The sequence below is a fragment of the Crinia signifera genome, chromosome 11 (genome assembly GCF_055691185.1).
Source record: "Crinia signifera chromosome 11, ASM5569118v1, whole genome shotgun sequence".
Taxonomy (NCBI): domain Eukaryota; kingdom Metazoa; phylum Chordata; class Amphibia; order Anura; family Myobatrachidae; genus Crinia; species Crinia signifera.
In genome coordinates, this window is record NC_139227.1 from 105984546 (window position 1) to 106118391 (window position 133846).

General features: G+C 52.2%; 1 protein-coding gene across 1 annotated transcript; it reads right to left on the bottom strand.

The window, feature by feature from the left end:
* Positions 1–59236: 59236 nt before the first annotated feature.
* Positions 59237–121612, bottom strand: LOC146045356 (ras-related and estrogen-regulated growth inhibitor-like). Its single transcript, XM_083164125.1, has 4 exons — positions 121290–121612; positions 86030–86086; positions 68171–68244; positions 59237–61042 (listed from the first exon to the last, which is right to left on the bottom strand). The coding sequence occupies exons 1-4, from the start codon at positions 121396–121398 to the stop codon at positions 60554–60556; spliced, it is 729 nt and encodes a 242-aa protein (XP_083020251.1). The 5' UTR covers positions 121399–121612; the 3' UTR covers positions 59237–60553.
* Positions 121613–133846: the final 12234 nt, after the last annotated feature.

The window sequence follows — 133846 nt, forward strand, 5'->3', positions numbered from 1 at the left end:
GTCCAGGCCCCCTTAAAGCCCCCTGCCATGCCCAGGGTTGCCCTGGCAACTGTTGCTGGCCCCCAAAGCGGAAGTGGGCGGGTCCAGGCCCCCTTAAGCCCCCTGCCATGCCCAGGGTTGCCCTGGCAACTGTTGCTGGCCCCCAAAGCGGAAGTGGGCGGGTCCAGGCCCCCTTAAAGCCCCCTGCCATGCCCAGGGTTGCCCTGGCAACTGTTGCTGGCCCCCAAAGCGGAAGTGGGTGGGTCCAGGCCCCCTTAAAGCCCCCTGCCATGCCCACGGTTGCCCTGGCAACTGTTGCTGGCCCCCAAAGCGGAAGTGGGCGGGTCCAGGCCCCCTTAAGCCCCCTGCCATGCCCAGGGTTGCCCTGGCAACTGTTGCTGGCCCCCAAAGCGGAAGTGGGCGGGTCCAGGCCCCCTTAAGCCCCCTGCCATGCCCAGGGTTGCCCTGGCAACTGTTGCTGGCCCCCAAAGCGGAAGTGGGCGGGTCCAGGCCCCCTTAAAGCCCCCTGCCATGCCCAGGGTTGCCCTGGCAACTGTTGCTGGCCCCCAAAGCGGAAGTGGGTGGGTCCAGGCCCCCTTAAAGCCCCCTGCCATGCCCAGGGTTGCCCTGGCAACTGTTGCTGGCCCCCAAAGCGGAAGTGGGCGGGTCCAGGCCCCCTTAAGCCCCCTGCCATGCCCAGGGTTGCCCTGGCAACTGTTGCTGGCCCCCAAAGCGGAAGTGGGCGGGTCCAGGCCCCCTTAAGCCCCCTGCCATGCCCAGGGTTGCCCTGGCAACTGTTGCTGGCCACCAAAGCGGAAGTGGGCGGGTCCAGGCCCCCTAAAAGCCCCCTGCCATGCCCAGGGTTGCCCTGGCAACTGTTGCTGGCCCCCAAAGCGGAAGTGGGCGGGTCCAGGCCCCCTTAAAGCCCCCTGCCATGCCCAGGGTTGCCCTGGCAACTGTTGCTGGCCCCCAAAGCGGAAGTGGGCGGGTCCAGGCCCCCTTGAGCCCCCTGCCATGCCCAGGGTTGCCCTGGCAACTGTTGCTGGCCCCCAAAGCGGAAGTGGGCGGGTCCAGGCTCCCTTAAGCCCCCTGCCATGCCCAGGGTTGCCATGGCAACTGTTGCTGGCCCCCAAAGCGGAAGTGGGCGGGTCCAGGCCCCCTTAAAGCCCCCTGCCATGCCCAGGGTTGCCCTGGCAACTGTTTGCTGGCCCCCAAAGCGGAAGTGGGCGGGTCCAGGCCCCCTTAAAGCCCCCTGCCATGCCCAGGGTTGCCCTGGCAACTGTTGCTGGCCCCCAAAGCGGAAGTGGGCGGGTTCAGGCCCCCTCAAAGCCCCCTGCCATGCCCAGGGTTGCCCTGGCAACTGTTGCTGGCCCCCAAAGCGGAAGTGGGCGGGTTCAGGCCCCCTCAAAGCCCCCTGCCATGCCCAGGGTTGCCCTGGCAACTGTTGCTGGCCCCCAAAGCGGAAGTGGGCAGGTCCTGGCCCCCTTAAAGCCCCCTGCCATGCCCAGGGTTGCCCTGGCAACTGTTGCTGTCCCCCAAAGCGGAAGTGGGTGGGTCCAGGTCCCCTAAAAGCCCCCTGCCATGCCCAGGGTTGCCCTGGCAACTGCTGGCCCCCAAAGCGGAATTGGGCGGGTCCAGGCCCCCTTAAAGCCCCCTGCCATGCCCAGGGTTGCCCTGGCAACTGTTGCTGGACCCCAAAACGGATGTGGGCGGGTCCAGACCCCCTTAAGCCCCCTGCCATGCCCAGGGTTGCCCTGGCAACTGTTGCTGGCTCCCAAAGCGGAAGTGGGCGGGTCCAGGCCCCATTGAGCCCCCTGCCATGCCCAGGGTTGCCCTGGCAACTGTTGCTGGCCCCCAAAGCGGAAGTGGGCGGGTCCAGGCCCCCTTAAAGCCCCCTGCCATGCCCAGAGTTGCCCTGGCAACTGTTGCTGGCCCCCAAAGCGGAAGTGGGCGGGTCCAGGCCCCCTTAAAGCCCCCTGCCATGCCCAGAGTTGCCCTGGCAACTGTTGCTGGCCCCCAAAGCGGAAGTGGGCGGGTCCAGGCCCCCTTAAAGCCCCCTGCCATGCCCAGGGTTGCCCTGGCAACTGTTTGCTGGCCCCCAAAGCGGAAGTGGGCGGGTCCAGGCCCCCTTAAAGCCCCCTGCCATGCCCAGGGTTGCCCTGGCAACTGTTGCTGGCCCCCAAAGCGGAAGTGGGCGGGTTCAGGCCCCCTCAAAGCCCCCTGCCATGCCCAGGGTTGCCCTGGCAACTGTTGCTGGCCCCCAAAGCGGAAGTGGGCGGGTTCAGGCCCCCTCAAAGCCCCCTGCCATGCCCAGGGTTGCCCTGGCAACTGTTGCTGGCCCCCAAAGCGGAAGTGGGCAGGTCCTGGCCCCCTTAAAGCCCCCTGCCATGCCCAGGGTTGCCCTGGCAACTGTTGCTGTCCCCCAAAGCGGAAGTGGGTGGGTCCAGGTCCCCTAAAAGCCCCCTGCCATGCCCAGGGTTGCCCTGGCAACTGCTGGCCCCCAAAGCGGAATTGGGCGGGTCCAGGCCCCCTTAAAGCCCCCTGCCATGCCCAGGGTTGCCCTGGCAACTGTTGCTGGACCCCAAAACGGATGTGGGCGGGTCCAGACCCCCTTAAGCCCCCTGCCATGCCCAGGGTTGCCCTGGCAACTGTTGCTGGCTCCCAAAGCGGAAGTGGGCGGGTCCAGGCCCCATTGAGCCCCCTGCCATGCCCAGGGTTGCCCTGGCAACTGTTGCTGGCCCCCAAAGCGGAAGTGGGCGGGTCCAGGCCCCCTTAAAGCCCCCTGCCATGCCCAGGGTTGCCCTGGCAACTGTTGCTGGCCCCCAAAGCGGAAGTGGGCGGGTCCAGGCCCCCTTAAGCCCCCTGCCATGCCCAGGGTTGCCCTGGCAACTGTTGCTGGCCCCCAAAGCGGAAGTGGGCGGGTCCAGGCCCCCTTAAAGCCCCCTGCCATGCCCAGGGTTGCCCTGGCAACTGTTGCTGGCCCCCAAAGCGGAAGTGGGTGGGTCCAGGCCCCCTTAAAGCCCCCTGCCATGCCCACGGTTGCCCTGGCAACTGTTGCTGGCCCCCAAAGCGGAAGTGGGCGGGTCCAGGCCCCCTTAAGCCCCCTGCCATGCCCAGGGTTGCCCTGGCAACTGTTGCTGGCCCCCAAAGCGGAAGTGGGCGGGTCCAGGCCCCCTTAAGCCCCCTGCCATGCCCAGGGTTGCCCTGGCAACTGTTGCTGGCCCCCAAAGCGGAAGTGGGCGGGTCCAGGCCCCCTTAAAGCCCCCTGCCATGCCCAGGGTTGCCCTGGCAACTGTTGCTGGCCCCCAAAGCGGAAGTGGGCGGGTCCAGGCCCCCTTAAAGCCCCCTGCCATGCCCAGGGTTGCCCTGGCAACTGTTGCTGGCCCCCAAAGCGGAAGTGGGCGGGTCCAGGCCCCCTTGAGCCCCCTGCCATGCCCAGGGTTGCCCTGGCAACTGTTGCTGGACCCCAAAGCGGAAGTGGGCGGGTCCAGGCTCCCTTAAGCCCCCTGCCATGCCCAGGGTTGCCATGACAACTGTTGCTGGCCCCCAAAGCGGAAGTGGGCGGGTTCAGGCCCCCTTAAAGCCCCCTGCCATGCCCAGGGTTGCCCTGGCAACTGTTGCTGGCCCCCAAAGCGGAAGTGGGCGGGTCCAGGCCCCCTTGAGCCCCCTGCCATGCCCAGGGTTGCCCTGGCAACTGTTGCTGGCCCCCAAAGCGGAAGTGGGCGGGTCCAGGCTCCCTTAAGCCCCCTGCCATGCCCAGGGTTGCCATGGCAACTGTTGCTGGCCCCCAAAGCGGAAGTGGGCGGGTCCAGGCCCCCTTAAAGCCCCCTGCCATGCCCAGGGTTGCCCTGGCAACTGTTTGCTGGCCCCCAAAGCGGAAGTGGGCGGGTCCAGGCCCCCTTAAAGCCCCCTGCCATGCCCAGGGTTGCCCTGGCAACTGTTGCTGGCCCCCAAAGCGGAAGTGGGCGGGTTCAGGCCCCCTCAAAGCCCCCTGCCATGCCCAGGGTTGCCCTGGCAACTGTTGCTGGCCCCCAAAGCGGAAGTGGGCGGGTTCAGGCCCCCTCAAAGCCCCCTGCCTTGCCCAGGGTTGCCCTGGCAACTGTTGCTGGCCCCCAAAGCGGAAGTGGGCAGGTCCTGGCCCCCTTAAAGCCCCCTGCCATGCCCAGGGTTGCCCTGGCAACTGTTGCTGTCCCCCAAAGCGGAAGTGGGTGGGTCCAGGCCCCCTAAAAGCCCCCTGCCATGCCCAGGGTTGCCCTGGCAACTGTTGCTGGCCCCCAAAGCGGAATTGGGCGGGTCCAGGCCCCCTTAAAGCCCCCTGCCATGCCCAGGGTTGCCCTGGCAACTGTTGCTGGACCCCAAAACGGATGTGGGCGGGTCCAGACCCCCTTAAGCCCCCTGCCATGCCCAGGGTTGCCCTGGCAACTGTTGCTGGCTCCCAAAGCGGAAGTGGGCGGGTCCAGGCCCCATTGAGCCCCCTGCCATGCCCAGGATTGCCCTGGCAACTGTTGCTGGCCCCCAAAGCGGAAGTGGGCGGGTCCAGGCCCCCTTAAAGCCCCCTGCCATGCCCAGAGTTGCCCTGGCAACTGTTGCTGGCCCCCAAAGCGGAAGTGGGCGGGTCCAGGCCCCCTTAAAGCCCCCTGCCATGCCCAGGGTTGCCCTGGCAACTGTTGCTGGCCCCCAAAGCGGAAGTGGGCGGGTCCAGGCCCCCTTAAGCCCCCTGCCATGCCCATGGTTGCCCTGGCAACTGTTGCTGGCCCCCAAAGCGGAAGTGGGCGGGTCCAGGCCCCCTTAAAGCCCCCTGCCATGCCCAGGGTTGCCCTGGCAACTGTTGCTGGCCCCCAAAGCGGAAGTGGGTGGGTCCAGGCCCCCTTAAAGCCCCCTGCCATGCCCAGGGTTGCCCTGGCAACTGTTGCTGGCCCCCAAAGCGGAAGTGGGCGGGTCCAGGCCCCCTTAAGCCCCCTGCCATGCCCAGGGTTGCCCTGGCAACTGTTGCTGGCCCCCAAAGCGGAAGTGGGCGGGTCCAGGCCCCCTTAAGCCCCCTGCCATGCCCAGGGTTGCCCTGGCAACTGTTGCTGGCCCCCAAAGCGGAAGTGGGCGGGTCCAGGCCCCCTTAAAGCCCCCTGCCATGCCCAGGGTTGCCCTGGCAACTGTTGCTGGCCCCCAAAGCGGAAGTGGGCGGGTCCAGGCCCCCTTAAAGCCCCCTGCCATGCCCAGGGTTGCCCTGGCAACTGTTGCTGGCCCCCAAAGCGGAAGTGGGCGGGTCCAGGCCCCCTTAAAGCCCCCTGCCATGCCCAGGGTTGCCCTGGCAACTGTTGCTGGCCCCCAAAGCGGAAGTGGGCGGGTCCAGGCCCCCTTGAGCCCCCTGCCATGCCCAGGGTTGCCCTGGCAACTGTTGCTGGCCCCCAAAGCGGAAGTGGGCGGGTCCAGGCTCCCTTAAGCCCCCTGCCATGCCCAGGGTTGCCATGGCAACTGTTGCTGGCCCCCAAAGCGGAAGTGGGCGGGTTCAGGCCCCCTTAAAGCCCCCTGCCATGCCCAGGGTTGCCCTGGCAACTGTTGCTGGCCCCCAAAGCGGAAGTGGGCGGGTCCAGGCCCCCTTAAAGCCCCCTGCCATGCCCAGGGTTGCCCTGGCAACTGTTGCTGGCCCCCAAAGCGGAAGTGGGCGGGTTCAGGCCCCCTCAAAGCCCCCTGCCATGCCCAGGGTTGCCCTGGCAACTGTTGCTGGCCCCCAAAGCGGAAGTGGGCGGGTTCAGGCCCCCTCAAAGCCCCCTGCCATGCCCAGGGTTGCCCTGGCAACTGTTGCTGGCCCCCAAAGCGGAAGTGGGCGGGTCCAGGCCCCCTTAAAGCCCCCTGCCATGCCCAGGGTTGCCCTGGCAACTGTTGCTGTCCCCCAAAGCGGAAGTGGGTGGGTCCAGGCCCCCTAAAAGCCCCCTGCCATGCCCAGGGTTGCCCTGGCAACTGTTGCTGGCCCCCAAAGCGGAATTGGGCGGGTCCAGGCCCCCTTAAAGCCCCCTGCCATGCCCAGGGTTGCCCTGGCAACTGTTGCTGGACCCCAAAACGGATGTGGGCGGGTCCAGACCCCCTTAAGCCCCCTGCCATGCCCAGGGTTGCCCTGGCAACTGTTGCTGGCTCCCAAAGCGGAAGTGGGCGGGTCCAGGCCCCATTGAGCCCCCTGCCATGCCCAGGGTTGCCCTGGCAACTGTTGCTGGCCCCCAAAGCGGAAGTGGGCGGGTCCAGGCCCCCTTAAAGCCCCCTGCCATGCCCAGGGTTGCCCTGGCAACTGTATCTTGCCCCCAAAGCGGAAGTGGGCGGGTCCAGGCCCCCTTAAAGCCCCTGCCATGCCTAGGGTTGCCCTGGCAACTGTTGCTGGCCCCCAAAGCGGAAGTGGGCGGGTCCAGGTCCCCTTAAAGCCCCCTGCCATGCCCAGGGTTGCCCTGGCAACTGTTGCTGGCCCCCAAAGCGGAAGTGGGCGGGTCCAGGCCCCCTTAAAGCCCCCTGCCATGCCCAGGGTTGCCCTGGCAACTGTTGCTGGCCCCCAAAGCGGAAGTGGGCGGGTCCAGGCCCCCTTAAAGCCCCCTGCCATGCCCAGGGTTGCCCTGGCAACTGTTGCTGGCCCCCAAAACGGAAGTGGGCGGGTCCAGACCCCCTTAAGCCCCCTGCCATGCCCAGGGTTGCCCTGGCAACTGTTGCTGGCCCCCAAAGCGGAAGTGGGCGGGTCCAGGCCCCATTGAGCCCCCTGCCATGCCCAGGGTTGCCCTGGCAACTGTTGCTGGCCCCCAAAGCGGAAGTGGGCGGGTCCAGGCCCCCTTAAAGCCCCCTGCCATGCCCAGGGTTGCCCTGGCAACTTTTGCTGGCCCCCAAAGCGGAAGTGGGCGGGTCCAGGCCCCCTTAAAGCCCGCTGCCATGCCCAGGGTTGCCCTGGCAACTGTTGCTGGCCCCCAAAGCGGAAGTGGGCGGGTCCAGGCCCCCTTAAGCCCCCTGCCATGCCCAGGGTTGCCCTGGCAACTGTTGCTGGCCCCCAAAGCGGAAGTGGGCGGGTCCAGGCCCCCTTAAGCCCCCTGCCATGCCCAGGGTTGCCCTGGCAACTGTTGCTGGCCCCCAAAGCGGAAGTGGGCGGGTCCAGGCCCCCTTAAAGCCCCCTGCCATGCCCAGGGTTGCCCTGGCAACTGTTGGCTGGCCCCCAAAGCGGAAGTGGGCGGGTCCAGGCCCCCTTAAAGCCCCCTGCCATGCCCAGGGTTGCCCTGGCAACTGTTGCTGGCCCCCATAGCGGAAAAGGGCGGGTCCAGGCCCCCTTAAAGCCCCCTTCCATGCCCAGGGTTGCCCTGGCAACTGTTGCTGGCCCCCAAAGCGGAAGTGGGCGGGTCCAGGCCCCCTTAAAGCCCCCTGCTATGCCCAGGGTTGCCCTGGCAACTGTTGCTGGCCCCCAAAGCGGAAGTGGGCGGGTCCAGGCCCCCTTAAAGCCCCCTGCCATGCCCAGGGTTGCCCTGGCAACTGTTGCTGGCCCCCAAAGCGGAAGTGGGCGGGTCCAGGCCCCCTTAAGCCCCCTGCCATGCCCATGGTTGCCCTGGCAACTGTTGCTGGCCCCCAAAGCGGAAGTGGGCGGGTCCAGGCCCCCTTAAAGCCCCCTGCCATGCCCAGGGTTGCCCTGGCAACTGTTGCTGGCCCCCAAAGCGGAAGTGGGCGGGTCCAGGCCCCCTTAAAGCCCCCTGCCATGCCCAGGGTTGCCCTGGCAACTGTTGCTGGCCCCCAAAGCGGAAGTGGGCGGGTCCAGGCCCCCTTAAGCCCCCTGCCATGCCCAGGGTTGCCCTGGCAACTGTTGCTGGCCCCCAAAGCGGAAGTGGGCGGGTCCAGGCCCCCTTAAGCCCCCTGCCATGCCCAGGGTTGCCCTGGCAACTGTTGCTGGCCCCCAAAGCGGAAGTGGGCGGGTCCAGGCCCCCTTAAAGCCCCCTGCCATGCCCAGGGTTGCCCTGGCAACTGTTGCTGGCCCCCAAAGCGGAAGTGGGCGGGTCCAGGCCCCCTTAAAGCCCCCTGCCATGCCCAGGGTTGCCCTGGCAACTGTTGCTGGCCCCCAAAGCGGAAGTGGGCGGGTCCAGGCCCCCTTGAGCCCCCTGCCATGCCCAGGGTTGCCCTGGCAACTGTTGCTGGCCCCCAAAGCGGAAGTGGGCGGGTCCAGGCTCCCTTAAGCCCCCTGCCATGCCCAGGGTTGCCATGGCAACTGTTGCTGGCCCCCAAAGCGGAAGTGGGCGGGTTCAGGCCCCCTTAAAGCCCCCTGCCATGCCCAGGGTTGCCCTGGCAACTGTTGCTGGCCCCCAAAGCGGAAGTGGGCGGGTCCAGGCCCCCTTAAAGCCCCCTGCCATGCCCAGGGTTGCCCTGGCAACTGTTGCTGGCCCCCAAAGCGGAAGTGGGCGGGTTCAGGCCCCCTCAAAGCCCCCTGCCATGCCCAGGGTTGCCCTGGCAACTGTTGCTGGCCCCCAAAGCGGAAGTGGGCGGGTTCAGGCCCCCTCAAAGCCCCCTGCCATGCCCAGGGTTGCCCTGGCAACTGTTGCTGGCCCCCAAAGCGGAAGTGGGCGGGTCCAGGCCCCCTTAAAGCCCCCTGCCATGCCCAGGGTTGCCCTGGCAACTGTTGCTGTCCCCCAAAGCGGAAGTGGGTGGGTCCAGGCCCCCTAAAAGCCCCCTGCCATGCCCAGGGTTGCCCTGGCAACTGTTGCTGGCCCCCAAAGCGGAATTGGGCGGGTCCAGGCCCCCTTAAAGCCCCCTGCCATGCCCAGGGTTGCCCTGGCAACTGTTGCTGGACCCCAAAACGGATGTGGGCGGGTCCAGACCCCCTTAAGCCCCCTGCCATGCCCAGGGTTGCCCTGGCAACTGTTGCTGGCCCCCAAAGCGGAAGTGGGCGGGTCCAGGCCCCCTTGAGCCCCCTGCCATGCCCAGGGTTGCCCTGGCAACTGTTGCTGGCCCCCAAAGCGGAAGTGGGCGGGTCCAGGCCCCCTTAAGCCCCCTGCCATGCCCAGGGTTGCCCTGGCAACTGTTGCTGGCCCCCAAAGCGGAAGTGGGCGGGTCCAGGCCCCCTTAAAGCCCCCTGCCATGCCCAGGGTTGCCCTGGCAACTGTTGCTGGCCCCCAAAGCGGAAGTGGGCGGGTCCAGGCCCCCTTAAGCCCCCTGCCATGCCCAGGGTTGCCCTGGCAACTGTTGCTGGCCCCCAAAGCGGAAGTGGGCGGGTCCAGGCCCCCTTAAAGCCCCCTGCCATGCCCAGGGTTGCCCTGGCAACTGTTGCTGGCTCCCAAAGCGGAAGTGGGCGGGTCCAGGCCCCATTGAGCCCCCTGCCATGCCCAGGGTTGCCCTGGCAACTGTTGCTGGCCCCCAAAGCGGAAGTGGGCGGGTCCAGGCCCCCTTAAAGCCCCCTGCCATGCCCAGGGTTGCCCTGGCAACTGTATCTTGCCCCCAAAGCGGAAGTGGGCGGGTCCAGGCCCCCTTAAAGCCCCTGCCATGCCTAGGGTTGCCCTGGCAACTGTTGCTGGCCCCCAAAGCGGAAGTGGGCGGGTCCAGGTCCCCTTAAAGCCCCCTGCCATGCCCAGGGTTGCCCTGGCAACTGTTGCTGGCCCCCAAAGCGGAAGTGGGCGGGTCCAGGCCCCCTTAAAGCCCCCTGCCATGCCCAGGGTTGCCCTGGCAACTGTTGCTGGCCCCCAAAGCGGAAGTGGGCGGGTCCAGGCCCCCTTAAAGCCCCCTGCCATGCCCAGGGTTGCCCTGGCAACTGTTGCTGGCCCCCAAAACGGAAGTGGGCGGGTCCAGACCCCCTTAAGCCCCCTGCCATGCCCAGGGTTGCCCTGGCAACTGTTGCTGGCCCCCAAAGCGGAAGTGGGCGGGTCCAGGCCCCATTGAGCCCCCTGCCATGCCCAGGGTTGCCCTGGCAACTGTTGCTGGCCCCCAAAGCGGAAGTGGGCGGGTCCAGGCCCCCTTAAAGCCCCCTGCCATGCCCAGGGTTGCCCTGGCAACTGTTGCTGGCCCCCAAAGCGGAAGTGGGCGGGTCCAGGCCCCCTTAAAGCCCGCTGCCATGCCCAGGGTTGCCCTGGCAACTGTTGCTGGCCCCCAAAGCGGAAGTGGGCGGGTCCAGGCCCCCTTAAGCCCCCTGCCATGCCCAGGGTTGCCCTGGCAACTGTTGCTGGCCCCCAAAGCGGAAGTGGGCGGGTCCAGGCCCCCTTAAAGCCCCCTGCCATGCCCAGGGTTGCCCTGGCAACTGTTGCTGGCCCCCAAAGCGGAAGTGGGCGGGTCCAGGCCCCCTTAAAGCCCCCTGCCATGCCCAGGGTTGCCCTGGCAACTGTATCTTGCCCCCAAAGCGGAAGTGGGCGGGTCCAGGCCCCCTTAAAGCCCCTGCCATGCCTAGGGTTGCCCTGGCAACTGTTGCTGGCCCCCAAAGCGGAAGTGGGCGGGTCCAGGTCCCCTTAAAGCCCCCTGCCATGCCCAGGGTTGCCCTGGCAACTGTTGCTGGCCCCCAAAGCGGAAGTGGGCGGGTCCAGGCCCCCTTAAAGCCCCCTGCCATGCCCAGGGTTGCCCTGGCAACTGTTGCTGGCCCCCAAAGCGGAAGTGGGCGGGTCCAGGCCCCCTTAAAGCCCCCTGCCATGCCCAGGGTTGCCCTGGCAACTGTTGCTGGCCCCCAAAACGGAAGTGGGCGGGTCCAGACCCCCTTAAGCCCCCTGCCATGCCCAGGGTTGCCCTGGCAACTGTTGCTGGCCCCCAAAGCGGAAGTGGGCGGGTCCAGGCCCCATTGAGCCCCCTGCCATGCCCAGGGTTGCCCTGGCAACTGTTGCTGGCCCCCAAAGCGGAAGTGGGCGGGTCCAGGCCCCCTTAAAGCCCCCTGCCATGCCCAGGGTTGCCCTGGCAACTTTTGCTGGCCCCCAAAGCGGAAGTGGGCGGGTCCAGGCCCCCTTAAAGCCCGCTGCCATGCCCAGGGTTGCCCTGGCAACTGTTGCTGGCCCCCAAAGCGGAAGTGGGCGGGTCCAGGCCCCCTTAAGCCCCCTGCCATGCCCAGGGTTGCCCTGGCAACTGTTGCTGGCCCCCAAAGCGGAAGTGGGCGGGTCCAGGCCCCCTTAAAGCCCCCTGCCATGCCCAGGGTTGCCCTGGCAACTGTTGCTGGCCCCCAAAGCGGAAGTGGGCGGGTCCAGGCCCCCTTAAGCCCCCTGCCATGCCCAGGGTTGCCCTGGCAACTGTTGCTGGCCCCCAAAGCGGAAGTGGGCGGGTCCAGGCCCCCTTAAAGCCCCCTGCCATGCCCAGGGTTGCCCTGGCAACTGTTGGCTGGCCCCCAAAGCGGAAGTGGGCGGGTCCAGGCCCCCTTAAAGCCCCCTGCCATGCCCAGGGTTGCCCTGGCAACTGTTGCTGGCCCCCATAGCGGAAAAGGGCGGGTCCAGGCCCCCTTAAAGCCCCCTTCCATGCCCAGGGTTGCCCTGGCAACTGTTGCTGGCCCCCAAAGCGGAAGTGGGCGGGTCCAGGCCCCCTTAAAGCCCCCTGCTATGCCCAGGGTTGCCCTGGCAACTGTTGCTGGCCCCCAAAGCGGAAGTGGGCGGGTCCAGGCCCCCTTAAAGCCCCCTGCCATGCCCAGGGTTGCCCTGGCAACTGTTGCTGGCCCCCAAAGCGGAAGTGGGCGGGTCCAGGCCCCCTTAAGCCCCCTGCCATGCCCATGGTTGCCCTGGCAACTGTTGCTGGCCCCCAAAGCGGAAGTGGGCGGGTCCAGGCCCCCTTAAAGCCCCCTGCCATGCCCAGGGTTGCCCTGGCAACTGTTGCTGGCCCCCAAAGCGGAAGTGGGTGGGTCCAGGCCCCCTTAAAGCCCCCTGCCATGCCCAGGGTTGCCCTGGCAACTGTTGCTGGCCCCCAAAGCGGAAGTGGGCGGGTCCAGGCCCCCTTAAGCCCCCTGCCATGCCCAGGGTTGCCCTGGCAACTGTTGCTGGCCCCCAAAGCGGAAGTGGGCGGGTCCAGGCCCCCTTAAGCCCCCTGCCATGCCCAGGGTTGCCCTGGCAACTGTTGCTGGCCCCCAAAGCGGAAGTGGGCGGGTCCAGGCCCCCTTAAAGCCCCCTGCCATGCCCAGGGTTGCCCTGGCAACTGTTGCTGGCCCCCAAAGCGGAAGTGGGCGGGTCCAGGCCCCCTTAAAGCCCCCTGCCATGCCCAGGGTTGCCCTGGCAACTGTTGCTGGCCCCCAAAGCGGAAGTGGGCGGGTCCAGGCCCCCTTGAGCCCCCTGCCATGCCCAGGGTTGCCCTGGCAACTGTTGCTGGCCCCCAAAGCGGAAGTGGGCGGGTCCAGGCTCCCTTAAGCCCCCTGCCATGCCCAGGGTTGCCATGGCAACTGTTGCTGGCCCCCAAAGCGGAAGTGGGCGGGTTCAGGCCCCCTTAAAGCCCCCTGCCATGCCCAGGGTTGCCCTGGCAACTGTTGCTGGCCCCCAAAGCGGAAGTGGGCGGGTCCAGGCCCCCTTAAAGCCCCCTGCCATGCCCAGGGTTGCCCTGGCAACTGTTGCTGGCCCCCAAAGCGGAAGTGGGCGGGTTCAGGCCCCCTCAAAGCCCCCTGCCATGCCCAGGGTTGCCCTGGCAACTGTTGCTGGCCCCCAAAGCGGAAGTGGGCGGGTTCAGGCCCCCTCAAAGCCCCCTGCCATGCCCAGGGTTGCCCTGGCAACTGTTGCTGGCCCCCAAAGCGGAAGTGGGCGGGTCCAGGCCCCCTTAAAGCCCCCTGCCATGCCCAGGGTTGCCCTGGCAACTGTTGCTGTCCCCCAAAGCGGAAGTGGGTGGGTCCAGGCCCCCTAAAAGCCCCCTGCCATGCCCAGGGTTGCCCTGGCAACTGTTGCTGGCCCCCAAAGCGGAATTGGGCGGGTCCAGGCCCCCTTAAAGCCCCCTGCCATGCCCAGGGTTGCCCTGGCAACTGTTGCTGGACCCCAAAACGGATGTGGGCGGGTCCAGACCCCCTTAAGCCCCCTGCCATGCCCAGGGTTGCCCTGGCAACTGTTGCTGGCTCCCAAAGCGGAAGTGGGCGGGTCCAGGCCCCATTGAGCCCCCTGCCATGCCCAGGGTTGCCCTGGCAACTGTTGCTGGCCCCCAAAGCGGAAGTGGGCGGGTCCAGGCCCCCTTAAAGCCCCCTGCCATGCCCAGGGTTGCCCTGGCAACTGTATCTTGCCCCCAAAGCGGAAGTGGGCGGGTCCAGGCCCCCTTAAAGCCCCTGCCATGCCTAGGGTTGCCCTGGCAACTGTTGCTGGCCCCCAAAGCGGAAGTGGGCGGGTCCAGGTCCCCTTAAAGCCCCCTGCCATGCCCAGGGTTGCCCTGGCAACTGTTGCTGGCCCCCAAAGCGGAAGTGGGCGGGTCCAGGCCCCCTTAAAGCCCCCTGCCATGCCCAGGGTTGCCCTGGCAACTGTTGCTGGCCCCCAAAGCGGAAGTGGGCGGGTCCAGGCCCCCTTAAAGCCCGCTGCCATGCCCAGGGTTGCCCTGGCAACTGTTGCTGGCCCCCAAAGCGGAAGTGGGCGGGTCCAGGCCCCCTTAAGCCCCCTGCCATGCCCAGGGTTGCCCTGGCAACTGTTGCTGGCCCCCAAAGCGGAAGTGGGCGGGTCCAGGCCCCCTTAAGCCCCCTGCCATGCCCAGGGTTGCCATGGCAACTGTTGCTGGCCCCCAAAGCGGAAGTGGGCGGGTCCAGGCCCCCTTAAAGCCCCCTGCCATGCCCAGGGTTGCCCTGGCAACTGTTGCTGGCCCCCAAAGCGGAAGTGGGCGGGTCCAGGCCCCCTTAAAGCCCCCTGCCATGCCCAGGGTTGCCCTGGCAACTGTTGCTGGCCCCCAAAGCGGAAGTGGGCGGGTTCAGGCCCCCTCAAAGCCCCCTGCCATGCCCAGGGTTGCCCTGGCAACTGTTGCTGGCCCCCAAAGCGGAAGTGGGCGGGTTCAGGCCCCCTCAAAGCCCCCTGCCATGCCCAGGGTTGCCCTGGCAACTGTTGCTGGCCCCCAAAGCGGAAGTGGGCGGGTCCAGGCCCCCTTAAAGCCCCCTGCCATGCCCAGGGTTGCCCTGGCAACTGTTGTGGCCCCCAAAGCGGAAGTGGGTGGGTCCAGGCCCCCTAAAAGCCCCCTGCCATGCCCAGGGTTGCCCTGGCAACTGTTGCTGGCCCCCAAAGCGGAATCGGGCGGGTCCAGGCCCCCTTAAAGCCCCCTGCCATGCCCAGGGTTGCCCTGGCAACTGTTGCTGGACCCCAAAACGGATGTGGGCGGGTCCAGACCCCCTTAAGCCCCCTGCCATGCCCAGGGTTGCCCTGGCAACTGTTGCTGGCTCCCAAAGCGGAAGTGGGCGGGTCCAGGCCCCATTGAGCCCCCTGCCATGCCCAGGGTTGCCCTGGCAACTGTTGCTGGCCCCCAAAGCGGAAGTGGGCGGGTCCAGGCCCCCTTAAAGCCCCCTGCCATGCCCAGGGTTGCCCTGGCAACTGTATCTTGCCCCCAAAGCGGAAGTGGGCGGGTCCAGGCCCCCTTAAAGCCCCTGCCATGCCCAGGGTTGCCCTGGCAACTGTTGCTGGCCCCCAAAGCGGAAGTGGGCGGGTCCAGGCCCCCTGAAAGCCCCCTGCCATGCCCAGGGTTGCCCTGGCAACTGTTGCTGGCCCCCAAAGCGGAAGTGGGCGGGTCCAGGCCCCCTTAAGCCCCCTGCCATGCCCAGGGTTGCCCTGGCAACTGTTGCTGGCCCCCAAAGCGGAAGTGGGCGGGTCCAGGCCCCCTTAAAGCCCCCTGCCATGCCCAGGGTTGCCCTGGCAACTGTTGCTGGCCCCCAAAGCGGAATTGGGTGGGTCCAGGCCCCCTTAAAGCCCCCTGCCATGCCCAGGGTTGCCCTGGCAACTGTTGCTGGCCCCCAAAGCGGAAGTGGGCGGGTCCAGGCCCCCTTAAGCCCCCTGCCATGCCCAGGGTTGCCCTGGCAACTGTTTCTGGCCCCCAAAGCGGAAGTGGGCGGGTCCAGGCCCCCTTAAAGCCCCCTGCCATGCCCAGGGTTGCCCTGGCAACTGTTGCTGGCCCCCAAAGCGGAAGTGGGCGGGTCCAGGCCCCCTTAAAGCCCCCTGCCATGCCCAGGGTTTCCCTGGCAACTGTTGCTGGCCCCCAAAGCGGAAGTGGGCGGGTCCAGGCCCCCTTGAGCCCCCTGCCATGCCCAGGGTTGCCCTGGCAACTGTTGCTGGCCCCCAAAGCGGAAGTGGGCGGGTCCAGGCTCCCTTAAGCCCCCTGCCATGCCCAGGGTTGCCATGGCAACTGTTGCTGGCCCCCAAAGCGGAAGTGGGCGGGTCCAGGCCCCCTTAAAGCCTCCTGCCATGCCCAGGGTTGCCCTGGCAACTGTTGCTGGCCCCCAAAGCGGAAGTGGGCGGGTCCAGGCCCCCTTAAAGCCCCCTGCCATGCCCAGGGTTGCCCTGGCAACTGTTGCTGGCCCCCAAAGCGGAAGTGGGCGGGTTCAGGCCCCCTCAAAGCCCCCTGCCATGCCCAGGGTTGCCCTGGCAACTGTTGCTGGCCCCCAAAGCGGAAGTGGGCGGGTTCAGGCCCCCTCAAAGCCCCCTGCCATGCCCAGGGTTGCCCTGGCAACTGTTGCTGGCCCCCAAAGCGGAAGTGGGCGGGTCCAGGCCCCCTTAAAGCCCCCTGCCATGCCCAGGGTTGCCCTGGCAACTGTTGCTGTCCCCCAAAGCGGATAGTGGGCGGGTCCAGGCCCCCTTAAAGCCCCCTGCCATGCCCAGGGTTGCCCTGGCAACTGTTGCTGTCCCCCAAAGCGGAAGTGGGTGGGTCCAGGCCCCCTAAAAGCCCCCTGCCATGCCCAGGGTTGCCCTGGCAACTGTTGCTGGCCCCCAAAGCGGAATTGGGCGGGTCCAGGCCCCCTTAAAGCCCCCTGCCATGCCCAGGGTTGCCCTGGCAACTGTTGCTGGCTCCCAAAGCGGAAGTGGGCGGGTCCAGGCCCCATTGAGCCCCCTGCCATGCCCAGGGTTGCCCTGGCAACTGTTGCTGGCCCCAAAGCGGAAGTGGGCGGGTCCAGGCCCCCTTAAAGCCCCCTGCCATGCCCAGGGTTGCCCTGGCAACTGTATCTTGCCCCCAAAGCGGAAGTGGGCGGGTCCAGGCCCCCTTAAAGCCCCTGCCATGCCCAGGGTTGCCCTGGCAACTGTTGCTGGCCCCCAAAGCGGAATTGGGCGGGTCCAGGCCCCTTAAAGCCCCCTGCCATGCCCAGGGTTGCCCTGGCAACTGTTGCTGGACCCCAAAACGGATGTGGGCGGGTCCAGACCCCCTTAAGCCCCCTGCCATGCCCAGGGTTGCCCTGGCAACTGTTGCTGGCTCCCAAAGCGGAAGTGGGCGGGTCCAGGCCCCATTGAGCCCCCTGCCATGCCCAGGGTTGCCCTGGCAACTGTTGCTGGCCCCCAAAGCGGAAGTGGGCGGGTCCAGGCCCCCTTAAAGCCCCCTGCCATGCCCAGGGTTGCCCTGGCAACTATAACTTGCCCCCAAAGCGGAAGTGGGCGGGTCCAGGCCCCCTTAAAGCCCCTGCCATGCCCAGGGTTGCCCTGGCAACTGTTGCTGGCCCCCAAAGCGGAAGTGGGCGGGTCCAGGCCCCCTTAAGCCCCCTGCCATGCCCAGGGTTGCCCTGGCAACTGTTGCTGGCCCCCAAAGCGGAAGTGGGCGGGTCCAGGCCCCCTTAAAGCCCCCTGCCATGCCCAGGGTTGCCCTGGCAACTGTTGCTGGCCCCCAAAGCGGAAGTGGGCGGGTCCAGGCCCCCTTAAGCCCCCTGCCATGCCCAGGGTTGCCATGGCAACTGTTGCTGGCCCCCAAAGTGGAAGTGGGCGGGTCCAGGCCCCCTAAAAGCCCCCTGCCATGCCCAGGGTTGCCCCGGCAACTGTTGCTGGCCCCCAAAGCGGAAGTGGGCGGGTCCAGGCCCCCTAAAGCCCGCTGCCATGCCCAGGGTTGCCCTGGCAACTGTTGCTGGCCCCCAAACCGGAAGTGGGCGGGTCCAGGCCCCCTTGAGCCCCCTGCCATGCCCAGGGTTGCCCTGGCAACTGTTGCTGGCCCCCAAAGCGGAAGTGGGCGGGTCCAGGCCCCCTTAAAGCCCCCTGCCATGCCCAGGGTTGCCCTGGCAACTGTTGCTGGCCCCCAAAGCGGAAGTGGGCGGGTCCAGGCTCCCTTAAGCCCCCTGCCATGCCCAGGGTTGCCATGGCAACTGTTGCTGGCCCCCAAAGCGGAAGTGGGCGGGTCCAGGCCCCCTTAAAGCCCCCTGCCATGCCCAGGGTTGCCCTGGCAACTGTTGCTGGCCCCCAAAGCGGAAGTGGGCGGGTCCAGGCCCCCTTAAAGCCCCCTGCCATGCCCAGGGTTGCCCTGGCAACTGTTGCTGGCCCCCAAAGCGGAAGTGGGCGGGTCCAGGCCCCCTTAAGCCCCCTGCCATGCCCAGGGTTGCCCTGGCAACTGTTTCTTACCCCCAAAGCGGAAGTGGGCGGGTCCAGGCCCCCTTAAAGCCCCCTGCCATGCCCAGGGTTGCCCTGGCAACTGTCTCTTGCCCCCAAAGCGGAAGTGGGCGGGTCCAGGCCCCTTAAAGCCCCTGCCATGCCCAGGGTTGCTCTGGCAACTGTTGCTGGCCCCCAAAGCGGAAGTGGGCGGGTCCAGGCCCCTTAAGCCTCCTGCCATGCCCAGGGTTGCCCTGGCAACTGTTGCTGGCCCCCAAAGCGGAAGTGGGCGGGTCCAGGCCCGCTTAAAGCCCCCTGCCATGCCCAGGGTTGCCCTGGCAACTGTTGCTGGCCCCCAAAGCGGAAGTGGGCGTGTCCAGGCCCCTTAAAGCCCCCTGCCATGCCCAGGGTTGCCCTGGCAACTGTTGCTGGCCCCCAAAGCGGAAGTGGGCGGATCCAGGCCCTCTTAAAGCCCCCTGCCATGCCCAGGGTTGCCCTGGCAACTGTTGCTGGCCCCCAAAGCGGAAGTGGGCGGGTCCAGGCCCCCTTAAGCCCCTGCCATGCCCAGGGTTGCCCTGGCAACTGTTGCTGGCACCCAAAGCGGAAGTGGGCGGGTCCAGGCCCCCTTAAGCCCCCTGCCATGCCCAGGGTTGCCCTGGCAACTGTTGCTGGCCCCCAAAGCGGAAGTGGGCGGGTCCAGGCCCCCTTAAAGCCCCCTGCCATGCCCAGGGTTGCCCTGGCAACTGTTGCTGGCCCCCAAAGCGGAAGTGGGCAGGTCCAGGCCCCCTCAAAGCCCCCTGCCATGCCCAGGGTTGCCCTGGCAACTGTTGGCTGGCCCCCAAAGCGGAAGTGGGCGGGTCCAGGCCCCCTTAAAGCCCCCTGCCATGCCCAGGGTTGCCCTGGCAACTGTTGCTGGCCCCCAAAGCGGAAAAGGGCGGGTCCAGGGCCCCCTTAAAGCCCCCTTCCATGCCCAGGGTTGCCCTGGCAACTGTTGCTGGCCCCCAAAGCGGAAGTGGGCGGGTCCAGGCCCCCTTAAAGCCCCCTGCTATGCCCAGGGTTGCCCTGGCAACTGTTGCTGGCCCCCAAAGCGGAAGTGGGCGGGTCCAGCCCCCTTAAGCCCCTGCCATGCCCAGGGTTGCCCTGGCAACTGTTGCTGGCCCCCAAAGCGGAAGTGGGCGGGTCCAGGCCCCCGTGAGCCCCCTGCCATGCCCAGGTTTGCCCTGGCAACTGTTGCTGCCCCCCAAAGCGGAAGTGGGCGGGTCCAGGCCCCTTTAAAGCCACCTGCCATGCCCAGGGTTGCCCTGGCAACTGTTTCTTGCCCCCAAAGCGGAAGTGGGCGGGTCCAGGCCCCCTTAAAGCCCCCTGCCATGCCCAGGGTTGCCCTGGCAACTGTTGCTGGCCCCAAAGCGAAAGTGGGCGGGTCCAGGCCCCCTTATGCCCCCTGCCATGCCCAGGGTTGCCCTGGCAACTGTTGCTGGCCCCCAAAGCGGAAGTGGGCGGGTCCAGGCCCACTTAAAGCCCCCTGCCATGCCCAGGGTTGCCCTGGCAACTGTTGCTGGCCCCCAAAGCGGAAGTGGGCGGGTCCAGGCCCCCTTAAAGCCCCCTGCCATGCCCAGGGTTGCCCTGGCAACTGTTGCTGGCCCCCAAAGCGGAAGTGGGTGGGTCCAGGCCCCTTAAAGCCCCCTGCCATGCCCAGGGTTGCCCTGGCAACTGTTGCTGGCCCCCAAAGCGGAAGTGGGCGGGTCCAGGCCCCCTTAAGCCCCCTGCCATGCCCAGGGTTGCCCTGGCAACTGTTGCTGGCCCCCAAAGCGGAAGTGGGCGGGTCCAGGCCCCCTTAAAGCCCCTGCCATGCCCAGGGTTGCCCTGGCAACTGTTGCTGGCCCCCAAAGCGGAAGTGGGCGGGTCCAGGCCCCCTTAAAGCCCCCTGCCATGCCCAGGGTTGCCCTGGCAACTGTTGCTGGCCCCCAAAGCGGAAGTGGGCGGGTCCAGGCCCCCTTGAGCCCCCTGCCATGCCCAGGGTTGCCCTGGCAACTGTTGCTGGCCCACAAAGCGGAAGTGGGCGGGTCCAGGCTCCCTTAAGCCCCCTGCCATGCCCAGGGTTGCCATGGCAACTGTTGCTGGCCCCCAAAGCGGAAGTGGGCGGGGTCCAGGCCCCTTAAAGCCCCCTGCCATGCCCAGGGTTGCCCTGGCAACTGTTGCTGGCCCCCAAAGCGGAAGTGGGCGGGTCCAGGCCCCCTTAAAGCCCCCTGCCATGCCCAGGGTTGCCCTGGCAACTGTTGCTGGCCCCCAAAGCGGAAGTGGGCGGGTTCAGGCCCCCTCAAAGCCCCCTGCCATGCCCAGGGTTGCCCTGGCAACTGTTGCTGGCCCCCAAAGCGGAAGTGGGCGGGTTCAGGCCCCCTCAAAGCCCCCTGCCATGCCCAGGGTTGCCCTGGCAACTGTTGCTGGCCCCCAAAGCGGAAGTGGGCGGGTCCAGGCCCCCTTAAAGCCCCCTGCCATGACCAGGGTTGCCCTGGAAACTGTTGCTGGCCCCCAAAGCGGAAGTGGGCGGGTCCAGGCCCCCTTAAAGCCCCCTGCCATGCCCAGGGTTGCCCTGGCAACTGTTGCTGTCCCCCAAAGCGGAAGTGGGCGGGTCCAGGCCCCCTAAAAGCCCCCTGCCATGCCCAGGGTTGCCCTGGCAACTGTTGCTGGCCCCCAAAGCGGAAGTGGGCGGGTCCAGGCCCCCTTAAAGCCCCCTGCCATGCCCAGGGTTGCCCTGGCAACTGTTGCTGGACCCCAAAACGGAAGTGGGCGGGTCCAGACCCCCTTAAGCCCCCTGCCATGCCCAGGGTTGCCCTGGCAACTGTTGCTGGCTCCCAAAGCGGAAGTGGGCGGGTCCAGGCCCCATTGAGCCCCCTGCCATGCCCAGGGTTGCCCTGGCAACTGTTGCTGGCCCCCAAAGCGGAAGTGGGCGGGTCCAGGCCCCCTTAAAGCCCCCTGCCATACCCAGGGTTGCCCTGGCAACTGTTGCTGGCCCCCAAAGCGGAAGTGGGCGGGTCCAGGCCCCCTTAAGCCCCCTGCCATGCCCAGGGTTGCACTGGGAAATGTTGCTGGCCCCCAAAGCGGAAGTGGGCGGGTCCAGGCCCGCTTAAAGCCCCCTGCCATGCCCAGGGTTGCCCTGGCAACTGTTGCTGGCCCCCAAAGCGGAAGTGGGCGGGTCCAGGCCCCCTTAAAGCCCCCTGCCATGCCCAGGGTTGCCCTGGCAACTGTTGCTGGCCCCCAAAGCGGAAGTGGGCGGGTCCAGGCCCCCTTAAAGCCCCCTGCCATGCCCAGGGTTGCCCTGGCAACTGTTGCTGGCCCCCAAAGCGGTAGTGGGAAGGTCCAGGCCCTCTTAAGCTCCCTGCCATGCCCAGGGTTGCCCTGGCAACTGTTGCTGGCCCCCAAAGCGGAAGTGGGCGGGTCCAGGCCCCCTTAAGCCCCCTGCCATGCCCAGGGTTGCCCTGGCAACTGTTGCTGGCCCCCAAAGCGGAAGTGGGCGGGTCCAGGCCCCCTTAAAGCCCCCTGCCATGCCCAGGGTTGCCCTGGCAACTGTTGCTGGCCCCCAAAGCGGAAGTGGGCGGGTCCAGGCCCCCTTAAAGCCCCCTGCCATGCCCAGGGTTGCCCTGGCAACTGTTGCTGGCCCCCAAAGCGGAAGTGGGCGGGTCCAGGCCCCCTTGAGCACCCTGCCATGCCCAGGGTTGCCCTGGCAACTGTTGCTGGCCCCCAAAGCGGAAGTGGGCGGGTCTAGGCCCCCTTAACCCCCCGGCATGCCCAGGGTTGCCCTGGCAACTGTTTCTGGCTCCCAAAGCGGAAGTGGGCGGGTCCAGGCCCCCTTAAGCCCCCTGCCATGCCCAGGGTTGCCCTGGCAACTGTTTCTGGCCCCCAATGCGGAAGTGGGCGGGTCCAGGCCCCCTTAAAGCCCCCTGCCATGCCCAGGGTTGCCCTGGCAACTGTTTCTGGCCCACAAAGCGGAAGTGGGCGGGTCCAGGCCCCCTTAAAGCCCCCTGCCATGCCCAGGGTTGCCCTGGCAACTGTTGCTGGCCCCCAAAGCGGAAGTGGGCGGGTCCAGGCCCCCTTAAAGCCCCCTGCCATGCCCATGGTTGCCCTGGCAACTGTTGCTGGACCCCAAAACGGAAGTGGGCGGGTCCAGACCCCCTTAAGCCCCCTGCCATGCCCAGGGTTGCCCTGGCAACTGTTGCTGGCCCCCAAAGCGGAAGTGGGCGGGTCCAGGCCCCATTGAGCCCCCTGCCATGCCCAGGGTTGCCCTGGCAACTGTTGCTGGCCCCCAAAGCGGAAGTGGGGGGGTCCAAGCCCCCTTAAAGCCCCCTGCCATGCCCAGGGTTGCCCTGGCAACTGTTGCTGGCCCCCAAAGCGGAAATGGGCGGGTCCAGGCCCCCTAAAGCCCGCTGCCATGCCCAGGGTTGCCCTGGCAACTGTCTCTTGCCCCCAAAGCGGAAGTGATCGGGTCCAGGCCCCCTTAAAGCCCCCTGCCATGCCCAGGGTTGCCCTGGCAACTGTTGCTGGCCCCCAAAGCGGAAGTGGGCGGTTCCAGGCCCCCTTAAGCCCCCTGCCATGCCCAGGGTTGCCCTGGCAACTGTTGCTGGCCCCCAAAGCGGAAGTGGGCGGGTCCAGGCCCGCTTAAAGCCCCCTGCCATGCCCAGGGTTGCCCTGGCAACTGTTGCTGGCCCCCAAAGCAGAAGTGGGCGGGTCCAGGCCCCCTTAAAGCCCCCTGCCATGCCCAGGGTTGCCCTGGCAACTTTTGCTGGCACCCAAAGCGGAAGTGGGCGGGTCCAGGCCCCCTTAAAGCCCCCTGCCATGCCCAGGGTTGCCCTGGCAACTTTTGCTGGCACCCAAAGCGGAAGTGGGCGGGTCCAGGCCCCCTTAAGCCCCCTGCCATGCCCAGGGTTGCCCTGGCAACTGTTGCTGGCACCCAAAGCGGAAGTGGGCGGGTCCAGGCCCCCTTAAGCCCCCTGCCATGCCCAGGGTTGCCCTGGCAACTGTTGCTGGCCCCCAAAGCGGAAGTGGGCGGGTCCAGGCCCCCTTAAAGCCCCCTGCCATGCCCAGGGTTGCCCTGGCAACTGTTGCTGGCCCCCAAAGCGGAAGTGGGCGGGTCCAGGCCCCCTTAAAGCCCCCTGCCATGCCCAGGGTTGCCCTGGCAACTGTTGCTGGCCCCCAAAGCGGAAGTGGGCGGGTCCAGGCCCCCTTAAAGCCCCCTGCCATGCCCAGGGTTGCCCTGGCAACTGTTCCTGGCCCCCAAAGCGGAAGTGGGCGGGTCCAGGCCCCCTTAAGCCCCCTGCCATGCCCAGGGTTGCCCTGGCAACTGTTGCTGGCCCCCAAAGCGGAAGTGGGCGGGTCCAGGCCCCCTTAAAGCCCCCTGCCATGCCCAGGGTTGCCCTGGCAACTGTTGCTGGCCCCCAAAGCGGAAGTGGGCGGGTCCAGGCCCCCTTAAGCCCCCTGCCATGCCCAGGGTTGCACTGGGAAATGTTGCTGGCCCCCAAAGCGGAAGTGGGCGGGTCTAGGCCCCCTTAAAGCCCCCTGCCATGCCCAGGGTTGCCCTGGCAACTGTTGCTGGCCCCCAAAGCGGAAGTGGGCGGGTCCAGGCCCCCTTAAAGCCCCCTGCCATGCCCAGGGTTGCCCTGGCAACTGTTGCTGGCCCCCAAAGCGGAAGTGGGCGGGTCTAGGCCCCCTTAAAGCCCCCTGCCATGCCCAGGGTTGCCCTGGCAACTGTAGCTGGCCCCCAAAGCGGAAGTGGGCGGGTCCAGGCCCCCTTAAAGCCCCCTGCCATGCCCAGGGTTGCCCTGGCAACTGTTGCTGGCCCCCAAAGCGGAAGTGGGCGGGTCCAGGCCCCCTAAAAGCCCCCTGCCATGCCCAGGGTTGCCCTGGCAACTGTTGCTGGCCCCCAAAGCGGAAGTGGGAGGGTCCAGGCCCTCTTAAGCTCCCTGCCATGCCCAGGGTTGCCCTGGCAACTGTTGCTGGCCCCCAAAGCAAAAGTGGGCGGGTCCAGGCCCCCTTAAGCCCCCTGCCATGCCCAGGGTTGCCCTGGCAACTGTTGCTGGCCCCCAAAGCGGAAGTGGGCGGGTCCAGGCCCCCTTAAAGCCCCCTGCCATGCCCAGGGTTGCCCTGGCAACTGTTGCTGGCCCCCAAAGCGGAAGTGGGCGGGTCCAGGCCCCCTTAAGCCCCCTGCCATGCCCAGGGTTGCACTGGGAAATGTTGCTGGCCCCCAAAGCGGAAGTGGGCGGGTCTAGGCCCCCTTAAAGCCCCCTGCCATGCCCAGGGTTGCCCTGGCAACTGTTGCTGGCCCCCAAAGCGGAAGTGGGCGGGTCCAGGCCCCCTTAAAGCCCCCTGCCATGCCCAGGGTTGCCCTGGCAACTGTTGCTGGCCCCCAAAGCGGAAGTGGGCGGGTCTAGGCCCCCTTAAAGCCCCCTGCCATGCCCAGGGTTGCCCTGGCAACTGTAGCTGGCCCCCAAAGCGGAAGTGGGCGGGTCCAGGCCCCCTTAAAGCCCCCTGCCATGCCCAGGGTTGCCCTGGCAACTGTTGCTGGCCCCCAAAGCGGAAGTGGGCGGGTCCAGGCCCCCTAAAAGCCCCCTGCCATGCCCAGGGTTGCCCTGGCAACTGTTGCTGGCCCCCAAAGCGGAAGTGGGAGGGTCCAGGCCCTCTTAAGCTCCCTGCCATGCCCAGGGTTGCCCTGGCAACTGTTGCTGGCCCCCAAAGCAAAAGTGGGCGGGTCCAGGCCCCCTTAAGCCCCCTGCCATGCCCAGGGTTGCCCTGGCAACTGTTGCTGGCCCCCAAAGCGGAAGTGGGCGGGTCTAGGCCCCCTTAAAGCCCCCTGCCATGCCCAGGGTTGCCCTGGCAACTGTTGCTGGCCCCCAAAGCGGAAGTGGGCGGGTTCAGGCCCCCTCAAAGCCCCCTGCCATGCCCAGGGTTGCCCTGGCAACTGTAGCTGGCCCCCAAAGCGGAAGTGGGCGGGTCCAGGCCCCCTTAAAGCCCCCTGCCATGCCCAGGGTTGCCCTGGCAACTGTTGCTGGCCCCCAAAGCGGAAGTGGGCGGGTCCAGGCCCCCTTAAAGCCCCCCGCCATGCCCAGGGTTGCCCTGGCAACTGTTCCTGGCCCCCAAAGCGGAAGTGGGCGGGTCCAGGCCCCCTTAAGCCCCCTGCCATGCCCAGGGTTGCCCTGGCAACTGTTGCTGGCCCCCAAAGCGGAAGTGGGCGGGTCCAGGCCCCCTTAAAGCCCCCTGCCATGCCCAGGGTTGCCCTGGCAACTGTTGCTGGCCCCCAAAGCGGAAGTGGGCGGGTCCAGGCCCCCTTAAGCCCCCTGCCATGCCCAGGGTTGCACTGGGAAATGTTGCTGGCCCCCAAAGCGGAAGTGGGCGGGTCCAGGCCCGCTTAAAGCCCCCTGCCATGCCCAGGGTTGCCCTGGCAACTGTTGCTGGCCCCCAAAGCGGAAGTGGGCGGGTCCAGGCCCCCTTAAAGCCCCCTGCCATGCCCAGGGTTGCCCTGGCAACTGTTGCTGGCCCCCAAAGCGGAAGTGGGCGGGTCCAGGCCCCCTTAAAGCCCCCTGCCATGCCCAGGGTTGCCCTGGCAACTGTTGCTGGCCCCCAAAGCGGAAGTGGGAGGGTCCAGGCCCTCTTAAGCTCCCTGCCATGCCCAGGGTTGCCCTGGCAACTGTTGCTGGCCCCCAAAGCAAAAGTGGGCGGGTCCAGGCCCCCTTAAGCCCCCTGCCATGCCCAGGGTTGCCCTGGCAACTGTTGCTGGCCCCCAAAGCGGAAGTGGGCGGGTCTAGGCCCCCTTAAAGCCCCCTGCCATGCCCAGGGTTGCCCTGGCAACTGTTGCTGGCCCCCAAAGCGGAAGTGGGCGGGTTCAGGCCCCCTCAAAGCCCCCTGCCATGCCCAGGGTTGCCCTGGCAACTGTAGCTGGCCCCCAAAGCGGAAGTGGGCGGGTCCAGGCCCCCTTAAAGCCCCCTGCCATGCCCAGGGTTGCCCTGGCAACTGTTGCTGGCCCCCAAAGCGGAAGTGGGAGGGTCCAGGCCCTCTTAAGCTCCCTGCCATGCCCAGGGTTGCCCTGGCAACTGTTGCTGGCCCCCAAAGCAAAAGTGGGCGGGTCCAGGCCCCCTTAAGCCCCCTGCCATGCCCAGGGTTGCCCTGGCAACTGTTGCTGGCCCCCAAAGCGGAAGTGGGCGGGTCTAGGCCCCCTTAAAGCCCCCTGCCATGCCCAGGGTTGCCCTGGCAACTGTTGCTGGCCCCCAAAGCGGAAGTGGGCGGGTTCAGGCCCCCTCAAAGCCCCCTGCCATGCCCAGGGTTGCCCTGGCAACTGTAGCTGGCCCCCAAAGCGGAAGTGGGCGGGTCCAGGCCCCCTTAAAGCCCCCTGCCATGCCCAGGGTTGCCCTGGCAACTGTTGCTGGCCCCCAAAGCGGAAGTGGGCGGGTCCAGGCCCCCTTAAAGCCCCCTGCCATGCCCAGGGTTGCCCTGGCAACTGTTCCTGGCCCCCAAAGCGGAAGTGGGCGGGTCCAGGCCCCCTTAAGCCCCCTGCCATGCCCAGGGTTGCCCTGGCAACTGTTGCTGGCCCCCAAAGCGGAAGTGGGCGGGTCCAGGCCCCCTTAAAGCCCCCTGCCATGCCCAGGGTTGCCCTGGCAACTGTTGCTGGCCCCCAAAGCGGAAGTGGGCGGGTCCAGGCCCCCTTAAGCCCCCTGCCATGCCCAGGGTTGCACTGGGAAATGTTGCTGGCCCCCAAAGCGGAAGTGGGCGGGTCTAGGCCCCCTTAAAGCCCCCTGCCATGCCCAGGGTTGCCCTGGCAACTGTTGCTGGCCCCCAAAGCGGAAGTGGGCGGGTCCAGGCCCCCTTAAAGCCCCCTGCCATGCCCAGGGTTGCCCTGGCAACTGTTGCTGGCCCCCAAAGCGGAAGTGGGCGGGTCTAGGCCCCCTTAAAGCCCCCTGCCATGCCCAGGGTTGCCCTGGCAACTGTAGCTGGCCCCCAAAGCGGAAGTGGGCGGGTTCAGGCCCCCTCAAAGCCCCCTGCCATGCCCAGGGTTGCCCTGGCAACTGTAGCTGGCCCCCAAAGCGGAAGTGGGCGGGTCCAGGCCCCCTTAAAGCCCCCTGCCATGCCCAGGGTTGCCCTGGCAACTGTTGCTGGCCCCCAAAGCGGAAGTGGGCGGGTCCAGGCCCCCTTAAAGCCCCCTGCCATGCCCAGGGTTGCCCTGGCAACTGTTGCTGGCCCCCAAAGCGGAAGTGGGAGGGTCCAGGCCCTCTTAAGCTCCCTGCCATGCCCAGGGTTGCCCTGGCAACTGTTGCTGGCCCCCAAAGCAAAAGTGGGCGGGTCCAGGCCCCCTTAAGCCCCCTGCCATGCCCAGGGTTGCCCTGGCAACTGTTGCTGGCCCCCAAAGCGGAAGTGGGCGGGTCTAGGCCCCCTTAAAGCCCCCTGCCATGCCCAGGGTTGCCCTGGCAACTGTTGCTGGCCCCCAAAGCGGAAGTGGGCGGGTTCAGGCCCCCTCAAAGCCCCCTGCCATGCCCAGGGTTGCCCTGGACTCTGTAGCTGGCCCCCAAAGCGGAAGTGGGCGGGTCCAGGCCCCCTTAAAGCCCCCTGCCATGCCCAGGGTTGCCCTGGCAACTTTTGCTGGCCCCCAAAGCGGAAGTGGGCGGGTCCAGGCCCCCTAAAAGCCCCCTGCCATGCACAGGGTTGCCCTGGCAACTGTTGCTGGCCCCCAAAGCGGAAGTGGGCGGGTCCAGGCCCCCTTAAACCCCCCTGCCATGCCCAGGGTTGCCCTGGCAACTGTTGCTGGACCCCAAAACGGAAGTGGGCGGGTCCAGACCCCCTTAAGCCCCCTGCCATGCCCAGGGTTGCCCTGGCAACTGTTGCTGGCCCCCAAAGCGGAAGTGGGCGGGTCCAGGCCCCATTGAGCCCCCTGCCATGCCCAGGGTTGCCCTGGCAACTGTTGCTGGCCCCCAAAGCGGAAGTGGGCGGGTCCAGGCCCCCTTAAGCCCCCTGCCATGCCCAGGGTTGCCCTGGCAACTGTTTCTTGCCCCCAAAGCGGAAGTGGGCTGGTCCAGGCCCCCTTAAAGCCCCCTGCCATGCCCAGGGTTGCCCTGGCAACTGTCTCTTGCCCCCAAAGCGGAAGTGATCGGGTCCAGGCCCCCTTAAAGCCCCCTGCCATGCCCAGGGTTGCCCTGGCAACTTTTGCTGGCACCCAAAGCGGAAGTGGGCGGGTCCAGGCCCCCTTAAGCCCCCTGCCATGCCCAGGGTTGCCCTGGCAACTGTTGCTGGCACCCAAAGCGGAAGTGGGCGGGTCCAGGCCCCCTTAAGCCCCCTGCCATGCCCAGGGTTGCCCTGGCAACTGTTGCTGGCCCCCAAAGCGGAAGTGGGCGGGTCCAGGCCCCTTAAAGCCCCCTGCCATGCCCAGGGTTGCCCTGGCAACTGTTGCTGGCCCCCAAAGCGGAAGTGGGCGGGTCCAGGCCCCCTTAAAGCCCCCTGCCATGCCCAGGGTTGCCCTGGCAACTGTTGCTGGCCCCCAAAGCGGAAGTGGGCGGGTCCAGCCCCCCTTAAAGCCCCCTGCCATGCCCAGGGTTGCCCTGGCAACTGTTCCTGGCCCCCAAAGCGGAAGTGGGCGGGTCCAGGCCCCCTTAAGCCCCCTGCCATGCCCAGGGTTGCCCTGGCAACTGTTGCTGGCCCCCAAAGCGGAAGTGGGCGGGTCCAGGCCCCCTTAAAGCCCCCTGCCATGCCCAGGGTTGCCCTGGCAACTGTTGCTGGCCCCCAAAGCGGAAGTGGGCGGGTCCAGGCCCCCTTAAGCCCCCTGCCATGCCCAGGGTTGCACTGGGAAATGTTGCTGGCCCCCAAAGCGGAAGTGGGCGGGTCTAGGCCCCCTTAAAGCCCCCTGCCATGCCCAGGGTTGCCCTGGCAACTGTTGCTGGCCCCCAAAGCGGAAGTGGGCGGGTCCAGGCCCCCTTAAAGCCCCCTGCCATGCCCAGGGTTGCCCTGGCAACTGTTGCTGGCCCCCAAAGCGGAAGTGGGCGGGTCTAGGCCCCCTTAAAGCCCCCTGCCATGCCCAGGGTTGCCCTGGCAACTGTAGCTGGCCCCCAAAGCGGAAGTGGGCGGGTCCAGGCCCCCTTAAAGCCCCCTGCCATGCCCAGGGTTGCCCTGGCAACTGTTGCTGGCCCCCAAAGCGGAAGTGGGCGGGTCCAGGCCCCCTAAAAGCCCCCTGCCATGCCCAGGGTTGCCCTGGCAACTGTTGCTGGCCCCCAAAGCGGAAGTGGGAGGGTCCAGGCCCTCTTAAGCTCCCTGCCATGCCCAGGGTTGCCCTGGCAACTGTTGCTGGCCCCCAAAGCAAAAGTGGGCGGGTCCAGGCCCCCTTAAGCCCCCTGCCATGCCCAGGGTTGCCCTGGCAACTGTTGCTGGCCCCCAAAGCGGAAGTGGGCGGGTCTAGGCCCCCTTAAAGCCCCCTGCCATGCCCAGGGTTGCCCTGGCAACTGTTGCTGGCCCCCAAAGCGGAAGTGGGCGGGTTCAGGCCCCCTCAAAGCCCCCTGCCATGCCCAGGGTTGCCCTGGCAACTGTAGCTGGCCCCCAAAGCGGAAGTGGGCGGGTCCAGGCCCCCTTAAAGCCCCCTGCCATGCCCAGGGTTGCCCTGGCAACTGTTGCTGGCCCCCAAAGCGGAAGTGGGCGGGTCCAGGCCCCCTTAAAGCCCCCCGCCATGCCCAGGGTTGCCCTGGCAACTGTTCCTGGCCCCCAAAGCGGAAGTGGGCGGGTCCAGGCCCCCTTAAGCCCCCTGCCATGCCCAGGGTTGCCCTGGCAACTGTTGCTGGCCCCCAAAGCGGAAGTGGGCGGGTCCAGGCCCCCTTAAAGCCCCCTGCCATGCCCAGGGTTGCCCTGGCAACTGTTGCTGGCCCCCAAAGCGGAAGTGGGCGGGTCCAGGCCCCCTTAAGCCCCCTGCCATGCCCAGGGTTGCACTGGGAAATGTTGCTGGCCCCCAAAGCGGAAGTGGGCGGGTCCAGGCCCGCTTAAAGCCCCCTGCCATGCCCAGGGTTGCCCTGGCAACTGTTGCTGGCCCCCAAAGCGGAAGTGGGCGGGTCCAGGCCCCCTTAAAGCCCCCTGCCATGCCCAGGGTTGCCCTGGCAACTGTTGCTGGCCCCCAAAGCGGAAGTGGGAGGGTCCAGGCCCTCTTAAGCTCCCTGCCATGCCCAGGGTTGCCCTGGCAACTGTTGCTGGCCCCCAAAGCAAAAGTGGGCGGGTCCAGGCCCCCTTAAGCCCCCTGCCATGCCCAGGGTTGCCCTGGCAACTGTTGCTGGCCCCCAAAGCGGAAGTGGGCGGGTCTAGGCCCCCTTAAAGCCCCCTGCCATGCCCAGGGTTGCCCTGGCAACTGTTGTTGGCCCCCAAAGCGGAAGTGGGCGGGTTCAGGCCCCCTCAAAGCCCCCTGCCATGCCCAGGGTTGCCCTGGCAACTGTAGCTGGCCCCCAAAGCGGAAGTGGGCGGGTCCAGGCCCCCTTAAAGCCCCCTGCCATGCCCAGGGTTGCCCTGGCAACTTTTGCTGGCCCCCAAAGCGGAAGTGGGCGGGTCCAGGCCCCCTAAAAGCCCCGTGCCATGCACAGGGTTGCCCTGGCAACTGTTGCTGGCCCCCAAAGCGGAAGTGGGCGGGTCCAGGCCCCCTTAAACCCCCCTGCCATGCCCAGGGTTGCCCTGGCAACTGTTGCTGGACCCCAAAACGGAAGTGGGCGGGTCCAGACCCCCTTAAGCCCCCTGCCATGCCCAGGGTTGCCCTGGCAACTGTTGCTGGCCCCCAAAGCGGAAGTGGGCGGGTCCAGGCCCCATTGAGCCCCCTGCCATGCCCAGGGTTGCCCTGGCAACTGTTGCTGGCCCCCAAAGCGGAAGTGGGCGGGTCCAGGCCCCCTTAAGCCCCCTGCCATGCCCAGGGTTGCCCTGGCAACTGTTTCTTGCCCCCAAAGCGGAAGTGGGCTGGTCCAGGCCCCCTTAAAGCCCCCTGCCATGCCCAGGGTTGCCCTGGCAACTGTCTCTTGCCCCCAAAGCGGAAGTGATCGGGTCCAGGCCCCCTTAAAGCCCCCTGCCATGCCCAGGGTTGCCCTGGCAACTGTTGCTGGCCCCCAAAGCGGAAGTGGGCGGGTCCAGGCCCCCTTAAGCCCCCTGCCATGCCCAGGGTTGCCCTGGCAACTGTTGCTGGCCCCCAAAGCGGAAGTGGGCGGGTCCAGGCCCGCTTAAAGCCCCCTGCCATGCCCAGGGTTGCCCTGGCAACTGTTGCTGGCCCCCAAAGCGGAAGTGGGCGGGTCCAGGCCCCCTTAAAGCGCCCTGCCATGCCCAGGGTTGCCCTGGCAACTGTTGCTGGCCCCCAAAGCAGAAGTGGGCGGGTCCAGGCCCCCTTAAAGCCCCCTGCCATGCCCAGGGTTGCCCTGGCAACTTTTGCTGGCCCCCAAAGCGGAAGTGGGCGGGTCCAGGCCCCCTAAAGCCCGCTGCTGTAATGCCCAGGGTTGCCCTGGCAACTGTTTCTGGCCCCCAAAGCGGAAGTGGGCGGGTCCAGGCCCCCTTAAGCCCCCTGCCATGCCCAGGGTTGCCCTGGCAACTGTTTCTTGCCCCCAAAGCGGAAGTGGGCTGGTCCAGGCCCCCTTAAAGCCCCCTGCCATGCCCAGGGTTGCCCTGGCAACTGTCTCTTGCCCCCAAAGCGGAAGTGATCGGGTCCAGGCCCCCTTAAAGCCCCCTGCCATGCCCAGGGTTGCCCTGGCAACTGTTGCTGGCCCCCAAAGCGGAAGTGGGCGGGTCCAGGCCCCCTTAAGCCCCCTGCCATGCCCAGGGTTGCCCTGGCAACTGTTGCTGGCCCCCAAAGCGGAAGTGGGCGGGTCCAGGCCCGCTTAAAGCCCCCTGCCATGCCCAGGGTTGCCCTGGCAACTGTTGCTGGCCCCCAAAGCGGAAGTGGGCGGGTCCAGGCCCCCTTAAAGCCCCCTGCCATGCCCAGGGTTGCCCTGGCAACTGTTGCTGGCCCCCAAAGCAGAAGTGGGCGGGTCCAGGCCCCCATAAAGCCCCCTGCCATGCCCAGGGTTGCCCTGGCAACTTTTGCTGGCCCCCAAAGCGGAAGTGGGCGGGTCCAGGCCCCCTTAAGCCCCCTGCCATGCCCAGGGTTGCCCTGGCAACTGTTGCTGGCACCCAAAGTGGAAGTGGGCGGGTCCAGGCCCCCTTAAGCCCCCTGCCATGCCCAGGGTTGCCCTGGCAACTGTTGCTGGCCCCCAAAGCGGAAGTGGGCGGGTCCAGGCCCCCTTAAAGCCCCCTGCCATGCCCAGGGTTGCCCTGGCAACTGTTGCTGGCCCCCAAAGCGGAAGTGGGCGGGTCCAGGCCCCCTTAAAGCCCCCTGCCATGCCCAGGGTTGCCCTGGCAACTGTTGCTGGCCCCCAAAGCGGAAGTGGGCGGGTCCAGGCCCCCTTAAAGCCTCCTGCCATGCCCAGGGTTGCCCTGGCAACTGTTCCTGGCCCCCAAAGCGGAAGTGGGCGGGTCCAGGCCCCCTTAAGCCCCCTGCCATGCCCAGGGTTGCCCTGGCAACTGTTGCTGGCCCCCCAAGCGGAAGTGGGCGGGTCCAGGCCCCCTTAAAGCCCCCTGCCATGCCCAGGGTTGCCCTGGCAACTGTTGCTGGCCCCCAAAGCGGAAGTGGGCGGGTCCAGGCCCCCTTAAGCCCCCTGCCATGCCCAGGGTTGCCCTGGCAACTGTTGCTGGCCCCCAAAGCGGAAGTGGGCGGGTCCAGGCCCCCTTAAAGCCCCCTGCCATGCCCAGGGTTGCCCTGGCAACTGTTGCTGGCCCCCAAAGCGGAAGTGGGAGGGTCCAGGCCCTCTTAAGCTCCCTGCCACGCCCAGGGTTGCCCTGGCAACTGTTGCTGGCCCCCAAAGCGGAAGTGGGCGGGTCCAGGCCCCCTTAAGCCCCCTGCCATGCCCAGGGTTGCCCTGGCAACTGTTGCTGGCCCCCAAAGCGGAAGTGGGCGGGTCCAGGCCCCCTTAAAGCCCCCTGCCATGCCCAGGGTTGCCCTGGCAACTGTTGCTGGCCCCCAAAGCGGAAGTGGGCGGGTTCAGGCCCCCTCAAAGCCCCCTGCCATGCCCAGGGTTGCCCTGGCAACTGTAGCTGGCCCCCAAAGCGGAAGTGGGCGGGTCCAGGCCCCCTTAAAGCCCCCTGCCATGCCCAGGGTTGCCCTGGCAACTGTTGCTGGCCCCCAAAGCGGAAGTGGGCGGGTCCAGGCCCCCTTAAAGCCCCCTGCCATGCCCAGGGTTGCCCTGGCAACTGTTGCTGGCCCCCAAAGCGGAAGTGGGCGGGTTCAGGCCCCCTCAAAGCCCCCTGCCATGCCCAGGGTTGCCCTGGCAACTGTAGCTGGCCCCCAAAGCGGAAGTGGGCGGGTCCAGGCCCCCTTAAAGCCCCCTGCCATGCCCAGGGTTGCCCTGGCAACTGTAGCTGGCCCCCAAAGCGGAAGTGGGCTGGTCCAAGTCCCCTTAAAGCCCCCTGCCATGCCCAGGGTTGCCCTGGCAACTGTTGCTGTCCCCCAAAGCGGAAGTGGGCGGGTCCAGGCCCCCTAAAAGCCCCCTGCCATGCACAGGGTTGCCCTGGCAACTGTTGCTGGCCCCCAAAGCGGAAGTGGGCGGGTCCAGGCCCCCTTAAACCCCCCTGCCATGCCCAGGGTTGCCCTGGCAACTGTTGCTGGACCCCAAAACGGAAGTGGGCGGGTCCAGACCCCCTTAAGCCCCCTGCCATGCCCAGGGTTGCCCTGGCAACTGTTGCTGGCCCCCAAAGCGGAAGTGGGCGGGTCCAGGCCCCATTGAGCCCCCTGCCATGCCCAGGGTTGCCCTGGCAACTGTTGCTGGCCCCCAAAGCGGAAGTGGGCGGGTCCAGGCCCCCTTAAGCCCCCTGCCATGCCCAGGGTTGCCCTGGCAACTGTTTCTTGCCCCCAAAGCGGAAGTGGGCTGGTCCAGGCCCCCTTAAAGCCCCCTGCCATGCCCAGGGTTGCCCTGGCAACTGTCTCTTGCCCCCAAAGCGGAAGTGATCGGGTCCAGGCCCCCTTAAAGCCCCCTGCCATGCCCAGGGTTGCCCTGGCAACTGTTGCTGGCCCCCAAAGCGGAAGTGGGCGGGTCCAGGCCCCCTTAAGCCCCCTGCTTTGCCCAGGGTTGCACTGGGAAATGTTGCTGGCCCCCAAAGCGGAAGTGGGCGGGTCCAGGCCCGCTTAAAGCCCCCTGCCATGCCCAGGGTTGCCCTGGCAACTGTTGCTGGCCCCCAAAGCGGAAGTGGGCGGGTCCAGGCCCCCTTAAAGCCCCCTGCCATGCCCAGGGTTGCCCTGGCAACTGTTGCTGGCCCCCAAAGCGGAAGTGGGCGGGTCCAGGCCCCCTTAAAGCCCCCTGCCATGCCCAGGGTTGCCCTGGCAACTGTTGCTGGCCCACAAAGCGGAAGTGGGAGGGTCCAGGCCCTCTTAAGCTCCCTGCCATGCCCAGGGTTGCCCTGGGAACTGTTGCTGGCCCCCAAAGCGGAAGTGGGCGGGTCCAGGCCCCCTTAAGCCCCCTGCCATGCCCAGGGTTGCCCTGGCAACTGTTGCTGGCCCCCAAAGCGGAAGTGGGCGGGTCCAGGCCCCCTTAAAGCCCCCTGCCATGCCCAGGGTTGCCCTGGCAACTGTTGCTGGCCCCCAAAGCGGAAGTGGGCGGGTTCAGGCCCCCTCAAAGCCCCCTGCCATGCCCAGGGTTGCCCTGGCAACTGTAGCTGGCCCCCAAAGCGGAAGTGGGCGGGTCCAGGCCCCCTTAAAGCCCCCTGCCATGCCCAGGGTTGCCCTGGCAACTGTAGCTGGCCCCCAAAGCGGAAGTGGGCTGGTCCAAGCCCCCTTAAAGCCCCCTGCCATGCCCAGGGTTGCTCTGGCAACTGTTGCTGTCCCCCAAAGCGGAAGTGGGCGGGTCCAGGCCCCCTAAAAGCCCCCTGCCATGCACAGGGTTGCCCTGGCAACTGTTGCTGGCCCCCAAAGCGGAAGTGGGCGGGTCCAGGCCCCCTTAAACCCCCCTGCCATGCCCAGGGTTGCCCTGGCAACTGTTGCTGGACCCCAAAACGGAAGTGGGCGGGTCCAGACCCCCTTAAGCCCCCTGCCATGCCCAGGGTTGCCCTGGCAACTGTTGCTGGCCCCCAAAGCGGAAGTGGGCGGGTCCAGGCCCCATTGAGCCCCCTGCCATGCCCAGGGTTGCCCTGGCAACTGTTGCTGGCCCCCAAAGCGGAAGTGGGCGGGTCCAGGCCCCCTTAAGCCCCCTGCCATGCCCAGGGTTGCCCTGGCAACTGTTTCTTGCCCCCAAAGCGGAAGTGGGCTGGTCCAGGCCCCCTTAAAGCCCCCTGCCATGCCCAGGGTTGCCCTGGCAACTGTCTCTTGCCCCCAAAGCGGAAGTGATCGGGTCCAGGCCCCCTTAAAGCCCCCTGCCATGCCCAGGGTTGCCCTGGCAACTGTTGCTGGCCCCCAAAGCGGAATTGGGCGGGTCCAGGCCCCCTTAAGCCCCCTGCCATGCCCAGGGTTGCCCTGGCAACTGTTGCTGGCCCCCAAAGCGGAAGTGGGCGGGTCCAGGCCCGCTTAAAGCCCCCTGCCATGCCCAGGGTTGCCCTGGCAACTGTTGCTGGCCCCCAAAGCGGAAGTGGGCGGGTCCAGGCCCCCTTAAAGCGCCCTGCCATGCCCAGGGTTGCCCTGGCAACTGTTGCTGGCCCCCAAAGCAGAAGTGGGCGGGTCCAGGCCCCCTTAAAGCCCCCTGCCATGCCCAGGGTTGCCCTGGCAACTTTTGCTGGCCCTCAAAGCGGAAGTGGGCGGGTCCAGGCCCCCTTAAGCCCCCTGCCATGCCCAGGGTTGCCCTGGCAACTGTTGCTGGCCCCCAAAGCGGAAGTGGGCGGGTCCAGGCCCCCTTAAAGCCCCCTGCCATGCCCAGGGTTGCCCTGGCAACTGTTGCTGGCCCCCAAAGCGGAAGTGGGCGGGTCCAGGCCCCCTTAAAGCCCCCTGCCATGCCCAGGGTTGCCCTGGCAACTGTTGCTGGCCCCCAAAGCGGAAGTGGGCGGGTCCAGGCCCCCTTAAAGCCCCCTGCCATGCCCAGGGTTGCCCTGGCAACTGTTGGCTGCCCCCAAAGCGGAAGTGGGCGGGTCCAGGCCCCCTTAAAGCCCCCTGCCATGCCCAGGGTTGCCCTGGCAACTGTTGCTGGCCCCCAAAGCGGAAGTGGGCGGGTCCAGGCCCCCTTAAAGCCCCCTGCCATGCCCAAGGTTGCCCTGGCAACTGTTGCTGGCCCCCAAAGCGGAAGTGGGCGGGTCCAGGCCCCCTTAAGCCCCCTGCCATGCCCAGGGTTGCCCTGGCAACTGTTGCTGGCCCCCAAAGCGGAAGTGGGCGGGTCCAGGCCCCCTTAAGCCCACTGCCATGCCCAGGGTTGCCCTGGCAACTGTTGCTGGCCCCCAAAGCGGAAGTGGGCGGGTCCAGGCCCCCGTAAAGCCCCCTGCCATGCCCAGGGTTGCCCTGGCAACTGTTGCTGGCCCCCAAAGCGGAAGTGGGCGGGTCCAGGCCCCCTTAAAGCCCCCTGCCATGCCCAGGGTTGCCCTGGCAACTGTTGCTGGCCCCCAAAGCGGAAGTGGGCGGGTCCAGGCCCCCTTAAAGCCCCCTGCCATGCCCAGGGTTGCCCTGGCAACTGTTGCTGGCCCCCAAAGCGGAAGTGGGCGGGTCCAGGCCCCCTTAAAGCCCCCTGCCATGCCCAGGGTTGCCCTGGCAACTGTTGCTGGCCCCCAAAGCGGAAGTGGGCGGGTCCAGGCCCCCTTAAAGCCCCCTGCCATGCCCAGGGTTGCCCTGGCAACTGTTGCTGGCCCCCAAAGCGGAAGTGGGCGGGTCCTGGCGGCCTCCAGCCCCCTGCCATGCCCAGGCTTGCCCTGGCAACTGTTGCTGGGCCCCAAAGCGGAAGTGGGCGGGGCCTGGCGCCTTCCAGCCCCCTGCCATGCCCAGGCTTGCCCTGCACACTGTTGCTGGCCCCCAAAGCGGAAGTGGGCGGGTCCAGGCCCCCTTAAAGCCCCCTGCCATGCCCAGGGTTGCCCTGGCAACTGTTGCTGGCCCCCAAAGCGGAAGTGGGCGGGTCCAGGCCCCCTTAAAGCCCCCTGCCATGCCCAGGGTTGCCCTGGCAACTGTTGCTGGCCCCCAAAGCAGAAGTGGGCGGGTCCAGGCCCCCTTAAAGCCCCCTGCCATGCCCAGGGTTGCCCTGGCAACTTTTGCTGGCCCCCAAAGCGGAAGTGGGCGGGTCCAGGCCCCCTTAAGCCCCCTGCCATGCCCAGGGTTGCCCTGGCAACTGTTGCTGGCCCCCAAAGCGGAAGTGGGCGGGTCCAGGCCCCCTTAAGCCCCCTGCCATGCCCAGGGTTGCCCTGGCTACTGTTGCTGGCCCCCAAAGCGGAAGTGGGCGGGTCCAGGCCCCCTTAAAGCCCCCTGCCATGCCCAGGGTTGCCCTGGCAACTGTTGCTGGGCCCCAAAGCGGAAGTGGGCGTGGCCTGGCGCCCTCCAGCCCCCTGCCATGCCCAGGCTTGCCCTGGCAACTTTTGCTGGGCCCCAAAGCGGAAGTGGGCGGGGCCTGGCGCCCTCCAGCCCCCTGCCATGCCCAGGCTTGCCCTGCACACTGTTGCTGGCCCCCAAAGCGGAAGTGGGTGGGGCCTGGCGCCCTACAGCACCCTGCCATGCCCAGGCTTGCCCTGGCAACTGTTGCTGGGCCCCAAAGCGGAAGTGGGACGGGCCTGACGCCCTCCATTCCCCTGCCATGCCCAGCCGTGCCCAGGGTTGCCCTGGCAACTGTTGCTGGCCCCCAAAGCGGAAGTGGGCGGGTCCAGGCCCCCTTAAAGCCCCCTGCCATGCCCAGGGTGCCCTGGCAACTGTTGCTGGCCCCCAAAGCGGAAGTGGGCGGGGCCAGGCGTCCTCAAGCCCCCTGCCATGCCCAGGCTTGCCCTGGCAACTGTTGCTGGCCCCAAAGCGGAAGTGGGCGGGACCTGGCGCCCTCTATTCCCCTGTAATGCCCAGCAAAGCCCAGGCTTGCCCTAGCAACTGTTGCTGGGCCCCAAAGCGGACGTGGGTGGGGCCAGGCGCCCTCCAGCCCCCTGCCATGCCCAGGCTTGCCCTGGCAACTGTTGCTTGGCCCCAAAGCGAAAGTGGGCGGGGCCAGGCACCCTCCAGCCCACTGCCATGCCCAGGCTTGCCCTGGACACTGTTGCTGGCCCCCAAAGCGGGAGTGGACGGGGCATGGCGCCCTCCAGCCCCCTGCCATGCTCAGGCTTGCCCTGGCAACTGTTTCTGGGCCCCAAAGCGGATGTGGGCGGGGCCTGGCGCCCTCCAGCCCCCTGCCATGCCCAGGCTTGCCCTGGCAACTGTTTCAGGGCCCCAAAGTGGAAGTGGGCGGGGCCTGGCGCCCTTAAAGCCCCCTGCCATGCCCAGGCTTGCCCTGGCAACTGTTGATGGCCCCCAAATCGGAAGTTGGTGGGGCCTGGCTACCTCCAGCCCCCTGCCATGCCCAGGCTTGCCCTGGCAACTGTTGCTGGCCCCAAAAGTGGAAGTGAGCGGAACCAGGCGCCCTCCAGCCCCCTGCCATGCCCAGGCTTGCCTTGGACACTGTTGCTGGCCCCCAAAGCGGAAGTGGGTAGGGCCAGGCGCCCTCCAGCCCCCTGCCATGCCCAGGCTTGCCTTGGACACTGTTGCTGGCCCCCAAAGCGGAAGTGGATGGGGCCTGGCGCCCACCAGTCCCCTGCCATGACCAGGGTTGCCCTGGCAACTGTTTCCGGCCCCCAAAGTAGAAGTGGGCGGGGCCAGGCGCCCTCAAGCCCCCTGCCATGCCCAGGGTTGCCCGTTGCTGGCCCCCAAAGCGGATGTGGGTGGGGCCAGGCGCCCTCCAGCATCCTGCCATGCCCTGGGTTGCCCTGGCAACTGTTGCTGGGCCCCAAAGCGGAAGTGGGCGGGGCCTGGCGCCCTCCAGCCCCCTGCCATGCCCAGGCTTGCCCTGGAAACTGTTGCTGGGCCCCAAAGCGGAAGTGGGCGGGGCCTGGCGCCCTCCAGCCCCCTGCCATGCCCAGGCTTGCCCTGGCAACTGTTGCTGGGCCCCAAAGCTGAAGTGGGCGGGTTCAGGCGCCCTCAAGCCCCCTTCCATGCCTGCGGTTGCCCTGGAGACTGTTGCTGGCCCCCAAAGCGGAAGTGGGCGGGGCCATGCGCCCTCCAGCCCCCTGCCATGCCCAGGCTTGCCCTGGCAACTGTTGCTGGCCCCCAAAGTGGAAGTGGGCGGGGCCAGGCGCCCTCCAGCCCCCTGCCATGCCCAGGCTTGCCCTGGCAACTGTTGCTGGCCCCCAAAGTGGAAGTGGGCGGGGCCTGGCGCCCTCCAGCCCCCTGCCATGCCCAGGCTTGCCCTGGCAACTGTTGCTGGGCCCCAAAGCGGAAGTGGGCGGGGCCTGGCGCCCTCCAGCATCCTGCCATGCCCTGGGTTGCCCTGGCAACTGTTGCTGGGCCCCAAAGCGGAAGTGGGCGGGGCCTGGCGCCCTCCAGCCCCATGCCATGCCCATCTTGCCCTGGCAACTGTTGCTGGGCCCCAAAGCAGAAGTGGGCGGGTCCAGGCGCCCTCAAGCCCCCTGCCATGCCCAGGCTTGCCCAGACAACTGTTGCTGGCCCCCAAAGCGGAAGTGGGCAGGGCCAGGCGCCCTCAAGCCCCCTGCCATGCCCAGGCTTGCCCTGGCAACTGTTGCTGGGCCCCAAAGCGGAAGCGGGCGGGGTCAGGTGCCCTCAAGCCCCCTGCCATGCCCAGGCTTGCCCTGGCAACTGTTGCTGGCCCCCAAAGTGGAAGTGAGCGGGGCCAGGCGCCCTCCTGCCCCCTGCCATGCCCAGGCTTGCCCTGGCAACTGTTGCTGGCCCCCAAAGTGGAAGTGGGCGGGGCCTGGCGCCTTCCAGCCCCCTGCCATGCCCAGGCTTGCCCTGGCAACTGTTGCTGGGCCCCAAAGCGGAAGTGGGCGGGGCCTGGCGCCCTCCAGCATCCTGCCATGCCCTGGGTTGCCCTGGCAACTGTTGCTGGGCCCCAAAGCGGAAGTGGGCGGGGCCTGGCGCCCTCCAGCCCCATGCCATGCCCATCTTGCCCTGGCAACTGTTGCTGGGCCCCAAAGCAGAAGTGGGCGGGTCTAGGCGCCCTCAAGCCCCCTGCCATGCCCAGGCTTGCCCAGACAACTGTTGCTGGCCCCCAAAGCGGAAGTGGGCAGGGCCAGGCGCCCTCAAGCCCCCTGCCATGCCCAGGCTTGCCCTGGCAACTGTTGCTGGGCCCCAAAGCGGAAGCGGGCGGGGTCAGGTGCCCTCAAGCCCCCTGCCATGCCCAGGCTTGCCCTGGCAACTGTTGCTGGGCCCCAAAGCGGAAGTGTTGCTGGGCCCCAAAGAGGTTCGCTCAGGTCTCCAATTTGTCTCCTCGCAAAACTTTTTGATGGTACCGGCGAAAATTTCCTTGGGAGACTCCGCTGAGCCCCTTAGGGCGTTTATTGACAGCGGAGGGAATTTTCTGGATATTTCTTTGGCCAAAACTTTAGGTATTCCACAAGTCAAAATGGACAGGGCTATTTCCATTCGTGGGTTAGATGGTAATTTGTTGCCTAATGGTCAGGTGGTGAGTTGTACGCCACTTATGCATTTAACCGTTGGAGCGTTACACCAGGAACAGATAGTCTTTTTTCTCACACATTGTCCATTGGTTCCCCTAGTACTGGGCCATCCGTGGCTTGTCAAGCACAGTCCGGTAATCAACTGGGGGAGATTGCTAGTTGGGGTACTGATTGTTTTTCTCGGTGCTTAATACAACCACTGCGGGTCGCCACGGTGTTGTGTAGAGACCTTCCAGAAGTGTACAGGGACTATGAGGATGTGTTTTCCAAGGGAAAAGCTGATACTCTTCCCCCGCATCGACCCTATAATTGTACCATTAAATTAATTCCCGGGTCTCCATGGCCTAAAGCTAGGTTATATGCCCTTGGTGCTCCTGAGACTAAAGCCATGGAAGAGTATGTGTCCGAAAGTCTTTCCAAGGGGTTTATACGTCCATCTAGGTCCCCTCTCAGTGCAGGGTTTTTCTTTGTTGGGAAAAAGGATGGGTTTTTGAGGCCTTGCATTGACTACAGGGCATTAAATAAGATTTCAGTCAGGAATACCTACCCCCTCCCACTCATTTCGGTACTTTTTGATCAGCTCAGAAGAGCTACCATTTTTTCCAAGATTGACCTCAGGGGGGCATATAATCTTATTCGTATAAAATCCGGGGATGAGTGGAAGACTGCTTTCAGCACGCTTTCCGGTCATTACGAGTATTTGGTAATGCCGTTTGGCTTATCCAATGCCCCAGCAGTCTTTCAGGACTTCATCAATGACGTACTCAGAGACTTCCCGTGGTCGTCTATCTCGACGATATATTAATCTTTTCGTCTTCAGTCACCCAACACTATTCTCAGGTGCGTCAGGTCTTACAAAAGTTGCGGGAGAATAAGTTATACGCCAAATTAGAGAAATGTGAGTTCCATGTTTCTGAGATAGCATTTTTGGGTTATATTATTTCACCCAAGGGGTTTTTCATGGAACCCAAAAAACTCAAAGCCATTTTAGAGTGGGAGCGGCCTAGTAATCTCAAAGCGGTGCAGAGGTTCCTAGGCTTCGCCAACTATTATCGGCGTTTCTTTCATGCATTTGCTCAAGTGGTGGCGCCTATCGTGGCACTCACCAAAAAAGGAGCCAATCCCGCGGAATGGTCTCCTCAAGCGGAACAATCTTTTCTGCTTCTTAAACAGGCTTTCATGGCTGCCCCGGTGTTGCGTCACCCCAATCCTGAGTTACCTTTTTTGGTGGAGGTGGATGCCTCAGAGGTGGGGGTTAGGGCCGTCTTGTCACAACAGGATCCTGACTCAGGAGAGGTACATCCATGTGCTTTTATGTCCAGAAAGTTCTCTCAGGCAGAGGCTAATTATGACATCGTCAATCGGGAGTTGCTAGCAGTCAAATGTGCACTGGAGGAGTGGAGACACTGGCTCGAGGGAGCTAAACATATGATCTCCATCCTTACTGACCACAAAAATCTTCAATACATCGAGTCTGCCAAACGGTTAAATTCCCGCAAAAGCCCGATGGGCGTTGTTTTTTGCCCGCTTTAACTTCCTTATCACATACAGGCCAGGCGCAAAAAATGTCAAGGCCGATGCCTTGTCCCGATCTTTCATGGCCTCACAAGAGACTCGGCCCCCAGTAGTTTCCATCATTCCTGCCAGATGCATTCATGCGGGCATTTTGCAAGACTGGCAGACTCAGTTAATGCAGGTTCAGGGGCAAGCTCCGGAAGGGGTTCCGGTCGATCGTCTTTTTGTGCCTTCTTCTTTAAGAAAAAATATTCTTCTTGAATTCCATAATAGTAAACTGGGGGGACACCCCGGGATTTGGAAAACACACAAACTTCTTTCTCGCTCGGTGTGGTGGCCGCAGATGTTGAAAGATATGAAAGATTTTGTTTTGTCATGTCCGGTGTGTGCTCAACATACAGTAAGGTGCCTAGGTCTTTGCCATTGGGCAAATTATTACCGTTGGGAACTCCCTGGAGGCCATGGTCTCATGTTTCCATGGATTTTTTGGTGGAATTACCTTTGTCCGCAGGCCACCAGATGGTATGGGTGGTTATGGACCGCTTCAGTAAAATGGCACATTTTGTGGCACTCCCTAGGTTACCGTCAGCCCAGGGATTAGTCAGTTTATTTATCCGGCATGTCTTCAGACTGCACGGCCTTCCCACGGATATCGTGTCTGACCGGGGGCCACAATTTGTTGCTCAATTTTGGCGGCTGTTCTGTAAGGCAATGGGTATTAATCTCAGTCTCACTTCAGGTTACCACCCTCAGTCCAACGGACAGACTGAGAGACTCAACCAATCCCTCAAGCAATATTTGCGTTGCTATGCCTCTAAGCTGCAAGACAATTGGGTGGAGCATCTTCCGCTAGCAGAATTTGCCTACAATAACGCCTGTCATTCTGCATCTAAAGTCTCTCCTTTTTTCGCGGTGTTGGGCTGTCATCCCAGGGCTAATGCCTTGGATCCTAATTCTTCTTCTTCTTCTTCACCTTTTTCTACTGCCAGGCATCTCAAAAAGGTTTGGCGAGAGGTCCGCATTGTCTTGGAGAAGACCATGCTCTAAGAGAAAAGTAGAGTGGATCTCAATAGGCGACATTGCACCTTTAAAGTCGGGGATAAAGTTTGGTTGTCAACACGCAATATTAAATTGAAACAACCGTCGGCCAAATTGGGTCCCAGGTTTATAGGACCCTTTAGGATCTTAAAGAAAATTAATCCTGTCGCCTTCCGTCTTTTGTTACCACGGTCTTTGAGAATCAATAATACGTTTCACTGTTCTCTTCTGAAACCATTTGTTACTTCCAAAAAGTTTCCTCGCAAGGTTGGTCAGGGTTCTTCTCCAGTCATGATTAAGGGACAACAGGAGTTCCAGGTGGAGAGAGTTTTGGATTCCAAGATGTCTCGCGGTCGACTCCAATTCTTGTTTCACTGGAAGGACTTTGGTCCGGAGGATAGGTCTTGGGTCACTGACGAGGACTTACATGCTCCTAGGCTCAAAAAACTGTTTTTTCAACAGTTTCCCCATAAGCCCGGATTTAGGGGTGCTGTGACCCCTTTTTGAGGGGTGGTACTCTCAGGACTCGGGGCTCCATGGACACACCTACCGGCAGTAGTATGGTGGCCACATGGACGCCCCAAACCTCCGCATCTTGCAGGACCCGTGGGACGGGGCTGGGGAGCAGCCGGACGGCAGAAGCATCCTCCGCAGCTTCCGGACGCCGGGCATCGGGGGTTGCTAGGCAACCAGCCCGGCTCGCTGCTTCCCGGCGGGTTGCCGGGCAACGGCAGACGCCGGGCGATTCAAACCTGAGTCCTGACTGTTTCTAAGCAGTCAGGACGCCGGATGCTTGGCGCCCTTTCCTCCTGTGCCTATCATCTAATGGGAGGCTTGGCTGAGGTCCCTCTTCTCATTGGTTCAGCTTCCTTTATCAGCTGTCTGAGTATGCTCTCAGACGCCGGTGATAGATTCCTGTTTCTTGCTGGTCAGCTGCTTCTACCATGGGCAGCCATCTCTGGGGAACACTTGGCAGTATCCGGTTCGTCCTGAGACCTTCATCTCTCACACCCTCCGAGTGCCGTGAGTTGCCCTGGGCTACCGCCGTGTAGCATTATATTCTTTTGTGTGCCCTGTTGGAGGTGGGCCTTGTTCCTCCCTATAGGTTGTGAGTATACCCCTTTATGTTAGTTGTGAGGGTCACAGCTTTCATTAGCGGTATATTGGTCTCACGGTTATATTGTGACTAGGGTCACTTGCTTATTGCGACGGTGTCGCAGTATTACGTTGTTTGGTTATCAGTTCTTTTGTATCTTTGCATTATATTCTTTTGGGATACCCCGAGGGATCAGTCCATATTTCCCGGACTAGTTCATCACCCAGGGTTCCTGGGGGCTCCTGCCTTGGGGGCTATTTAGTTAGTTATACCCTTGTTCTCTCCTAGCTTTGGTGGGCGCGTTGTCTCCTCTCAAGACCAGGTGGCATCGGGGTTGGAGCCTGACTAACAGGCTCCTTCGGACGCGGCTATTATTGGCGAGGCCTAGTACCGCACGCGTCCGCCAACGCTAGTCTGAAACAACGGAGGTAGGGTAGGCAGGGGGGGCCCCAGGATCCTAACAACTTTAACTGGAGTGAAGAGTTTTATTTGGTTACTGCGGATGTGAGTTCGCTCTATACCATTATTGAACATAGTCAAGGTATAGAGGCGACTAAGAAAGCACTCCGCACCTCCAATCTTAATACTCAGCTACAGGAATTTTTAATAGAGGGCATCTCGTTCATTTTAAACAATAATTATTTTGTTTTTAAAGGTTATTTTTCATACAAAAACGAGGTACGGCCATGGGGACCAGGTTCACCCCAAGTTACGTGAATCTCTTCATGGGAGCATGGGAGGAGGAGTCCGTGTACAGTGACAACCCATTTGGGGCGGGCCTGGTCTCATGGCGTCGGTACATTGATGATATTTTATTTATATGGAAGGGGGACAGAGAGATTTTAAACCGATTCTGCTGCTATTTGAACTCCAATAATCGAAATATCATATTAACATACAAAATTAACAAACAAAAAGTCAATTTCCTTGATCTTGAAATTTACATAGAAGACGGCCAGGTAAAAACAAAAAACTATGTAAAATCTACCGATTCTCGATTATATATTAATAAAGATAGCTGTCACCAGGATACCTGGCTTAATTCAATCCCCATCGGGCAGTTCAAGAGGTTAAAAAGAAACTGCTCCGAATTAGAGGTTTTTAATCAGCAGGCAGAAGAAATGAAAAAGAACTTTCTGTCAAGTGGATACAAACAACAAGATCTAGATAGATCTCAGTAGCGCACGCAGGGGGGGTTTCTGAGTACCCAGAAAACCCCCCAGGAGTCTAAGGACCCTAGGCTGAAAGCTGAGGGTCCCCTCTTTCCATGGGTACAAGAATTTTAAAAATCGGCCTTTGGGAACCGGAGATATCTGACTTCAAAGCAGTGGTCCCCATCCAAGCCTGTTAATTGCTCTTCCCAGTCGGATATTTCAGGTTCTGTCTGACTTAGCGTTTTTCTGAAGGTATATTCCAAAAGCTGGGACTCTCTCCCTTTGATGGACACTAGTAGCTTGTCTCTACTTTTCCCAAAATCAGAGATATCAGCCTTCCAGCAGCTGGTTACTGCTCCAGCTCCACACACCTGGTATGTAGTTTTATATACTCGTTGGCAGATTGCTCTGCCTCCTGAACTCTGATCCCCTAGTCCCCAATACCATTTGGTAGGTGGGATTCTCTAGTTTTTAATTCCATTAAAATCTAAGAAATCTATTTCTGGGAACTGGAGATATCTGCCGTCAAGCAAGCTGTCCTCCCACCAGAAAATTATGAATAATAAGACCACTCCACTATACACCCCATCTCTGCATATTAAACATCCTCTACCACCCTGGAAGTTATGTATCAGGGCCCCTTCATTCAGCCCAATGCCCCCTTCTCCCACCCCATCTCCCACCATCTGTGCAGTAAAGGGGTAATTAGTGGAAATTACTGATCCAGGCCCTACATGCTGAGCAGTTGATATAATACCCCCTACCACCCGGGGCAAAGCTTCCCCCACCCCTACCGCTGGAGGATCGGTAAGTGCCCCAATACATTGCTATGCCCAGGGGTCTACACTGCTGTTGATGCCCCTGTATGTATATATATATATGTATGTATATATATATATATATTTTTTTTTTAATTATTATTATTTATATACATTAGGTCTATCTATAATACTTTAACTGACCCAGCATATACTGGGTCACCTAAGTGTCCATCTCCGTGCTTTGCTCCGCCCCTCTGGAAAGCCCCTTCTGAAAATCCTGCGTTTGCCACTGGATCTATATCCATTGTAAAAAACATCGATAGAAAAGAACTACTAAAGAAAAAACCACCACAGGAGTCCAGAAATACAGATGCATTCAAGTGGTCCTTCATTTCTGACTTTACCACACAGCATGGAAGGGTCAAAAATATTTTTAAAAAACATTGGCCCATTTTAAAGCGAGATCCGGTAATTGGTAATCAACTGCCGGATCTACCGAAGTGCATCTTCAGGTGTGCTCCCAACTTAAGATCAAAACTCACCAGAAGCCTATGCCCGAGTTCACCTAAAAGGGACACAATATTAACCAAAGGCTTCTTTAGATGTGGGTCCTGTTTGGGATGCAAATGTGTCTCTAACAAATTTGGTACAAAAGTCATAGAGTTATCCATCAACGGGCAAAAGTGCAATATAAGGGACTTCCTCACATGCCACTCTATCAATTTTGTGTACATGGTCGAGTGTACATGTGGAAAGTTCTACATAGGCCGCACTAGTAGGTCCCTCAAAATCAGGATGGGGGAACACCTACGGAATATAAAAAAAGGCCTTGAGGTACATGCTCTTTCGCAACATTTCCGGGAGGAACACAACTGCGACCCCAAATACATAAAAAACTTCGCAGCCCTCAAAAAGATCAATATGGGAGAAAGAGGGGGTAATATTGCCACACTAGCCAAGAGTGAGATGAGTATGATCTATCAATTCAAAACATTAGTGCCAAATGGACTCAATAAAGATCTTGAATTAAAATGGTTTTTATAGGTCTTTTAATCGTCCCCTGTCCCCTGATGATTTTTTGTATCCAAATATATCTCTTTTATCATGTATTCACATTAATGTATCTATTACGGTTTTTAAGTGGTTTTATGAAATCATTTGCTCGTTTTTTCCATTAATTTTTAACATATTTTTAATGTGCACGATCCCTCTATTATTTAAATGTCATTGCGAGGTGTACTCATTTATATCTTATTTTTTCCTTATATATGCCTGGACATCAAAAATCAACGCATCGCCAAACAAAATGGCGGTGGAACGCAAGCTAAAGTTGTATCCACCCACATGGAACGCATATATGGGGACATGAAATACGGCCGGACCTACGCATAAACTAGGAAACAAGAGATGAATACTATATGCGTACCATTGCGGAACCGGAAGTGACGCAGAGACGCATACACCGTCCGACTTCCGGTATCAGCTGGAACGCACGGAAGTGCAGACGCGCGAAATACCGGCATAGAGGGAGAAAAAATCCAGGAATGAACATCATTTTTATGTATAGGATTAGAGGTTAGAAATCTGTGTCTGGAAATAGGTCTCACTGTGTGATTAGGAGGTCTGGGTATAAATACCCGGACATGGGGGTATGTCTCTATGCCTTGATAAAGGACTTTCATGTCTGAAACGCGTTGGATGAAGGGACTGATAGACTTTGGACGGACCACCAGGACTTGGTTACATCTTCCAGCTTCCAGGGACGCCTGAGGTTTTTCCATTCATGCTGTCTATGTCTGCTTCTCATACAAGTAGACATATTGTTCTGGTGAGAGTCCATCGTTTATTACCCATTTATACATTGTGCATTGTTTTTTAATAATAAAAACGTTATTTCACCATTGGAGAATTTTCTGCTCAAATATTTTACATGTTGGGCGACTACGGACAAGTCCAAAGGATGTGTTTGAGGACCTAATTTCCAGACCTTACTCCATTAAGCGATTATTGTCTACCTGTGTGTGGACAATTAAAGAGGGTACGGTTCTCATCTTAAAGCAATATCTACATTGATTCACCCACATTTGAAGGTGTTACACTATATTGCTTTTTTTCTCCTTTTCATGTCCCACGAGTGATCTACAGTGGTCCATGCGAAGGAGTTACACGAAAGGAGCACTTGAAAAACTGTCAGTAAATCTTTTGTATTAGGGGTCTCCTCTGTGTTGGCTCCCCCAGCGGCTGGTCCTTCATCCCCGACTCCCCCAGCGGCGGCTCCCGCAGCGGGTGGTCTCCCCTGCCTCGGCGGCTCCAGCAATAGCTGGTCTTCAGTGCCTCGGCTCCCGCAGTGGCTGCTGGTCCCTTAGCCCCGGATCCCCCAGCGGCTGGTCTCCGCTGGCTCCTGCAGTGACTGAACTCCTATGCGCTGCCGTCTTTCGGTAAGGGGGAGGGGAGCTGGGCACGCAACATTTACCTGACAAAAATTAAAAAGGGTGCAGGGTATGCAACCATAGAGGGTGCAGGGGATGCAGCTGCTATGGGCCCCCCCCAAGCCCCGGGCCCCATAGCAGCAGCATCCCCTGCACCCTCTACAGTTACGCCACTGCTAAATATATAAAAGTACAAATATTGCAGAAATGTGTAAAACAGAAATGCAATTGTAATGCTTATGATTATGGCCAACCATGTGTCCAGCTGGTGTCTGTCTGTAGATCATCATGCTGTCATGGTGATGGGCCTATATTTATATGGATGCCTGGAGCTTCAGCTCCATCCCTCCATTGATAATCTTTCCTTGCATACACCTAAAGATTTAGGGGAAAATTTACAAAGATGTGAGTTCTATTTCACATGGGATGTTGCTATGGGCAACCAATCAGAACCAACTTCTTATTTATTTAGCTCCTTATAGAAGATAATAGATAGTATCTGATTGGTTGCCAATAGCAACATCCCATCTGAAATATAATCTTAGTAAATTTCCCCCTAATGTCCAATATGGCTAGTTGGAACAAAAATCTGGTATTATCTGAATGACCGTTTTTGTCCGTTTTCCAGCAATTCAAAGCAAATAGTCAACTGTCATTTGCTCCCATAAATTACCAGATTTTTGTTCCAACCAGCCAGATCGGACAATAAATATTCAGGTGTATGGTCATCTTTACAGACTGGGATTGAAAATGACATTCAGGCGCTTACTAGCCGGTGATAAAGTACCAGCCACATTATTACTTTATCGGGCATAAAAATGTGCCCCCATGTGCCATGGCATACTGTGATGCCTCAGGACACTTGCACAGGTGACTTGGATTACTCTGCCACCTCGTCTTTCTGGTAAACTAATCCTCCAGCTTTCCCATACCACTTGTCATATTTTAAAGTCAATTCTTTAGATCCCTATGGATGGATTGGACTGTTAATCCATTTTGCTCTGAACGCATGGGTTCAGATCCCAGCCACGTCGGCTTGATGTACTTTGTTTGGACCTGGTATTTTAGTGAATAATTATAAGCCAACAAGTGAAGCTGATACTGAAACGGTAAAAAAATAACAGTCAAATCAAGAATATTTCAAGATCATGAACATGATACTCTGTCTTGCAATTTGAACATGCAGTATGTAGATCAGTGGTTCCCAACCCTGGTCCTCAAGTACCCCAACAGTGCATGTTTTGCAGGTCTCCACACAGAATCACAAGTGCTATAATTAGCTCCACCTGTGGATCTTTTCAAATGTGCCTGAATAATGAGTGCACCTGCCGGGTGACCTGGAAAACGTGCACTGTTGGGGGTACTTGAGGACCAAAGTTGGGAACCACTGATGTAGACTATAATCTAGAATTAGATCTGAAAATGATTTCATTCTACAAAATCATTTATGTTTAAGTATTTAAAGTCTAGGACACTTTCTGGGTATTTGTTAAACTGCTATGGGCTGCCATTTCAATGGTTTATCGCACAGTAGAGGGTATAGCTTCACAGTGAACCGCAGTCGCACATAATTCTCTTGTTTCCATTACAGAAACTGCTATTTCTAAAATGATGATGATTGAAAATTTTGCTGAGATTTAAAATGACTGTTTTAAAGTCTATCTTTCACATTCAGTAAAACTTTAGCATTCCTTTACAGTAGAAGTCACGTAATTGGCCTAATGTGCATTATTTGGGCAGCGCGGATGGTGTAATGGTTAGCATCACTACCTCTCAGCACTGAGGTCATGGGTTGGATTCCCATCATGGCCCCCATAGTTGCATGAGTTTCCCCAGGGTACTCCAGTTTCCTACCCCAGGTAAAGATAGATCGACTATTGGTCGACACATGAAAAAGGTTATTGAGGAGATGGAAGCTGTCAATGTGTATGTATTAATAATTAATGATGTACAGTGATGTGCTTAAATGAGATTTATATACTTTCACATTCATAAAGGGGTCAAAATAATAGTCTAATGTCCAGACGATACTTGTTTCCTAGCAGGGCACCCAGATTTATTACGTACGCAAACGTACTAAAATCACATTGCATCACGTTACGTTATAGTACCATGCAATTTTCCCATTCCCGCTCCCTGTCATTCCCGCCCCCTGTCAGATCCTCACAGAAATCACTCTGAGGTGATATTCTGTTATGAGAAGAAGTGTACCTCAGAGATGGTGGAGATTTGTTGCATTTTGTTGCAAGTGTAAGTGATTTTCAGTGCTTTTGAGATGGCTTCATCAGTGATGACCGTGTTCCCGCTGCCACATACGGTGGAGGAGGCAATAGCATTTTGCCAAGGACACGACCTGCTTCCCGTGTCGCTGAATTGCACAAATGGACATGTGATGCGCCTTTCAGTGAAAGAGTGCATGTGGCCCTGCCATGTGAAGGTATGCCAGCTGAAAGTTAGCCTGAGAGCGGCCCAGTGGTTTCCGGGGTGCCGCTTGTCTTTTGTCACCCTGGTGTGCTTTATATACGTATGGGCCCAGGAGATGACATCCATCAAAGCCAGGAACCGCTGGACATTTCTAAGAAGATGGCTGTGTTGTACAATCGATGGATGAGGGAGGCGTGCTCGATGGACCTCATGGCTCAGCCGCCGCGCCGTATTGGCGGTCCAGGGCACACCGTGGAGGTGGACAAGAGTATGTTCGTCCGGAGGAAGAGTAACATTGGCTGTATGCTCCCACAGCAGTGGGTTTTTGGGGGAATATGCCGTGAAACAGGGCAGTGCTTCCTCACTATGGTGCCAAGGAGAGATGCTACCACATTGTTGGCGGCTATTGTGGAGCATGTCGAGCCAGGCACCACAATTTACAGTATGTAGAAGGTAGATTAACACAACTGCGCTCAGCTTGTATGTGCTCTAGGCTAGATCCAGGTGCTGCTGGTCTCGTTAAGGGTATCCCAGTCCCTTTTTACTTAAATATGGAGATAGTTTGGGGTGAGACAGCGCTGTCTCACCCCAAACTATCTCCACCATAATTTACAGTGACTGTCGAGGGCATACAGCACTGAGCAACTTAAACTTGCTGGGTTTCTAGAAATAGTCTCTAAGTAGATGGACAAACTGATTCTTACGACATCTCCACACCAGGACAAAAATTACAACCTCACAGCAGAAGAAACACTGGCAGAGATGAAGGAATGGGAGGATGTGACTATTAAGCCAGCGGACAAGTGCGGAAATATTGTGATATGGCCTAAAGATCTGTACCTAAAAGAGGCCTACAGACAACTACATGACCAATCTTGCTATCGCCAACTAACATTCAATCCTACAGATAACATCAGACTTCAATACAAAAGAATAATTGAAGAAGCATTGAAAACTGGTACCATTACACAAAAAGAACATACCTTTCTGACAGTTGACCATCCTAAAGTAACCACATACTACTTACTACCAAAAATACATAAGAACTTAGAGACCCCACCAGGAAGACCAATAGTGTCTGGGATACTGGGCATTTTAGAACAAGCCAGCATCTTCTGTGACCAACATCTCCGACATCATGTCCACTCACTGGCTTCATATTTACAAGACACAAGCGATGTATTAAGAAGGATCAACGATGTGTTACTCAGTGAAGACCAATATTTGGTCACATTGGACGTTGAATCATTATATACCAGTATCCATCATGACCAGGGCCTGGTGGCAATCAAGTACTTTCTAGACTCAAAGGGTACTAGTGACTTCAACCAACTCCTACTCACACTCCTGGATTTCATACTCCGCAAAAATTATTTTACTTTCAACGACAGATTCTTTCTCCAGATCCGAGGAACAGCGATGGGTGCGGCTTGTGCGCCCACCTATGCCAACCTGTTCCTCAGATGGTGGGAGAGAGAATCTGTCTTCACTGAGGCTAATGAAAAATATACGAGTCATATCACAACATGGCTACATTATATTGATGACATATTCATGATCTGGCAAGGTGCTAAAACAGACCTCATCCAATACCTAATGGTCTTAATGAGTATACAAGCTACAATCCTTTCTTGTAAAATTCCTGTTAATTCTCCTTTCTCAACCAGCATCATTTTCTAAGTGTTATGAATCCAGCGTTATGTATACAAACTACTTTCCGTCACAATAAACATTGCTTTATTCCTATCACCTTCAATTTATCATCTACCCCAGTGCACCAATGATATGTGTCCTTACCCTTCCTAAAGTGGGATTATCACACATCACATCTCACTAAAAAACTCTACAAAACTGACCAAACCCCCTCCTCCACTTCCCATCTATTATACCTTTATTCTACCATACACCTCCTTCTCAACACTAGACACTCACTTTAGCTTAACTGGATATTCACACTAGCAACCATAAACACTCACAGCGTGTCTCTATCGTAATTTTTCTTGACCTTCCACTTAGAAACTATTAGCTTCACAATACCACTACCCAACATACACTATCTTTCCCTAATACTATCACTCACTTTCACATGACAATCATTACCTTCACATAGAAACACCACATTTCAACCCCTCTAATCACAATAATCGCACACTACCCAGTTTCACATACTCCCTTCACTTATTAAATATTTAAAAAAATATTTAAAAAATTTTTTATTACAGAAATCCCCTATCTAGTCCCAACATCCAATAGTTAATCTCTAGTATTGTACTTATACATTCCACACAACTATACGTTCCTCTTTTTGCAATACCACAAAACATAGTATATATTTTTAACATATTTATCAGCATTACCTAAAAGCCTCCGACACACCAGCCATAAATAGTATGACTATTTGCAGTGTGCATTGCGTAATACAATTAACCTTCCTTACATTGTTACATTTATTCTGCAAGCACATTACTACCTTACAATACATTTAACAATAATCCCAACTACTACAAGCTAACATGCGGCAATCTATTGGGATATAATAGCCAACTGTCTAAATTATAACATCCACGTCTCTTTCTCTCCAGAAAATAACTATTAAACTATATGTATGGTACCAGCAATTATGTCTCATTATATTATACTATATCATTATAGTATGACTATCATTATAGTATGATTATCTGCAGTGTACACTGCGCAAAACTACTAATCTTCTTCATATTGTTACATTTAACCTGTAACCACATTATGACCTTACATTAAATTTAAAAAACAATACTAACTGCAATAAATCTATTAAGAAATAATAGCTTACTGTCTCTCCAGTAAATTACCTATATACAATAATCATTGAACTACATGTATGGTATCAGCAATTATGTCTCATTTTAAAAGGATTTTTTACCAGCTATACACTACATGAATTATACCTCCATACTGTGTTTCTCAAAAGATGCTAGCCTTAATCAGCTAATCACTACCACTGAGGAAGCTCCACCCCCAGCGAAACGGCCGTCTGACCAAGCCCCACTAGCGGCTCACCCCCACTCCCTGCCGCACTTGCGGCTACTAGCAGATCCGGACCTCTAGTGACAACAGACCGGGCACACGCTAATAGGTAAGTGGCGGTAACCGCTACATCTTATACTATCGCACTGCTGATTACCTCACTTGTTGCACTGCAAACAGCAGCCAGGCTCTCTCCCCCTGCTACTTGCTCCAGCATATAGCACATAGCAGAAAGCAGCGCACCTACCCCCAAGAGTAAGACGCCTCCTAAACTATCTCCTATCCACACATCTCTACCTCTAGGGGTACTCTCATTTCCTATACGTACTGACAGCATTTAACCCTGCACTGACCTAAGTAAAACAGGGTAATTGACCTACCAAAAGGAGAAAGCAGATGCCCCAATTTTCTCTTTCTGACACTCTTTTCATACAGAAAGAATATTACTGAACGCTCACTGACTCTCAGGACGGTTGAGAAAGTCAGCAGCAGCTTCTGTGATCTTAACCACTGTGAGTGTCACCTATCTCTTGAATATATCTATATTTCACACCCTTTCTATAGCGGTTACCGTTGCAATATAATACCTAGCCACGGTACTGTATCTTTATTGTCATAAATAGCAGAAACTGCAATAAGCATATTTATAAATGTCCGGACTGCACCAGGGTAGGACAATTCCTCCCTGGTCTTACAATTTGTGAATCATATTTCGCTAGCTGACTTCCCTGACCAATAAGATAGGAACAGGAACCCCAATATACACATAGGCTGATACAAAGTATAGCCGTAAGAATTGCCCATATACTGTTCTCCCTATCTGGTACCTCTTGAGGTCTATAATTAACAGATTATTATAAATTTATTCCATAAGACTACCAATACTTAACTGTTGATTATCAATGTTTGATGTTGTTTGTCTGTATGTCTGAATTTACTATTTTAAAGGAATATTAAAAGTTAAATTTTATAATTATTTTTTCTCCTCCATTTCGGTACTTGACACTTACTCTCAGGGGAGCGCCGCCACGTCACTATCTACTAAACTGTGGGTTGATTGACTGTTGATTACTGTGGTATTTACATTTTGAACCATTTGAATGTAAACTCAATTTAGAAACAATTCTAGTGTCACTTGTGCTCAGTTTACATCCCCTCCCAGAATCCCTTCTCCCTACCCCTTCCCCATTTAGATACTGAACTTGCTGGGTATCAGCACGCCCAAGTCAACCATCGATTTAACTTTATCGATCCGTCCACAGGGGTGCATACCTAAAATGTGAAACGGATGTGGGGCGCGTGCAAATGGCGCAACAAGCGCCACAGAGGTACAGCACGCCACATGCTACATTCTTACCTCCAGGAATTTATGTGGAGAAAAACATTGGCTGGTGATAACCCATTTCAGAGAATACTGTTTGCACTGACCCTCCCACCTAAGGATGACTAATGATTTTTAAATGATCATGTTCTTGTTGTGATTCTTTGCGATTAATTAATGTACTAGTGTTTCGTTTTTTTTATATAATTTTTCTTGAAATATTGCAGAGTGTAATTGCATAACAATTTAAAATAAATCATATCACAAGTACGGATATTATAATTTACATACGTGTGAGGATAGACATGTATCAGTCTTAAACAGTGTAAACAATGACCAAGTAAGTAATGTGGATCGACATTTTAAGTTTCTTCTCCAGAATAGCCATGTTATACCAAGTAGACAATTGTACAACCTTTCTAATATTATCCCGGTCTGTGATGGCTAGTGTGAGTATATATGGTAGCCAGATATCAAAGAATTTCGAGGCCCGGGACTCATGTTTTACTGTTTTTAATCGATTAATTCTTGTTCTTGTATGGATTTCTTCGGTTCTTGGACCCCGGACCCTGGACTCTGGACCCTGGAGCACCGGATCCTGGACCCCGGAGCCTGGACCTCGGACCCTGGAGCCTGAATCCCACATCCTGGACCCCGGACCCTGGAGCACCAGAACCTGGAGCCTGGACCTCGGAACCCCAGACCCTGGAGCATCGGACCCTGGAGCACCGGGCCCAGGGATCTACCTACGGGCTCAAGATAGGTAAGTATCAGTATGTATGTGTAATGTATGTATTAAACTTTTATCTTTCATGTGTGTCAGTGTGTGTTTATTTAACTACTAGGTGATTCATCGCGCCCTACGGGCGCTCTTCACACCGTCGTAAGGGGCTGCGCCCCCTTAATTTGTGAACATTTGTATATGAGAAAGATGGTTAGAATTGTATGAAAGATGGCCTGTATTGCAACTTGAGTTATAGGTGAAATGTGTTAAATAGAGAGCATATGATGTGGAAGGGGGTGTGTATTATTTTGTTTAATTAAAAAGCGGTTACAGAGTAAGATGTACATTGATAGTGTGGATGGTACAGTGACATTTGTGGGTGTGGGGGGGGGCTGTGTGTGCATGTTGTTTAGGTGTGTGTGTGTGCAATAGTATAGTAGGGTGTTTCTGAGTCAGCGGCTCCCCACTGGCGGAGGTCACGACACAGGAAAACAGGAGGCTGGGTAGTGATAGGGGTGTGTGGGCATAAGGGGGACTAAAGAGGAGGGTGGGAGATACTGAGCAGCTTCTGCCAGTGGGTGAGGGTCCAGCGTGGCAGTACAGGATGGTGGCCCTTAGTCAGTGTCTCCTCCTACTGGGTGGGAGTTCGGGTGCATGAGAGCAGGAGGCTGGGCTATGAGGCATGATACTGGCATGTGGGCAAAACAGCAGCAGCGACTCCCCAGTGATGGAAGTTACGGTTCAGGAGAGCAGGAAGCTGGGTAGCGATAGGGGTGTGTGAGTATACTGGGGGGACTAAAGAGGGGCTTAGGGGTGCCGTGAATTGCGGGAGGGGCGTGGGGGGTGCCGTGAATCAAGGGAGGGGGGGGCGCAGGTGTCGGCGAATCGCCGGAGAGGGCGGGGGTCCGCAAAGCATGGGAGGGGGCGTGAATTGCGCGAGGGGGGGTTGCGAATCGCAGGAGGGGGGGTGCGTGGGGGGTCCGTGAATTGCGGGAGGGGGGGTGCTCGGGGGGTCCGCGATTTGCGGGAGGGGGGGCATGATGAATCAACCTAGTTGGTTATATATTCTTGTAGAAGGATGGTAGGATGTTGCTGTCATTCAGAACGCATTTACATAAACAGTAATAGTAGCAGTAAAAGGTCTGACTTAAAACACCTACAGTAAAATAGAACAGGTGTTATATATTATACAAAGAATTGGTTGATGATGTCTAGGTTGACGTGCACATAGTTGTCACTGGAAAAAAATTGCCACAAGAAAAAAATCAACACAGAAAGTTCAACACATGTAAATGTTGACATAAGTGTGGCACTTCATCGGTGTCCATGTCGACACATGAGAATGAATATGAAAACATTTAAAAAAAGAAAAATAAATCTTCAAAAACTCATGTCAACCATTTTCATTGTCGACCATAGCCGTGCCAGTGTTTTGCATGTGCCATTTAATCCTGGGGTTGCCGTGAATCGCGCGCGGGGGTGGGGGGGGAGGGAGGAGGTGAGGGGTGTCCGCGAATCACGGGAGGAGGGGTCGTGGGTGGATGCCGTGAATTGCGGGAGGGGGGGGTGTGGGTGCCGCAAATCGTGGGAGGGGGGGGCGCGGGGGGTTGCAGTGAATCGTGGGAGGGGGGTCGCGGGGTGCCGCGAATCGCAGGAGGGGGGTGTGTCATGGGGTGGGGCCGCGAATCGTGGGAGTCACCGGGGGTGCCGCGAATTGCGGGGGGTGTGCTGCAAATCGCGGGAGGGGGGTCGCGGGGGGTGCCGCGAATCGCCACAAGAAAAAATCAACACAGAAAGGTCAACACATGTAAATGTTGACATTAAGTGGGGCACTTCATTGGTGTCCATGTCGACACATGAGAATGAATATGAAAACATTGAAAAAGTGAAAAATAAATCTTGTCAACCTTTTTCATTGTCGACCATAGCCATGTCAGTGTTTTGCATGTGCCATTTAATCGTGGGGATGCCGTGAATGGGGGGGGGAGGGAGGGAGGTGCATACCTCCCAACATGACACATTGCTCTGTTTCTGGACTTTCTTCTTAATTTATGGATTACCATCACCTGTGCTTAAACACCTTTCTTATCAATTACCCTGTTTAAAACAGGTGATGACAATCATAAATTAAGATGGAAGTCCACAAACAGAGCATTCTGTTCCTCCTGGAGAGGGTCATGTTGGGAGGTATGGAGGTGTGGGGCGCTCACCTGGTGTGTCTGGTGAGTAGCTGTGTCTTTGCTGTGTAACATGGAGAGGCAGAGGGTGTCTGGCAGTGGCACTGTCTGTGGGCTCACTGGGCTGGTTCTCTGTCATGTGAGTCAGTCATGTGAGTCAGACTCAGCGTTACAGCTCCAGACACACTTTGAGTGACAGATGTAGCCAAATATATAAGAGATTTCTTGTACTGTGGAACTACAAGTACCAGCGGGCCCTTTAATGCCCCGCATGCTGGGACTTGTGGTTCTCCAAGTCCCAGCATGAAGGGGAGGCTTGCTGGGACTCATAGTTCCACAATATAAGACAATAGTTTATTATTCTATTTTTGTTACACTCCAATCAGCCCGGTACGCACAGCCCAGGGGTACTGGGGACAGCACCAGGATTCAGCCTGGCCAGGTAAGTCCTGGAGGGGGGGACCCCTTTATTGGGGGGGTCCCAACTTCCCTAGGACCCCTGGCCAGGCTGACTGGTCGGTAGGGATAAATTCTTTGGCCGGAGGGACTTGTATAAAAAGTGGCATTACCTTGCTGGCTGGTTGGGCCTGGTTCTTAAAATACGGGGGACCCCTAGTCATTTTGTCCCCTGTATTTTGGGAACCAGCCCCGGCCCTGGAGCTGGTTTTAAAAAAATTGGGCAACCCCTATCTGGTTGGTTTCTTGATTTTTTTAATACCAGCCTGGCTCTTTCAACCTGGTGCTAGTTATGGCCGTGGGGGGGGACCCCACAAGGTTTTTTTGTTTTTTTTACACTGAAGCCTGCACGGATCTGAATGTAGAAGTCTATTTTCCTGGCATATTTTGCCGGCCACTACATCCGAAATACGCTAATTAGCGGCCGTAAATTAGGAATCACCATTCTTTTAAATGGTGATTCCTATTCGTATTTTCCGATGGCGTAAACAGTCGTATTTGTAAATACAAATACGACTGCCAAAAATACAAATATGAATATGTGTATTTTTGGCATAGTAAATGGCAAAAATACGAATATGCCTAAAAAAATTGTGTTTTACTATGCAAATACGAATTTCTTTAGGCGTATTTGCCTTAGTGAATTTCCCCCACAGTGTCACCAGTTCATACCATGCCACATTACGGTGCCCCAGTTCTATGGAACATGATAGTGCCCTTCACATGAAAATTAGTAGTTTACATTATGACACATTAGAGTGCCCTCCAGTTCATATTGTGCCACACTACTGTGCCCTCCAGTTCATATTGTGCCACATTACAACTATTACATTATAACATCCAGCACACACAACACAACACTAAAAATGTGATGTCACACAATTCAGGCCGGGCATTCGATCAGACCCAATTGCTCAGCAGATAATCAGTCTGGGAAATTGCAATTCAACTTCATAACCTGGGTCCAGGCCCTTCTAAGCCTCTGTGCCCCATAGAAATGGCACCACTTGCACCCACTTTAGCTACGCTCATGTCATGTATGTGTTTTTCAGCAATGAAACTGTGAAATGTATAACTGCTTTTTTTTTGTTTTTTACTCTCTGGATTTTAGTTTTTGTTTTCCATAAAGTCACCATTTATTGCTTTTAATAAATGACTTGAGAGTCCATATACTTAAATGGTAGTTTAATATTTACACCAATATTTTGAAATAAAACACATAAGTATTTGTGTAGTGTATTGTGTTAAAAATGCGTAATAACGTACCATTAAACCTAAGCACAAACGGTCTGATACAGAGTAAGTGTTATGGTTTGTAGAGCTATCTTGCATGGGAACTGTGGGCATATACGGTACAGTATATATCAGGGTTGCCTACCCTCCCGGAATGGCCGGGAGGGTCCCGAAAATCGGGTCACCCTCCCGGCCCCCCGGAAAGGTGGCCAACCCTCCCGGATTCTGGGGGACACCCGCTCCCCCCCCCCCCCCCCCTGATTGCGGCTCCCCCCTCCATTTAAATTACCTTATTATGAGATCTCCGGGGAGGGGGCGGGCTAAAGCGCCACAATCGTGTCATTTAGCCCCGCCCCTTCAACGGGGATAGGCAAATTGAGTAACTTTCCTTCATGGGGCGGGGCTTAATGATGTCACGTTTAAGCCCCGCCCCCCGGACTCGTGCTGAAAGTCTCCTCTCCGGGCTTCTCCAGCTATATAATGAACAATATCGCTCAGTATGTACGGAGCTTTAGATATATTACTAGATATTTTATATAGATTCACAATTAACCCCTAAAGTCACATGCGGTCCTCAATGGGCTGTAACATTACCCTCCCGTAATGGCTGCAAGGATCCCGAAAATCGGGTCTCGGCCCCCCTGGAAAGTTGGAAAAGTTCACCACCCCCTACTTTCTGGAGCTGGCTGCCCTCTCCCAGGGCAACCCTGATTTGGCAGCATGTCACTCGCTGGCGATGTCCTCTGATTGGGCTGCATGCATTGCTGATGACACGTGGGAGTGCACAACGTCAGCAACATAGTGTGTACACGCACTGGACAATTTGAACATTTTGTCGCTCTGACACATTGGAATTGGCAAAATCATTACAAAAAAATCACCTGATGTGTACAAAACAAAAGATGCGGGCTGGAGGTGGCTCACCGCTTAGAAGACGGGGGTGACCTTGGGTGATAATATGCCCTTGAAGTAAGCATTATCATTACCAATTTAAATATATACTGTAATACCCACACTCCTAAATATCTGGAACTATTTACCAAAACATGGAAATAAGGTGACATTTAGGTACTATTTTAATGTACAGTTGTGAAAAGTGGTAATTGGAGCTGTGCTAGATTTAACCACCAGCCTATGTACCTTGTTAGTGATGACTACTGTACACCACTAAACACTAGTATACTTAGTAGCTGTGCCCACCGTTTTCCTAGTAATTCAGACTACTTTGCAAAATGATAAAGTATAACCATCAATTCATTCTGGAATATAATCTCGAAAAGAATTGAAACTCAAACTTCTGCCAAAGCCGCTTGCGCCAAGGGCAGAATTAGCATAAATCTTAGGAATCTTTTCTATCAACTTTGATACATTTCTTTTCTTGAAAGTCCCAGGGGAAAGACTTCCTTGTCTCAGAAGTTCACAGTAAAGTGCGTTGAAGACCAAAGCCGCTTCTTCATAGCTGTCTCTGGTGGAAATTTCATAACAAGGATACTTTAAAACCTTAGAGAGTTTTTCTCCGTCATCGGAGGACACCATGCGATCAAACTGAAGGTCTTTTTTGTTGCCAACAATGACAACAGGAGGCTGCTCCGACGCGCCTTTTTTGCTAGTGGAGTGAATGTGGTTAATGAGGAAGCACAGCCTCATGACTTCATCGAAGCTGCAACGGTCCGTCACCGAGTACACGACTGCAAAACCATCTCCCCATTTAATTTTCTCTGCGATCTGAAGTGAATCTTCCTCCTTTGAAAAATTGAAAAACATTCCGTTACGCGTGACACGTGAATATGGATGCTAGGAGTTAACCCTTGGAGTGCCAGCGTTGTTGTGAGAGGTCCGCAAAATACCCGCTAAAAATGGCAGCGCCGCTCACAGCGACTGCTCTTTTAGTATAAATAAATACAAATCACAGCCGAGTCACTTAATTGAATTTTAGTTAAATATTGCACCCAAATAAAGAACAGTCGCTGTGAACGACGCTGATATTTTTAGCGGATATTTTGAGGCTTTCTCACCGCAACGTTGGCACTCAATGGGTTAATATTTGGATTATCTGTCAATCGATAATGACATCATTTGCACATATAATCTCCAGCTCTAGAAAATGTTTTTACTCATTTCCAAAAAAAGGACATAGGGTGGGATGTTCTAAGTAACATCCGCAGCCCCCCTGCGCCGCCCATCGCCGACATAATTATCGCATATGCTCTAACATGCGTTAATTATGGCAAAGGACAGGTCTTGCGTTAAGAGCTGTCCTTTGCGGTGAGCTGGTGGGTCCCGGCGACTCCCCCCTCCCTCCCTTACCCTGCTTGTGCTGCTGCGGGGGGGGGGGGAAGTGGGCTCTCCTCCTACTCCCTGCACCCGGAGGAGGATTACAGTGCAGGGAGGAGGAGGTCACAGGTCCGTGCAGCACGTGCTGCCTGGACACAGGTGAGGGGGGGTTGGTTCGGGGTGGCGAGGGTCGGTGTGGGGCGGCGGTGGGTCGCGGTAGAAGCCCCAATGCTTCTATGGGGCATCGCCCCATCGCGGTAACCCGTTTGGGGATCTTTAGAGCATCCCAAAATGCGGTAAAAACCCTGATAACTGGGGTTTTTACCGCATTTTTAGTTGATAGAATTCCACCCATAGGCTTGGAAAGTTTTGAGTTCCTAAATGTAGGAGTCATAGATCGAACCTGCTTGTGCATCCAATCTTCGACTCGAACAGCCTCCTGGCAGCAGGGAATGGGACTGCATATGATATATCTTATGTGACCCTGTCGCTCGGAGAGTCGGATAGTGTATGGGGGACTTTAGAGCGGTAAAACCCTCCCAATCCCAAGTAAAAGCCATGATGATGAGGAGGGGGTACCAACGCAAAGCCCTCCTTATGTTCCATTAGCCTCACCCTTTATCGGCTGTCATCATATAATGGTAAACAACAAAGGTGTAAATTCATCCCAGTTGTCGGGAGGCAAGTTCATGTTCGGTGCCCCCCCCCCCCCCCCCCCCCCCTCTAAAAAAAACGGTGTGTATGTATTTGTATACACTGTGAGACAACAGATGATGGGTCAGTTTCAGCCATCTACAGTGTGCAGAATCATGGTTCATTGGCGGGTCACATGTCACAGACTGTTGCTTGCTGCAGTAGAGTTTGAGCGGTGGTACCACACGGGAGCAATTCTGTCCCCTACTAAAGCTGTTAGTAGAGATGAGCTACTGGGACAGAGCCAATGAACTCTGCAGCAGGAGTGCGTCACAGAGCTCCGCTGGAAGAGCAGAGGTCACATTTGGATCACACTGTGAACCACACAGCTGCTGCTGTACATGCCCCATTAGGGCTTCGAGCCCGGAGGCAGGTGGCTTCATTGTGCCCCTGGTAAACAAGCAGCACTGGAATAGGGGAGTGGGGATGTTATATAGCCCTGCCATTTTATTGTGCACAAACACCACAGGCACGGAAAGTCAGTGTAGTCGTAGCTCACGGCGGTGTGCCACGAATCATGGTAATCGTCCATATCTCTATGCCAGGTGACAATACAGCTCTACCTGCTCTGTGAGCCAGACGACAGAGCAGACTGCCAGGAGACTGAGCTGCTAGGTCAGCACCAGTCTCTCTGCGTGGCCAGACTGGCCCATTAGCCAAATGGCCATTTTGGTATTTGCTTAGTGCCAGATGGGCAGTCTAACCCTGACAGACAGTGCCAATATTTGCACAAATGGAGGGTGCTTTTTTTCAACTGCAGATGTCAAGGTTTACATACAATTCCAGGTAAGTAATTACTGATTGTTTAAAAATCAGTATTAAATTGTATTTACCACTTAAAGCACAAGTATATAACGCATAATTTAACTGTATAACATATCTCCCAACTTTCTGACACACCATAGCGGGACACATTTGAGGGTGTGGCCTGTTGGGAATGGGGCGTGGCTTGCAACTCACGTCATTTCGCTAGGCCCTGCCCCCCATTTTGCCACTGTAAGGGCATGGCCCAAAGGCACTATGTGCTTCTAGCCATGACCCCAGACCCTTTGGCTGCATGGCATGCACACAGCGTCTATTTACCGCTGCTCACCGTGTGACAGGGGGGCTCCCAACTGCCCCCTCCCCCGCTGCGGCACACAGCCGGGCAGGATGCGGGAACGTCCCCAAAAACCCAGGACGGTTTGGGAGGTATGGTACCGTATAATAATGTTGGAACAAGGGGAAAAAAGTAGCGCAAGGAGGTCCTTTCAAATGTTGAATATTTATATTCTCTTCTCCATTAATTATTGTAGGAGACTTATTAAAAGCCCAAAATAATAAAGGTTGCTGCAATGCACTTTAATTATATGGATGTTTAAATAGTGTCACTAATTATTTGCTCACACATTCTTCCTACTATATATCTGTGTATATTTCCAATCATTTCTAATCTATCTAAGCTGGGTACACAGAGCGATAAGCCGTCCAGTGCTTAAGGGTGACACCTAGTGGTATAAAATGGTATCTCTTAAATGTTTTCTTCCCTATAGATGCACGTGTAAAATTTAGCAATATGTTAGTCCCTTGTGGGGCTGACGCAGAATTGAATTTAAGTTGGTCACAAGCACGTCTGCAAGGTATTTTGAACTAAGGGGAAAATGTATTAACGTGGCTGGTAAAGATCTTTTACTGCCGGTTATGCTTCACCCATTATCTATCATTATCTATGTGAAGCAGGGGTCAATGTACAAGGGTGGCTCAATAAATAAGGAATAAGGTAACTAGACCTCACCATACAGAATATTGTTCCACATAGTCCTCATAGCTGTCTAAGCATTTCTCCTAACAAAACACCAAGGCATTTATCCCAACATAAAACATAGCTGCCTACCCTCCTGCAATCTGCAGGAGACTCCCTGAAATAGCAGCAATCTCCCCCTCTCCCTCATTAGTCTAGCAATCTCCCCCATGTCACCTAGCCCACATTACACTGTTATATTTTTTTGGTAAAAAAGGAATGAGAGACAGATACATTTACATTGAATCATCAGCACCATTTCCCAGCACTTTACCAAGTATAGTAGCTCTTACTAACTGCTTTGGGGCTCATCTACATTTGAATATAAGTCATTTTAAAAGATTCCTCTCAGATGTAGCGGCACACACCCACGCTTCTAGGTGCCACGTTCAAAATCTCTTTTCACAATCTCTCCATATATGGAACTAGACACGCCCTTTGGGTGGACCATGACACGCCCACTCAATGGGGCACTGTGCCAAATTCTATGTAGTCTCCCTGAAAGTAGTTTTCAAAAGTAGGCAAGTATGACAAAAAATAAATAATTTTAAGCACCTGAAGCCAGGACATGATAGCTTGCAGAACTTCATAGTAAGTTAAAACTTAAAGCACCTGGGGGCGATGCACTAAAAATCTGCTCCCCACTTCGCCCCCTTCTTGAGATAAGAGCTTACCTTTTCGAAGCAGCAGGTGGAGGGTGAGCGGGTCCCCGGCGGCTCCCCCCTCCTCCTACCTGGCTGTTGCCTGCTGCCGCTGCAGGACGGGCTCCGCCTCCTCCTTGCATCTGGAAGGGGATGTACGGGGCTAGGGAGGAGAAGGTCACTACTCCGGGCAGCACAACAGGAGGCTGCCCGGACACAGATGAGGGGGAGAGGACGGCGGGGGTCCATACGGGGCGGCAGGAGTCCATGCAGGGCGGCAGAGGGTTGCAGTAAGAAGCCCATAGGCTTCTATGGGCTATCACCAGCTTTTGCTGGCGATCCCCTCCCGCAGCCAAAACCTGGCGTGTGGGTTTGCATACCAAAATGCAGTAAAAACCCCGGTGGCTGGGTTTTTACCACATTTTTCCTTTACTGCATCCCCTTATTCTTTCAGCAATATCACTAACTTGAATGCATCTGTCCTCCTGAATCAGACCTTCAATCTGGCACAAATTGTCATCTGTGGTGGACATGCTTCCATCCAAATTGCTGCTCATCGTGAACGTTTGTCCTTCTTTTGCACCAACACCAAACCTGTTTCTGTGGCATGACGTTATCACCGTACACCTCAACAAGTTGGTGATGAATTTCAGCTGCTGATGTGGCCTTTAGATGCAGAAATCTGATCACTTGGACTACTGTATATCAACATATGAGCACTCATGGGACCAGGCATGTATATTTCTCAGCACGGAATGGCCAATGAGAATGTATCCTGCCAGAGGTTCTATTCACCTCTAATCCGTTACCACTTGAACCAAGAGATGTTATTTAATAGGAGATTCAGTTGCTCCTGAGTAAGTATTATACCCCTTTTACACCAAGAAATAACCCAGGTCGGACCCAGGTCAGCGTTGGTGTAAAAGGGGACAACCCAGGTCCAGTAACACTGGTCTCCTACCCAGGTCCTGACCAGGGTTGAACACTGGTTGGACCTGGGTCGTGAGCGGTGTAAATGGTACCAACCCAGGTTGGGACATCCGGGTAGTGCTGAAAGGATACCAGAAGTGCTGGACGCCTTTCCACAGTGCGCTGCAGTGGCAAAAGACAGCAGCCAGGAAGGATACGGGCAGTGCACACAGAAATCATAATTGGATAATTGGATGCAGTATAATTTATATTATTATTATTATTATTATTATATTTTTTTTGGGGGGGGGGGAGCACATGGGAGATTCGGTCTGCTGCTGCAGTGGAAGGGGCTGGGGAGAGCACATGGGTGATGCTGCACTTTTATACTGCTATGTGTGTTTGAGCACTGAATAAAACTTTTTGAAAAATATTTTACTAAATAAAAAAACCAACATTTTTCAGTGCTAACTTGTCATGTCTTTTAATTTTTATTTTAAATCATTGAGGGAAAGTTGGATGGCAGTTTATCCTAAAATTTACATTTTTAATGTCATCCATAGGGAAAAGCCGTGCTGACCCAGGTTCAGTGTAAACGGTGCAGACCTGGGTCCGACCTGGATCACAGTGCTGTGTAAATGGGGTATGAAGCTGGGTCCAACCCTGGAAACTCCCATGTTCAAAGACCAGGGTCCAACCAGGGATTTTGGTGTAAAAGGGGTATAATACTTAGCTCCTATTTACTAGCCTGCTTACTGATACATTTCCCATCTGTTGCACCACGTACTGAGATCTCATTATCATCTGGGCTTGTTAGAAACTGACCACAGAACTGGAATACAGTAACAAGAACTGGTGACACTGTCTTACCATGACCAGAATGTACTGTAATAGAAACTGTTACACACAGATTTATTTTTATCTGATTTCATCCAGTTCCACCATATTTATTTATTCATTGCTATAAATGTATAATTTGTTTCATGTTCAATTGCTAAGTAACTGATTAATTGGATTACCTGGGTGGAGGAGGGGGTCTGCCATTGACTGAGCAAACTGTTGTTTGTGGCACCTACAGATGGAGCGCCTCTCATTTAGCACCGGGGATGGACAGAATGTCCCGCGCTGGCGATCACCGGCAGAGAGTCTCTCCATCTGACTGGGACGCACAAGCGTCTCACACGCGTGTTAGGGGGAGGTGCAGGGGGCTGCAGGCAGTGACAGGGGAGCGGCGTGGAGGTGGCAGAGGGCGGCGATGGGCTCTTTCGGAAGGTGGGCTCCGCCAGCATGTGTCTCATACACGTGCCCCCTTCCAAGGCTAGGCATTTGGCGTTCCGACCGCCAGACCTTGGCTGGATGATGCCGGCTACATCTGTAACCTACACAATGGGTGACATTTAATAGGATGAGATCAGGGCCGGCGCTAACCACTCAGCAGCTCCTGCAAAGCAGGGAGGCGCCATGCTGAAAAGGCGCTGTCTCCCTCCCTGCTCTGCTCTGCTAAAGTTGCCTCAGCCCTCACTGTCACTGCCTCCTGCACACCGCCCGCAGCGCCTGTCTGACAGAGGGCGGCAGTATGGAGAGGCTGAGCAGCTCCCTGCACCGCGCACACACTGTTCTCCTCCTGTGACCTACCCCCTCTTCCTCATGGACACTTGTGCTGAGGCATGTAGCTCTGTCTGTGAATGCCTGGATGACATGTCATGTCCGGATCCGCCCCCTACCCATTGCTCCCTGTGCCTATCAGCTGTCAATCAAATGATGAACAGGCAGCAGCACCGCCTCCCCTTCCTTCCCTCTTCTCAGTGTGCTGTGTAAGTGCCGCTGCCAGTCCTCAACACTCCGCCCCCTCTATCTCCTCCCCTCTTGCATGCGATGCGATGCGATCTAGCCCATAACATATGCGATTCTCTTAGCGTGTATGGGCATCTTTAGTGCCTGCAACATTTTGTGGACACAGCACTGAGATGGTGTATGCAAACATGTACATGCACCCGAGATCCTCCATAGGATTGCATGTTGCATACACTCTCACAATCGGGCTGCAACTTGTTGCAATGGCAATGTGAAAGGGCGCAAAATGTATGGTTTGCAGGAGGGCACCGGACACCCTAGCACCGGCCCTGGATGAGATATTCAGAAAGTGAGAGATTTGGTAAGAAATCTCCAGTGTTTTTAAAGCAGCAATCATTTACACGTCAAAATCAAACTGTTTTGGCAGTGTAAATGATTGCCGCTTTAAAAAAAAAAAACTAGAGATTTCTTACCAAATCTCTATTCAATTGGGATTGAATCGCATGGCTAGCCAAACGCACGCATTCGATTTTGACTATATACTACAGATCTGTACTATATCGTCATGGCTGCACTGTATTTTTGGCTAATCGATTTAATCTAAACAGGAGGGCACATCGGCTTCCAATAGGGATCGAAAGCTTAAAACAATGTCCGATCTCCAAAAAAAAAAAAGGTGACACATTCATGTCGACCTTCCAAGCCCGTCGAACTACTATCCCACCCTTAGGACAGTTTCCTTATATTGTCACATGTAAAGAGGACACATCATTGTCATACCTGACCAGCAGTATCCAGGATTTCAAAATGGACAAATTCTCCATCTATTGCTGCCGTGTGTCTGTAAATCATTTCTGCCAAGACAGGAAACATTCCATACATGAAACAATGGACGGACAGAACTTCAGTGACTTCACCATAAGCATTAGAATGTCATAGAATTGGAATGTCTTCAGGTCACATTCAGCGTACAAAGGATTACCTCTATTATCATCCAAACAACGGGGTCAATTTACTCAAGCTTCTGAAGATGAAAAAAGGGGATGTTGCCCATAGCAACCAATCAGATTCTGTCATTTTGTAGGATAAACAGAATCTGATTTTACCCTTATGTGTCAGGTCATGAACTATTCTAGAACCAGGAGCTGTCCTATGGTTGTTGGACCGGACGGGGATATCATTGTGGTTGCTGCTGTGTGTAATCAGATTGTCTCCAGTACAACATGAACTCATATTCAAGGGATATATCAAGCCTTGGATAGAGAAAATAGGAGGAATTGCCCACAGCAACCAATCGGCTCCTGTCATTGCAAAGCCAGTGCTCCAGCATACCAGCGCCTGGGTAATATGTACCCCCCCCCCCCCCCCACCACCACCACCACCACCACCACCACCCTCGCCCAGAGTCTGTCCTACACAGATCAATAAAATATTATTGCCATTTAGGAGAATTGTTTGCAGTTCATTGCATGTGGGGCATTGAATGAATGTCTCTGAAGATATCCTATGACCAGTATCAATGTTCTGTTATTTTTCCTAAAATTGGTATTTTTAAGAAGAATCAGCAGTACTTGCTCCAGAACTGATGCTTCCCCCCCCCCCCCCCCTACATTTCCAATTAGTTTAATTAGTCAGTAATTACTCACCTTCCAAAGCTGTGCATGTGAAAGTGTGTGTGAGTCATGCTTGCCTACTTTTCATCTCTCCGGAAGAAGTCCGGAGAGGCAACTCATCAGAGGGGGCGGGGACAAGGATGACATCACTTGGCCCTGCCCCATGCCACAAAGCCCTGGGATTTAAATGATGCCAAATGCCACTACCGCGTCATTTTAGCCCCGCACCCTCTCTGCGGACCCACGATTTGAGGTAAAAGAATCAGCAGTGAAGGGGGGGGGGGGTGCGGGGGCTCTGGCCAGCAAGTGGGAGACTTGCCTACCTTCCCGGGGGCAGGGAGGCAGCCCCAATGTTCGGACCCCTCCCTTCCAACTGGGAGAACTACATTTCCCTGCAACTACTACCCCTCCCAGAAGCCCCCTTCCCAATCTATAGATGGAGGGAAGACAACTGAGAGCCACAGAGAACACTGGACAGGTCAATATCAGTATTTAAAAATGGGATACTGCAGGTATCGGAAGAGCACATGCCTGTGATAATCCAAATTTGGATGCGAGATCTGCAAGGTTTTTATAATAATCTCTATGGACCAAGTTTTCCAGACACTTTTTTTAATTTGTTTTTGAAATTTTCACTGATTTGTTCATATTTGTAGGAATTGGTCATAATGAAACATTGTACAGGAACCACTGGGCGGTAATAATAAAATGGGTGACATTACTGTGTGCCGATCACCTTAAGCACCAAATACACGTCTATAATGTCGGCTATACAACCATGCGAGAGGTTAATCCATCATCACAAGCGATCTGCTTTGATGTTCCCCCCTTTTGAGAACAGTAGCCCATAATTAATTTGTACTTTCCAGATGTCAAACTTGGGAAATAGTAAGAAAGTGACATGCCCTTGATCATATGGATGCATAAGATTGGATTTATACCCAGGTCAGGGAAAGGAGAATAGCTGAGGTCAGTGGCAAATGCAGGATATTTAGTGGGGGCTTTCCAAACGTAATCCACAATCTCCCACTCTGCAGCACATTGGAGTCCGGGGGAGTGGTAACAGCCCTAAAAATTGGTCTTTTTACACACTGGATACTGTATAGAATATAGTATTATTATTTATCAGTACAGATGGTCTATAGTATGGGCCATTTAAAACATTTAAATAAGATAATGGTCAGGAAATGTTTAAACATATCATAATATATAAATACACAAACATAATAGAACCCGTACAGCACTTTCTAAGCTCACAATCTCCCACCTCATGGTAAGGCTCCTGTCTCTGCCTCCTGGCAGCTACTCTCAGATCCACACACACACACACACACACACACACACACACATACAAACACACATAGCAAACTTGGTAGAAGAATCTGCTCCCACAGGGCATGTGCAGCAGCTCTGCTTTGTCCCTTACACTGAGGTGCTGGCAGCTCTACTGATCATATTATATACCAGTGTTATTATAGTCATAATTTATGGTACTTTCAAAGAGGAGGGGGGTTTCGGGGAACCCCCCCTCCTGCGTTTGCCTATGGAGGTCATAGCATTATAGGAGGTGGGATATTTTATCTGTTGCCCTATACTCTGTTCTTCGGAAGGTTATATTACCAGTGGCAGTTTTTACCTATGTGGACGTACAAGAATCTCACACGCTCGTGCGTCCATTGCAGAGAATGGGGCGCGTAAGCGTCTTTGATGTGCATACGCCCCATTCGCCAGCAAGCGATGGCACGGGCTGGAGGACGGCATATGCTGGGTTGAGAAGAGCTGCTGCGGATTCTGCTGTCAGGTAATGGGGGCCCGACACGGTTAAGGTAGACAAAGTTGGAGGATCAACACAAGCATTAGGTGTTAATGGCCAGGTTGACAATGGCAAGGTCAACATGAGTTTTTCACGGGATTTTTTTGTCCCAAATGTCGACATGGACACAGTCAAAGTGTACCGCTACACTCGCCATGTTCCGGGCACGGTGCCTCGCTGCACTCAGCACATTATTTTATTCTCCCGCCATGCCGTAGTGCAGGCATGTCCAACGTTGGCCCTCCAGATGTTGTGAAACTACACATCCCAGCATGCTTTGCCACAGTTTTGCTATTAGAGAATGCTAAAACTATTGCAAAGCATGCTGGGATGTGTAGTTTCAAAACATCTGGAGGGCCAACGTCGGACATGCCTGCCGTAGTGGATGGCAGGGTATGAAATACTGACCATATGAAATATTATTATTCCAACCATTTCAAGTCTAGATAATGAACGTCACATTGACACGCATGCCATTATCCTCAAGCTCCAAATGTCGTCCAGTAAGATATAGACCTCACTGAATCTTCTTACGTTGCTTCCATTACTGCAGCCTCTGCAATGGACTGGATTTAAGCTGTACAATAAATGCTGGCACCGTCTTACGCTTTACATAAAACATCAGCTCATTTCATTACAAGAAGTAATCCTACCGTCCAAGCAGCTGATTTAATAAATGTCCAGAATTGGATGGAAGGGGGGCGGTAGGGAAAAAGGACCATACGCATTGAACATCGTGCTCTTGTCTCTGTTCATTCCTTTTTATAGTGTTTTTTTTTTTTCAATTAAATTTAAAAACATCACATTTGGAAAGTAGTTGCACAAATGAATGTTTCTTTGGAGCTAGAGTATGTCACGTTTTATAGACTCCTTTCTACTTTTACTAATTCATTCAGAAGGGGAAACTATACATTATCATACCTCCCAACTGTCACGATTACAGCGGGACAGTACCGATTTTTGGGTCCTGTCCCGCTGTCCCACCCGCGGCAGTCATTGTCCCGCTGCGGGGGGTGGCAGTTGGGAGACCCCCAATCTAATAGAATAGACGCTGTGCACATGCGCACAGCGTCTGTTCTCGTATGAAAATGAGGTTGCGGCTAATTAGCAGAAGCTGCGCCCTCATTTGCATACCCGCGCGAGTGTCCCTATTTCTTCAGCACACAAGTTGGGAGGTATGCATTATACTAACAACCCTGCAGGTGTGTGAGAATCAGAGGGATAACTAGATAATGCTGCCTTAGTGTTATTATCATTTATTAACAGACATTTATATAGCGCAGTAGAAAGAGAACTGATAACAAGATATCAGGTAGGGGCGCAATTCCTAGACCTGGTTAGCAAAAGAAAAGCTGCAGTACAAAAAAAGGGGGTTGTCACTCCCCTACAAGAAAATACAAGAAAGAAATAAATACAATAGACTGCGCTAATATTGAATGAAAGGTAATTAAGGAATGCCAGTAACCTAAAATTTAAACATGGTTTAATGTAGATATAGACATATATAGCAGCTCAGGTTAAAATCAAAGGTATTACATATATTGTGCACATAAAAAACAAAAAATAGATAGATTTCAATGAAAAATAGGGGGGATTTGATACTTCCTACAGTGACTGAAAATTGTGTCCATACGGTACCGTATATTAGGCAAAGAGTCCAGCTGGATGGGGGGCAAAGAGTGATGAGCCTGCTTGGATCCGTTCCTATTTTGCCTCAAGTTACTTTGCGAGACAAGTGCTCAACAAAAATAGAGATCAAGCAGCTGCGATTATTCTAGACGAAGGCGATCAGCCAGCCTTGGCTGCCTTAAACGAATTGTTGGAGGAACTAGGGCCCGGTTCACCGGAGCCAATGAAATAATTCGATATTTCGATAGAAAGGTTTCGATTAAAATCAGATTTCTTTCCTATTAAATCTAAGGGGTCAAGCGTGGAGAGCTTTTACAAGACCACGCTCGCCGATTTCAAAAACATGTGTATAACTGCGAACTCTAAAACACATATAATGAAGTCCAATCTTAGTAAAAACGAAAATAAAGCCCTCAAAAAGCTAACTAAGGATACCTCCTTAACAATTCGGGAGGCAGACAAGGGGGGCGGACTAGTAGTCCAAAATAGATCAGACTATATCGCAGAAGCTAATAGGCAACTTAAAAATAAAGACTTTTACATCCCATTAGCTGCCGACCCAACTGAGGAATTCAGATTAAAACTATTCAATCTTCTACGATCGGCAGTAGATGACGGGGTAATTTCCAAGGAAGAGTTCCGCTTCCTTTTCTGTGAACACCCCTTGACACCAATATACTATCACCTTCCTAAAATACACAAGACCCTCACAGCACCCCCTGGGCGTCCTATAATCTCTGGCATCAATTCACTTTCATCCAACCTTTCCTTTTATGTTGATACCTATCTCCAACCATGGGTCGCCACCCTCAGGTCCCACGTCAAAGACACTATATACTTTTTAAAGCTGGTGAAGGGAGTGGAATGGAAAGACTCTTACTCTTTTCTCACTTTGGATGTAACCAGTCTTTACTCCAACATTCCTCATGATAAAGGAACAGAGACCATCGCCAAGTGTTTACAGCTTGACGGGGACCTGGGGGTGAGACACCAAAAATTCCTCACTGATTCCATTTCATATATTTTGCAGCACAATTATTTTCTTTTTGAAAACACTTTTTATTTACAAACTATGGGGACGGCCATGGGGACCAGATTCGCGCCGAGCTACGTGGGGGAGGAGGAACAACAACTTATTTGGGATGGCGAGTTCCGCGCGAATCTGGTCCTCTATGGCCGTTACATAGACGATCTGTTTATTATTTGGGATGGGGAACACTCCCGTGCACTTGATTTTGTTGAGCACCTTAATACTAATAACTTTAATTTACACTTCACCCACAACATCCACTCGGAGCGGACCTCTTTCTTGGACTTGACCCTGGAAGCAATGGGGGATAGCATCTCCACCTTAAAACTTTACTAAAGAGGTAGGCTCAAACGCCTACCTACATTACAAAAGTGCACATCACCAGCCCTGGAAAAAGGGTATACCCAAGGGGCAACTATTAAGACTTTTTAGAAACTGCACAAATAAAGAAATGTTCGAAAAACAAGCCTCAGAAATGATCGAATCATTTGAGCAGAAAGGGTATCCCCCATATCTTTTGAAAAAGGCCTATGAAGAGGTCATTATTTTGGATAGAGAAATCTTATTAGACCAACCAAACAACAAAAAAACTAGACAGACAGGAACATCTAAAGAGAAGAATAATCTAGAGGTCACCTTCATCTCTAAATACAACAGCCATTCTAGCCAGATCAAACAAATAGTCTGGAACAATTATAACATCCTAAAACAGGACAACCTTTTAGCCGAAGTCATTCCTAATAAACCTCTCTTTGTGTTTTAAAAAAACAGAACGCTCAAAAATCTCTTAGCACCTAGTATGCTAAAGCCCATCGAGACACAGCCCCAACTACCTGTAACTTCCACCTGGTTGAACCCTAAACCTAAGGGCTTTTTTAAATGTGGGTCAAGTAGATGCACAACCTGTGCTCATGTACTAACCAAAACTGACCACCCAATTAAGGACAAAGGCCCTTATTCTGATTGACGCGTACTTTACCGCATACTTTCGGATCGCGTCTTTACGGCGTCTGCGCATGCGTGGAGAACGCAACGCGCATGTGCCACGCCTTGACTCCGTACCTGTTCGGCCAAATCCCGTCCAAAACTGTTCCCCGCAATCAGTCGGGAAATATGGGCGTATTATGGGCGTCATGCGGAATGACACATGGGCGTAGTTTCAAAGTGGGCAAAACGGGGCGGAAACATGGGCGGACACGGGGGAGTACACTTATGTTGGGGGGCGTACATTCGGATACCACTCCGAATGCACGCGATCAAAAAGGGAAGAAATGTGCGGTGTCCACAAGTGTACTATTGCTTTGCGGACACCACTCGTTCATGCGGTAGGCGAACGTACGCCTAATGACTACAAGCATTAACACCTGAACCCAATAGAATCGACTCCTTTACTCATTACTCACTAATAGGACGCTTGTCAGTGCTTTAATTGAAACCATTGCACTTCAATTGCTGTAAGGGTTAATGTGTGCAATGCATGTGTTAGGCATGCTTGTAAGGATATATTGGCATCTAATTGATTCCAATTCCAAATAAGAAGTTTTTTATGAGGATAGGTAATTGAATAAGTGGGTCATGTGATGTATTGCAGAAGATACATAATAGTGGGTTGTTTGGCGTAAATACTCCGCTTACGTGCGGTAGCACCGCTTGGCTCCCGTTCGGATGCGATATTCCCGAGCATACTCTGTAATACTCTGTAATACCGTGCAGAATCGGAGTGTTTCTCCCGCACACGCATGGTTTGTATGTCATCCGTAAACACGCCCTGTTCTTAAAGAGTGAGTCCGTCCGAATGCGGAGGACCCGTGGGCGTTTCTACGGACGATGGCCGCACGCGGCAGAACACCGTGGCGTGCGGACCGCTCCGTAAGAATGCGGGAATATCCGCACCAACCAGAATAAGGGCCATAGACGGGAGCACAATCACAGCAGATATGTTCATAAATTGTAACTCTGAATATCTGATATATGTACTCAGCTGCCCGTGCAACCTTAAGTATGTGGGTCGCACCACTAGAAAAATTAAGACACGTTTTCTCGAACACCGACGGAACATCCTTAAGCATGTCCTCACCCACAGTATCTCCAGACATTTTCACGAAGCCCACTCAGGAAACCCAATAGGATTAAAATTAATGGGTTTAGAACATATCAAAAAGACCGTAAGAGGAGGGGACCGTTTTGGTCAACTCTGTAAACAAGAAATCTATTGGATGTTCCGCCTGCAAACCATTTTCCCTGATGGGTTAAATGAGGCTGTAGAACTAAACTCCGTTCTATGAAGCTTCGCCCATAAACCGATATTATCCTTTTCCCAATTCCCCCTCCCTCCCCTATCCCCCCCCCCTTTCCCACTGTCCGCCGTATGTTTATATTCTTCTAAAACAAATAGGAAAATGTTATACTACATAAGTTAATTTATCATTGTACATGTAATCCTCTGCAAATTTTATTATTTATATATTTATCTAGTTTAGATACCTCCTCACTCTCCTTAATAACACTACCACCCTATTATTCATTATTTACGGATATGTTTATGTACATTTATACCTCCCCCTACCTTTCCCCTGGGTTTCCGTGGCACGGATATAGTATAGGGCAATATAGGTTAGGTCTGGCCAATAATGGTTAAAAACCACTGAAAATGTGGTAAATGAACCCTTTGAGGAGTGCTGGATAATGTGTTCTATTGACTATCTTTTTAGATCACTTTATGTATTATTTATGACGTTTGGAAAGCATTTAATATGCTACATATATCATTATTATTACTAACATTATTATTGTTATCTCTATTGATTATTCTATTATGTATTTATTCATCATCATTTAGTATATATTTATTATTATTTTTTTAATATATTTTTAATATATTTCTTCACACTGTCTTAATTATTAGAAATATTTGGTGTCCAACCAACAAAATGGCCACCGCCATTTAAATCCCCAAGGAAAACGATCTCATATACAAAGGGTGGAATACCCCTTCCCAAACCAGAAATATGGCCGATTCCATACATCATGTTCCACTAAAAAATATCAAAGATGGCCGCCGAGATTGTGTATAATGAATGTGGGGATGGTGAATGTGCATCCTAGAAACACGCTCCGTATTTCCGGAAGCGCATCATAGATGAATGACCCAGACACTTCAATCTAGCTGACCGCTGGAACCACTTGCTTGCGGTCCAGCGCTATGGATACCGGAAGTGGCGTGCGTTCCAAATACCGGAAACACGTCACTCCCGGATATCCGGAAGCGGCATCACCAGGAAAATAATAACAGTACTCTTTTTAAAGATAAAACGACACTTAGAATACTCGTTTGTGATCAGTATACAGCCTGTATGAATACTCCTGTCTCCTGCTCACGATAGGTAACATTAGGTATGTACTTTTAATATTTTGTGATATTAATTGATTAATTGTTTTGCCAAGTAACCGCCCCCTTAATAACAGAGAGGGGTATTTAAACCCCCTGGATGCAGCCATGCACACACCTTGAAAAAGCTCTACTATAGAGCGAAACGCATTGGGGAACCTACCAAAGTGACTGACCTCCACTACAAGACCCTAACAGCTTTCATCACCCGAGAGACCGGACCAGCCTCCAGACCTTGTTTTGGCACCGATTTGGGGATATTATCTACAACCAGGCTATTTCCCTGGCATCTGAGGAACAGCAGGAGTTCCATTCACTCCTTAACATCAAGCTGCTAATCCCTCCCCCAGCCATCCAGGTCCCTCACACTTGAGGCAAAATAGGAACGGATCCAAGCGGGCTCATCACTCTTTGCCCCCCATCCAGCTGGACTCTTTGCCTAATATACGGTACCGTATGGACACAATTTTCAGTCACTGTAGGAAGTATCAAATCCCCCTATTTTTCATTGAAATCTACCTATTTTTAGTTTTTTATGTGCACAATATATGTAATACCTTTGATTTTAACCTGAGCTGCTATATATGTCTATATCTACATTAAACCATGTTTAAATTTTAGGTTACTGGCATTCCTTAATTACCTTTCATTCAATATTAGCGCAGTCTATTGTATTTATTTATATAGCGCACACATATTCCGCAGCGCTGTACAGAGAATATTTAACCACTCACATCAGGCCCTTCTCCAGTGGAGCTTACAATCTATATTCCCTACCACATGTATACACAGACACTGGGCCACATACACTAAGCTTCAAAAAGTGATAACGTGGAGAGTGATAATCCACCAACCTTTTTCAAACACAGTCTGTGACATGTCAGGCAGGAGCTGAGTTGCTGTTTAACACTTTTTAAGCTCAGTGCCCACAGACATTCAAGGGTTCATTTTGTTGGGAGCCAATTAACCTACCAGTTTATTCTTCGATTGAGGGAGGAAAACTGAGGGGTGAATTTATGAAGCTTGGAGAAGTGTTATCTATCCCCATAAAGAACGTTATGAGCAAGGTGATAATGGTTCAGCCAATCAGCTACAATATGTAAATTGACAGGTAAGAGCTGATTGGCTGAACCATTATCACCTTGCTCATAACGTTCTTTATGGGGATAGATAACACTTCTCCAAGCTTCATAAATTCACCCCTGAGTACCCAGAGGAAAGCCACGCAAGCACAGGGATAATATATAACTCACACAGTAAGGGCCATGGTGGGGATAGTTGAACTCATGACCTCAGTGCTGTGAGGCAGTGGCGTATAATAATCAACATGAAGAAAGCAGCCGAAAGGATGATAATAAGCCCCACCCTCAATCCAACCACTATACCATTGCTCCGCAGGGAACACTATCACAATGTACTGTAAACCTCTCAGAACAGCAACACAAATAAGGGGCTATTTATTATACACTTGCTACTTGCTATAGTTTTTCATGTAATGTACTTCAATTTATCCAGTTCTTCTTTTTAAAAATACTAAATTGTCATATATTTGATGCAATTCATCCACAATCCATTGGATGCTCCATATTCATACTGCAGCCTATACATCCTCCTGGAGATTCCTGACGATGCTCTGGGCAGTGACTTTTAGGGGCATGCGTCCCCTCTTACTCAATGCAAAGTCATGATGTCCATGCTCAAGGCCTGTGGCCAGGGCCGGACTGGCCATCTGGCACTTCTGGCAAATGCCAGAAGGGCCGATGGCCTTGTGGGCCGATTTTGTGCAGCCATATGTGTGCCATTTAATAGTTTGGCAGAGTTCAGAATGCACCGGTACATAGAGAGAGGTTGCCTAGGTACAATAACTACACCGTCCCTGGCTGAGTGCTGATTGGTGGAGGGAGTCAGGTGATCACATACCCGGAAGTGGGGGCTCCGTTGTATGGCACCAGGAACTACAGTGGTGGGTCTGTGTTCCGGAGGGAGCTGTGCTGCGGTGCACACTGGCCGGTGGTTGGCGGCTACTGACAATCTGGACCTGCTGCTAGCGGGTACGGTGAGTGGGGGCGTGTTCCAACCGGGAGTGGGGTGTGGGCAGGCACTGTAAATATGTATTTAAGTGTTGATTTGTGTACCTTGTCTGTCCTTGAAAACGGGGGTGCTTGGCCCCCAAACACCGTAGGATTAAATGCTTTTATTTTTCACTATTCATCGTTCAGTCTGTTTGAGTGCCACCCTCTCCGCTGTATATTACTGACCGGCCTGGTCTTGGATGGCACAGCAGCATCATATGGCAGTACAGGGAGCGCCAGTCCCTGCTACTGATAGAGATATAGATATATATGACAGTAGTGTTATTTGTAATTTTTTCTAAGTTCAAATGGCCACATATTGTACAGTATTTGTTGTTATTGCTAAATATGTTCCCCTTGTGTTGTCAGCCTAGCGTTACATCATATTATGTAATGGGCATAAGTGTGCAGCATATTGTGTAAAGGGCATTATGGTGTGCAGCATTTTGTGTAATGGGCATTACGGTGTGCAGCATTTTGTGTAATGGGCATTACAGTGTGCACCATTCTGTGTAATGGGCATTACGGTGTGCAGCATTTTGTGTAATGGGCATTACAGTGTGTGCAGCATTTTGTGTAATGGGCATTACGGTGTGCAGCATTTTGTGTAATGGGCATTACAGTGTGCACCATTCTGTGTAATGGGCATTACAGTGTGCACCATTCTGTGTAATGGGCATTACAGTGTGCACCATTCTGTGTAATGGGCATTACAGTGTGTGCAGCATTTTGTGTAATGGGCATTACAGTGTGTGCAGCATTTTGTGTAATGGGCATTACGGTGTGCAGCATTTTGTGTAATGGGCATTACGGTGTGCACCATTCTGTGTAATGGGCATTACAGTGTGCACCATTCTGTGTAATGGGCATTACAGTGTGTGCAGCATTTTGTGTAATGGGCATTACAGTGTGTGCAGCATTTTGTGTAATGGGCATTACGGTGTGCAGCATTTTGTGTAATGGGCATTACGGTGTGCACCATTCTGTGTAATGGGCATTACAGTGTGCACCATTCTGTGTAATGGGCATTACAGTGTGCAGCATTTTGTGTAACGGGCATTACGGTGTGCAGCATTTTGTGTAATGGGCATTACGGTGTGCAGCATTTTGTGTAATGGGCATTACGGTGTGCAGCATTTTGTGTAATGGGCATTACGGTGTGCAGCATTTTGTGTAATGGGCATTACGGTGTGCAGCATTTTGTGTAATGGGCATTACGGTGTGCACCATTCTGTGTAATGGGCATTACAGTGTGCACCATTCTGTGTAATGGGAATTACGGTGTGTCCATAATGTGTAATGGGCAGTGGAAATGCCTCCTTTCCATGAGGCCACGCCCTTTTTGCCGCACGGCTTTACCGTGCAAGGGTCCCGCCTACTACAGGTGGGCCTGTGTGCTCAAAATGCCAGGGCTGATTTTTGGGCCCAGTCCGGCCCTGCCTGTGGCTGGCACACGGTGCACTTCCACCCTGTTTTTATCCCTGTGATCTCATACTAGGCCCACCACCAAAAACATTGCCAACAGGTTGATTAGGCTGCAGCCTTGGACACCGGGACTGGGGGGTGGAGCGCCTTGCAGGTGCGATTCGGGCTATCAATTTGACAAGATAATCAAAATCGATCGCTAGTTAGTGCAAATCGCACCGTTTTTGCCCACTCCCGATACTGATTTAATCCCGATGCACGGCCTCGGCATCGAAAGTAGGAATAGACTGTAGGCAGTCTACAGGTCTGAATCAGACTCACAAGGTTATTCAGAGGCCACCTTTACAGTGACAAAAATAAGCAGGTATTATACAGATGGAGCCAGGTTCCCTCTTGCTGGCGAATCGCCAGAACGTCACCGCTGGCGATCCGCCAGCAGCCCAGCTCAGTTGCCGTGCGGCGGGGCGACGGGACCCTTTCGCAGATACAGATGGCGGGTGGCGGGGGATGGCGGCTGGCGTCACCATCGCCATCCCCTGCAAAGAAGAGACCCGCTCCATCTGTAAATTCATGATTTAAAAACATAGGACATTTTTTTGAAAAAAGCTAAATATCTAATAAAAGTAAATCCACAGGATAACTGACTTGTAATAAAAGTAGAGCTTTATCCGCAGCACAAGCAGATTCCATCCCAATAAATGCGGTAATTCTGGTTCACTCCTTTTGGCAAATTCCTTCTTAAATGGACAAAACCATGTGCGCTGCAGGTGGGGCAGATGTAACATGTGCAGAGAGAATTCGATTTGGGTGAGTTATTTTGTTTATGTGCAGGGAAAATACAGACTGCTTTATTTTTACACTGCAATATAGGTCTCACTTTGATGCAAAACCCCACCAAAATCTAATTCTCTCTGCACAAGTTACATCTGCCCCACCCGCAGTGCACATGGTTTTGTCCATTTGAGAAGGAATTGGCCAGAAGGAGTGAACCAGAATTGCACCCCCCCCCCCCCCCCCCATGTATAGTATTGGGGGGGGGGAGCATTGTACCAGAGATTTTCTCTGAAGATAAGGACTGAGTGTATGATCATTTAATCAGTGTAGCAGAATCTGGGAAGTAGTAACAAGCATTATACAAGTGGAAAATCACAGCACCCATGATCACAGGCAGCTGGCTAAGAAACAGATTTTTGCTCTATAATACACAGGCATAAAATAATGAAGTAATAGGTTTACCACATTTTTATTTTTCATCACAATCAAAAATATGTTTCAAAACTGGGGCAGTACGGCTGGTGTAATGGTTAGCATTACTGCCTCACAGCGCTGAGGTCATGGGTTCTATCCCCACCATGTGTTATATATACGGGCAGTACGGATGGTGTAATGGTTAGCATTACTGCCTCACAGCACTGAGGTCATGGATTCTATTCCCACCATGTGTTATATATACGGGGCAGTACGGATGGTGTAATGGTTAGCATTACTGCCTCACAGCGCTGAGGTCATGGGCTCTATCCCCACCATGTGTTATATATACGGGGCAGTACGGATGGTGTAATGGTTAGCATTACTGCCTCACAGCGCTGAGGTCATGGATTCTATTCCCACCATGTGTTATATATACGGGGCAGTACGGATGGTGTAATGGTTAGCATTACTGCCTCACAGCACTGAGGTCATGGATTCTATTCCCACCATGTGTTATATATACGGGGCAGTACGGATGGTGTAATGGTTAGCATTACTGCCTCACAGCGCTGAGGTCATGGGCTCTATCCCCACCATGTGTTATATATACGGGGCAGTACGGATGGTGTAATGGTTAGCATTACTGCCTCACAGCACTGAGGTCATGGATTCTATTCCCACCATGTGTTATATATACGGGGCAGTACTGATGGTGTAATGGTTAGCATTACTGCCTCACAGCGCTGAGGTCATGGGTTCTATCCCCACCATGTGTTATATATACGGGGCAGTACGGATGGTGTAATGGTTAGCATTACTGCCTCACAGCGCTGAGGTCATGGGTTCTATCCCCACCATGTGTTATATATACGGGGCAGTACGGATGGTGTAATGGTTAGCATTACTGCCTCACAGCCAATGTTCCCTCTAATTTTACGAAGGCTATGTGCGGCAAAAGATATTGGCTGTGCAACTTTGGAAGGAAATGTACATTTTTGTGCGTCACATAACGTATACAGGCCTAGGTTTCGAGTTCTGTTGAGTTAATAAAGCAATTTGAATGTTTACAGACTTAACACACCACACATATAGGCTATAGCAGTGATTTTCAACCTTATTAAACTCGTGGCATACTAAACAAGATTTTAACATTTGTGCGCTCAGGTGTAATGTCTGTGCGCAGGCTTGGCGAGTTGTGTGCGCGCGCACACGCGCACAGCTTAGAGGGAACACTGCTCACAGCGCTGAGGTCATGGGTTCCAGTCCCACCATGTGTTATATATACGGGGCAGTATGGATGGTGTAATGGTAAGCATTACTGCCTCACAGCGCTGAGATCGTGGGTTCTATCTCCACCATGTGTTATATATACGGGGCAGTATGTACGGTGTAATGGTTAGCATTACTGCCTCACAGCACTGAGGTCATGGATTCTATTCCCACCATGTGTTATATATACGGGGCAGTACTGATGGTGTAATGGTTAGCATTACTGCCTCACAGCACTGAGGTCATGGGTTCTATCCCCACCATGTGTTATATATACGGGGCAGTATGTACGGTGTAATGGTTAGCATTACTGCCTCACAGCACTGAGGTCTTGGGTTCTATTCCCACCATGTGTTATATATACGGGGCAGTACGGATGGTGTAATGGTTAGCATTACTGCCTCACAGCACTGAGGTCATGGGTTCTATTCCCACCATGTGTTATATATGCGGGGCAGTACGGATGGTGTAATGGTTAGTATTACTGCCTCACAGCACTGAGGTCATGGGTTCTATTCCCATCATGTGTTATATATACGGGGCAGTACGGATAGTGTAATGGTTAGCATTACTGCCTCACAGCAGATCATGGGTTCTATCCCCACAATGTGTTATATATACGGGGCAGTACGGATGGTGTAATGGTTAGCATTACTGCCTCACAGTGCTGAGGTCATGGGTTCTATCCCCACCATGTGTTATATATACGGGGCAGTACGGATGGTGTAATTGTTACATTACTGCCTCACAGCGCTGAGATCATGGGTTCTATCCCCACCATGTGTTATATATATGGGGCAGTACGGATGGTGTAATGGTTAGCATTACTGCCTCACAGCACTGAGGTCATGGGTTCTATCCCCACCATGTGTTATATATACGGGGCAGTACGGATGGTGTAATGGTTAGTATTACTGCCTCACAGCACTGAGGTCATGGGTTCTATTCCCACCATGTGTTATATATACGGGGCAGTACGGATGGTGTAATGGTTAGCATTACTGCCTCACAGCGCTGAGGTAATGGGTTCTATCCCCACGATGGCCCTAACTGTGTGGAGTTTGTATATTCTCCCCGTACTTGCGTTGGTTTCCTCTGGGTAATCCATTTCCTCCCACAATCCAAAAATATACTGGTAGGTTAATTGGCTCCCAAAAAATAACCCTAGAATGTCTGTGTGTGTGTGTACATGTGGTAGGGAATATAGAGTGTAAGCACCACTGGGGCAGGGACTGATGTGAATGTTCAAATATTCTCTGTAAAGCGCGGCAGAATATGTGTGCGCTATATAAGAAACTGTTAATAAAAACTGCTTTCTACAAGTCATGGATGATATTATATGCATACACCTGTATCAGACATAATTGTTTTTTTTAAAAACATCTTCGTCCAAGGACGGTATGCACTAAAGGAAAAATGCCGTTAAAACCCCAGTTTTGGGGGGTTTTACCACATTTCCCAGTGCACTAAACCCTGCACATGGTTTTGGTGTTGAGGGTAAGGCCAGAAAAAGCTGTCGTTACCCTATAGATGCCTATGGCCTTCACTCCGTAGTACTGTTTGAGGAATCCATCATGGATCACTCCCAGCATGCCCTGCGGCGGCCGCCGTCACTGTGTGCATGCGCAGAGGGACTCCCAGGTTGCAGACCCAGGATTCTAGTGATTGGGTGCGCATTGCAATGGTCAGCTCTTATCAGTGCTGCAAGTAAGGGGGTACGGCGTGGTACGGAGTACCTGTAAGAAATATGTTGCAGGTACGCAGTACCACTTACCCCCTGACCCACTGTCAATTCTATTTTTATTTTAAGTCTAAATATAATGCATCCGCAGCCCGCCCACCCAGCGTTATGATTGGTGATGGATGCAGCTATCGGCTACTGCTGATTTAGCCTGTCACACTGACAGGCATTAGCGGTGCTGACAGCATGAAGAGCAGGCTCCACAATTGTAAGCACAAGCTGTCCTGCTCTCCCCCAAGCAAGAGCCAACCCACCCAGTCATTCCCTGTTTCTCATTCCTTGTCTCCTGATGCCATGCTACTATTGTCATTTAGTCACTCCTCTAGCTTTGTGTGACCACGCCCCCTCATGACACATGACCACGCCCATTTTTGGTGGAGGCTATCAGTACCACCAAGAAAAAAATCTTACTTGCACCACTGGCTCTTATCAGTAGCTGTCCTTTGATTTAATAATAGCATATGTTAGTGCATATGCATTTATTAACAAATCCCGCGATGTGTGGCGGGATGAATCCCAGAATTTAAGTGCATCTCGACCAAACAAAGACTACTTAATGCTTGCACAATGTTGAAAAATAAGAGTGACCTTGTCAGAAGTTACGTGTAGAGGTGTTTAAAGTGGGGCTATCAGAAACAGTTTATAGAAGTAATAGCAATCAGGAAAAAAAAAAAAAGTTAAAAAAATATAGTATTTTATTTATATAGCATAAAAACAATTGACAATGAATAAAACATAAAGAATGACCTTATCTTTTTGAAGTAGGAGGTCAATGTGGGAAATCCTATGCGTTTCGTCCATTAGACTTCTTCAAGGGGTCTAATGGATAAAACACAAAGGTTTTCCGGTACTCCAGACCGGATTCCTGCAGCAATCTTAACCACTGCGGAGATATGAGTAATTCCCCATCTGTACCCATCTGGGGGAGGATTATGCGACAGCAGTCATCGAGGAAACATTGCAGGAGAAATTACAGCCTTTGTGTATGATCCAAGGAGGTGGTAAAAAAAATGGAATGGTCCAGACCATACAGAGAGGCTGTAATCTGTCTCTCCCCGTCTGCTGTCATATACATCTCCCTGGATGGGTCACTCTCCAGATGGGTAAGCACTCTACTTTTTCCACAGTGGCTAACATTGTTGCAGCAATCCGATCCAGCATTCTGGGGGCAGGACTGTTGCGGTGTTGACCCAATCCCTGTAAAAGTACCTGTGACTGAGATTTTTTTAATTGATGTCTAGCGATACTTTTGACATGTGCTGGTCCATAGAGACACACACACAGCAGTTTGATCAATGAATTTAAGCATCATTACTGTCATATGGTGTTTTAAATGTATGCACATTGCATACATTTACCCACAAATATTAAAAATGAGATGAATTTAAAACAAAGATAGAAACAAAGATACATAGACATACTTACAGATGGACAGATAGACAGATACAGTAGATAGATTTTTACTTACCAAGTGTTGGATCATAATCTCCAATAAATCGTTTTGTGATGAACCTGACAGTCAGTGCTAATATAGGGAAGAAAATGATATGATATTATTAAGTTACATTAATGATATGATGAAATAACAATTGTACACTTCAAAGCAATAGACCTCCACCAGCAAATGAACAAAGAGAAACATCAATAAACCGTTAAGATCATCGATGTATTGATTTATATTCGGTAAAATGATCTAAACCGTTATGGCAGAAAAATGTAAACTGTTAAATCTTAGTTCAGAACTCATGTAACAGCAGTTCCCCCTTTTTCCCCCTTTTTAAATCATTGCCAATGGATTAGACAGTAACCATAAATACTCAAATAACAAAGAAGTTGCTAGTGTTGGCAGTATTTAACAATATTAGATTCACCTGAATACATCAAACTGCTTACTTACGGCCTAATTCAGGTTGGCACGCAAAAGCAAAATCTCACTCTAATGGGCAAAACCATGCTGCACTACAGGTGGGGCAGATGTAACATTTGCAATGAGAGTTAGGGTTGGGTGGGGTGTGTTCAAACTGAAATCTTAATTGCAGTGTAAAAATAAAGCAGCCAGTATTTACCATATACAATATAACGCACCCAAATGTACTATGCCATGGTTTTTCCAAAGCAGGCTTTGACAGACAGATTTCAAAGAGCATCGGTAATTAACATTAATTACTGATGCTCGTTTAAAATCCATAAGTCCATAAGATCATCATCAGCTTTGCAAAACCTCAGGATATGCAGATATTGCACCAGCCAGTCAAGGACACCAGCCAGCCGAGGACACCCGCCCTAGTATATCAAAGACCCGGGATACCCAGCGGGGACTCACAGGGGAGCCAGCAACACAGGTGAGGGAGTGCCTGCTATTCCCAGCTGTGCTATATATATATATATATATATATATATATATATATATATATATATATATATATATAGAGCACAATCACGGAATTTTTTTTAAATTGTTTGATATTTCTTAAAAAAAAATTGGGGGGGCGGTCTATGGGCGAGATGTATCAAATGGAAAATGCGGTAAAACCCTGGTTTTACCGCATTTTCCTATGTATCAAAAATGATACCGCAGTGAAGGGTATCACCACCTTTGGGTGGCGATACCCTATAGAAGCCTATGGGGTTCTTTTCGCCGCCCGCCGACGCAAACCTGCCGCCTCGCCGACCCCCCCTCTGGCTTACCTTCCTGAAGGGTCCTCCTGGACCCCGGAAGGTAAGCCCTGCCTCCCCCTAGTGAAGCAGCCGGACATCCTTCCGGCTGCAGGGGGGAGGAGGAAGCGCCGGGGACAGCCTGCTTAGCTGTCCCCGGCGTGAGGGGAGAGCCAGGCAGCAGGGAGGTGACGGAGACCCCCGCACAGGTATCGCAGGGGGCCTCCGTCACCGTACCGCGATGCCAGCCGCATATGTTAGTACATATGCGGCAGCATCGCGGCGGGTGGGTGGCGAAGGGCGGTGATGTATTTTAATACATCTCGCCCTATGTGGGCGGTCCCGGGCCCCACAATATCTAGTGGCAGCCCTGACCCCAATCACCATGTGGTACTCCCGTGGCTATTGGCACGATCCCATCGCCATGTGTCTACGGCTCATAGAAACGCAATGATATTATGTTACGTGCCGCACTCAGCTCCCGTCACAGTGGAGGAGACAGTACTGCAGCCAGAGTATTTTCCAGGGACAGTTCGCATCTCCAGACCCTTTTTGCCTTTTTAGTCATTTTAGTATTTTAGTATTATTCAGGTGCAGACTTGGATAGCAGAGCACTTGCTTCACCTTCCTTCCTTCCTGTCATCTTTTCAGCTGCAAGAAGCTGTCAAGAACATACATTTGGTACTATAAGCTATAGAACTTGCTGCAGGTACCAGGCTTTTAAGGGTAAGCTTCTGGCCACAGGAGGGCAGTAGAGTGCAGGCAGCAGGATATACAGTATGTCCACTACTTAGGTTATGACAGCAGCAAAGCTGGTCGGCTCAGCCTTATCATCAACGTGTCTACAGACACACAAATGGGGGTAAATTTACGAAGATGGAACTTCTATTGAAGATGGGATGTTGCCCATAGCAACCAATCTCTATCTACTTCTTATTTATGTATCACCTTCTAGATAATATATAGATAATAGATAGAATCTAATTGGTTGCCCATAGCAACATCTCATCTTCAATAGGACTCCTATCTTACTAAATAAACCCCCAAATATTTTTATATTTCTTCTTGGTCTGATGATGACAGAGACATCAATGATGACAATGATGATTTTATAAAGAATATATATTAATATATATTATACATATATACAATATTTATTAGGTTATTTATATAGCACATACATATTCCGCAGTGCTCTACAGAGAAAATTTGAATATTCACATCAGTCATTCAGTAATGCCCCTTTTATTTGGCATCACACCCCAGGGGCAAACGCAGAATTTTCAGAAGGGGGTTTACAGAGGGGCGTAGCAAAGCACGGAGATGGACACTTAGGTGACCCAGTATATGCCGGGTCAGTGAAAGTATTATAGATAGACCAAATTTATATAAATAATAATAAAATATATATATATATATATATATATGTTACTCACCCACACCTTGACAAAGGGGCGTGCCAGCCCCGAAACGTTGGCTTTTGGCTTTTTGTGACTAATACACGATTTGAAAAAACCTATGGAGTGCCGCTGCCTGCTTCATCTTCTACCTACCTACTGAACCAGAAGGCACCCAGGTTGCTGCCAAGATCAAGGGAGTGCCAGGCCGCGACAGACTTGTAGACTTATATATATATATATATATATATAGACACACACACACACACATATATATATATAACAGCAGTGTAGACCCCTGGGCATAGCAATGTATTGGGGCCTGTATCGATCCTCCAGCGGTAGGGGTGGGGCAAGCTTTGATGTCCCGCGGGTGGTAGGGGGTATTATATCAACCGCTCAGCATGTAGGGCCTAGATCAGTAATTTCCACTAATTACCCCTTTACTGTACAGATGGTGGGAAATGGGGTGGGAGAAGGGGGCATTGGGCTGAATGAAGGGGCCCTGATACATAACTTCCAGGGTTGAACGTGTACAGGATGTTTAATATGCAGAGGAGGGGTGTATAGTGGAGTGGGCTTATTATTCATTATTTTCTGGTGGGAGGACAGCTTGCTTGATTGCAGATATCTCCAGTTCCTGAAAATAGATTTCTTAGATTTTAATGGAATTAAAAACTAGAGAATCCCACCTACCAAATGCTATTGGGCACTAGGGGATCAGAGTTCAGGAGGCAGAGCAATCTGCCAACGAGTATATAAAACTACATACCAGGTGTGTGGAGCTGGAGCAGTAACCAGCTGCTTGGAAGGCTGATATCTCTGGTTGTGGGAACAGTAGAGACAAGATTCTAGTGTTCATCAAAGGGGGAGAGTCCCAGCTTTTGGAATATACCCTCAGAAAAAACTCTAAGTCAGACAACACCTGAAATATCTGACTGGGAAGAGCAATTAACAGGCTTGGATGGGGACCACTAGTTTGAAGTCAGATATCTCCGGTTCCCAAGGGCCGATTTTTAAAATTCTTGTACACCTGGAAAGAGGGGACCCTCAGCTTTCAGGCTAGTGTCCTTAGACTCCTGGGGGGGGGTTTCTGGGTACTCAGAAACCCCCCTGCGTGCGCTACTGACCCCCTCATGCCTCTATATATGTCAGAGCTCCGTTGTGATGATCTACATGGCATCAAATCCCCCTCATGCCCCTCCACTTTGATCTTTTTAGCACCACCCGGCTCGCGGCCGCACCGCCCAACCTCCGCCCACCTGCCCACTCGGCTCACGCACGCACCCGTCCATGTAAGTAAATATGCAGGGCGGCTGGGGTGTTTTTTTATTAGGGAAGCCAATTCAGGGATCCCGGGATTGAGCGTTTTTCAATCCTGAATTCCGGGAATGGAAAAAGTGCCTTGGGATTGGCTTCCCTAATTGCAAATAGCGATCTATTCACAGATCTATTCACAAAAAAATGAACCATCGAACAGCTTTTTTTTCCATCTGCGCCAGTCTAGGACTTCCCCTAATGTGCCCAAGAACCAGGCTGGAAGTGGTCATTGCTAATGACAAAGACCCATCGGAAATTACCTAGACATGCCTGCATTTTCACAAGCACACCCAGAAAACATCATGTTTCCGCCCCTATACACCAGCTTCTTGCCAATCAAGCTGCAGCTACCCTGCGCCTTCTATGCACTTGTATATTATTTTGCTAATTGTCGCTGCACGGTCATTCAATAATCACTTGCTGAATGAGGCCCGATATCTTCTATCTATACATCTTATAAATGAAAGTCTGTCTATTTGTTTTCTTGTCTGACGGAGATAAACTCAGAAACCACTGAAATGTGTTAGGATACTCTGGGGTGTACTCAGAGTTTAAGCCAGAAATGTGCCTCTATGGCCGAGATGGTGTAGCCACAGCAGCACCTGACCCTGACTCTATTACTATACCCTGATTCAACTGGCACCTGCACAGGTCTTAGGTTTCACCACTATTTGCAACCTTGCTCCACCTGGTCTTTTGCATTGACAGAAAGTCCCAACTGAATCAGGGCACTAGTAAGAGGAAAAACGAGACATGCAAAATTTAGACGAGGCTCTCAACATAAACATGAAGAAAGATATGCAACCTTTCAGACTAAGACAAAACAAAGGATATGCAGCCCTTACCGCTAAATGCTAATTTGTCGCAACAAACCAAACAAACTATTACCAAAGTATTGCGGATAGGTTAGCAACCTGTCCACCAGACTAAACCAATGTCTCTAGCACAGGGCTGGGCAACACCGGCCCTCCAGATGTTAATGGACTACACATCCCAGCATGCCTTGCATCAGTTTCAGCATGGCCACATAGCAAAACTAATGCAAAGCATCCTGGGATGTGTAGTTCATTAACATCTGGAGGGCCGGTGTTGCCCAGCCCTGCTCTAGCATATAACAAGAAGAGAAAAGTATGGGTACTCTTTACCTAGAAGGGCGCCCACGATTTTGATCTTGGGCATCGCAAGATAAAAAATTGCGTCGGTCGCGCATGCGATGCGACAGACGCGATTTCCCATAGGGAACAATGTTAAATGTCCCAATTGACCCGATTTTCCATAGGGAACAATGTTAAATGGCTCACAGAGGCCAAATAGGCACCCTGAAGTGTGAAATGGCCCCCCCAATTGTTAACGCCACCCCACGATCAACGTGAACCCGAAGCGTGGCGAGCGCAGCGAGCCCACGAGGGGCGGCAGTATGCGTCCTACGACCTCTTCATACCCCTTCATACCCCCACTATCCACGTCGGCGTGGAGTTGAGAATAGAAAGTGTGACGCGGACACCTGTGAAGCCCGCGAGGGGACGCGGATACCTGTGAAGGTATCCGCGTCCCCTCGCGGGGCTCGCTGCACTCGCCACACTTTCTATTCTCAACTCCACGCCGACGTGGATAGTGGGGGTATGAAAAGGTCGTAGGACGCGTACCGCCGCCCCTTGCGGACTCGCTGCGCTCGCCACGCTTCGGGTTCACGTTGATCGTGGGGTGGCGTTAACAATTGGGGGGCCATTTCACACTTCAGGGTGCCTATTTGGCCTCTGTGGGCCATTTAACATTGTTCCCTATGGAAAATCGGGTCAATTGGGACATTTAACATTGTTCCCTATGGGAAATCGCGGTAATCGCGTCGGTCGCATCGCATGCGATTTTTTGGTCGCATGCGATGCGACAGACGCGATTTACATTTTAACATGTATTTCTATGTAAAATCGCGGGCATCGCATCGGTCACATCGCATGCCATTATAATGGCATGCGATGTACATGCGATGCCCGCGATGGGCGCCCTTCTAGGTAAAGAGTACCAAAGTATGTATATATATATATATATATATATATATATATATGGTGCACCTACTGGGACTCACACGAATAAAAGTTAACTTTTATTAACAATCTTTAAGATAGCGAAATATAAAAACACACAAACAAAACATGTACTCAATGTGTTTAAAAATGGCGGCTCACTGATTCAACACAACGTTTTGACGCGACACCTCTTGTAATATTATATTATTAATTAAAATATCGTGGTGTCTCTCAGCTAGATTCCCCTGTGCAAGGGCGCATAGAAATGGCATTGGTGTGGTTATTATATATCCATAGGGTGACACAATATTTTGGTGCAAACCACACATAAATTCAGAAATGGTTCCCTGATAGTTTCCCTGAGTGTCTGCCTGGGCTGCTGTTTGTGTTGCAGATAGAGAAACAACTCTTTTTAAGTAAGTTGACACTGGTGTCGACCAGTATGACAGCCAGCAGATTTACGATGATCCAAATTGTTGGTGGCCGTCACTAGTGATGAGGTCAATTGTATGTATATGGGTCCTCAATCCTCCACAAGCTGTTGTGGGAAAGAGGGCTTTATTGGACTAGGTTGACACTAGTGTCGACCACTATGACGGCCAGCAATTTTATTTATCGGTGGCTATCACTGGTGGTGAAATCAACTATATATATGTGGTTCACCAATAATCCACCGACTGGTGTGAAATCTATTTAACAATGTCTATATAATTGTTAACATGAGGGTCGACTGATGACAGTTCTCACTGAGCGCATTTTCATAAATGCGATTTTGTGCCAAAAAAAAAAAGTTTAAAAAAAAACGGCGTGGGGTCCCCCCTCCTAAGCATAACCAGCCCCGGGCTCATTGAACCGGTCCTGGTTCCAAAAATACGGGGGACAAAAAATCTGGGGGTCCCCCGTATTTTGAAACCAGCACCGGGCTCCAACAGCCCACGGTGTCATGCCACAGCCGGGGGACACTTTTTATACAAGGTCCCCCGGCCAAAACATGAGCACCGTGGCTGGTCAGCCTTGGACGGGGTACCTGGAGGAGTGGGGACCCCCCCAATAAAGGGGTCCCCCCCCCCCAGGCTTCACCCGTCCAGGGCTGAAGCCCGGGGCTGTCACCGGCGTCCGTGGCCAGTGGACGCCGGCCTGATAGGGTTAAATCGATCATACATATCATTACATTGCTTTATACCGGAGAACTACAAGTGCCAGCAGACCTCCCCCGCATGCTGGGACTTGGAGAACCACAAGTCCCAGCATGCGGGGCATTAATGGGCCCGCTGGGACTTGTAGTCCACCTGTAAAAAGAATGTTTATAAAAAACACACACAGAGAGAAGTAAAAGTTTATTACACACACACACCTCACTTTTACACCAGCGTTACTTACCATTCCTGGATCCAGCGCTGGTCTGGCTGCTTTACAGCCGGCTCCCCCCGCACTGACAGGCAGCGGGGAGAACCGGCTTTCTCTGTTGCCTCTAACAGCTTCTGTAGCGCTGTCCGAGTGCTACAGAGGCTGAGAGCGCGATTGGCTGAGCTATGCGTCTCCATGGAGACGCATAGCTCAGCCAATCAGGACTGAGCTATGCGTCTCCATGGAGACGTATCGGCCAATCGCGCTCTCAGCCTCTGTAGCGCTGGAACAGCGCTACAGAAGCTGTTAGAGGCAACGGAGAAAGCCGGTTCTCCCCGCTGCCTGTCAGTGCGGGGGGAGCCGGCTGTAAAGCAGCCAGACCAGCGCTGGATCCAGGAATGGTAAGTAACGCTGGTGTAAAAGTGAGGTGTGTGTGTGTAATAAACTTTTACTTCTCTCTGTGTGTGTTTTTTATAAACATTCTTTTTACAGGTGGACTACAAGTCCCAGCGGGCCCATTAATGCCCCGCATGCTGGGACTTGTGGTTCTCCAAGTCCCAGCATGCGGGGGAGGTCTGCTGGCACTTGTAGTTCTCCGGTATAAAGCAATGTAATGATATGTATGATCGATTTAACCCTATCAGGCCGGCGTCCACTGGCCACGGACGCCGGTGACAGCCCCGGGCTTCAGCCCTGGACGGGTGAAGCCTGGGGGGGGGACCCCTTTATTGGGGGGGTCCCCACTCCTCCAGGTACCCCGTCCAAGGCTGACCAGCCACGGTGCTCATGTTTTGGCCGGGGGACCTTGTATAAAAAGTGTCCCCCGGCTGTGGCATGACACCGTGGGCTGTTGGAGCCCGGTGCTGGTTTCAAAATACGGGGGACCCCCAGATTTTTTGTCCCCCGTATTTTTGGAACCAGGACCGGTCCAAGAGTCCGGGGCTGGTTTCAGAAATACGGGGGACCCCTATGCTTTTTGTCCCCCCGTATTTTTGGAACCAGGTCCGGCTCAATGAGCCCGGGGCTGGTTATGCTTAGGAGGGGGGACCCTACGCCGTTTTTTTTTTATAAAAACACTTTTACACATTTTTATTAACAGGACCATGCACAGATCTCAATGATCTGTGCATGGTTCTGTCAAATTCGCCTGTCAGAACCTGGTCTATTTTTTTTGCGATTTTTACCAAAAATCACACCCTATTACATTTCGCCCTCTGTCTCTTTAATTTGACTTTAGGGAGTCATGCTCGCACTGTTGCTCAAATATCTCTACAGCAATGTGCGTGACTTCTCTAAACATGACACATTTTACAAATGCAAGTGTCATAAAAAATGGAACAATTGTGTCAAACACAAAATTGTTCGTGTATGCTAATATATATATGCTATATATATATATATATATATAGGGAGTTTGCGGCCCGGCACTCCGCTGTCTGGTCAGCTGCCCCGGTGCCCTTCCACAGAGGGATGGGTATAGTTGAAATAACGGATGGCACTCAGGAGACTTGTAAAAACGTGCTATATTTAGCTGTGCAAAAAACGACCAACGTTTCGGGGTGTATACCCCTTTGTCAAGGTGCCAGTGAGAACCTCTCACTAGCACCTTGACAAAGGGGTATACACCCCGAAACGTTGGTCGTTTTTTGCACAGCTAAATATAGCACGTTTTTACAAGTCTCCTGAGTGCCATCCGTTATTTCAACTATATATATATATATATATATATATATATATATATATATATATATATATATATATATATATATATATGCTAATATATATGTGGTCCTTCTGCCCCTGTCATATATATTATGACAGGGTCCTTCTGCCCCTGTCATAATATATATGACAGGGGCAGAAGGACCACAGAACTGCAAGCGGATGGATGTTTGTCATACTATGGGTTGGGGGTGTCCAGATCTCCGAGATATGCTGAAGGGGGGTTCACATGGATATCCTCGGCAGGTGAGAGGATTCAAATTAGCCGGCCAACCACACAGTAAAACTTACATTAGCAGGAGGACAAATGCAGGAGGGTGGCTGGGCTGGAGTCACGCTGACACTGCTTCCTGCAGAGCTATTGGGCAGGGGTGCAGGTTTCAAATAGCCGGCAGCTACAAACTACTGACGATGAGCTGAACGCCGCTCAGCAGGATGACAGCTGCAGGAGGGTGGCTGGGCTGGAGCTGCGCTGACACTGCTCAGAAGCCGGTTCTCCGCGGGTGGGGGAGTGTGGGGATGTGGGGATTGTCGAGCCCTGGCTTAGACAGTGACTATACAGCCGGGCAGTGCACAGCTCTTGCTGCCCGGCTGTCATTTCTATCAAATGTGTATGCGGCGGCGGGCGGCAGTCTAATGGGTGGTACGGTGTACCCCCGAACCACCCCTTAGATTCGCCTATGTCTAGCAATTGCCATGAGACAAACAAACAACAATATACACAGGACTAATAAGTATGGGATGAGATACAGAAAAAAGGGGGGGATGAGCAGCGCTACTAATTGAATAAAAAAAAACAGATTGGTAGATCTATTACAAGGTTTTTATTACATTTCTAAAATAACATACTACGCCAGTATTAAAACAATTTATGATGCAATAAAAGATGGGAGAGTTAGAAACTTTAAAAGATCTCACCAAACCGGACAATTGGTTGTGGAATGACCAGGAGAGTCCCATTTTTAAAGGTCCATGTGGAACAATGAAATTCCCCAATTGAGCAATATGGAGGGAGGACAAGATGGTTCGTCCAGGAGTGGCCCAAAGATGGCACAAATTACCAGCTCCAACCGCTGACTTTGACAAAGCGGGATGATGTCCTCAACCTCTAGCTTCCATGGCAAGTGTGTTTGTTTGTATCCAAAATGGAAGTATTCGGGTCTGCAATCCCACGGTCCTTGGTTATGTGAGAGTAGTTGGGGATGGTGAGTTCCTGACCGGTTTCGCTACTCCAGGTAGCTTTATCAAAGGATCCTTAGTTGCCGCAGGCCAATCAAACAAACACAATGGATGACCATCGATATGTAAAAATATCGATGTCATCCATTGCATAGTTTAGCACTATCGATGGCCAGTTGCAGAATTGCCATCGATGGAAACCATCGATGGCAATGGCAACGATGGCCATCCCTAGGCTGGAATAACCTGAACTCTGGAGTATACACAGACAGTTGTTAGCTAGGAATCTGAGAATGTCTAGGAACATGGGAATAACCAGGAACCAGCAAAATACTATGAGAATCACAGGAATACTAAGGACTTTAACAAGGCTATAACCGTCAGGTTCTCAATGGTGGGAGCATACCTAAATACCCAGTGGCTTAGGAGGCAGCCACACCCAAAGGCTGAGGTATGCATGAAAACCAGGCAAGGTGGATCAGCAAAACCCAGAGTTCTGATCCGGAGAGAACATATAACTCCAAACAGAACATGAATGACACCGACCCGCGAGAGGCAGCTTGCAATAAAATGATTGCGATGCTAGTTTCACCATTTTGTAAGTCATTTTCCCAGGCAGGATTTAGGCTAAGCATCCTCACAATCAGTCGTCAGGGGACTGTGGACATACACTGGGGGCTCCTATAGAGAACTGATGGTGTGCTGTGCTGTGGAGAGAGGCTGCTGCATACCGCCGGCATCTCTCAGCCCCGCACCCCCCCCCCCCATGTATCATAATACCAAATTTTTTTTTTTATATTTCCTAAGGAGGAGGGGCTGGCCACACCTCCCTGCACTGGCCACTCCCCCTCCCATTACCTGGGCCCTGCACAGCTGTCAGCGTCCCTGTACTCCGCCCAGTTTCCCACAGTAAACAGCTCTTTCAGCAGTTTCATCTTGTGTTTTGCTAATCGCCCACATCCCGGATTTACTTGTCAGAGTTTATTCTCTCTACTTTTGATCAGAATTAGATAACATTCTCAGAAATATGTTGGCTTGTTCTGATTTCAACAACTGACTTCACCCTCACCGAATAGAGTCACAGACATTTGTCTACTTAAAACATTTTTTTTTTTTTTAAAGCTATGTATCTGTTATTCTGCTGTTCCATGTAAGGGAGGTGTTGCAGTCATAGTAGGGTCATCACCTGTCCAAATGACTCCGTAAAATCCTCAAATGGAAACATCTGTCCAGAACGAGTTATTTAGACCTAATCGATAAATCATACACTGTGCATGCGTCCTGCAATAAAATCCTGCTACTTTTTTGATCATTGGTCGTATGCAAGTTTGTGGTTGGTAACTGGACGTTTTTTGGGAGTGTCAGGGAAAATGCAGGCATGCCCATTGAAGGGAAGTCATGTGACATTAGCTCCAGCCCCGAGCAGCCTGTTTGTATGGCAGCCACCAAGTAAGTCCTGGACTATGCACAGACTGCACACAGTGGAAAAATCATTTGATGGTGAGCAAATGGATTTGCTTCTTATCACAGGTCTGCTAAATGTTAAGCCTTGGACAGGCTGGGTGGTGTATTCCTTATTGCAGGGCTTGGCAAAGTAGCAGCCATGCAATCACATACCTCCCAACTTCTGAAAGACATGATGCGGGACCAAAATTTTTGGGGCTTGGCCTAGAGGCAAAGGGGCTTGGCCTATGCTTGCGGCGCTCCTGCAAAGCCACTCCCCTGTTTAGGGCATGGCCAGCAGCTCTCAGAGCCAATGGCCATGCCCTCAGCCCGTCTGTCTCCGGGAATAGATGTCTATTCAGCGCAGGGCAGTGCCAGCCCTAGGCGGGAGGCGGAACCATCCCAAATAAACTAGACGGTCCCGCGAAAAAAAATTGTGTTAGGAGGTATGTAATCAGGTCTGAATAACCCCCAAAGTCTGTAGACTTTTTATATAGATTATCTAGTTTATGTAGACCTGAAAATAAGAAACTGGTGTAAGCCTTTTCCGTGAAAGTCATCTGCCTCATTGAGCAGGTTGCTTTATAATGTGTCCTACTGACCCCTACTGTACATCCAAATGGGATCATAATGTGCAGAAACACTTCCACGGATTGATAATCAGTTACTGTTGTGCAATCCTTGCCAGGACTGGCTAGCTGCAGTCTGAGCTGTCTCACAGCATGTCAGCACAATCTGCTGTTTATCAAGCTGTGAATCATCTGCCTAAAGGCCCCCATACACTAGGGCGACTTGTCCTTAGGACAAGTCGCCCCCGACTTCCCCCTGAGCTTCCCCGGCTGCTCCCCGGGGGAGCTTGATTAGATTGGCACTTGATGTGCCATTTTTTACATGTGATAAATCGTCTCGATTTATCACATGTAAAAAACCCGGGGAGCAGGGGGGGGGGGGGGGCTAAGAGGTGAGAGCTGGTGGGAGCAGGGGGGCTGGGGACGCTGCGGGGGACACATCTGTGTCCCCCGCTGCTGGGGACGCTGCGGGGGACAGCGTCTTTGCGGCGAGAAGGTAGAGGGAGCAGGGGGGGCTGGAGACGCTGCGGGGGACACGTCTGTGTCCCCCGCTGCTGGGGACAGCGTCTGTGCGGCGAGAAGGTAGAGGGAGCAGGGGGGGCTGGAGACGCTGCGGGGGACACAGGCTGCATAGAGCCGTGCAGGGGGAGCCGGCCGGGAGCTGTCAGTAATGAATAAAAAAAAAAGCCCATACAATGAATGGGCAGCCTGTGATTGGCTGCTGAGCGCTCTCTCAGCCAATTGCTGACTGGCTGAGAGAGCGCTCAGCCAATCACAGGCCGCCCATTCATTGTATGGGCTTTTTTTTTTATTCATTACTGACAGCTCCCGGCCGGCTCCCCCTGCCCGGCTCTATGCAGCCTGTGTCCCCCGCAGCGTCTCCAGCCCCCCCTGCTCCCTCTACCTTCTCGCCGCACAGACGCTGTCCCCAGCAGCGGGGGACACAGACGTGTCCCCCGCAGCGTCCCCAGCCCCCCCTGCTCCCTCCACCGCCCCACTAGGTCCCAAGTCGGGTGGTCGGACGTGCAGCAGGTCCGACCACCCGACGCAGATCCGATGCGCATGGGACCGCGCATCGGATCTGAGGGGACATCAAAACTAGCCGATTTTGGTCCGATTTCGGCCAGATCCGACTGATCTGGCTGAAATCTGACCAAAATCGGCTAGTGTATGGGGGCCTTTACAGTCTCTTACAAGGTCACAAAACAAATGATTTTATGTTATGTTTATATTGTTGTTTGTCGTATATGATAATGCTGTTTATCCTACAACCAAGCCCAGAGTGATGCTGCATCTCATCCGTCTATATTTACCTCTTTGATCACTTTTTAATTCCCATTCTCTCTCTGTGTCTACATGACAGCCACAGCAATCTATCATGTATTCTGCTATACAAACAGGACTTCAACAGCATCTTGAATTTTCAGGAGCTCTGCATTGCTCCTCCTCTGCCATTGAACTGCAACCCCAGCCTCATTACCATGACCCTTGCACCAGCCCATATAAGATCTTCTTGTACCTGGAGGTATATACATATACTCTCTGTTGAAACCATGGTTGGACTGGCCCACAGTAAGCCCCACCTCCTCCAGGAATCAGGTTCCAAATGTACCAAAGGGCTTAGGCACTCTCTTATGGTTAGCCAAGCTTCTGTGGCAGCTGGACACCCCCCCCCCCCCCCCCCTGGTGACTGGACACACCCCTAAACATGGGCCCTTACCACTGCATTCCCACGGTGTTCTCGAGCTATTCAAGAAAGTGCGATCTGTGACACAGCCTTTTCACCTTCTTTGCCTGCAACCAGCTCATCTGTCCTTTTAAAATATGATGGTCATTTCAGACCAGTCTTGGTTGTGTGGCCTGAATATCTTTGCAAAGGGGTCACTGATATCCTCTTTTGCAGGATTACAGCTGGAAAGTGATCTCGAGCACCCAGTCCACAGAAAATATTATTATTATTATTATTTTTATTATTTTATAATTTGACAAGTATGTAGTTGTGAAAATAAACTTTCAAACTTATTAAAGTTTCCTGAATATATCTACTGCTTTACATCAATACTCCAGTTAACTGTGTCCCTGCTGTGTTGTTCTTGTTTAATAATACTATTCCAGCTATATATACAGCAATCTTTTGTCAATTTTATCAGCCCCTAGTGCTTAAGTCCTGGCAGCATCCTAAGTACCAGTGTGGGGAACAATGGGTGGTTGTTATAGGCAGAATACCCTCACTAGTGCTCTAGAGTACCCTGGCATACTTAAAATCTGGATGCTGACTGTAAGGATTTAGGTGTTGGGCTCTCCACTGATGTTGGGATTCTAGCGCAAGTGTTGTGGGCACTCATCGGGATTCTGGCACCAAGATTTTGAACTCCAGAATCCCGATCACCGGCTTTTTTTATTCAGCATAGATATACTGTTACAATTTTCACATGACATAAAAATGACAATATTATCACTATTATATGCTAAAATACTATTTTATTATTGTGCAATATTATACCTGCTGCAGATGTAAACTGTTACTTATGCCCCTTTCCCACTGCAGCTAAAAAACGGTAAATTGTCGATTTTCAGCGCAATTTACCATTTTAAGGCTGCAGTAGGAAAGTGACAGAAGTTAAATGGTATTTCAACACGTTTTTAAAGCAGAGTCCTACACGTTAAAATAACGTTTAAGAGGCAGTGGGAATGCCTCTTAAACGTTATTTAGCCTCCAGGCAGTCCCAGTGCCTGATGAGACCTAGTAGTTCTCACTTTGTGCATGTGTAATGTGTGCACGTGCATAATAATGAGCCGCTAATTACATATGCGCATATGTAATGAGCGGCTCATTAGTATGCACGTGCACTCATTACATATGCGAAAAGTGAGAACTACTAGGTCTCATCAGGCACTGGGACTGCCTGTACCCCGCATGGACCCTGCATGGACCCCCGCTGCCTCCCCACTGCCCTGCATCCCCGTGCAGGTAAGTAAAAGGGGAGGGGAGGTGGGGGCACAGGGCAGGTACGGGGGGTTAGGCACTATTTACACTGGGGGGGGGGGATTAGGCACTCTTTACACTGGGGGAAGGGGGGGTTAGGCACTCTTTACACTGGGGGAAGGGGGGGTTAGGCACTCTACATTTTACACGGTTCACTGCAATGGGAATGGTACTTAAATGGTATTTAAAACGGTAATCTGCTGCAGTGGGAATGCTAATACCGTTTAAAATACCATTTAAGATTACCAGTACTTTAAACTGGTCTGCAGTGGGAAAGCAGCATTAGTCTCTCTAATTATTAGGTAGTGATTATAACCAAAGTGTCTATTTTTGTTTTGTAGATTGGAGTCCCGCACTGAGTATCCTGGCAATGGGTTTACTGTATTTGTAATCCACAAGTGAGAGTGAATTAGGTAATAATTGCTTGCTTTCTCACAATGTAACAACACTGTATATAGGGGCTGGCAGAGTGCCAAATCCTACCACTACTTCAGAGCAATACGGTGCACTTAGGCCAAAGGAACCTTACATATAGTGAACTGTGCAGTTCAGGGACTCATTGCTTATTGCCGAACTGAATTTACTGCTTTGTACTGTTGCTGATTTATACAGATCTGTGATTGTTCTTGATTATACTACACTGAATTATTCACTGCATATATTTCTTAACTGTGATTTAAGTTGATTGTACTGTTGCTTGAATTAGTTTAGCATAATTAATGTGCAGTTTATTGTGTGAATTGCGGCCTACAGTGTCACAATCTTTTGTAATTGATTGCCAATTGTTGTTACTGCTATTGCATCATTTACTTTTCCTTATAGCGGTGACCAGTGATTCTTTGGCTGCATAATAAAATATTTTATCACCGCCCTCACATGTGGTGAGAACATTGTGTGGTTGTGTTTTGGGGTATTGCTTTTCCGGGGTTCTGTGGCCCCTCCACCCTCTGAATTGCAGGCGAGTGAAGCAGGAAGGTCGCAGACAGGCAGTGTCAAGAGAAGAAAAGGAGCTTCAGGTACCGGTCACACACCTGCATGCAGTCTGACAACATCATACTGGCAATCATACATTAAGAGGGAAGTCCAGAAACAGAGCATTGTGTCCCTCCTGCAGTGGGTCATGTTGGGAGGTGTGAATTTAGGAAAGCTTAAATCTCTTCTACTGCAATTAGCTCAGTTCCCACCTGTGGCTGTGCAGGTCTGAACATCTGGACCGGAGCAGTATGCTTAAGAGCCCACCCGTCTCTCCCCCAAGCACACCTCAAAGACCCATTTCTGGCTTTGCAGCATAGTTACCTACCCTCCTGCATTCTGCAGGAGACTCCCTGAAATAGCAGCAATCTCCCTCTCTCCCTCATTAGTCTAGCAATCTCCCATCATGTCACCTAGCCCACATTACACTGTTACATCATAGTTACCTCCCCTCCTGCATTCTGCAGGAGACTCCCTCCCTAACATAGCAGCAATCTCCCTCTCTCCCTCATTAGTTTAGCAATCTCCCTCATGTCACCTAGCCCACATTACACTGTTACATCATAGTTATCTCCCCTCCTGCATTCTGCAGGAGACTCCCTGACATAGCAGCAATCTCCCTCTCTCCCTCATTAGTCTAGCAATCTCCCTCATGTCACCTAGCCCACATTGTACTTCTACATCATAGTTACCTCCCCTCCTGCATTCTGCAGGAGACTCCCTGAAATAGCAGCAATCTCCCTCTCTCCCTCGTTAGTCTAGCAATCTCCCTCATGTCACCTAGCCCACATTGTACTTCTACATCATAGTTACCTCCCCTCCTGCATTCTGCAGGAGACTCCCTGAAACACACCCACACTTCTAGGTGCCACGTTCACAATCTCTTTTCACAATCTCTCCATATATGGAACTAGACACGCCCTTGTGGAGCATGACACGCTCCCTCAATGGCGCGCATTGCAAAATTCTATTACCATCTATAATCTCTCTGAAACTAGTTTTCAAAAGTAGGCAAGTATGCTTTGCAGTACATCAGGTTCTCTTTGCCCTGAGAAATACAGCACTCTCTGGTGGAACTAACCCTGTTTCATGACTATATATATATCAGTGAACTTGTTGCTTCAGCAGCACTAGACTTTTAGGGCTTTATTTACTAAAGCTTCTAAATATGAAAAGAGGTGATATTGCCCATAGCAACCAATCAGATTCTGTTTATGATTTCTCTCATCTAAATCTGATTGGTATTGGCAACAGCACCATCATTTTTTGGAAGCTACGTCCAGATATTTTGGAGAACTACTACCCTTATTCTTTTGGCTGCCCCCCCCTGCGACTTTTCCTATTTGTATGAGCACAGGCTAGCTCATTTGGCACGTGCAGCAGCTGGTGGAATATTATATATATTTTTATGTGTATATAAATTTATTCCAATCTAGAGCGCCAGGTATCGTGTATTGGCTGATTCCATTGGTACCGGCCAATTTCACAATTTTTACCATTTTTCTTGCAGCTTCAGTTCAGGAATAAAATCGTTATTTTAAGGTAAAACTGTTGAGGCTTGTTACAGATACCTTTGCACTTCGCCTGCAGCAATGACTAATAAGGTATTTGGAAGTTTTTGATTAGCTTAATTGGGCCACTAATTACATGTCATTATTGTGTTGAAATTTAGAAAAGTGCAGAATGATAGGTTAAAAGATGCAAGAGCTGTCCTGACTGCCTGCCTTCAGATGTTGGGACGTATGCAATAACCCTGCCATCTCACCTCCCTCCACACCCAGCTCCAGAAGATCTCTTGGACTTCTCCATTCACTGGGTGCCTGCAGTGCACAAAAGACAGCTGAGCAGGAGCGGATAGGGTGCATGCACAGCACAGGCGGCCACCTCACTACAGATGGCCGAGATGAGCGGCCATGGGACAGGCAGTAGATGGCCGAGCAGACCGAGGTGGCCGAGCGGAAGGCTGTGGGGCACAGACAGTACATCCGGCTGTGACACAGTAGTATACAGGCGACCAGGACAGAGCACACATCAGATGGCATACATCAATGATGCCGCAGCCATGCCTCTGGAGCCCCTAAAATCATCAAGGCCAGTCACAGTTGAACCCCCCCCCCTGTTGCTGGGCCTGGATGGGACAGGTGTTTTAGAATTTGGAGTTGGCATTTACAAATGTGAAGTGACCTCCAGTGTGCCAACCCCAAATTCAGCTTTTTACACTTTTTGCACACCTAAATTACAGTTGACTTTACTAATCCATTCCAATGATCTATTGAAAACTATTGTTAAAAAAATATTGCTTTAAAAATGTATATTTGGGAGCAAAAAAGGGATTATACTCACTCACAGACAACCAATCTCCTCCGGACCACACCACAGGATCAAAGTGAGGTGCAGAGGAAATGGTGAGTGCGGATAATGCAGTCTGATAGCTTGTCTCTGAAGACAAGCCAAGCTGTAAAGGCCAGCTTCTTCTGTATCTGACAGAGAGAGGACACCGCAAAAGATTGCTTGCTTCTGGGCAAATGTGGTCATCAGCATAACCCTTTTTTTTATTACTAACTTTAAAAGGTATACAAATGTACATATATAAAGTAATAAAATGACATAATAGAATCTGATTAAGTCTAATTTTTAAAACCCCAGATCACACGGCCACACTGGAGTGAAATTCAGTGAAGTGCATCACACAGAAATTAGAACGATTCTGCATGAAATAACCTGGAAACAAACTAACTCCATTTAGACATAGGGCAATTACAGCTAACAACAGCTATAAATTTCAAGCAGGGAGATTGTAACTGAGAAAATCCCATGATATGAATAATTAATACTGGAAAAAGTTGTTGGAATTAGCTATCAAATAAATGTTTTTCTTATTGTGATTGCCAACTACATGGGCACTAATATATGTTGCAGTTAAGGAGGCTACCACTAGGTGGAGCAGCATCATGCTCAAAAAGAAACAAGCCAGCAGAACAGAGAGTTTGTGGTTGGGCACGCAGTTGGGATTGGGAAACCCTGGGAGTAGGGTGAGGTGCCGCAGCAGGGTGAGGTGCCCCAATCTGCAGAGAGAAAGTGATTGGTCAAAGAGATGATGATGAAATGGTACAATGTGGCAAGTGCTAATAACCACTGAGGGATCACTGCAGAAGCACCAGCAGAGTGAGGTTTAGCAATAATGCTAAGGGATAATTACAACCTTAATTGTCTTTAAGTGTGAGCGCAATCTAATTTTCAGAAGTCTCTTCACCTGCATCACGGCATTTATTCATTAATATCTTGCCTGGGTTTATTGTCTGGCTAATCTATACTATATTAACCATTGTGTTTAGATATATGGATATATACCTGTTTGACAATTCCTAACAATCCCCGGGTGAACAGGGTGATCGGTTTCTTTCACATACTGACACCCGGAGCCCTATCCTTGACTTGGATGCAGGGCCTTCTTAACAGCAGTGTGGGCCCCTGGGCAAAGCAATGCACTGGGGCCCTTACCCATTCTCCCCTCCTAGGGGTGGGGGGTGCTATAAGCAGCAGCTGTGATGTCCCACGGGTGGCAGGGGGTGCTCTATCTTCCACTCAACATGTAGGTCCTGGAGCAGTAACTTCTGCTAATTACTGTACTCCTTTACTGCACAGGTGGTGGGAGGGAGAACACTAACGTGTGGAAGGGGGCACTGAGCTGAATGAAGGGTCCCTTGTAAATGACTTCCAGGGAGGTAGGGGGTGTTTTATACGCAGGGGAGGGTTGGATAATGGAGTGGGCTTAATATTCGTCATTTTCCGGTGGAAGGGCAGCATGTTTGACTGCAGATATCGCCATTATCTGGAAATAGATTTCTTAGCCTTCAATAATATAAAAACCTGAGTCCCAACTTTTAGGAGGTGCTCGGAACTTGGGGATAAGAGATCAGGAGCCAGAGCAATCCATTGACAAAAATATAAAACTGTACACCAGACGTTTGGTGCTGGAGCAGGGACCGGCTGCTGGAAGGCTGATATCTCTGGTTCTGGGCATGATAGAGGCAAGCCGCTAGTGTCGCCAGAAAGGGGAAAGACCTAGCTTTTGGAATATACTCTGAGAAAAACTCTAAGTCATAGAGAACCTGAGAAATATGACTGGGAAGTGCAATTAATAGGTCAGATGTGGACTGCTGCTTTGAAGTTGGATACCTCCAGTTCCCCAGGGCCAATTTTCTAAATTCTGGTATCCCTGGAAAAAGGGGATCCTCAGCTATCAGCATAGGGCCCTTATACACTTGCCCATTAAGCCCATACGAAAATACGGCTCTGCTTGGATGGAGGGTACATTCTATTAATATAATTGTTCTGTTTATCCAATTACTGTGATAACTCACTTATACATCTCTGTATATTCAGAACATCAGCTGTCTCAAGGGAGGTTTTGTTTTGCTCTCATCCACCACCCAATATCCAGTAAGATGGTGGACAGCAGAATTGGGACCACTGCATGATATTCCCCCCTTCTGCACTATTTTCTTTATTTCAATACTCTTTCACTTGCCATACTGCGGTAAATTTTCTCTGCAATGCCCTTGTGGTAACAGGGAAAACGGCAACTGATTGGACAAGCTGCAGAAGTACATTTAAGCGCATTTAAGGTCTACAGCCATACTACACTGGATCGCCTGAAAACTTCTGAACTCAGAAGCTAAGCAGTGATAGGCCGGACCAGTACCTACTGTATCTTGGCGACCAATAGGGAATATCCGGTGCTGTAGCCAATTAGGACAACAGAAGCAGGACAGTCTAGAGCAGGCATTCCCAACCATGGTGCTCAAGGCACACCAACAGTGCAGGTTTTGTAGATATCCAGGCTTGAGCACAGGTGACTTAATTAGTATCTGAGGGATTCTGATTAAACCATCTGTGCTGAAGCCTGGATATCACTAAAACCTGCACTGTTGGTGTGCCGTGAGGACCGTGGTTGGGAATGCCTGGTCTAGAGGGTGTTGCATGTTATTCATTACCTTTTTTTTCCCCCTTTTTTCTCCGCTTGAATTCTGTACTTAATCTCTGTCCTTTTGCTTAATTCTGGGGATCATTCAAGTGGGGTGTGTCCTGTGCCACAATAACTGATATAATAATTTTATCTATCACAAATTTAGTATCCCAAATTGTCTATCAAAGACGACATATGTACTAGGATTGATTGCTATAAACCTTGTTGAGCATAAATAATCTTGATCAGTTGTTTAAAACATTTTCGCTTACCAGCACGCTAAGAAACCCGTTTCTGGGTATCTCCTTATATATATTTTTCAAGACGCGTGAGTCAAGTAATCAATGACTGTGTGATGTACATGTATTGAAGAATTACAGGATGCATCTCTTTTTGCAATAAAGACATATGTATGTTTTTTATCCTTACCAATAAATGTTAAATCTTAATCTTCTTGTTATGGAGGTATCAGTGGCCTCGCTCCCTAACTCTGTTGCCTTGGCCTAGCGTCCTCGGATATGTGCAGAACTAGGCTTCGCCTGTACCCGTTTCAGCTGTAAGGGCAAATTAGGTCCGCCCAGACTCCATTACAGGCAGGAGTGATGATTGGACTACGTAACCGTGGAGACGGACCAATAGCAAGAGGACACGGACAATAGAGGGCCACTGTCCGTTTGGCTGAAGAGCCAAACGGTGCCCCAGGAGGCGACAGTACCTTGGGTGGTACAGGTGTAACAATACACAAGGATATAATTAACAACACCAGCGAAACAATATACTGAGGTATAGGTGTAACAATACATAGGGATGTAATATGAAACAATGATGTAACAATACACAGGAATGTAATAAGCAACAATGATGTAACAATACACAGGAATGTACTCGAGGGTAAGTCTCCAACTTATATGAGAGATGTTATACAGCAGGGAAGTTGGGACATCGCTGCACTGGAAGACAGGATACCCTCAGAAGAGGGACACTGGAATGCAGGGGTGAAACCTCTGGGTCAGCAGCATCAAACAGGGAAGACTGGCAAGGGTTAACCACCGGGGACCAGGAACACTCTGGAAATGCTAGTCAGAACTATAACGGCGTGGAATGGCCCTTCCGGAGGGTTTAAATATGTGAGCCACCCACTGACAGATTGCGGGCTCAGCCCCTCATTAGTTGTAGCTGGACACTGCCCCAGGCCTAGGCAACTGCTGCGGGAGAGGAGGAAGCGTGCTGCATCCTGGCTGCCTGACAACACCCACTGGCGCCATGTTACAGTGACGTCCCGGCTGCTTAGCAACAGCCGGGACGCACTGTATAGAGGACACTGTGCGCTGGGGGGGAGCCGGACGTGCGGCGCCTGACAGTACCCCCACCCCCCTTGAGGAGGGGTCACCGAACCCTTAGCCCCAGGTTTCCATGGGAACTGTTTGAAGAACAGCACCTTCAATCTGGGAGCATATAAGGATTTCTCGTGAACCCAGGACCTCTCCTCGTCACCAAAGCCCTTCCAATGGACCAAAAATTGAAGTCGACCCTGAACCATCTGGGAATCCAGAATACGCTCAACCAAAAACTCCTTATGGACCTGAAGATAACAGGTTTAATGGTCTGACCGGGTAGTGACTTAAAGGCCAGAGAGACAGGTTTTAACAGCAAACGATGAAAGACATTATTGATTCTCAAGGATCTGGGTAACCGTAATCTGAAAGCTACAGGGTTGATTTGTTCAATGATGAGGAATGGTCCAATGAATTTGGGTCCCAATTTGGCATATCTCTGGCGAAGCTTGATGTGACGAGTGGACAACCACACCCTTTGGCCCACCCTAAGGTGACAAGGTCTTCTGAGTCTATCAAAGAAAATCTTAGAGCGTACTGAGGCCTGTCTTAGTGCATGATGGACCTTCCTCCAAGAACTTCTGAGTCTAGAGACCACCACAGGAGATGACAAGGAAGAGTCCCTGGGTACTTTGAAAGAACTGCACTTGGGATGGAACCCATAATTACAAAGAAACAAAGATTTCCTAGAAGCTGAATGATAGGTGTTATTATAGGAGAATTCTGCTAATGGTAAGAACTCTGCCCAATTAGTCTGGCATTTGGAAACAAAGCACCGTAAATATTGTTCAAGGATTTGATTAACCCTCTCAGTTTGCCTATTAGACTGTGGGTGGTACCAAGAGGAGTGACTGATCCGTACCCCCAAGGCAGAGCAAAAATGTCTCCAAAATCTGGCCACAAATTGGGACCCCCTATCTGAGACAATATCCATCGGAAGGCCATGGAGTCTTAAAATATGCTGGATGAATAACCGGGCTAACTCCTGAGCAGTGGGAAGCTTCCGCAGGAGAATGAAGTGTGCCATCTTGCTGAAGCGATCCACAGTAACTTAGATGGTGGTATAACGGGCAGATTGAGGCAATTCAATAATAAAATCCATCGAGATATGGGACCACGGTCTATCAGGGATGGACATTGGAAGGAGCTGCCCCACCGGTGATCGTCTGGAAGTTTTATTGCGAGCACAAATGGCACAAGAGGTGACAAAACGGGAGACATCTTGCCTCTTGGTTGGCCACCATACAGCTCTGGACAAGTGCTCCAACGTTTTAGTAACCCCTGAGTGTCCAGAAGTCCTGCTAGAGTGGAAGTCCTTGAGGACAAATTCCCGCAATTTCTTAGGAATAAACAAACGATCCTGTGGAGTCTCCTTAGGTGCCATGGTTTGAGAAGCAATGACGCGAGTGGCCAAATCTTGAGTCAAAGCAGCCAAAATGACAGACGTAGGGACAATGGGCGCCTCATCGACTCCGGTGCTTTGTATTGATTGAAAGCTGCGGGAGAGTGCATCAGCCTTGGTGTTTTTTGGACCTGGTCTGAAGGTGATGACAAAGTTAAACCTTATAAAAAACAAGGCCCATCTCGCTTGTCGAGGATTAAGAGGTCTGGCAGACACGATATAAGCCAAATTTTTATGATCTGTGACTACCGTGACCACATGCTTGGCACCTTCCAGCCAATGACACCACTCCTCAAAGGCCCATTTTATGGCCAGTAGCTCCCGATTGCTGACATCATAATTCTTTTCCGCTGAGGAAAACTTGCGAAAAAAATAAGCACATGGGTGAAGCTTCTGATCATGATCGTGCTTCTGTGACAGGACCGCTCCAGCCCCAACATCTGAAGCATCAAACTCGACCAAAAAAAGAAACCTGGGGTCAGGATAATGCAAAATGGGAGCTGAACAAAACGCTTTTTTAAGCTTATCAAAAGCCTCGATGGCAAGTGGAGACCAATTTTGGGGATCCGCTCCCTTCCGGGTTAATTCTACAATAGGAAGAGTGATATCAGAGAAGGCCCGTATGAATTTGCGGTAGTAATTGGCAAATCCCAAAAACCTTTGGACTGCCTTTAAACTGGTGGGACGGGCCCAAGAAAGGATGGCCTGGACCTTACACGGATCCATGGAAAAGCCCTGGGGAGAAATGATGTACCCAAGGAATAAGATATGTCTGACTTCAAATTCGCACTTCTCCAATTTGGCATACAATTGATTCTCCCGAAGTTTTTGAAGGAACGATCTGACATGCTGCCGGTGCTCAGAAAGACTTTTGGAAAAAATCCGGATATCATCCAGGTATACCACAGCAAAAAGTCCCAGAAATGGTCGGAGGACCTGTTGATTAGGTCCTGAAAGACCGCGGGCGCATTGGCCAACCCGAACGGCATCACTAGATATTCGTAGTGACCCGTATGTGTGTTAAAAGCAGTCTTTCACTCATCCCCCTGGCGGATTCTGATCAGATTATATGCCCCCCTCAAATCTATTTTAGAGAAAACCACAGCTTCTCTGATCTGGTCGAATAAGACAGAAATGAGGGGTAACGGATAGGAGTTCTTGACTGTTATTTTATTCAAAGCCCGATAATCAATGCAAGGGCGCAGGGACCCATCCTTCTTCTCCACGAAGAAAAACCCTGCCCCAACTGGAGATTTAGAGGGACGGATAAAACCCTTCTCAAGGTTTTCCTTAATATATTGATCCATAGCCTGGGATTCAGGGACAGAAAGGGCGTATAACCGCCCCTTAGGCAGCCTAGCGTTGGGGACCAGGTCTATGGCACAGTCGAACGTCCGATGAGGTGGTAAAACATCCGCTTCTTTTTGGGAAAAAACATAGAGGAAGTCCCTGTAGGGGAGAGGCAAGGTAGTGGACAGGTTGAGAAATCCGGATGGGTAGTGCCAGACAGTTATTGGAACAGGAGGAACCCCATTGTGTAATCTCCCCTGAGTCCCAGTTGATAACCGGATTATGTTTTTTTAACCAGAGCAACCCCAGGACAATGGGAGCTAGAGGACAATGATAAAGAAAAAAATGATATTTCTTCTGAGTGAAGTGCCCCCACGGACAGCCTGAGGAGAGGGGTGCATGAGGAAATACTGCCTTCGTATAGCGGGAGACCATCCAACCCACAAACAGACAAAGGACTGCTAAGAGGAATGGGAAGGATGTTCAATTTGTCGGCCAGGGTTACGTCCATGAAGTTGCCGGCACGCTAGTCAGAACTATAACCGGTGTGGAATGGCCCTTCCGGAGGGTTTAAATATGTGAGCCGCCCACTGACAAATTGCAGGCTCAGCCCCTCATTAGTTGCAATTGGACGCTGCCCCACTTCCTCCCCGCGAATACACCAACGATAGAATACGACAGGAATAACCATTCAAAGAAAGTTACACCCGTCATGATTAAAGGTTTTAATTGGTGTAAAACGGCCGCGAATGGCCGGGCAAATACGCCAGGAAAATACACTTTATTTTCCGGTTGTATTTGGCTTTAGCCTGCACGGATCATTCAGATTCGTGCAGGCTTCAGTGTGTAAAAAATAGAAAAATAAATAAATAAAATAAACGGCGTGGGGTCCCCCCCCCCCCACAGCCGTAACCAGCACCAGGCTGAAAGAGCCGGGGCTGGTAATAAAAAAAATCAGGAAACCCGGCAAATAGGGGTTCCCCAATTTTTTTAAACCAGCCCCAGGCTCCAGGGCCGGGGCTAGTTCCAAAATATGGTGGACAAAATGACTAGGGGTCCCCCGTATTTTAAGAACCAGCCCCAGGCCCAACCAGCCAGCAGGGTAATGTCACAGCCGGGGGACACTTATTATATAAGGTCCCGCGGCCAAAACATTCACCCTACCGACCAGTCAGCCTGGCCAGGGGCCCTGGGGGAGTGGGGACCCCCCAATAAAGGGATCCCCCCCTCCAGGATTAACCAGATCAGGCTGAAGCCTGGTGCTGTCTGATGGGCTGTGGTCACCGGGCTGATTAAAGTGTAAAAAATAGAATAAACTATGGTACTTGTTTCCTAGCACGGCGCCCATCGCATTGCATACCATAAGGCATACGATGGTATGCGATGCAATACGATGTTAGCCGATGTTATACAATTTTAAGTTGTATATAATCGAATTGTATGCCATTTTACAATTTTAAATTGTATGTATACCATCGAATTGTATGCCATTGTATGGCATATACAATGGTATACGATTTTAAATTGTATAAGCACCCTAATGGGTGTTTTCAATGTTAAATGTGCCCCCTATAAGATTAATAATTGTATAAGCACCGTAATAGGTGCTTACAATGTTAAAAGCACCCCAACGCACCCATACTATCAACGCCAACCGGAAGTGTGGCGAGCGCAGCGAGCCCGCGAGGGGCGGCGGTACGCGTCCTCCGACCTTTTCATACCCCCACTATCCACGTCGGCGTGGAGTTGATTTTATATAGTGTGGGGAGCGCAGCGAGACACCGAACCCGAAGCGTGGCGAGCGCAGTGAGCCCCGCAAGGGGACGCGGAATACATGTGAAGTAATGTGCGTCCTCTCACATAAACTATTGTTTAATACTGTGGAAATATGAGTCCGAGCAAGCCTCCCCCGCATAATGGGACTTGGAGAATCACATATTCCAGCATGCGGGGCATTAAAGGGCCCGCTGGCACTTGTAGTTCCACAGTATTAAAAATTGTCAAATAAACACACACTGACACATGAAAAATAAAACTGTAATACATCCGAAGCCCTTTCATACAGATACTTACCTATCCTGAGCCCGTAGTTAGGTCTCCGGGTCTGGTGTCCTGATGTCCTTGGTCCAGGGGTATGGCTCCAGGGTCCAGGGGTTCGGCTCCGGGGTCCGCCGAAATCCATAGGGAACCTGTGGAAGGAAAATTTACTCAGGGGTCTCCTCCGGCATAGATCTGTCCTCTTCTTTCCTGCAGTAGTCCTCGGTACTTGGCAAAAAAAAAAAAAAAAACATCCCGGCACCATTGAACAGGAGAAGCGCTGAAGGTTCGTCTTCAGCGCCTCTCCTACGAATGATTCTATTGGTCGCCTAGCGGCCAATCAGCAGCCGAATTTTGCGCAAACATATTCCTCAGCACTTTACAAAGAATATTTTAACATTCAGTCCCTGCCCCAGAGGAGCTTACAGTCTATATTCCATATACACGCACACACAGATATTCTAGGGTTAATTTGTTGGGAGCCAATTAGCCGAGCAGTATATTTCTGGATTGTGGAAGGAAACCGGAGAATATACAAACTATATATACTATGGAAATATTGATAATCATCCACCGTGCGATCAGGTTATAAATTACTCCCGTAGTGACAGAAAGTGGCAGTTTGCAGGTACATACAGCAGGAAGGAGAGATTTGTTATAATGTGTGTATTGTTTTATCCTACGATGATAGTACAGATAAAGGGCCACATGCACCTTCAAAAGTGATAAAATGGAGAGTGATAAACCACCAGCCAATCAGCTCTTGCCTGTCCTGTCACAGATTGTGTTTGAAAAATGTCAGGCAGGATCTGATTGGTTGGTTGTCGTCCATAAAGTGCATACACAGAGACAACATATAGCTATAAAGGGATTCAGATAGGAATTGCAAACCTGGTTCTTCACACTTAAAAAGAATATATAGGTGGAGTAGTTCCCCTATTTTTCTTTAAATATCTGAAAATGTAGTCCCGGTGGTTCCTTTTTTGTTGATGCTGGCAGTGTGCTGTCTGTGGACAGCCTGCTACCAGTACACAAATAGAGCGGGTCAGCCAAAGAGAGTGCAGTAGTAAACGTGAGATCCTCCTTTCTCCAGCCGACCTGGGCTGCTATCCAAACTAATTGCTTGCGGTCCATTAAGCAAGCAATATCCAGTGGAACGGCTCTAGGCACATGCTGATGTCAGGTGACCACCAAACTCTTGAACCCAGGACCCAGGTCAATAAACTTTTGGGATAGAGTTTAACTTTTGATACTTAATCCAAAACGGAATTTTATTTTTCTGGGTGACATTGTTAATGTGCTATCGCTGCTCTCTTCTATCCCCTCCAGAATGTGTCTTTTAAATTCATTTGTGTTGGGCTTGTTTACCAATGAAACTTTGATTTGAGGTTTATAGATGTTCAAGCTCTTAAAGCAAAGTGCAGCTCAAAGGTGGAAGATTGTACTAAGATCTGGACTTGTGGCCTAATTCCAGCCCACCATACACCATAAGCAATTAGCGTTACTAAAAATCTCAGCAAAGATTTCCTAATGACATGAACTGCATGATTGTATTTGGGATAGAACATCGTGCCCCAGACAGGAGAAACAGACCACACACCAACAGTCTCTACAGTCCCAGCAGGATCGTACCAGTGACATCATCTGGGACTTATTCTCAGGAGTCCAGTGATTCAATAAAACAATTTCAGGCTGTTTTTAGATATAGAATAGATAGATGGTATGAACAGTTATACTGTATTGGCAGAGAAATATATAGACAGACAGCCAGATATGCAACCAAAGATATACCACCTAAGGACCATCAACAGTGACAGCACACAGGAAGAAGTGGCGGTTGAGGAAAGAGACTGCGGACTATTGAGCAGGAGTGTCAGTGACAGCATGCATGCAGAAGTGTCAGGTGGGGAAAGACACTGAGGACTGGAGCACAAGAGTCTAAGGGCGGCATGTATTAATATACATCGCCGCCCTTCGCCGGGTGTCCGCCGCGATGCTGCCGCATATGTACTAACATATGCGGCTGGCATCGCGGTGCGGTAATGGAGACCTCCCGCGATACCTGTACTGTGGTCTGCGGGGGGTCTCCGTCTCCTCCCTGCCGGCTCCTGATGCCTACACGCCGGGGACAGCTAAGCAGGCTGTCCCCGGCGCCTCCTCCTCCCCCCTGCAGCCGGAAGGACATCCGGCTGCGTTGATAGGGGGAGGAAGGGCTTACCTTCCGAAGTCCTGGAGGACCTGCAAGAAGGTAAGCCCAAGGGAGGGGGAAAGGGGGAGTCGGCGAGGCGGCGGGGATGCGGCGACGCGGCGGGCGGCGAAAATAAGCCCATAGGCTTCTATAGGGTATCGCCACCCTCTGGGTGGTGATACCCTGCCTGGCAAAAACGGGGCGGACGGGTAATAGTACATAGGAAAATGCAGTCAAAACCCCCGTTTTACCGCATTTTTCCTTTAGTACATCCCGCCCTTAGGGGCCCATTTAACATGATCGCATTTACAATGCGATCTGGGCGGAATATTACCGCCCAGGATCGCATTGTAAAATGCGATCATATCACCTGAATTTATCAAGGTTGAGGGCGCAGGGACAGGGCTCCGAAAGGAGCCCGTCCCTGCGAAGCCCAGACCCGGAAGCGAATACGCGCTTATGCGCTGACCCTGCCGACCCCTCTTGACGCACTGCCCTGCTCGGGCAGTGCGAAGTGTAGCCATAGGCTACAATGGACTATCGCCACATTAAAATGGGGATAGCCCAGGGGTGCGATGCCGGGCTGCCCGATGTTGATACATCGGGCAGCTTCGCATCCCCCATAGAAACCTATGGGGGATGCGGCGCTGCAGGGAGGATCACAGCAGGGATTTAATACATTTGGGGGATACTAAATATTTGCGATGAACCCCCGAAAACGTGTGTTTTCCGGGATTTAACCGCAAATATTGCTTGATAAATGCGGCCCTTAGTGACAGCACACATGCAGGAGTGCTGGGTATGGAAAGATGCTGAGTACTGGAGACTAGAAGTATCAGTGACAGCACACAGTAAGAAGTGGCAGGTGAGGAAAGAGACTGAGGACTGGGGAGCAGGAGTCTCAGTGACAGCAAACATGCAGAAGTTCTCGTGGGAAAGAGACTGAAGACTGGGGACCTGGAGTCTCAGTGACAGCACACATGCAGAAATTCTGGGTGGGAAAGAGACTGAGGACTGTGGACCTGGAGTCTCAGTGACAGCACACATGCAGAAGTGCCAGGTGGAGAAAGAGACTGAGGACTGGAGAGCAGGAGTCTCAGTAACAGCAAACATGCAGAAGTTCTCGGTGGGAAAGAGACTGAAGACTGGGGACCTGGAGTCTCAGTGACAGCACACATGCAGAAATTCTGGGTGGGAAAGAGACTGAGGACTGTGGACCTGGAGTCTCAGTGACAGCACATATGCAGAAGTGCCAGGTGGAGAAAGAGACTGAGGACTGGAGAGCAGGAGTCTCAATGACAGCACACATGCGGAAGTACCTGGTGAGGAAAGAGACTGAGGACTGGGGAGCAGGAGTCTCAGTGACAGAACATGCAGAAGTGCCGGGTTGGGAAAGAGACTGAGGACTGGCGAGCAGGAGTCTCAGTGACAGTACACATGCAGAAGTGACTGGTGAGGAATGAGGCTGAGGACTGGCGAGCAGGAGTCTCAGTGACAGTACACATGCAGAAGTGCCTGATGAGGAAAGATACTGAGGACTGGCGAGCAGGAGTCTCAGTGACAGCACACATGCAGAAGTGATTGGTGAGGAATGAGACTGAGGACTGTTGAGCAGGAGTCTCAGTAACAGCACACATGCAGAAGAGCCCGGGTGAGGAAAGAGACTGAGGACTGGGGAGCTGGAGTCTCAGTGACAGCACACATGCAGAAGTGACTGATGAGGAAAGATACTGAGGACTGTTGAGCAGGAGTCTCAGTGACAGCACACATGCAGAAGAGCCGGGTGAGGAAAGAGACTGAGGACTGGCGAGCAGGAGTCTCAGTGACAGCAAACACGCAGAAGAGCCGGGTGAGGAAAAAGACTGAGGACTGGGGAGCTGGAGTCTCAGTGACAGCACACATGCAGAAGTGACTGATGAGGAAAGATACTGAGGACTGTTGAGCAGGAGTCTCGGTGACAGCACACATGCAGAAGTGCTAGGTGAGGAAAGAGACTGAGGACTGGCAAGCAGGAGTCTCAGTGACAGCACACATGCGGAAGAGCCTGATGAGGAAAGATACTGAGGACTGTTGAACAGGAGTCTGGGTGACAGCATACATGCAGAAGTGCTGGGTGAGGAAAGACACTGAGGACTGGCGAGCAGGAGTCTCAGTGACAGCACACATGCAGAAGAGCCAGGTGAGGAAAGAGACTGAGGACTGGCGAGCAGGAGTCTCAGTGACAGCACACATGCAGAAGTGCCGGGCAATGAAAGACAACGAGGACTAGGGAGCAGAAGTCTAAAGGTGGCCATGCACTACTGCGACTTCACGCAGCAGTGTTTGGCCATACGATCCTGGGTGTGGTATAGGGTTCCGACAGTCAGGATCCCGACAGTCGTTAGCCCGATGTCGGGATCCCGACTGGCCGGACTCAGACGGCACTTGTAAATTTTTATTGTCTTGTCAAAATAAATGGTGTTGCACTATATTCTTTTCTCTTTTCCTCGAGTCTACCACATTCAATCTATTGAAGTGAGTGTGTCCATGGGATACGAGTAAGAGCCTGTACCAGGAGTGCACCCCCACTTATGCTATCTGTATTGGAGAAGAGGAAATCTGTCTCCCAACCAGGGATGTACGGTAGTAATCATCCTTATTAGCACTGGTGTGAGGATCTGTCCCCAAAGTGTCAGTTGGCACAACCTTTGTTGCATTTTGTCCGATACCGTCTTGAGGAGGTCGGTTATTTTGGTACAGATCCACCCTCTAGCAGCTTTGGAAAATACTAATTAAAAGCTGCGCAGAACTGTCTCCAGGTTGAATGTAATTACATTCAATTCTTTGAATCATTAATCGCATCAGAATGATCCCCCACTCTATCCCCATTCACTTTATGTCCCCCAGCCTGCCCCTTCACTGTATATTCCCTAGACTGACCCCCCTTTCTCTGTATGTCCTCCAGCCTGCCCCCATTCACTGTATGTCCCCCACTCTGCCCCCTTCACTGTATTTTCCCCTGCCTGACCATCCTTCTCTGTATGTCCCCCAGCCTGCTCCTCCTTCACTGTATGTCCACCATTCACTGTATGTTCCCCACTTTGCACCAATTCACTCTGTCCCCCCCATCTCTGAATGTCCATCACTGCCTCCATTCACTCTATGTCCCAAAGCCTGACCCTCCATTCACTGTATGCCCCCCACTCTGCCCCCATTGACTGTATGTCCCCCTGCCTGCCCCCTCCCTTCTCTGTATGTTTCCCAGCCCCTTGTGTGAGCCAGAGGACGGAGAGGCAAAGTAGGAACTGCAAGGACAGGAGATGCTTGGGCTCCCGCTGCTGCCCTCCTCCACTCTGCATGTTACGGGAGCAAGCTTCCCCTTTGCTGCCCCCCTCCCCAAACACTGCTGTCACTGTGATTGTGGAGGAGGGTGATATACAATTGCAGCTGCAGGGGTTGGATGCATACCCACCCGAAAGACGGCAAACACATCTCACTGTGGCGGCCGGCACCTCCTCACTGCTGCAGACAGCAAGGTAAAGGCACGCTCGCCGGGGCCCCACCTTTAGTGCTGTGTGTCCCGCATCCGATGCTCCACCCGCTTCTGGCTGGAGGCTGTGGGCCACTTGAAAGGACAGCACGGGACGCAATTGGCCCCCGGTCCGGACTTTGGACATGCTGCCCTAGATTGACATTGACAGAAGATCGACACAAGTTTTCAGTCGACATGGACATGGTCGACATGAATAAGGTTGACATGAGTTTTTCCCATATTTTGTGCCTATGTCGACATGGACATGGTGTAAGTGTGCTGCTCCCCCTTGCATGGCTAGCTGAGCTCAGCACACAATTAAATTCTCACTCTATGCCAACGCGGATGGTAAAGTATGAAAAATCACCTTTTAAAAAAAAAAGTGAAAAACTCATGTTGACTTTAATTATGTCGACCATGTCCATGTCTTAAGCTTATGTCGACCCAGGCACTGCATACCAGTCCAGACATGTTAATCTTGTATGTCACATTTGTATATTGCTCCTGTTATCTCTGGCTGACAGAATAATTGTACTAAAGCTTCTAAAAAAAATAAATAAACAAGGGGATAATAACCAATCAGATTCTGTCTATCATCTAGGATGCAATAGAGCAATGATAAACTGATTGGTTGCTATTAAAAAATGGTACAAACAAGAATAACAGTATGGGGTTAATTTACTAGTTAACCCTATACAGTTATTCTTGTTTGTTCCATTTTTTTTTTTTTTTGTGGTGTATTTGTTTAAGTGTTGTTGTTTTTTAATTAATCAAATTAACTTGTTTACAGGTCCCATGGCTACTAGTGTCAATCACATGGCCGCAACCGGTGGGGGTCTATACCAGACATGTCCAAACTGTGGCCCTCCAGCTGTTGTGAAAGTCCCATCATGCCATGAGACAGTTTGGCTCTTAGAGCAGGGCTGGGCAATTGCGGCCCTCCAGATGTTGATGAACTACACATCCCAGGATGCTTTGCATTAGTTTTGCTATGTGGCCATGCTGAAACTGATGCAAGGCATGCTGGGATGTGTAATTCATCAACATCTGGAGGGTCGCAATTGCCCAACCCTGTATTAGAGAATGCTAAACCTATGGCAAGGCATGCTGGGATGTGTAGTTTCACAACAGCTGGAGGGCCATGCCTGGGATAGAGGATCGCATGCCTTGGGTGCTGGATGCGATACCCATATGTCAGTGGTCAGGGAACTCGGTCCTCATTACCCCACGCAGTGCATGTTTTGCAGGTCTCCTCACAGAATCACAAGTGAAATAATTAACTCCACCTGCGGACCGTATAAAACATGTCTGTGAGTAATTAGTACACCTGTGCACCTGCTGGGTTACCAGCAAAACATGCACTGTGTGAGGTAATGAGGACCGAGTTCCCTGACCACTGCCATTTTTGGATGCACTGTGGGTGAGGGCGGGGGGGGGGGGGGGGGGACAGAGTGGAGAAAAATTACTACCTTGCGGGTGTCAAAAATGTTAGTTTCAGCCCTGCCACTCTAATATATATTTGATATATCTCCCTGATGGTCAATTAACCGTTTGAGTGCCAACATCTCTGTAAGAAATATCTGCTAAAAATGCCGGCGCTGCTCACATTTGTTATACAAATTCAAATAAAAAATGGTGTGTAAAAAAAGTTTATATGTCCTATATAAGGTAACATTACAGGTCATTATGATGAATAAAAACGCTTGCGGGGCAATTTTCGCACCTATTTTGTCAAATTCACTCGGCACGCAAAGGGTTAAGGTCATTGTAGAATTTCAATACCTACGTGACCTGTATTAATATCACTGTTTCCTAGTTTTACCCCAGATCGGATGCAAGTGTCAGATTTCAATACATGGGGGTTATTCTAGTCCATTCTTTCTGACAAAATCCTTCTTAGATGGACAAAACCATGTGCACTGCGGGTGGGGCAGATGTAACTTGTGCAGAGAGAATTAGATTTGGGTGGGGTTTTTCTTCAAAGTGAGATCTATATTGAAGTGTAAAATCATGCAGTCAGTATTTTCCCTGCACAGAAACAAAATAACTCACCCAAATCTAATTCTCTCTGCACATGTTACATCTGCCCCCCTGCAGTGCACATGGTTTTGTCCATCTAAGAAGGATTTTGTCAGAAAGAATGAACTAGAATAAACCGTTATTAACTGAAACATCTCATTCTAGGAAGTTCAACAACTTCTTCTCCGGACAGTGACCTTTAGGGGGAACGGATGTTACCGTTAACAGAAAGAACCAGAACTACACAGTTGGACAGCTAGTAGATGTAGGCACTAAGCAGAAGATAAACAGCTCAAATACTTATTTTATTTAATGCATAAAACATTCAATATATATGGAAATAGTTAAACACAAAATGTACCTGTTTTCCCTACTGCACTTTGCCCGAGTACCACAATGCGCATAGTCCGTGCGGAAGCCAAGCTGCAGGTTCTTCTCAGAGGCCGCGGTAGTGGGAAGTTAGAGGTCATTTTAGAATGTGTCTTGTTGCGGTAATGTCACCAATTCAATGAAGTAAACAGCAGACAGATTCTGAGTGTCAGATGAATGCTAAACTGGGCCGATGTGCCATGTAATTCACTCTCTGGTACTGTGCTTTTTAGTTTGGCAGGGGAGAAATTCATTTCTGTTCCCCAGCCAACCTCTCCTCTCTAAATCCAATATTTCCTGCCTACTTCCCAGTGTATTCCCGCCTCCTATTCTTCTGTCTGTTGAAGCAGAAAATTGCATGCAATGTACTTGAAGAATATCTGGCAAACATTGGTATTGTTTGGGAGCAGAAAATCATTATATAGTGTCACAGGTTTACATTGGGTAGGTTAACACTACATTAACTCATTGTTTTCCAGGGAAAAGCAGTTTGCTGTGTGTGTGTGTCTGTGTGTTGTATTTATGATGCTTAAACATTTTCTGCAGAACGTCGCTTTAGGCAAAGTGTGAAGTGACGAAGCCAACCAGGGAGAAGAGGTGATGAGTGTTCTGCCTGATTGCAGTTATCCTAGTGCAGAGAATGGAAACTACTTCTACATATCATGTGATATAGACACTGGGTCTGATCCAGGTGGGATGCAGGTTACTACACTGCCATACTGTAATTAGCTAATTCTTCGCCCGCACAGGCACAGAAGTAGGATGACACATTTATTTTTGTATCTTCATCCAACTCTGAATCAGACGGATCTTGCTTGGATATCTCTTTGCAAGAAATGGGCATTTTCAGACAACACCACTGCGGTGTCAAGGAAGACATCTGGTTGTCATAGGCAGAGCCATCTTAAAAGCATTATAGGGCCCCTAACTACTCATCACAGGAGCCAACTAAAAAAAAAACAAATCATAACATGCCCCTCCTGCAGTTCATCTTTCCAAATGGTTCCGTCCAGTGAATGGCTGCTAGCACTGTGATAGCTCCAGCCATCCACCAATCAGCATGCTGACAGTCATTCACTGGGCAGTATTCAATGAGGCCAATTCGCCATGTTTCACAGCGAATTTGTACTATTTTCGCATTGGAAGGTGATTTTTTTTTGTGTCAGAAAGCAAATCACTCTATTCAACGTGAACTTTTCGCCATCTGCGAACAGTGAATGACGGACAATTCACCGTCTGATAGACTCTGCAATTCGCTGTGGATTTTCAATGGGTTTTTCAATGTGATTCGCCGTGAGTGTATTCAATGATCAGATGGCGAATTGCTTTCTAAGTGATTTTTGCCGTGTGTCACTGTGTAGCAATCGCCATCTTTATATGGTAAACTGGAATGTGAAATTTTAAAATAAAGTTTTTTTTTTATTATTTGGTGTAAAAATATCAGGAATTTTATTATCTGAAGGGGCATGCTATTTTTATTCATGTGCTTACAGCACCTGAATATATATTTAATTTGAAAAAAATATATATATTTTTTTACACATAACAGCCAGCAGGGGGCCGAGAGCCGCTCATTAGATATTCATTTATTCACTGCTCCCGATCATTACATATGCACGATCGGGAGCAGTGCTAGCGGCTCCTACCCGGTCCCCTGCTAGCTCTCCCGGGGGGCAGCTTGTCCTGCCTGGGTCCTGGGGAGCCCTCCTCCCCCCACATATATTCTGGGGCAGGCAGGGAGACTTTCATCTCCCTGCCTGCCGCTGTCCCCCGGCTCCCTGCGGCGTCTGCCGCAGGGGTTTAGAATCGCCGTCAGGGGCAGTGAGCCCCTGCAGCATTGAATACTGGGACAGCAAGGGTTGGCAGCGAAGGCTCCAGCCCCTCCGGAACACGGCAAGAGTGCAGCGAATCCTAAACAGGATTCGCTGCACATGCCGATAAATGTCATTGAATACTGCCCACTGTCTGGCTACAGTGTTAGGGGTAGGTAGAGAATGCTGCGCTCTGAATGGTGGATAGCTCCAGCCATCCACCAATCAGCATGATGACAGTCATTCACTGTCTGGCTGCAGGCTAAAAGGCAGATAGAGAATGCTGCCCAGCTGCTCTGATTGTGTGACCATCAACCACCCCTGCGCAAAGGCCCCTTGAATTCAGGGGCCTGGAGCAGCTACTCATTGTATCTATATACATTAAGATGGCCATAGTTGTACCGATGTAGGCGTACGGGGAAGGGAAACCTGTTTTTGATGGCTCTCTTGCACCTAACACAGGTGCAACTGCCAATGATAAACATTTCAGCTGCAGTACAACCTCACAAATCCTCGTTTTAGCATAAGGTAGTACACTTTTCATCCAACTCAAAATCAGGACCATTGTTCCTATCCCTGAGAATATAGGTTGTTGCCCATACTGCATATATATATGACCCAGCACATCCGATCCCACTGTGTTGAGTGCATTAGAGCTACACGGATATGCAGCACCGTCAACTTCATGGGTGTCTGGGAGTACATCACCACCGATGTATGGTTCAAATATTGTTGCGTATGTTACCACCGTTATTTAAAAAACCTGATGAAGCTCCCTCCAGCGAAACGGCCGTTTGACCTATGACATAAGCTCCAGTCGCACTAGCAACTACACGCTGATCCCGCTACACCAGGCAGAATCATCACGACTGTCACCCGACTCCTGACTACTGGTAAGCAGAGGTAAACGCACTATCTAGGGCAGCGCACAGCACTAACCGCCCACACCACGGGCTGCGCTTGCTTACTCACGGTCTTTATTTTCATCTAGAAAACACACACTATATTACAGAGTACAGCGCAGCCCACTCATACCAGGGGTTCCGCTTACAAACCCGCGGCTCTGACTTCTGCTCTCATTTCATGCTGACCGGTGGCTAGTAGCACTCACTTCCCACCAATGCTCCTGCAAATGGGAAGCAGTAGCATACCGATCCATAGGTCATAAGTTGCCTCTACATTCTATTGCCAACACTCTCCACCTTCTGGGACACTCATCTCCTACCACAGAGAATTGGGCATACCTTGTGCCATCAGGGTACCCGGTCCCTCTGGGGGAGACAGCAGATGTTCTACCTACTGTGAACTATACTCCTTAAGTACAGACTAAGAAATACAGCTGACTTTCAGGGGATCTGGACGATCCTGACCAGGGCAGCAGAGAAGGGGGGAGGGGAGCGGGTACTAATTACCTGGGCCTAGGCTTGCTGGAGGGGCCCCACAGGGGCCCTGGTCCAACCACTACCTTCCCCTTCCGTCCCTCCCGGGCAGCAACAGCAGCACACACTTCTACAGCATGTTCTGTGCTGACAGCAGGCTCAGCATGAGTGTCTCACTGACAGCGTGAGAGATCATACTGAGCCTGCTGTCAGCACAGCAAATGCTGTAGGTGTGTGCCACTGCTGAGATTACAGTTTTTAGAGTTTTCTTTCACCCTCCTCTAAACATTTTGGGGGCATGGCCTAAGTGCGCGAGGTGCCCACACCCACTTAGGCCACACCCCCAAAATTTTACTGGGGCCCAGCATTCCTCTCGACTGCCCTGATCCTGACAGCCAGCAGCAGCAGGAGTCTCCCATCTGTCGTCTTGAATATATCCACCTATTGGTTACCGCTGCACACACCAGTTTACCACAAGAGTGCTGCTAAACCAATTTATGCCCACGCAATTCCATTTAAATTTGCTAAATTTAGGCCAATTTGATTCATTTATTTTCATTCTGCAGGTGTGGCCGGATCACACCAGGACAGAGGGCTATCCCTCTCTGGTCACACACACAGCTATCATAGTGTAATCAATATTTCACTAGCTTTCACTGAATTACAGTGTCCTCGCATCAAAACAGAGAAACATATATTGAAACCCAACCACTTTAGGCCTAAAATTAATGTCATGGTTGGTCTTATACTAAGGGCTGGCGCCACCACTAGGCAGGTCTAGGCATTTGCCACTGGAGGGCGGCAGTTTGCCCCTCGCCCCCCGTGCTAAGGGGGTACCTGCTGCATCGTCTGGGGAGCGGGCAGGGGGGTCCATGCCGGCTTCTGACAGGAGCCTGCAGTGGTGTCCTTGCCGCGCAGATACCTGCAGCGCTGTGTATAAAGCTGGCGGCGGTGGGGGGTCCCTGCAGTGAATAAAAAATAACTAACTCTATCCGCCGGGCTATGCGGCGGCGCGGGAAGCGCTGCCAGGTTTGAAAACACTGGCCGCCCGCTGATTGCCTGAGATTCAGCCAATCAGCAGGCGGCCAGTGTTTTCAAAACAGTAGCGCTTCTAACACCGCCGCATAGCGCTAGTTATTTCTTATTCACTGCAGGGACCCCCCGCCGCCGCCAGCTTTATACACAGCGCCGCAGGTAACGGCGCGGCAAGGACACTACTGCAGGCTCCTGTCAGACGCTAGCATGGACCCCCCTGCCCGCTCCCCAGACGGCGCAACAGGTACCCCACCCGCCGGCACCGGGGCGCCCCCACCCCGACTCGCCTGGGGCGCTCCGGTGCCTTGCACCGGCCCTGCTTATACTATAAAGATTCACCTGGTTAATTGGATGCACAAACAATATCATCAGCATACTCATACTCTATAACTGATCCTGGTCCTCACTTACATTATACCCATTTGGGTAATTGATGAAGATAACACAAGACTTCTAAGTATACACAAATCACAAGTTTTATGTATTCTGTTTGTCCAATAGCTTTTTATGCATCATTTATTAAAAGTTAAGTTTTAAAGTATAAAAAAGAAAATTCTCACACTCAATTTTCTGTAAATGTTTGCCCCCAAACAAAAGAGTACCTTTTCAACGTGTACTCTCAAGGGGTGCACCTCCACTCTGTGATTATCCTACATAGGACAGTATTCTACATATTGTGGACACTATATTATTCTTGACACAGCATCTACAAATATTGTGAAATTTCTGTGCAACTTGTGATTGGGTTCTTCCCCTTCCTCCTTTACAATATTTAAAAAACCTTCAAGCCTAGTTAACAATTATTGTGCGGCCTAAATTCCATTTCACATTTCCACTGAGGGGTCCGGGAGACTTACCCAGAGTGCCACACAATTTTTGGGAGCTTCGTAGCCTGTCCTGGGAGGGTACGCAAGCAAGGTTTAATTAGGTTTCTGCTTCAGTCTAAATAGCTCTCTCCCAAATAAAACACAATTATCTGTATAACACTTTTCTTTAATAATTGTACCGCGTATGGGCACTTTAAAAGTTTGGTCCTTTATTTTTCAAAGCCATAGTGTGAGTACTTTGTATGCGCTGTAAGCAGTTACACCCTTGGTGACTCTTCAGCAATTGCAATCTCTAAACAAGAACCATTACTCTGTTAGACCCACGGAAATGACTAATGATTTGCATCTTAAGAATGCACTGTCCGACCTTGTATCATCATGATTACAGGGACTTTAAACAGCTGTGGGTTTGTAAGGAACATTACTTGTTACACTGTTTGCTGGCCTATTTTTTACAAGATGATTAAAAACAGCCAACAATCCCTAATCACAATTTGCTAATGAGATCATCATTCTTTAACATATATTGTAGCTGTTTTCCATGTACAGTACGTGCTGTCATATAATTGTAACTATTCACTTCATGTAAGGACTTTATCATAATCATAGAAACATAGAATGTGACGGCAGATAAGAACCATTTGGCCCATCTAGTCTGCCCCTTTTTTTACCCTTCAGGTAATCTCAACCCTTTTTAATCCTTATTTCTTTGTAAGGATATTCATATGCCTATCCCAAGCAAGTTTAAATTGTTCTACTGTCTTAGCCTCTACCTCTACCTCTGATGGGAGGCTATTCCACTTATCCACTACCCTTTCTGTGAAGTAATTCTTTCTAACATTTCCCCTGAACCTACCTCCCTCCAGTTTCAGTGCATGTCCTCGTGTTCTTTTACTTCTTTTCCTTTGAAGAAAATTTCTTAATGTTAAAACCCTTGATATATTTGAAGATTTCTATCATGTCCCCCCTTTCCCTTCTCTGTTCCAAACTATACATGTTAAGATCTTTTAGTCTTTCCAGGTAATTTTTGGGATGTAGGCCATGCACCATTTTAGTTGCCCTTCTTTGTCCACTCTCCAATGTATTTATATCCTTCTGAAGATATGGTCTCCAGAACTGGACACAGTATTCCAGATGAGGTCGTACCAATGACCTATAAAGTGGCATTATTACGTCTTTCTTTCTGCTACTGATTCCTCTGCCTATGCAACCAAGCATCTGACTAGCCTTCCTCATTGCTTTGCTACATTGCTTTCCTGCCTTTAAGTCACTTGAAATAGTGACTCCTAGATCTCTTTCCTCCTCAGTAGTTTCCATTATAGTACCCTTGATACTATATTGAGCCTTTGGGTTTTTGAGTCCCAAGTGCATAATTTTGCATTTTTTATCATTAAACTGTAGTTGCCATGCTCTTGACCAATTCTCAAGTTTACTTAAATCATCAGTCATTTGATTTACCCCTCCTGGTGTGTCTACTCTGTTGCATATCATGGCAGTATCCAAATAATACAGGAATACAGAATTGTTGTGGCATATTATGGGAATTAAAAAAATACAGATGACACTGTTGAAGTATAGTATGGGACACAGGACTTCAACCGGCCACACACATATGGGGTGTGGTATAGCGTCCCGACACATTCTGACGGTCAGTATACCGACATCGGAATCCCAACTGCCGATACCCTGATATGGGGCAAGCTGTGGTCCCCATGCAGTGGGCTCGGTAGCTCGATGCGCTCACCATAGGTTCTATTCTTCATCTATGGGGCCATGGACCACCACGAGTCGGGATCCCAACTGCCGGGCATTTAACAGTCGGGATTCCGATGTCATTTACTGATTCTCCGAATCCCGACTCTCAGGAGGTCATCTGGCACCCAGGCAGATTAGTATCATGAAATAAGGGGCAGTATGTATTGCATTGATTATGCAATACACGAGACATCCTGTCTTGGACCAGACCTGTTTCTGGGGCTAAGCAACTGGATAGCTTTAGTATCACTTAGGGTCCAAGCAGTAATCCTACAACCACAATGAATATTCTAGATAATTATTCTGTTAACAAGGAAAGAGAATCATGTCCACCAACATCTAGGTCAGTGGTAGGCAACTGGCGAACCGGGGTCCATCTCCGGACCGCAAAGGACAGAGATGCGGACCGCCTACACACTCCTGAAACTGCAGCGGTCGCAGGAATGCATTGCGGCGGGTGCGTGGGTGACATCACCGTGCACCTGCGCGCCGCTTGTAAAAAGCTCAGTCGGCTCCATGTGGTGAAGCTGAGGGGCCAGCAGGAGCAGCTGCGGCAGGAGGAAGCAGCGGGGATCGTGACAGACAACTCCCTGTTTTAATATATGATGGGAGTATTGTTTTTTTAATGGCTGCTATGCAGTGGGAGGGGAATGGGGAGGGGTGTCTCTTCAAAGTAGTACATCTAAGGTGAATGGGATGGAGTTCTGTGTCCCCTCTGTGCCTATATATATATATATATATAGAGAGAGAGAGAGAGAGAGAGAGAGAGAGAGAGAGAGAGAGAGAGAGAGAGAGAGAGAGAGAAATAATGATGCACTCTCCAGGTTTTTTTTATGCACATAAAATCAGCTGTGTATTTGAAGTATCATAAAGGATAAGGTAACTTGATATACTCAACGTAACATTGCGTTTCAGTCCAGACAAGGACCTTCATCAGGAGTTTCACAGCCAGGGCATCAAATACAAGGGCACAGCAAGGACCACACAGCAGGTTCCTATATATATAACAGATATTTGATTTTGTGTTTTGTGGACCTCTATCAAAATAATTAGAAATATTCGGACTCCGTTAAAATTTCTTGCCTACCCCTGATCTAGGTCCTCCATGTTACACTCACCCGATCCTTGTGAAGTCAGTGGTCCTCCATCTGGTGAGATGGTCTGTGCATAGCAACAAATCCACTTCTGTCATTTGATAGACTGTGCTAGTTAAATGTTAGCTAGAAGCTGATTGGTTGAGGAGAGATGCTGATGACCGTGCAGACGGAACCAGAAGTGACGCAACATGGTTCATCTCCAAGGCAACGGAAGACTTCTTCCTCTTCTTCCGCCATTACCAAAAATATTTTCAAGTACCTCCAACTAGTCTGCAGTGTACCCCCCAGGGGACCACTGGCCTAGGTAAAAGTTTCAGAAGTGGCTAAAAACACCTGGATTGGCAAATTAGCCATCAATCCATGTGTTTTCGCCAATTCACCGGTGAAATTGCAGCCACTTCGCTGCTTTGAGATATTTTTCGCTTATGTCGGTTCACTCAACAACAACAAAAAAGGCATGGTTGCAATTGAATAGTCGGGCATTGAATTAGTTATACAAAAAACTAATTGAATATCCCCTATAGAGTGTAAGTGGTGACTTTGTATTTCATTTCATTTATTAAAGTGTATTATGATTTTACAGTTGTGTTGTAATTATTTGTATTTTCGGTTGTACATGGAAATGCAGCCCCTCATCCCCTAAGGTGGCAAATGATCAATTTGTCTTGTAGCTGAGACTGGGGAAAGTAGTTCACTGAGATATTGTCATTACTGCTCTGGATGAGGGTGGGAAAGTGGGAAAATGGTGAAATGATCAATGCCAGACAACATCATCCAGACACAGGGGCTTAATAATATTAATAATAACAACAACTAAAATACAAGCAACATCCCTCTGCCCACACCTAATACAGGCTACTGAGAAAAAAAAATCTTAACTTCCTAGCGGTATAACATAACCCACCACATGGGTATAATTCAGGGTTGCTGACTTTAATCTTTAATAAAAGAAGCCCGGAGAGGAGACTTTCAGCAGGAATTCGGGGGTCGGGGGGAGAAATAACCCGATTTGCCGATCTCCGTGGAGGGGGCAGGGCTAAATTTATGCGATTGTGGCACTTTAGCCCCGCCCCCTCCTCAGAGATTGGCAATTCGGTCCCCCAGAATCCGGGAGAGTTGCAACCCTGATATAATTACCATTGATACTACATATCATTACATAACATTTTCTAAATATAGCAAACAAAATAACTAAAAATTACAACCAGTTGTTTGTAAACACGCACAACATTAACTGGTAAAAATTACATCATCAAGTTGATGACATCAATGTAATATTATAGTCTAAACAATACATAAACACAATTCAAAGAGCTAAAAACAACATGGTGAAATAAAGTTTATATATTGATTGAACCCTGAGGATCGTCAGTGTCAGGTTTATTTAGATAGAAAGCAGCAGCGTTCTCAATGTTGTGTTTACACAAAAGGGTTTGTGAGCTTATAAGAAACTTTTTTATTTTTGAAGTAGACAAAAGTTGAAAATCTTTGCCAATAAAAAAGCACATACCCTGTCAGCGGGATGCGGTCATTTGGTCTACTGCATTATGGTAGAAAGTCATTAGGTCGAATCCATTAGGTTGACATGCTAAAAGGTCGACATGACTCTAGGTCGACATGGGAAAAGGTCGACATGATTCTAGTTCGAAAGGTCATTAGTTCGACAGGTCATTAGTTCGACAAGGTCATTAGTTCGACATTGTCTATGTCGACATTCACAAGGTCGACATGGAGTTTTTCACTGTTTTTTGAGCCAACATGTGCCGACAGGCGGTATTTCATGCCCTACCATCCACTAGGGTGTGGTGGGAGAATAAAATAGTGTGCCGAGCGTAGCGAGGCACCGTGCCCGAAGCATCGCGAGCGCAGCGAGCGATGCGAGGGGATGCAGTGCACTTTAAACTGTGTCCATGTCGACTGTGTTGACATTCAGGTAAAAAAACAGTGAAAAACCCCATGTCGACCTTGTGAATGTCGACATAGACAATGTCGAACTAATGACCTTGTCGAACTAATGACCTGTCGAACTAATGACCTTTCGACCTAGAATCATGTCGACCTTTTCCCATGTCGACCTAGAATCATGTCGACCTTTTAGCATGTCGACCTAATGGATTCGACCTAATGACTTTCTACCATAATGCAATAGACCAAATGATCCCAACCCGTAACTTTCACTATTATGTAGTGCAGTTCTCGGGGAAGGTTTAGGCAGGGCCGGTGCAAGCCCCCCGCCCGCCCCAGGCAAAACCCCCCATGCCGCCCGGATGGTGCGGACGATACTGCGGCACTGGGGGGAGGGTGTTCAGGTACGGCGGGTGCGATACGGCAAGGAGGGGGGGGTCTCGGGTTCGGCGGTTGGATACGGCACGGTGGGGGGGTGTGCGGGCAATACTGCCGCGCTGCAATCCCCCCAGGGGGGAGGGGGGAGCAGGAAGCGGGTGGCGGGCGGCGCGGCAGCGTTAATTAACGGGTGGGATGGGGGTCGGGGAGGGGGAGGAGGATTACATGCTTACCTGCTCCCCGCTTTCTGGTACCTCTCTATGGTACCTCAGCAGTTCAGTACCGCCCTCCAGTGGCCGGCGCCCTAGGCAAATGCCTAGTCCTGCCTAGTGGTGGCGCCGGCCCTGGGTTTAGGTATATTAACAATCGGCCGATCCCGTATGAGAGCAGAGTGATAATGATTTTAGTGAATCAAGTTTATCATTAATGCGTGTCACACACATGCGCTTGCGGCTCAGCTCGCGTGACAGTATATAAAGCGTGGAGGAACGCGGCGCTCATCCATGAACCTCCGCAAAACAGGGCTGGGTTCCTAGTGTTAAATATTTGTCTATTGTTAAGGAGCTACGTTTTGGGGATTATGGTCAAATAAATTAAAATTTTTGTGTAGTGGAACTAGAAAAGTAAGCAAATAATATTTTAAGCATACTAAACTTACTAACTGCTTTGGGAATCATATACATTTGGATATAAGTGATTTCAAAAGATCCCTCTCAGATGTAGAAGTAAAAAAGTGCATCACCAAATATATGCGCTATAAATTTATAAAACTCCCCTGTGTGTAGGCCCGTATCCGGGTTGCTTCTTGGGGAAATTCGGTAGTGGCGATATGGAAGACAAAAAATAGAGAAAGGGCTCCGCCCTCGTGTGATACTGTTTTACAATGTGCACACTTAAACGATCAACTCGGTTAGAAAAATTATAATGTGGGTAACATTAAGGCCCTTATTCAGGTTCATTCGTTCGCATGCACACACGCACGCAGTGTTACACTTGATAACAGCACGTACGCATCTTTCAGAGTCACGCCTATTGGGCTTGCGAACTCATGCGTTCGCACCCATACTAAAAAGGGTTTGGCCTTTCATTGCGTGCAATTAAAACTGCTCGCACGCGCCAACACATTTTCACACGCACACGCACCACAGTGTGCGTGCGAACATGCTCTGGTCCCTAATGTGTTTGACAGTACAAACATGCTACACATGGCAGAGTGAAAATGTACATAAAGGTATGTTATATAAGGGCAATTAATAAATTAAGTTAAGTGCATTTGCATTTGTGGCCTACAATTCACCTTACCATAATAATTTAAATGTGTCTGCTAACACTTGTTTGGTTTTGTGATGTAAACTGAAGTGGAGCAGAGTTAAATGATTGTCACAATCAACCAATAATTGGTCACAATGGTGTTCAGGTGCTATTGATTTCCCCATTTCGCTACTGTGTTTTAAGCGTACGAATGAGCAGTTCACAAGAAGTATGGTGTGCGAAACTGAAAACCTGCTTTGAGCTTGCGAAAGTTTTGGAGTTTGTGTGGGAACAATCCCTGTTGCAGTCATGCGAAAGCAAACCCACCACTCGAAGTGAACGCCCACGTGTACGCCCATGTGTACGCCCAGTTTTGCTCATTATACTGGACGCGCCCATACAAACGCCCACATCACGCCTACTGGCTAAACCTTCGCTCGGACGACAGAAACCGCTTGGAAGGTTGCTTGCGAATAGGAATTTCGCAGTTTGCACATGCGCATTGCGTACACTGCACATGCGCAATGGGAGCAGTTGGGTGTGGATGGTCGGGGAATACCCCCTCTCTATGAACTCACACTTTCGGGTATGTATTCAAGTATGAGTCGGTAGGTTTCTGGAATGTTTTTGTACAAATTTTACCGTTTTCTATGTAAATGGATAAGTCCAAATAGTTAATGGTGGTTCTGTCAATGACATAACTTAACTTAATATTAAGGGGGTTGTCGTTGAGATATGTGCAAAATTTATTAAGCTGTTCCATATCCCCCCTCCTCCCCTGATGTCATCGATATAACGTGACCAGGACACCAGGTTTGCTTTGAAGGGATGCTCCGCCCAAACATATTCGTTTTCCCAGCTACCCATGAATATATTGGCGTAGCTGGGAGCAAACCTGGTGCCCATAGCCGTTCCGTTTTTTTGCAAGTAAAAGTCCCCTTTAAAAATAAAATAATTGTGTTTTAAAATGAATTCGATACCCTTTAAAATGAAGTTTTGGAGTTCTTGGTTTAAGTCCGATACTGTTTTATCTGATGTATTATAAATAAAGAACACTTTTCGCTTACTTGTGGAAGTTTTCCTTGGGATCTGATATCCAGGAGAAAGACCC

Bases quoted from the DNA above. Each gene is read 5' to 3' on its own strand.
- LOC146045356 (XM_083164125.1), bottom strand. From the start codon at position 121,398: ATGACCTCTAACTTCCCACTACCGCGGCCTCTGAGAAGAACCTGCAGC. The intron at 86,087-121,289 runs GTACATTTTGTG...TCCCTATATTAG, and splicing joins AAGTGCAGTAGGGAAAACAG to CACTGACTGTCAGGTTCATC. The intron at 68,245-86,029 runs GTAAGTAAAAAT...CTGTCTTGGCAG, and splicing joins AGATTATGATCCAACACTTG to AAATGATTTACAGACACACG.